The 144,179-nt window shown below is 43.9% G+C and overlaps 2 protein-coding genes across 2 annotated transcripts; both read left to right on the top strand.

Moving 5' to 3' along the window:
* Positions 1-37,663: 37,663 nt before the first annotated feature.
* On the top strand, positions 37,664-115,043 carry SLC25A36 (solute carrier family 25 member 36). The gene is made up of 7 exons (XM_068280736.1): positions 37,664-38,044; positions 82,774-82,938; positions 92,353-92,430; positions 96,479-96,579; positions 107,170-107,236; positions 110,028-110,314; positions 113,718-115,043. The coding sequence occupies exons 1-7, from the start codon at positions 38,004-38,006 to the stop codon at positions 113,909-113,911; spliced, it is 933 nt and encodes a 310-aa protein (XP_068136837.1). The 5' UTR covers positions 37,664-38,003; the 3' UTR covers positions 113,912-115,043.
* LOC137571511 (uncharacterized) lies at positions 54,028-57,051 on the top strand. The gene is made up of 2 exons (XM_068280735.1): positions 54,028-54,308; positions 54,663-57,051. Exons 1-2 carry the CDS (start codon positions 54,044-54,046, stop codon positions 56,711-56,713), a joined length of 2,316 nt encoding a protein of 771 aa, XP_068136836.1. The 5' UTR covers positions 54,028-54,043; the 3' UTR covers positions 56,714-57,051.
* Positions 115,044-144,179: the final 29,136 nt, after the last annotated feature.

Here is a 144,179-nt window from a genome sequence, read left to right as displayed (position 1 = left end):
GGTGCTGTGTTGTTTTTCCTCCATGCATTCATCAGTCCACAGCACCTTATTCCAAAGTAAAGCTGGCTTGTCCAAATGTACTTTAGCATACCTCAAGTGGCTCTGTTTGTGCTGTGGGCAGAGAAAAAGCTTCCTCTGCATCACTCTCACATACAGCATCTCCTTGTGTAGAGTGCGCCAAATGGTTGAACGATGCACAGTGACTCTATCTGCAGCAAGATGATGATGTAGGTCTTTAGTGCTGGTCTGTGGGTTGACTCTGACTGTTCTCACCATTCGTCGCTTCTGTCTATCCGAGATTTTTCTTGGTCTGCCACTTTGAGCATTAACTTGAACTGAGCCTGTGGTCTTCCATTTCCTCAATATGTACCATAACTGTGGAAACAGACAGCTGAAATCTCTGAGACCGCTTTCTGTATCCTTCCCCTAATCCATGATGGTGAACAATCTTTGTCTTCAGGTCATTTGAGAGTGGTTTTGAGACCACCATATTGCTACTCTTCAGAGTAAAGTAAAAGAGGATGGAAACAAGTTACAATTGACCCCCTTAAATACTCTTTCTCATAATTGGATTCACCTGTGTATGTAGGTCAGGGGTCAATGAGCTTACCAAGCCAATTTGAATTCCAATTATTAGTTCTAAAGGTTTGGAATCAATAAAATGACAACAGTGCCCAAATGTATGCACCTGCCTAATTTTATTCAAACAATTATTGCACACTTTCTGTAAATCCAATAAACTTAATTTCACTTCTCAAATATCTGTGTGTGTGTGTGTCTCCTATATGATATATTTAACTGACATCTTTTTATCGTAACAACCAGCGATTTATACAGGAAAATCATGTCAATTAGCAAGGTTGCCCAAACTTTTGCACCCCACTGTATAGTGAGCAGCAAAAGCTAGATAAGGTTTGGCTGTTAGGCCTTTTGTATTGCATTACAATACAGCATGGTGTGAGGAGGAAATAAAGATGATGCTTGGAATACTGGAAGGTGCCTATATTTATCTGTTTGACACTGGAATCTTTGTATTGGAGGCACAGCTATTGCATCTGCCACTCTTCCACTGTCAGTCAGATGTCTTGTGCCAATTTTTATCTTCTTATCCAGCAAACCGTCATATCATTGTCTTGAACAACTTCCAGCAGATGTATGTACAATGATTAACCACTTAAGACCAACTGGACGAACATTCTCAACCAGTTGGGATGCGCGCATTCCCGCATGCGCTCCCGCCGCCGGCCGTTAGCCCAGCGATCAATGAATGGGATCAGAGATCTCATTCATTGATCGTAGCCCCCCCGCAGAAAAACCGATAGCCTCTAATCAGAAGCTGCGGTTTTTCTAAAATAAAAAAATTACAATAAAAAACATAAATAGGTACCTAAGGGTCTGAACTTTTTAAATATGCATGTCAAAGGAATATATTAATATATGTTTTTAAATTATGGGCTTGTAAATAGTGATGGACGCAAATTGAAAAAAATGCACCTTTATTTCCAAATAAAATATCGGCGCCATACAATGTGATAGGGACATAATTTAAATGGTGTAATAAGCGGAACAAATGGGCAAATAAAGTACATGGGTTTTAATTACGGTAGCATGTATTAATTTCAAACTATAATGGCCAAAAACTGAGAAATAATGATTTCTTTCTTAATATTCCTGTTAAAATGGATTTAGAATAAAATAATTCTCAGCAAAATGTATCACCCAAAGAAAGCCTAATTAGTGGCGGAAAAAACAAGATATAGACCAATTCATTGTGGTTAGTAGTAATTAAGTTATTGGCAAATGAATGGGAGGTGAAAGTTGCTCAGATGCAAAAAATAAACAACCCTTGGACACTGAGTCACATTGCAGGGTTTTGGTCCAATTAATAATAATGTATTATAATTATTATCCTTTATTTGTAATTTACCTGCATATTTCAGGACTTCTTATGAGCATCAACTCTCCTTTGGAATGCTCCACCACAGCCAGTGTATAATGCTCTGATCCTGGAAACCTTCAAACGCTCCTGTTCAGACAAGCCAATATTCCACTATATGTAGAATTGGAGGTTTAGGCCTGGTTCACTTTAGAGTTAAAAAACGGTCCGTTCCCAGAACGGAAGGGAACGAATCGGAACGGATCCAATGTTCACCTATAGATCCGTTCACATACGTCTGTTCAAACGGATCCGTTCTGCATGATCTGCTGAACGGACTGCAGGTTTGGTGCAGCACCAATTTTTCCGAACCACTGACCCCAGCAAAACAGACACGGAAGCTGAAGCACTGCATTGGAGGCAATGAGAAAACGGAACGTTTCTTCACACTAGTGAAGAAATTGACCATTCTGCATAGAAAAATACATTTGGGGGTGAGGGTCTAGGGGGTAGTGATGGCCCGAACGGTTCGCCCAACGGGTAGTTCGCACGGATATCAGCTACCCGCATCCGTGGCAGGTAGCGGACACATGGCGCGTTCGATCCACCTCCTATACCTCGTCATTGGACTAAACTTTGACCCTCTACATCACAGTCAGCAGACACATGGCAGCCAATCAGGCTGCACGCCCTCCTGGACTCCCCCCCCCCCCCCTATAAAAACACCACAACGTCAGCCATGTTCTCACTCTGCTGATTTAGCTATAGTTAGAGCAGGGAGAGAGGTTGCTGGAGAGATAGGGAAAGCATTATTTAGGCTTGTTAGCTTGCTCCTCGCTCAGTCTTGTTGCTGAAAGCACCCCACAAAAAGCTCTTTTGAGAGCTAATATTTTTCTGATCTGTTTTTTTTTATGTGTGTGTGACACAGACAGGCATAGTTACAGCCCTGTCTCAGCTGGGCCTTGCTGTACTATGCCAGGCCCAAACACTGTATTACCATTGCATATCTTTTCACTGCATTTGCCATTTGACTTAGATGTCTTTGTGGGTGACACTGCATATACCTAGAGCCCACAGACAGGAAATAAAGATGATGCTTGGAATACTGGCAGGTGCCTATATTTATCTGTTTGACACTGGAATCTTTGTATTGGAGGCACAGCTATTGCATCTGCCACTCTTCCACTGTCAGTCAGACATTGGAAGAATTGGCCACTGTCATGTCTTGTGCCAATTTTTATCTTCTTATCCAGAAAACCGTCATATCATTGTCTTTTTCAGTAGTTTGCCTCCATTTTTGATAACCATAATTGGTCGATCTGTCGTTCGTCTTGAACAACTTCCAGCAGATGAATGTACAATGATTAACCATTTAAGCCCAACTGGACGAACATTCTCGTCCAGTTGGGCTGCGCGCACTCCCGCATGCGCTCCCGCCGCCGGCCGTTAGCCCAGCGATCAATGAATGGGATTATAGATCTCATTCATTGATCGTAGCCCCCCGCAGAAAAACCGATAGCCTCTAATCAGAAGCTGCGGTTTTTCTGAGTTACAAAAAGATCCCCATCTTCATTCTTCTTCCTGGAAGCGTACGATCCCGCTTCCAGGACTTTTTTACTGTGGCCATCTTGTGGCCAAATAGTAAAACTACACACACATCCATTTTTTAATTAAGAAATACATTTTTTTACATTTAAAATTAGCTGTTTACCTCCCACATCAAAAATTACCCACATACAATTTTTAATACAAAAAAATAAAAAAATTACAATTAAAAAATAAAAAAACATAAATAGTTACCTAAAGGTCTGAACTTTTTAAATATGCATGTCAAAGGAATATATTAATATATGTTTTTAAATTATGGGCTTGTAAATAGTGATGGACGCAAATTGAAAAAATGCACCTTTATTTCCAAATAAAATATCGGTGCCATACATTGTGATAGGGACATAATTTAAATGGTGTAATAAGCGGGACAAATGGGCAAATAAAATATATGGGTTTTAATTACGGTAGCATGTATTAATTTCAAACTATAATGGCCAAAAACTGAGAAATAATGATTTTTTTTCCATTTCTTTCTTAATATTTCTGTTAAAATGGATTTAGAATAAAATAATTCTCAGCAAAATGTATCACCTAAAGAAAGCCTAATTAGTGACGGAAAAAACAAGATATAGACCAATTCATTGTGGTTAGTAGTGATTAAGTTATTGGCAAATGAATGGGAGGTGAAAGTTGCTCAGATGCAAAAAATAAACAACCCTTGGACACTGAGTCACATTGCAGGGTTTTGGTCCAATTAAAAATAATGTATTATAATTATTATCCTTTATTTGTAATTTACCTGCATATTTCAGGACTTCTTATGAGCATCAACTCTCCTTTGGAATGCTCCACCACAGCCAGTGTATAATGCTCTGATCCTGGAAACCTTCAAACGCTCCTGTTCAGACAAGCCAATGTTCCACTATATGTAGAATTGGAGGTTTAGGCCTGGTTCACATTAGAGTTAAAAAATGGTCCGTTCCCAGAATGTAAGGGAACGAATCGGAATGGATCCAATGTTCACCTATAGATCCGTTCACATACGTCTGTTCAAACGGATCCGTTCTGCATGATCTGCTGAACGGACTGCAAGTTTGCTGCAGCACCAATTGTTCCGAACCACTGACCTCAGTAAAACAGACACGGAAGCTGAAGCGCTGCATTGGAGGCAATGAGAAAGCGGAACGTTTCTTCACACTAGTGAAGAAACGGACCATTCTGCATAGAAAAATAAATTTGGGGGTGAGGGTCTAGGGGGTAGAGATGGCCCGAACGGTTCGCCCGGCGGGTAGTTCGCACGGATATCAGCTACCCGCATCCGTGGCAGGTAGCGGACACATGGCGCGTTCGATCCACCTCCTATACCTCGTCATTAAACTAAACTTTGACCCTCTACATCACAGTCAGCAGACACATGGCAGCCAATCAGGCTGCACTCCCTCCTGGACTCACCCCCCCCCCCCTTCCCTTTAAAAACGCCACAACGTCAGCCATGTTCTCACTCGCATTATTTAGGCTTGTTAGCTTGCTGCTCGCTCAGTCTTGTTGCTGAAAGCACCCCACAAAAAGCTCTTTTGAGAGCTAATATTTTTCTGATCTGTTTTTTTTTGTGTGTGTGACACAGACAGGCATAGTTACAGCCCTGTCTCAGCTGGGCCTTGCTGTACTATGCCAGGCCCAAACTCTGTATTACCATTGCATATCTTTTCACTGCATTTGTCATTTAACTTAGCTGTCTTTGTGGGTGACACTACATATACCTAGAGCCCACAGACAGTTTCCAGCCAGGCTAGATGGGATTTGTAGTCCCACGCTGTATTACCATACCATATCTTTTCACTGCATTTGTGAATTAACTTACTAAAGCATAGCTGTCTTTGTGGGTGACACTGCATATACATAGAGCCCACAGACAGTTGCCAGCCAGGCTAGCTGGGATTTGTAGTCCCACTCTGTATTACCATTGCATTGCACCAACAGTGTCCAGGATTCCAGGTGGATTCCTGAATTTTTAAGGCCGTTGCTAGCTGCTTTTTCTGGTGCGTGTCAATTCCCCTTCGTGATCATTACCTTGCCGTGGTGAAGGGGCTTGCGTATCACAATGAAGCAATGACCTATATGAGTGTGTTGGGGGGATCACCCAATATAATAAGGTCGTTGCTTCATTGTGGACAGACCAAATTCGATCAGTGTTGTTCTTCCATTGAGCTACCTCAGCCCGACCATATGGCCTGGAAAACCACCATCGTTTGCACTCTTACCAACGTGCACACCAGCATTGCCATCACTACACAAACAGCTGTTTGTGGTGCGTTAAAGGGAAGGTTCAGGGAGGGTGGGTAAAAAATCAAAATCAATTTCCACTTACCTGGGGCTTCCTCCAGCCCGTGGCAGGCAGGAGGTGCCCTCGCCGCCGCTCCGCAGGCTCCCGGTGGTCTCCGGTGGCGCACCCGACCTGGCCAGGCCGGCTGCCAGGTCGGGCTCTTCTGCGCTCCAAGTCCTGGTACTTCTGCGTCCCACGCCGGCGCTCTGACGTCATCGGACGTCCTCCGGGCTCTACTGCGCAGGCGCAGAACTACTGCGCATGCGCAGTACAGCCCGGCGGACTTCCGATGACGTCAGAGCGCCGGCGTGGGACGCAGAAGTACCAGGACTTGTAGCGCAGAAGAGCCCGACCTGGCAGCCGGCCTGGCCAGGTCGGGCGCGCCACCGGAGACCACCGGGAGCCTGCGGAGCGGCGGCGAGGGCACCTCCTGCCTGCCACGGGCTGGAGGAAGCCCCAGGTAAGTGGAAATTGATTTTGATTTTTTACCCACCCTCCCTGAACCTTCCCTTTAAGGTGGCCACTAACGGTACAATTTCTAGCGAAAAATCATTTGAGCGATCAAAAATTCTGATCGGATTGGTTGTAAATAATCTCTGTTGATAGGCACAATGGATTATGAACGATTAGATTTTCGTCGAACCAAAATTCGGATTTTCTTGTTGGTTGTGATAGATAGAAAGCAAAGATTGGTTCGTTGATGGTGTAGTGAACAATTTCACTTCCGATCAGAATTTCTGATCGTTCGAACGATTTTTTGCTAGAAATTGGACGTTAGTGGCCACCTTTACACAGTGAGTTTGGTCTGTCAGTGTGAAGCAGTACACTACTTACACTACCTGATCCATGTATACACACGCAAGATGTTTTACAGCACTTTAGGCCTCCAATTTAGGAATGCAATGTAATTTCTGCCCTTTAGGAATTATAACCCCGCTCTGCGTCAAATCCATAATTTTCCCAGAGACTTTTGGCATGTATCCCACTCCGCCATGCCCCCCTCCAGGTGTCAGACCCCTTGAAACATCTTTTTCATAACTTTTGTGGCCAGAAACATTGTTTGTCGTTTTTAAAGTTCACCGGCCCATTGAAGTCTATTGCGATTCACTGCGTTCACCTGTCCGCGGACTTTTGCGGAAGTTCGCGCCGCGGTCCGCAGACCCAAAATCTGTAGTTCGAGCCATCTCTACTAGGGGGATATGGGGAAACGGAACGGAAGCAGCAAAACGGAAATGGAGTGAAAACGGTTCCGATCAACCGGTGATCAGATCTGTTTTCATGTAACCGTTTGCCATTTCAACGCAAGTGTGATCTAGGCCTTACTGCCTCATACGCTAACCCCTGTATCTCCTTCCCTAATGTCTTCAACTTACTGCCCTCTAGACCAGGGGTCTGCAACCTTTAAGAATGAAAGAGCCACTTGGACCCGTTTCCGAAAAGAGAAAAAAAACTGGGAGCCGCAAAACCATTATAAAACAGATATGTCCCCAATATGCACAAATCGTTAGCAGATATGTCCCCAATATGCACAAATCGTTAGCAGATATGTCCCCAATATGCACAAATCGTTAGCAGATATGACCCCAATATGCACAAATCGTTAGCAGATATGTCCCCAATATGCAGATATAACCCCAATAAGCACAAATCGTTAGCAGATATGACCCCAATATGCACAAATCGTTAGCAGATATGACCCCAATATGCACAAATCGTTAGCAGATATGACCCCAATATGCAGATATGACCCCAATATGCACAAATCGTTAGCAGATATGTCCCCAATATACAGATATAACCCCAATAAGCACAAATCGTTAGCAGATATGACCCCAATATGCACAAATCGTTAGCAGATATGACCCCAATATGCAGATATGACCCCCAATATGCACAAATCGTTAGCAGATATGTCCCCAATATGCAGATATGACCCCAATATGCACAAATCGTTAGCAGATATGTCCCCAATATACAGATATAACTCCAATAAGCACAAATCGTTAGCAGATATGTCCCCAATATGCACAAATCGTTAGCAGATATGACCCCAATATGCAGATATGACCCCCAATATGCACAAATCGTTACCAGATATGTCCCCAATATGCAGAAATGACCCCCAATATGCACAAATCGTTAGCAGATATGTCCCCAATATGCACAAATCGTTAGCAGATATGACCCCAATATGCAGATATGACCCCCAATATGCACAAATCGTTAGCAGATATGACCCCAATATGCACAAATCATTAGCAAATATGACCCCAATATGCACAAATCCTTCAGCAGAAATGACCCCAATATGCACAAATCCTTCAGCAGAAATGACCCCAATATGCACAAATCCTTCAGCAGAAATGACCCCAATATGCACAAATCCTTCAGCAGAAATGACCCCAATATGCACAAATCCTTCAGCAGAAATGACCCCAATATGCACAAATTTTTCAGCAGATCTGAAAAGAAAACCCCATTTACTCACCTAGTAAGAAGACCTCCTGTCACGATCTCCTCCTGTCCCGACCTCCGGTCCCGACCTCCTTGTGGCGCGCAACTCCCTCGGCTCCTCTTCCTTCCCGACGTCATGTCCTGCCTGCACTACACTGCAGGGCTACGGGAAAATGGCCGCCCGAAGCCCTGCACTGGTCCGGCGGCCTCTCTGATAGGCTGCCGGCCAGCGGCAGCACACGTGACGTCACACGCGCAAACGTCACACGCGCGCAGCAACCACTGACACCCACTACCGGTGTAGTGTCAGAATGGGCAGCCCTGCAGCACCGGAGCCGGGACTGAGCCGCGGCAAAGGGGAAAAAGAGCCGCTTGCGGCTCCGGAGCCGCGGGTTGCCGACCCCTGCTCTAGACTATAAGCTCACAAGGGCAGGGTCCTCCTCCTATTGTTTCTTATTCTACTGTCATTTATCATATGAACATGCAGTAGTATTGGGCATGTCTCAAACCCCACATTCACAATGTTTGTATTTGTGTTGCTGGATGTCCTGATTAAACAGAGTATTGAATGTTTTTATATCTATGCTCCCCACTATGTGTTTTTTACTATCCACAGTGCTATGAAAGATGTTGGCGCTATAAAAATAAAAAAATAATAAATAAAACATGCAGACTACAAAAAAGCCTACATAATGAGCACAAACCATGACACAGAAGGAGAAGAGGACCCAGATCACTCAACAGTGTTTTTATTTACTGTCTTTACTTATTTTTCATTTAAAATACTGACTACTAAAAAGCAGATTTAAAAATAAATGTAATCCGATTTTACGACTAACTGTAAAATATTACTTATGAATATTTCCTGCGTACCATGTGTTTCGGAGCTGAAAGCAATCTAAACTGAAAACTCTTTATGGCTTGCTGAGATGAGATTACCCGACAAGGCAGACTAATGGGTCATTTAGCCAAGTAAATGTACATATGTTCATTTATGTCAGTGGTACAGAGATGCCTCCTGGTATTACAGGAAAAAAGAAGTAGAAAATACACTACTTCAAACCGAACAGCATGATTCAACCTTGTATTAAACAGTTATTTGTAAAAAATATATATAGATTATAAACATAATTAAAAAAAAGAAACAGAATAGAAGAACTACCGGTAAGTAAAAATCTGTTTAGCTGTTTCTTTTTTCAATGCCCATTTGTAAAAAGCAAAAGTTTGTAATATGGTTTGTCACGGTGCCTTCTGTGTGTGGGCACTGGGCGCATGCCAGCATTCAGTGGTGAGAAGCCTGCCAAGCTGGTCACACGTCTTTTTTAATTAACCAGTCTACTATGGCCAAATTCAATTAAACGCTGAATAGCTGGGCATTCAAAGAAGCACACGCTGAGGCCTCCTTTTTCCCTTCCTACTACAGAAGACATTTACAAAAATCCAGGAGTCATGTAAGTAGCGGTTTTAAAAAACGTAAAACAACAAAAAATGTAAAATTTTAATACTGTATTATTACAGTATATACATGCACCATAGTATTGCACTAAGGTCCCGTGTCAAATCCCTTTTTCTCCTACTGCTGGTGTTTTAAACTGAATTTTATTGATTAGGTGTAAAAATATCACCTAGGAGAAAACTCAGGGAAAAAAAGGGAATTGAATAAGAGCCAAAGGTCCATATGCAATTTTCAAGTTTTCTCCTTAGTTTTCTCCAAGTTTCTATTTTTACACCTTGTAAATAAGATGCCTTTTAAACCCCATGGCAAGCAAGAAAATATACAAAATCATTTAGATAGTTCTTTTTTCTACTACTTTTGGTACTTTTTTAATTGCAAAATGCTAAACATTTATTTAAAATACAAAATGAAAAATGATCTTCTAGGACAGTGATCTGCAAACTTGGCTCTCCAGCTGTTACCTGTAACTTGATAAACCTCCCCTGGGGGGTACTCACCTCGGGTGGGGGAAGCCTCTGGATCCTATTAAGGCTTCCCCAGTGCTTCTCGGTCCCACGGCAGCGGCGAAAATCCTCCCGGAACGGTGGCGATGTAAATATTTACCTCCCCGGCTCCAGCGCAGGTGCAGTATCGACTCTCTGCACGGAGATAGGCGTAAATAGCCGATCTCCGTCGGGCCGCAATACTGCACAGGCGCAAGTCGCCTGCGCAGTAGTGTGGCCCGACAGAGATCAGCTATTTTCGCCTATCTCCGTGCGGAGAGCCGCAACAGCGCCCCTGCTGGAGCCAGGAAAGGTAAATAAATCAGCGTTTATCAGCGCTTGTCAGGCTTGTCGAGGGAGGATTCTGGGACTCTTCGGGGGAGCCAGCGCTGGACTGCCTGCAGCTACAGGAGTGGGGGAAGCCTCATTGGGACCCTTAGGCGTCCCCCTCCTGAGGTGAGTACCCCCCTGGGGAACTTTTTTTTGTTACAGGTTCTCTTTAAGGAACTACAAGTCCCACAATGCATTTGCCTTCATGAATCATGAAGGCAGCAGTCAAACTCATGCAATGCATTGTGGGACTTGTAGTTCCTTAACAGCTGGAGGTCACGGTCCTAGTAGATAACTCAAGAGAAAAAGTTAATAATTACATATGGGTTTATAATGACAGCACTAATCTATATATATAATAGAGTAAGTGCCTCAACCTTCAAACAAGAAGAAGAAGTAGTGCCCTGCCCCCAGGGCCGGTCCAAGCAAGAAGAAGGGGCTGGTCCAAGCAAGAAGAAGAAGTAGTGTCATATCAAACCAAGGGCGAAGAGGGATAATTTGCATATTCAGTAGCAGTGCATTGTGAGTAACCACAAATGTTCACTTATAGCGGAATTATTGCAGATTTGCTTCTGTTTTAAAAAGAAAATTACACCAAGCTTTGCTTTTTTTAGTAGGAGGGATTTTTGGTCTATTTTATCCCCCTATACATTTTTAGAAGTTTGGGTCACCCTGAGCTGCTTGGTTACTCTGTTGTACTGGTCCAAGCCCTATCTCATACAGCCGTATCAATCTCTGCTATGGCAGTCATTCATGAAAGTGCTGTTGGTATGGAGTATCAGTGTGGGAAAACACTGCTGATGGTGTTTTAGACTTCTGGCTGCTGATTCATAAAAAAGTATCCAGGTGCAGTAGCAGTGTGGAGAGTCCCTGAACTAGGCTGGTGGTAGGCTTGCGGAGATACGAAAGCTGCCGAGTTGATACATTTCTCCGTGTTCCGCTCTACTGCAGCTGCCTGGGAGGTCTCTTTGTCTCCATTCACTTAACATTGTTATTGCCACATCAGAGGGAGCGGTACTTCCCGACCTCACACTGCTTGCGGTGATCTTTATGAATTAACATTTTGCTAAATTTTTTACAACAATCACCGCACAAGGTGGTGATTTATCGCTCTGCTCGGTAATGTCAGCTTTTGATGCGGAAGGAGCCTTTATGAATGCAGATTTTGCTACGTGAAAGTCAGCTGTTTTAAGCATTTCCGCATGCGGAAATGCTTTATGAATGATAGCTTATGTAGTGATGAGAACCAAAGGTCTGAAATAGGCTGTCAGTGTCACATGTGGGGTTTGATATGACTGTGTAAAACGTAAAGCTATAGGCTTGCTTGGCTTACTAAGGGTGAAAAGGAATAATTTGCATATTTAGTAGCGGTGCATTGTGGGTAATCACAAATGATCACTTATAGCTGAGTAATTGCATATTTCTTTCTGTTTTAGGAAGGCAAATTACACCAAGCTTTGCTTTTTTTAGTAGGAGGTCTTTTTGGTCCCTTTTATTCCCTCTATACATTACGAGTGGTTTGGGTCACCCTGAGCTGCTTGGTTACTCTGTTGTACTGGTCCAAGCCCTATCTCACTCAGCTGTATCAATCCCTGCCATGTACTGATGAGGACCAAAAGTCTGAAACAGGCTGTCTACATGTGGATTTGATATGACTGTGTAAAATTTAAAGCTATATGCTTGCTATACACCAGCAGCTCTCAGGAAGTGACGACAGTGGAACGCACGATGGAACACTGAAGAGGTGAGTCATCCCCGCCCGCTGCCTCTTACTAATAGTGGTGGCTGCTACTGTGCTTAAGCAGGAGGGGGAGTGCACATGGGGGACCCGGGTGAGGGGGGGGGGGGTTCCTGCTGAGCTTAAGCTGGAGGTAGAGCACACATGGGGGACCCAGTTGAGGGGGGGGTCCAACCCCCCTCCCCACCGCTGTGCCCAATACCCCCTTCCTGCCCTCTACCCCCTTATGCGGTGTATGCTACGCCGCGGGTCGGCTAGTATAGATAAAAACACCAAGGATTTTGAATGAATTGTCAATGCTTTTCCAGACATCTGGATGTTTATAGGCATTTCCAACTTACTTCAGACCTCCTTTCCTCCTTCGGTTCAGCTTTTCATATACTCACTCTAAAGCAGGGGTGTCAAATTCAAATACAAAGTGGGCTGAAATTGAAATAAGTCACAGCCTCAATGTCTAGTGGCCACCTCTCTCCCTCATAAAGTTCCCTGGTGTCTAATAGCCCCCTCCATCCCCTATACAGTTCCCTGATGTTTAGTGGTCCTCCCTCCCTCGTATATACAGTTCCCTGATGTTTAGTAGTCCTCCCTTCCTCGTATATACAATTCCCTGATGTTTAGTGGTCCTTCCTCCCCTATACAGTTTCCTGGTGTTTAGCGCCCCCCTCCTTCCCCTATACAGTTCCCTGGTGTCTAGTGCCCCCTCCCTCTCCTATACAGTTCCCTGGTATCTAGTGTTGCCCCCCTCCCCATATAGCTTCACTAGTGATCTAGGGCTTACCCTGCAATATAGCTTCTCCGGTGGTCTAGGGTGGGCGAAACATAATGTAAAGTGGGGAAACCACCTGAGAGCTAAATCTGATGGCTCCGAGAGCCAGATTTGGACTACGGGCCAGAGTTTAACATGTATCCTCTAAAGGAACGTTACCTGTGTATAAAGCACATTTACCATCTTTTATCATCACTAAAAAATTGCTCAGAATCAGTGGTAAAATTTTTGCTGCATAAACTCTCTGTTTTCTAAAGGTTCTAAAGCGGAGATTCACTAAACGTGTACTACAGATCAGCCAAATGTGCACAAATGTTCACAAATGTGCATATCCAACAAGCAGTTACTACTAGAGATGGCCTATGAGATGATAATAATGTTTGCATGCATGCAAATTTACAGCAAATTGAATATCCACAGTATCAAATGGGTAAGCACCAACTACTTAAATGCAATGCATGGGTCCTAACCACTTGAGTGCATCCTCTTTGTGTGGCTTTAAGTGCTTTTTTTGAACACTTTGAAATATAATTTTGGATCTTGAATCCCCTTGGTTGGGGGTACTGTTGCCAGAACTTGTTGCTAGAGCTCTAGCTTATATTTGCTGTGGCCGCAGCATATTCATTATGCAGGGAGATGGTGAGGTCCAGGCACTAAGTGCTTTTTAAATGTTATTTGTTTAATGAGTGAGTAAATAAAATTATTATATTTTTACAATATTCCTTGGTGCCCACCCATTTGATATGACTTCTAATGCCCTCAGGTCTAATCTTTAAGTGGTGGCTTATTATAATTTAATTCGCTATCCTGTCTCTCATTTTCTTCTTTTCCTAGCATAGTTATTCTTAGGTTTACATGAGGGTTTAGGTAAAGAGGTTGCAGAATGCTTCTAATGCCGGGAATACACGGGTCCATTCTGGCACTTGATTCTGCGCCCGATCATTTTGCCCGCTGATTCTCTTATCTTCCGCTCGTTTTTCTTATCTTTTTTCAATTCACTTCAATGAGAAATTGATCGGCAGTGTGATTGAACGGTGATCGGAAATGTCAGAAATGATCTCTCGAGCCATCTTATCAGCTCAGAATGGAGCCGTGTGTTCCCAGCATTAATGGTTGAGATAGATTGCTAGCATTATAGTGTTGTGTAGACTGAAAGGCATGGTGCTGCTTGTGTGCTTGCTGCTTGAGTGTTGTGAGCTCTGGACTGTAGTAAAGGTAACCAGGGAGTTATGATCAACGAGATAAAGTGAATGGGAGAAGGTGGAAGCAAATTCATGCCAGGTAGTAATTAAGAGAGAAACTTGCTTATACAAACACCTTCCCTGGTTAATGAGTCTACAAACGCTAAAGTTCTGTACACAAAATGGATTAAACTCACGAAGACCGATAAAGACTGCCTCAAACAAGAATCTACTGTGTGTATAGGTGCCCTCCACGGCTCCAAAATATCCAGCAGGCCAGATCTTTAGCAATGTCCAATGCCCAAGTGACCCCCAAGCGCATTGTTCTCTCATTCACCCAGCCTGCGGGAAGCCGCTTGGTTGTTCACCGTAGGTTGTCCCTCTTCATACATGCATAGTAGCCGGTTGCAAGCACTACAATCTATTCAGAAATGTTTCTGCTGTAATAAACCGTATCTCAGTAAGCCTGGCTCTATTTTTGCCATTGCCAACGAAAAAGAAACTTGTCATCACCCCTCCCACATTCCTGCTCCTCACTGATTGGCTGAGGGCAGTTCAGTGAGCTGCTGAAATCTGATCTATGCTAAGCTCATGTGTTTACAAAGCAAGCAAGTGAAATTTCTAGGAGAAGAAAAAAAAGTAAGGCAGGAAATGACATCAGCAGTGGCTTCAGTCAAAGGGAATCAAGATGGCAAATTCTAGGAAAAGAATTCTCTTTATGTACTATATAAAATTCACTGAAATCAAAATGTGACAGTACAATACATCTGTTATGTAAGTAGAAAAAGTAGTTATCTACTTATGTATATGGGTTTTTTTCCCTGGGATAGTATGGCTGTCCCCGCTGCTTTGAGGATACATGAGACTTTTATTCACATCACATCACTGGTGCTCTTTCTATTTCCTCCCTCTAACCATACTGCATGCTTTTTTTCCTGCAATAAAAAAATGTATTCAAAAATTGCATAAATTTGCTTTATGTGGTTATACCCCTCTTTTGCCAGCAGGTGTCAGTAATGTACCCCCGTACAAGCTAATAAGCTTAACTTCAGAAATATCGCAAGCATTTATTCGAGGTCTTACTTCCACAAGGAGGCAGAGTATGACTCTTAACTGAGTAAATATCCAAAGGGCCATACCAGAGCCGGGACATGGTCCTCCAGCACCCAAGGCTAAGACACCAAAGTGCGCCCCTCCATCCCTGCCACCCCAGCCATCACACACTTATTGCTATTAGACTAAGAGGCGCCACAGGGCCCACAACCTCCCCAACACCTTAATATCTAGTTATCTGGCTTGCAGTCACTGCTATGTATCCCCTTTTCTTATTTCTTTCTGCTTTAAACACAATTAGGAATGACAGCTAAATGAATTCTGTGCCCCCTCCTACACTGCGCCCTGAGGCTGGAGCCTCTCCAGCCTATGCCTCGGCCCGGCCCTGGGCCATACCACGTATTTGATTATCCAACTGGCTAATTCTGCCAATTTGCAGGTGCAGTTTGGCATTTTGAAAGGCGGATCTACGCGTCACATGACTAGCATCCCCTTCCTGAGAGGCTATTTAAACTCAGCACAAATCCACTTTTAAGCCTCAGAAGAAGCTGATTAAGCAAAACGGCCGTCAGGCCGTGCACCCAGTGGCACCCACTGTCATCCCCTATCCAAACAACGCAGCTCACGATAAGTATCAATTTTTATACTGCGTGCTATGCATAAGATGGACTATTTATGCATGCTTTGTGAAGTCAAGTGAATGAAGCAATAAATTGTTAGTAGTGCCAACTGCCAAGCATTTCCATTGTCTTGTTGTTGCCCCACCGATACCTGAGGGGGTTGAAGTAGTCTGTTTTTGTATCTTGTGTAAAATGTGTTTGTAACCTGACACAGAGGCTAGCATACTTTGTTATATTATCATATTAAAATTAATTGTTTAAATGGCGAACTTCAGCCTAAACAAACATACTGTCATTAAGTTACATTAGTTATGGTAATTAAAATAGATAGGTAATATAATCCCTTACCCACCCTGTTTTAAAAGAACAGGCAAATGTTTGTGATTTCATGGGGGCAGCCATCTTTTTCATGGGGGCAGCCATCTTTTTGGTTGAAAGGAGGTGACAGGGAGCATGAGGCACAGTTCCAACTGTCCTGTGTCCTGATCACCCCTCCCAGATGCGCGCACTAAACTTCAAATCTCAAATTCAAAATTACAAAAAAAAAAATTGCGCCAAAACAGCAGAAGGAGAACAACAACATCAGAAATCCCATCACAGCATCAGGGGAAAAATGTCCGGGCAGTTTTCTTCTGTGCAGTTAAAAATGAGGCTTAGGTAAGAAAAACAAAGTTCTCATGCTGTGAAACTGTTAAAGAAACACCAAGCCTTTTCAGTGCTGCTGAGTAGGTTTTTAGTCTAGGGGCTCACTTTAATTGATGACACAAGAGGATATACTGCAAAGTCCCCATTATCCAGCACCAACGGGGATGGGCGCCTGATAAGTGTGCTTTCTGGTTGCTTGAGACTCAATATTGAAAATAGGTCTACCTGATACTATACTATACCCTGCTCTATATGGTGGCCTGTGTCTGCTAGTGGGCTGTGTCCTGCTACGGTCCTGACATGTCCGTCCTGCTGGTGGCCTGTGTCCTTTAGGTGGGCTCTGTCCTATCTGGTGGCCTTTTCAAGGAATCCTGGTGTCTGAGAGCAGTCTGCAGGGCATAGGCAAGATGCCTGTAATACATTTCTGAAATGCGGCCTAACCGCGTGACTGAAGCCGGGACCTTGATTCTTAACTGTAGCCGCTGATAGCAGCGGCCTGGCACGATAGTCCACCGACCAGTGGATTTTTACCCAAAAGTTTCCTCAAGACTTCTGATAGGTGTGCAGAGGTGTAAGAGCCTTGGGGGAGCCCCAGAATCCTGCCTTTTGCTGCATGTTGCCTGCAAATAGGCCTGGAAACTGCTGTGAATGCTGTGGAGTCTCAATCAGCTACAGGTGCCAGTGGCTTGAGTCTTCCCATTAGTTGAATTCCGGATAACGGGGGTCTTGCTGTATCTAAAGCTTCCTTTTCCTGTGTCAAATTCATCTTTTTATTCACCTCTGATGTCTATGGCTTGGTTAACATCAAGCAGATTCGCAAAGAGCCCGTTCGAAGTGGATAGTGCAGTGTTTGCTGTGATGTTGTTTTGTGTCCTGTCGATTTCTGGAGCAGATGTCTATCCACGCATCCACTGTCTGGAATTTCCATGCAGGTTACCTGACTGACAAGTATAAATGGATATAGGATCTGTTTGATCGATTAACAGGCTCTAGAGTTAGGCTATCATACAGCCCAAAACTGTTTTGCTGTGGTGTGACACTCATCAATACAGTTTAGTGTTAGGCGTAAGTAGGAGAGGTTAGAGCAGGTCTGGATTTACCATAAGGCACTGAAGGCTCGTGCCTACAGGCACCTTATGTAGAAGAGGCGGCTACCTTTCCCAAATGTCCCCGTACTTATTGGGTAGGCTACTTAATACTAGGTTGGGGGAACATCTGGCTCCCATCCTATTATTGGGGGGGGAGGGGCACATCTACTACCTAGATCAACGTGGTTACCAAATACTTGGGAAAATCTGGCTCCCTAGTCTCAGTAGAGAAGGGGTGCCTACCTGATATGAAGGTGTGGCCTGAGTTGAGGAGTCGAGTTTAGGGTGCCAGAACACCTGTGCCTACAGGTTCCTGAGCTGTAAATTTGTTTCTGGGTTAGAGTTAGGTGTAGGTAGGTTAGTTTTAAGCATAGTTATGGGGGTAGTGATAGGCATAAGTAGGGTGTTAGTGTAATGCTGGTAACACACAATGCAATCTCCCATCTCATGGACGGGATTCAGGCGATTATTTCTGGCATGTCCGATCTGTTTCAGATGGAGAAAGGGATAGATATTACAAAGTTATTATCAGAAAATCAATCTACTTATCGATCAGGAGCACTACAACTTCCTGTCCGATCACCCATCGATTCGACGGGAAATTGCATTGTGTTCCCAGCATTAGATACCGAGAAGGGGGGGGGTAGTGTGAAGCATACATATTGGAAGCAGATAATAGAATGTTAAATTACCGATACTCAAGCTATTGGCAACAGTTGGTGCACGAAATAACAGGTGCTTTTATTAAATGTATACATTTCTTCCTTACAAGTTTTCAAGCCCCTTATACCGTATATAGAATAAGAACATATGAGTTAAAAGAAATTTGTTGGAATAACTTGGGTGTGGCTTAGAAATTCACCTGGGTAACCTAACAATCAGCCTACTGAATGGAATAGTATTCAGTTACAAGAAACCCAACAAATCAGGGACTGCATGATGGATTGAATAGATTGCAGTGTTCCGTTCTCCGGAGACAATGAAAGTACTTTGAAAAGTTGTATAATGCAAAGTAAAAATGCACGCGCAAACTGATTTGATCAGACTGAATGATGCGAAACACATGCAGCTTGCAGTGTCTCATAATGTTAATGTAATAAGTCTCATTTGTTCTAAGTGATGGGAACGCATTCATTATACTGTAGTATATTTGTTTTAAAAAAGCTTAACAAAGATTTATTTGTATTTACAATTTGTTTTAGATTTATTTTGAAATTGACAAAATCCAGTGATTGTAGGGAAAAAAACATTGATAGACTTACTACTCAACATTAAAGGGAACGTACTGCACCAGGGGCGTAACAACAGGAGAGCAGCTCCTGGGAGCTGCTGGGGGGCTCAGAGATGTAAGGGGGCCCCAACTAATACTTCACTTCCTCTGATAAAGGGGTCCATCCTCCAGATCAGGTGTTTTTGTGCCTACACTTGTTATGGGTGTGAAGAATATGATGTCCACACTTGTTTTATGACCCTTGCAAGATGGGCCGAGCTGGGAGGGTCACCAGGGGAAGGCAAGGGACAGGGTGTGAACATTGGGGGGCCAATCAAAGTTTTCCGGGGGGGGGGGGCATGATTTGTAGTTACTCTCCTGTGCTGTACAATGTTTTTTTGTTTGTTTTTCTTTTTTTCATTTGTGTTTATTAATTGTATTTTTAGTAGAACAAACATTTATTTTATTTTTTTTTAATCAAGAGAATATTTAGTATGAAAAGATGATGCTTGTTTAGATCTTAAGCTGCTGGCTTCCCTGCCAAAACTTTTTGTTGGTGTTAGGCTCGGTTCCCATGGAGCGTATGCAAAACAGCATATTGAGTATATCTGTGTTACGAATGTGGGATCGTCTCCGTGGTCAGCGCACCAGACGTGCGCTGACGCGGCGGATTTCCTCCACAAGCGTATAATTGAGGACACCCAGGCTAGGCGCTATGCACCCGCAGAGGGCAATTCCCACCGGCAGATGGCGCTGTGGAGTGCCGGCGAACACAGCCGCTGCACGGCCACAGATGCCAAATGGGAATTGTACAGATACAGGACAAGGTACAATCAGGCAGGGCTGGATAGCCCACAGGGAACAGAGCAAAGGGACAGAACCAATGTGTGCCCACCAAACTAGTCGCCACCAAGCAACGGCGAACACACAACGGCGGAAACGAAGTAGGAAACGCAATCGCAAGAATGGCGATTGCCAATAGCGACACAAGACTGAGCAGGACAGAGCACCAGGGTAGCAAAGGCACAGCAAATCATACAAAGAGAAAGATAAGGAAAATAACAAACGCTAGCTGAACGCGAACACCGCACTCATTCACAACAGTGCACGCGTTCGTGCGTGGTCTCCGCGTGTTACGCACAACAGAGACAAGCACGCCTAACTAACCAAAGACAGACAAACACGAAACAGAGCGCTTGCTTAACGGTTACCTCACCGAGCCTACAGCAAGCGTTCGTATCAGACAAGACAGACAAACGTGAAACAGGAACTAGGCAGAAAAGATCCACCGCTCTTCCGTCAGAGCAAGTGTGATCCAAGCAGAAACACAGATCAGAAAGATCCACAGCCGCTACCGCCAGTGGTTAGTGCGATCCAGAAAGACAGATCAGAAGGATCCACAGCACCAGCTCCAGAGACTAGTGCGATCCAGGAAGACAGATCAGAAGGATCCACAGCACTAGCTCAAGGGGAGTGCGATCCAGGTAGACAGAACAGAAGGATCCACAGCACTAGCACAAGGCGAGTGCGATCCAGGGAAGACAGATCAGAAGGGGCCACCAGCAACAACCGCTGTTCAGGTTAGCACCCAGACACACAGAACGACTTCCTATCGACCACCGCTGGGACAGGACAGTCGCAACAGACAAACAAACAGATAAGCAATCCTAACGGCAGTAAAGAAACTGCCTAGTGCAGTCCCCAGAATTACTCTAAGATAACTTCAACAAAAAGTAGCATGGCTGACACTCTCTAGGAGTGTTTACTACAAACCCTGAAGGAATGACCAGCAAAGGACTGTGGGTAATCCCAACCTTTATACTGCCAGTCATCACAGGAGGCAGGTAGGGGATTTGCATAACGAATGTATGCAAATTCCTCAGCAGCAAGCTGCAATACTGACAAAAAGTCTCTCTTAAAGAGACCTGCAGAATGCAGACCTGAACAGTGGTCAAAAAGCTGCCTGTCTGCACAGGCAGCTGAGCAGATTCTCACAGTACTCCCCCCCCCCCCCCCCCTTCTAGGGTCGAATTCCAGACAACCCTCAAAACTGATATCTCCAAACAACTCTAACAGAAGACTCATGAAGGTCGGGACAGCCCGACAAGGTCCAATTTCAGAGTCAGTCCACCCGAAACCGACATCATCGGAAACAGAAGCCACCGAAACATGCCCATCAGCACTACAAGTCTTAGCGTAACACCCATCAGGACTGTGGATCCCAGAGAACAAGCCATCGACACCGTCCAGACAATACCCACCACCTTCCAAGGAGCATCCGAAAATACCAAATCTGCCACAAAACCTGTTCGAAGTGTCTCTTTCAAAACAAAAGCCGCTGTTGATCGTATTCAGGGTACCAAGCAAAACTTCTCTCGAAATCTCCCAGAACGCCTTGAAGCTCCACAGAGATTCCAAGAAGCCAGAACGCTCACCAGGCTCTCATGGAGAGCTACCAAGCACCCCCATGGAACCTATGACAGCTCCAGATTCAGAATTAGCAGGACACCCATCAAGATCAGGACTTTCAGGGACCACTTCTGGGCATGCAAGCAGGCAGGCTAAATCAGAACATGTCTCCACCGAGGAAGCATCTGAGTACGCTGGTAACCGAGGCACACTTGGGCTTTCTGGGTCACAGAGCACACTGGGGTACACCAGCACAGGAGAAACCTCAGGACATGTCGGGGAACTGCCAACCTCAGCGTCCGGCACGACCAGACCAAAACCAGGACCGGGCAGAAAATCATCACGAGTAGAGGTCACAGGTACTGGTATTTCAAAAGAAGACTCTGTCTCAGGCTTAGAGATCTCAATGACTGTAATGGTATCTGACAGAAATTCATCATTGACTACCCATGACTGAAGCTCCACCAGAGCTGAAAAGGTAGCCAGCAAGGCAGCAATGCCTACTGAAGTGGGCAACACCTCAGAAGGACTTGGGGGGCAGGAGACATCTCCTACAAGTTCTGCTCCCTTTGGGAGGAACTCGGAGACCTCCAGAACATCAAACAAGACCTCAGGAACATCTTTTTCCAGGTTTGCGATCCAGGGAAGACAGATCAGAAGGGGCCACCAGCAACAACCGCTGTTCCGAGTTAGCACCCAGACACACAGAACGACTTCCTATCCACCACCGCTGGGACAGGACAGTCGCAACAGACAAACAAACAGATAAGCAATCCTAACGGCACTAAAGAAACTGCCTAGTGCAGTCCCCAGAATTACTCTAAGATAACTTCAACAAGAAGTAGCATGGCTGACACTCTCTAGGAGTGTTTACTACAAACCCTGAAGGAATGACCAGCAAAGGACTGTGTGTAATCCCAACCTTTATACTGCCAGTCATTACAGGAGGCAGGTAGGGGATTTGCATAACGAATGTATGCAAATTCCTCAGCAGCAAGCTGCAATACTGACAAAAAGTCTCTCTTAAAGAGACCTGCAGAATGCAGACCTGAACAGTGGTCAAAAAGCTGCCTGTCTGCACAAGCAGCTGAGCAGATTCTCACAATCTGCTCAGCGATCGTTCCATCGCACCTTTGGTTTTACATCCGCTCCAGCTGACTGTCTGCTCAGATTGCCATGTCTGGTCGCCGATACTCATATGTCCTCCAGGTTCACCTCTGCTGACTCCTCCGCTCGGTCCCGAAGCTCACTGGCTGGAGGCCGGCAGGAGCATGGATCACAATAGACCTATTCTCCCTAGCAACAGAGAGAATTTTCATTGGTCCACTATGAACCAATGAGAATCCATCCTGTTGTTGAGGATTCCCATTGGTCTTTTGCAATCCAATGGGGATTCCCATGCTTCTGCCAGAACTGATCTGTTTACCAGCTTCAAGACCAAGCAGAGGATTCAGCAGCAGCAGAGCCCGGGGGAGTAAGTATGGGCAGCTGTTTATTCTCATAGGCTTTAATTGCAACTGTGCGCCCAATGTTTTGCACTCCATTCTGGAAAAATGCAGCAGGACTTGTGCGTTTCATCTGCTGATCCATTTTCTTTTTACACCTGGAAGCAAATCCTATTTTTAACAATAGGATCTGCTTCCTGCATTAAGTGGAGGTGTAGAAAATGTGCCGAACTGGTTCCCTTTTTTTTGCACAAGTGGGAACAAGCCTTATACATTTTTGTAAAAGAAAATTGTAAGCTGCATGGGTTTTAAACACCTTCTCTAGTCAATTGGGAGACTCACCTATCCGAATGAGTCAGAAGATAAACAGAGAAATAAATCTGCATTGGAGCTCCAGTAACAATAGTGCTAAAGCAAACCTGTCTGATGGCTCTGATCCAGTTCTGTATCCTGCCTGAAAAAGAAACTTAAAAGTTTCGAAAACTTGCAAAGAACTCTTGTACAGTTAGTCATTGGTTTCAAAAGTTTTATTGGCAGAACCACAAAAAGAACATGACATGACAGGTTGATCACGATCCCCACGCAGGTGGCAAATTAGATAGTGAAATGTCAAAACATAATAACAATTTTTCAAAAGAAAACAATAGAACAGAACTGCATGGAAGTCCAAATAAGCAAACCAAAGTGGGAAGGACAACAGTATGCAAATCAACAAGATCATACATTAAATACACACTCAGGTACGACCAGTGAACATTAAAAGAATAATAAGTAGCGGAGACCCATGTTATCAGCATAGACCATGTTTTTTTTCAAATTGAAGCATCTTCTCTTCCACGAGGCTATCATGCATTCATGAATCATAACCCTGTGTACCCTAGATATCACATGGCTTACATCCAGAAGGGGATGTCACATCGTTCACGCTACACGCTAAATTTAGATCTATTTCGTCCCGAAATAGATTGATCCCATCGATCGCTCCGTGCGGGAAATTACCGTCGATCGCCCGCGGGTAGGGAGCGCGTCGCTAGTGGCGTTCGAGTGCCCGACGACCGACGCAATACAGCTGCAATACATTACCTGCTTCACCAGCGCGACTCCCCCCGGTCACCGCTGTCTTCTCCGCTCTGGTCTCCGGGTCCGGCATGCTTCACGTCTTCCTGTCCCGGCAGGAAGTTTAAACAGTAGAGGGCACTCTACTGTTTAAACTTCCCCCAGACAGGGGGAAGTGAAGCATGCCGGACCCGGAGACCAGACCAGAGTGGAGAAGACAGCGGAGACCTGGGGAGTCGCGCCGGCGGAGCAGGTAATGTATGCGGGGGGGGGGGGGAGGGAGCGGCGGCAGCAGCACCACCACCACCACCACAGATTGTGAACGGTTTCAGGCTGAAATCGGTTCACAATCTGTTTGCAGTAAAGGCAGCCATTCGATCCCTCTCTGATCAGATTCTATCAGAGAGGGATCTATCTGTTGGTCGAATTTGATGGCAAATCGGCCAGTGTATGGCTACCTTTAGCAGAATTAGATATACAGTATGCTGAACCGCTGAGAAGGGTGCTTCATAAAAACTGCTGGATCTTTAATTAAATTTGTCTGGAGAACATGTAGGTCCCAGACCTGTACCCAGAAGTGGGAGACCACTGGGCATTCACCTCGGGAACCACAGCCCTGATAACACAAATCAGAATATTGAGGATATATGCTCGATACTCGGGTAGGGGTGAGATAAGCTCTATGGAGCAATTTAATGTTGGTCTCAAGGGTAGAATAATATAAACTCCCCTTCATTAAGGTGTCAAAGCAATGTGACCACCTAGCTGGGGAGATAGAGGATCCAAGGTCCCCCTCCCATTTTGCCAGAACAGAGTCCATATGAGCTCGAGGTCAACAGGTCATAAAAATAGGAAATGATACCTCCCTCGAGGGGGCAATCAGTACACCACTGCTCAAAAGTAGGCATCGGATCCGAAAGTAGGGGCCCTAAGGAGTGCCAATAGTGGTAGATTTTCTGTACATGGAAAAATTGGTGCAGCCTACAATGCAAATCTTCAGCCAAAGTTGCAGGAGGAATAGGTTCATCATTTTTGACAAAATTTGCTAATCTGGCATAGCCGAGACTAACCAACAAGGCCGTGAGACCTGGAGGGAAATCAGGAGTATGGAGTAGTCTGGCATTTAGGGAGGGCGAAAGCCTGTAAACCCAATAAACGACTATATTTTTTCCATATATGTAAAGTATGATAAGAGTAGGAAGAGCCAGATGTGGTGGTGGCCAAATTAACGAGAGAGGTACAGGGAGTCATGAAAGGTATCACCTAAACTACTTATTATGTCTTTGGATTCTCTCCATGACCAACACCAGACCACTCACAAGTGGCTATAGTTACCATAGGATCGGTCCACACATCTGTTTGTCCGTTTGAGGTCTGTTTCAGAAAATGCATGCCTACTTCTGGCCTTCTTATACTATACAGTGTCAATGTAAACAGAATCATTGTGTTGTAAGATATCTGTCTTGTATTGCCATGCTAATGCAATTGTTATGTTTAAACCATCACAGACAGGAACCAAACACTTCACATAAGCTCTCAGTCAATGTCAGTGAAGAGTTATTAGGTAGTGATATCTGTTTGGACTTCCTATCAGTAAAGATTGTATCCTTCAATCCAGTTGTCCCATCACTAAAATCACACTTCAACTGAATCAATAAGAGTAATGGCAGAAAGAAGGCAGCCTTGTTTGCCAATTGCATAAGAAGGGTTGCTTCAGAGCTGTCCTTTTATCTACTCGCTAAGCTAGCTATGTACAATAAATATTAGCCGAACATGTAGAACACAATCTGCCTTCGTATATGTTTCTGCCTGAGAGAATGGAGAGGAGCAAGAGGTCACACAATAAAGCGGGCAACAACAGACAGTTTTCAAAAAATTCATTGTTGAACTATTTAAGAGAGCTCCTTTGGAAAACCTCAGAGATGACTGGAGATAACTTTAAATCAGGTCATTAATATTTTCCATTTCTTTTAAAAAGGAGACACATAATTTTCAGTACTAACTATATTAACCTCCTCAGCGGTAACCCCGTGCTGGACACGGGAAAGCCGCCGCGGAGGACTTCTCAGGCCCTGCTGGGCCAATTTGCATAATTTTTTTTTCAAACACGCAGCTAGCACCTTGCCAGCCGCGATACAGGGCCTCCCCCCCCCCCCGCATACCCCTTGCGCAGCCTGGCCAGTCGCCGCCAGGCTGCGCTATGGGGGTGAATCGGGACTCCCTGTGACGTCACGACGTAGATGACGTCACTCCGTTCGTCGCCATTCAGAACAGGATTTCTTTAAGGGCAAGCAGGCTGGCGGCGATCAGACGGTACGGGGGGGGGGGGGGCGCAGCAGGGAGGGAGGAAACTAGGCTAGCTACATGCTAAAAAAAAACAAAATTGGTAAAAAAAACCTCATGCGGCCGCGGGAATCATACCACCAGGATGGTTAAAGAGTAATTGTTAGCTATAAAATGCCCCCCCCCCCCAAAAAAAAACACAATAATAATCGATCCAAGCGCTGTCGTTCCCATCTATTCTCTGCACTACCGCCGGCGGTAGTGCAGAGAGCATAGAAGGATACTTCAGCGCGTGGAACCATTATTCTGTGAGTCTGTGTGTGCTGCATTTATCCTTCCCCATTGATCAGTGCAAGGAAGAGAGAAAATGCGGCGGCGGGCGGCTGAACGCCGGGGGGGGGGGGGGGGGGGGGGCGCGCCGACATGCCACTGGAGTAGGGGGGCAGAGGACAGTTACATGAGATAGCCACTGGCCCCGTCCTGAGGGGTCTAACAGCAGCTGCGACCAGCACAGACAAGGGGAGACCAGGCGGCCAATAGCAGAGCAGAGAGATGAGTGACAGAGGCTTCAGCCAATCAGGCTGATTCAGCATGCCTGTCACTTCTCTTCTGCGGCCATGTGTACCCTATTAGAGCCTGCGGCCATGGGAAGAGAAATCTGCGTGAAAAAATAAAGTAAGAAACTTTTAAATTGCCTGGTAAGCATCCTTTCTACTGCTCTATCAGCCTGCAGTAGAGAACTTATTGTGTATTTTATGCCTAACAGATACTCTTTAAATAAATACATCAAAAATTAAAAGCAATCAATATATATTCCTTTAACCTCCCTGGCGGTAAGCCCGAGCTGAGCTCGGGCTATGCCGCGCAGGAGGATTTCTCAGGCCCTGCTGGGCCGATTTGTCTATTTTTTTTTTTGCAACACGCAGCTAGCACTTTGCTAGCTACGTGTGCACTCCGATCGCCGCCGCTACCCGTCGATTGTCCGCTGATCGCTGCGCCGCGCCGCCCCCCTCCCCCAGACCCCGTGCGCTGCCTGGCCAATCAGTGCCAGGCAGCGCTGAGGGGTACCCCAGGACTCCCAATGACGTCGATGACGTTGATGAAGTCATGCCGCCCGTCGCCATGGCGACGGGGGAAGCCCTCCAGGAAATCCCGTTCTTTGAACAGGATTTCCTGATCGGAGATCGCCGGAGGCGATCGAAGAGGGTGGGGGATGCCACTGCACAGCGGCTATCATGTAGCGAGCCGTGGGCTCGCTACATGATTTAAAAAAAAAAATTTAATAGACCGGCCGGTCAGCTGACACCTGGGAACTGACATCTGCCGCCTGATTGGTTGTGAGGTGTGGGCGGAACAGCGGAGATTATCCCTGCATTTAAGTCCCGGGCTGTCAGTTCTACTTTGTCTGCTGTTGCTGATACTTTGCGGTTAAAGAGAACCCGAGGTGGGTTTGAAGAATATTATCTGCATACAGAGGATGGATCTGCCTATACAGCCCAGCCTCTGTTGCTATCCCAAACCCCCCTAAGGTCCCCCTGCACTCTGCAATCCCTCATAAATCACAGCCACGCTGCTGACAAACAGCTTGTCAGAGCTGGCTGTGTTTATCTCTATAGTGTCAGTCTGCTGCTCTCCCCGCCTCCTGCAGAACTCCAGTCCCCGCCTGCATCCCTTCCCTCCCTGCTGATTGGAGGGAAGGGACGGGGGCAGGGACCGGAGCTATGCAGGAGGCGGGGGAGCAGCTGAGACTGACACTACAGATGTAAACACAGCATCAAAGCATGGCTGTGATTTATGAGAGATTGCAGAGTGCCGGGGGACCTTAGTGGGGTTTGGGATAGCAACAGAGGCTGGGCTGTATAGGCAGATCCAGCCTCTGTATGCAGATAACATTCTTTAAACACACCTCGGGTTCTCTTTAAGCTCTCAGACCTTAGATAGTTCCGGTGTGCTTTGATCCGGGAGGAAACCGGGGATTTCACACAAGATAGGAATTGTTTGATAGCTATAATTATAATTGATATTATTGTCTTTATGTGTATGAACCTTGCCTGAACTCTCGACTATCCTTTGCCTCACGATTCTGTGCTCTGCTTATCTGTCTTGTTGCCGACCCCGGCCCGACCTCGACTCTGCTCTTGCTTTCTGATTGTGTACTTCCGCATATCTGATTGCTGCCGACCTTGGCTATCCTCCGACTACGTTTCTGTTTGCCGATTTTGTACTGCTACCTGACCGATCAGTAACCGACCCTGCCTGTACGACCTTTCCAGCTCTAGTGATAGTCCCAACAGCCAGGGGCTATTACTTGGGAGTGCTCCTGAGATACTGTGCACCCAAACACATGTTATCACCTTTATTAAAGTACTGACATTGCTGTACTCTTACTGTTGCTATTTCTGCATTATTGGTGATTCTGCAGATCACCACATAATCAGATATAGTTTCTGTATTATTGGTGATACTGCAGATCACCAAATAATCAGAACTCTGTCCCCAGCTGACACTAACCGTTACAGTATGTCTCTACCAGCTTTGCAAATCTAGAGACTGAAATCCTTGCCCATTCTTCTTTGCAAAACAGCTCCAGCTCAGTCAGATTAGATGGACAGTGTTTATGAACAGCAGTTTTCAGATCTTGCCACAGATTCTCGATTGGATTTAGATCTGGACTTTGACTGGGCCATTCTAACACATGGATGTGTTTTGTTTTAAACCATTCCATTGTTGCCCTGGCATTATGTTTAGGGTCGTCGTCCTGCTGGAAGGTGAATCTCCTCCCCAATATCAAGTCTTTTGCAGACTCCAAGAGGTTTTCTTCCAAGATTGCCCTGTATTTGGCTCCATCTGTCTTCCCATCAACTCTGACAAGCTTCCCTGTCCCTGCTGAAAAGAAGCACCCACACAGCATGCTGCTGCCACCACCATATTTGACAGTGGGGATAGTGTGTTCAGAGTGATGTGCAGTGTTAGTTTTCCTCCACACAAAGCGTTTTGCATTTTGGTCTCATCTGACCAGAGCACCTTCTTCCACATGTTTGCTGTGTCCCCCACATGGCTTGTGGCAAACTGCAAACGGGACTTCTTATGCTTTTCTATTAACAATGGCTTTCTTCTTGCCACTCTTCCATAAAGGCCAACTTTGTGCAGTGCACGACTAGCAGTTGTCCTATGGACAGATTCCCCCACCTGAGTTGTAGATATCTGCAGCTCGTCCAGAGTCACCATGGCAGGGCCTCTTGACTGCATTTCTGATCAGCGCTCTCCTTGTTCGGCCTGTGAGTTTAGGTGGATGGCCTTGTCTTGGTAGGTTTACAGTTGTGCCTTCCATTTCTGAATGATCGCTTGAACAGTGCTCTGTGGGATGTTCAAGGCTTTGGAAGTCTTTTTGTAGCCTAAGCCTGCTTTAAATTTCTCAATAACTTTATCCCTGACCTGTCTGGTGTGTTCGTTGGACTTCATGGTGTTGTTGCTCCCAATATTCTCTTAGACAACCTCTGAGGCCGTCACAGAGCAGCTGTATTTGTATTGACATTAGATTACACACAGATGCATTCTATTTAGTCATTAGCACTCATCAGGCAATGTCTATGGGAAACTGACTGCACTCAGACCAAAGGGGGCTGAATAATTACGCACACCCCACTTTGCAATTATTTATTTGTAAAAAATGTTTGGAATCATGTATGATTTTCGTTCCACTTCTCCCGTGTACACCATTTTGTATTGGGCTTTCATGTGGAATTCCACTAAAATTGATTCATGTTTGTGGCAGTAATATGACAAAAAGTGGAAAACTTTAAGGGGGGCGAATACTTTTGCAACCCACTGTATATCCTGTTATTGTTATATAGTATTTATTTAGTTACTAACTGTTCCTCGTAGGAGCTCACACTCGAATCCCTACCATAGTAATATGTCCATCGTAGACTAGGGCCATTGTTTTAGGGGGAAGGCCAATTTACTTATCTGTATGTTTTTGGGGTGTGCGAGGAAACCTAAGTGGCCAGAGGAAGCTCACGCAGTCAGACACTTACAAAGGCGTGCCTATAATTAAACCTCTGGGAAATTTGGGTGCAGGTTAAAGCCGAAAAACAGCTTACCCTGCTCCTGCAAAAGTTAATTACTCTTCCCCCTCCAGGCCACCATGGACTCAGGGAGTAAGATGTAATTCAGCTTTTAGATATTGGTAGCTATTTTAACGGTGCCCACATTACGCCACTTTAGCCGTAATTCCTATTTCAGCCTATTTCAGCCTACGGTTGCGCCTAAATCTCATGTGCTGTTTTTCTTCGCTTTGACTGGGAGAATATACAAACTCATTGCAGATAGTGCCCTGGCTGGGATTTGAACCAGAAACCCAGTGCTGCAGAGCGATAGAGTGCTATCTACTATGCCATGGTCTTCCTGCCCATATTCTATGGCCATTATTTGGTTGTGCACACAATTTATGCTCACATCCACTTTTGCCACAACATACTATGTGCACCATACATTAGTATGAATGAGAAACTCTATGATATCCAATTCCACTGAAGAGAAATTCAGATTTTAATCCAAAAAATGATGATTATCAGAAAAAAAGTGTTTCCATTATGGAAGTCTGATGTTTACAACATAGGTCTGTGAAGAATGTGTCATGGGTAGATTTCTGAGAAGCTCCAACCAATGGTTATTGATGCTCACCAGGTTGGAGAAAGTTACAAAACCAGTCCTGTCAGGCAGTCTGTGTACAACTAAATTCAATTCAACTCCATTGTCATCCTTCCCAGGAGTGACTGACCAATAAGGATCACACCAAGCTGTGTAATCTAGTGTGACACACTAGAAGATCTAAAATAACCTCAGGCTAATAGTTCATACACACATGATTATGCATTGATCTTTAGAATGACAGCTCAGGGCACAAGCACTATACAGACATGATTCTCTGCTATTGTTGCAGAGTATGTACTATTCAATGGAGAAGGGAATGTAGTGGGGTGGGAGTACAATGGGGCGATGCAGAAGTGAGCAGCTTCCAGTATACAAGGTAAAAAAAAATACAAAAGGCTCTTCCTCATTTAGAGATCCACAGCGGCAGCAGGTATATCCATCACCCAATCCTTTTTCAATGCAAATGTTAGTGTTCATGGGTGCATCTTTAGAACACTGAATAACAATTGACATGAAAGGGATGCAAGCAGAAAGCCACTAGTATCCAGAAAACAACAACAACAACAACAAATAACATTTGTAAAGCGCTTTTCTCCCGTGGGACTCAAAGCGCATAAGCATGGCTCAGACCATCGTAGTACAGAGGAAGACATTTTATAAATCTGGAAATGCCAGGCTAAACAGGTGGCTTTTCAGTCTGGATTTGAATAGCTCCAGGGATGATGCTGTCTTTACTGGGTGTGGTAGGGAGTTCCAGAGAGTAGGGGCAGCATGGCAGAAGGCTCTATCTCCAGATTTTTTGAGGTGCACTCTGGGAGTGACCAAGTTTACAGAACTTGCTGATCTGAGGTTGTGAGAGGTGTGGTGCAGCTTCAGCAAGTCCTTCATGTATCCAGGGCCTAGACTGTGCAGGGATTTGAATGTCAGCAGTCCAATCTTGAAGAGTATTCTCCATTCTACTGGTAGCCAGTGCAGTGAGCGAAGGATCGGTGTAATGTGACAGTGGCTAGGCTGGTTTGTTAGCAATCCGGCAGCAGAATTCTGCACTAATTGCAGGCGACGCAGGTCCTTTTTGGGGAGGCCAACATAAAGGGCATTGCAGTAGTCCAGACGTGATGTGATGAAGGCGTGGACTAGGGTTGGAAGATCCTCTGGGGGAATCAGATGTTTAATCTTTGCAATGTTCTTCAGATGAAAGAAGGAGGATTTAACTACAGATGAAATTTGGTTTCTGAAACTCAATTCCCCATCGATTAGTACGCCAAGGCTGCGCACAAAGTTGGAGCTGTTTATGTCTGAATTCCCAATCCTGATTGGTGTTGCTTTAGGATAGAGCTGTTTTGATGGCGGGCACTGGCTTTGGACAAAGATGACCTCAGTTTTGTCAGCATTCAGTTTCAACCAGTTATCATTCATCCATGCCTGTAGCTCAGCTAAGCAAGAGTTTATTTTTGGGGTAGGGTCTGTTCCACCAGGTTTGAAGGACAGGTATAGCTGTGTGTCATCGGCGTAGCAGTGGTACGTCAGGCCAATGTCAAACATTACTGTCTGTCTAAACTTTGCTAAAGGCCATGTGGGTAAGGCAGAAAGTTACTTGAATAACGTCTTGTGGACAAATTAGAGACAAATGAAATCTTCTTTTTTTAGTCTAGAATAAAAAAATGTGATGTTCGGTGAAAAGTAAACAATGCAGTTTAGCACAACAACCTCATCTGTGAAACATTGCAGTAGTAGTACATGGATTTTGTCTGCTTTGCTGCCTCTGGACCAGGACAACTTCCCTTCATTGATAGAAACCTGAATTCTGAATCGCACCAGCAACCTTTGCAAGAAAACATTAGCGCATCCATTTGTGTACTGAAGATCAAGAGAAATTGGGGTCATGCACCTAAACAATGACTCTAAACACACATGCTTGTACAACAAACAATGGATAAAGCATAAATAAAAGTTAAAGGCTAACTGCATCTACCATAGAAGTATAGTTAACTATTTGCCCTCCTGCACTCTGAACTGGATCCTACCTAGGTTGTGCGAATACAGAGATATACAGTCAGGTCTATAAATATTGGGACATGGACACAATTCCAACATTTTTGGCTTTATACAAAACCACAATGGATTTGAAATGAAATGAACATAATGTGCTTTAACTGCAGACTGTCAACTTTAATGTGAGGGTATTTACATCCAAATCAGGTGAACGGTGTAGGAATTACAACAGTTTGCATATGTGAATTGAAGGAAATACCCGCTCTACTGTGTTATGTATCATAAAAGACAGTGCTGGATCTAGGCAGATACAAACGAAAGAGAGGATCCGCAACGATGTCTTCATATACGATCTTTATTCAGGACATATCCCAATACAGCTGGAACCTAATAGCTGACATGTTTCGGGCCCATGCCCTCATTGCATATGTGCCCCCCACTTGTTAAGGGATTAAAAGTAATGGGGCACAATAATAATCATAAATAAAACTTTCACTTTTTAATACTTGGTTGCAAATCTTTTTCAGTCAATTACAGCCTGAAGCCTGGAACGCATAGACATCAACAGACGCTGGGTTTCATCCCTGGTGATGCTCTGCCAGGCCTCTACTGCAACTGTCTTCAATTCCTGCTTGTTCTTGGGACTTTTTCCCTTCAGTTTTGTCTTCGGCAAGTGAAATGCATGCTGAATCGGATTCAGGTCAGGTGATTGACTTGGCCATTGCATAACATTCCACTTCTTTCCCTACAAAAACTCTTTGGTTGCTTTTGCAGTATGCTTTGGGTCATTGTCTATCTTTAGGAGACAAATAGATAATTGTACAGGTATATTTTAATGTTACCAAATACCAGATTTAAAGCCCTAACCTTAATCCCACAGAAATTTGGTGGTTGGATCCAAAGCAGGCAAATCATGCAAGGAATTCCACCAACGTCCATGAGTTGACGTTGAGCGATGTTAAATTGGCTGCACACTCTGTGTACCACTAAGGAAAATTTTTATTGCAGACATGCCGGCTTCCATGATTTTGGGATGACAACCATGCTCCAATATGCCATAGCTGAACTGGGCACTTGCACTTGGCTATAAAGTAGCTGAGCCTGGTACTTTGATTTAAGTGCACATTTTGGTTGATGGTGATTTGCTATATAAATAAAAGAGCCCCCTGAAGAAGTCATCCTTTAAGAGCCAGAATTGATCCACCTGCACACAAAAGAAACAGCACTACACAGTGGAAGTACATGGGGGGGAGCAGGGGCCGAAGAGTCCCAGGAGAGCATTGCAGGAAGCCAGGGGAAAAGGAGCGGAAGAAAGGAGAGAGGGTGTTTCAGCTTTCTACAGTCCGGTGCTGACAGTAAAAGTATCAAAGTACACCAAAGTGCCAACATAAATTATCTGATAGACGAAAGTCAGAGCCATACTAACCACATACGTTTGCAAAAGTTGCCCCCCTTGCAGGTCCATAGGACTCCCCTTTCACCTAAAAGAAACAACCCAATCAGTGGTGAGAGCTAGGGGAGCATGGTTGAGCAAGGGGAGTAGGAACAGTAGAGGAGCTGATGCTTTAATAATATAGCCATTCACTGGTGCCCAAAGTCTATAGAGAAACCAAAGTGCTAGCACCGGCTATCCCATATTGGCTATAGCATTGGCCAAGTGCCACTGTCCAACTAAAGACATACTGTGGCATCAAATGTCTTGCCTTTTGTGGCTGCAGGCGCCTTATTGCACACCAGCGCTGCAGAGATGCCACCTCAGCACACCTTTATAGTGTCATGCGGCCCTGTATTGCTGAGGCTGCCCACTATTTACAAGCATAGCATATCCATGGTGTGAACATATTGCCTACAGAGGCACTTTAATATCAGCAGTGCCTTCATAATTATCAGCACATCAGCGTGGGGCACTTTGCCATCACCAGTGCCTGTCCAAATACTGATAGGATATGCTTTCATGAATCCAAATGGACAACATCAGGCAGTATCAAAGACACATAAGCATTCTGACATCATCAGTGCCTGTGGAGGTGTTTGATAAGATTGAATGGGGTGTTTTGAGTATTGTGCACCAAAATGAATAACGTGGAACAAGTATGTTTGCCATTAAATAAAGAATTCAATATTCACTGCAGCAATTGTAGTATGATGCTGAAACAATATTATCGCTGATCCTGAGTACATATGGTTCCAGCATTGGTACATCTGATATCTGATGCCACACAAAGTTGTTGGAAATGTTTAGTGCAACATTCTCTTCATTGTTGCTTCTCTATTTGCTCACCTAACACTACCCAATCCAGCTATTACTATTTCTTACTCCTAATCTTAATCACCCCCTCAATGTAAACCTCTTTCTTACCTGAACCTCCACCTCATATAAACCACTTCCATTCTGACTTCTGGCCAGAAGCTCTACCTAATATAAACCACTTCCTGACACTTAACCGTAACCATCCACCTAACACAAACCTTCCTAAACCCCAAGCCTAGTCTCCAGCGTAAACCACTTCCTGATGCTTATCTGCCCCCCAACCCCATGTCTCTTTCTGATACATAATTCTAGGTACCAGGTAATGGGCAAAGGTACTGTGTGACAGTTTATGCAACCAGAACAACCCTTCCTAAGGGCTCTTTTCCACTAGCAGTCGCTAGCGTTAACGCTGAACGCTAGCGATTGCTGAATCGCAAAAAGCAGGAAACCTCCGGCGATGGCGATCACGATTTTGCTATGCACTGTACTGCATAGCAAAATCGCAGCAAAGATCACTCCTCGGCGCGATCGCGTTCGGCAAAAAAAAACGAATCGCGGTAGTGGAAATTGCCTACCGCGATTCCCATGTTAATGTATAAACCGTAGCGATTAAAAAATCACTAGCGGTTTGTGATTTTGCGATTCAGCATCGCAAACGCCGCTAGTGGAAAAGGGCCCTAAATGCCTAACCCAAACTACCTAAACTGTAGCCCTAAGAAACTTTCCCCTACCAAATCCCGACACTAACCTTACTACATTAAATCCTAACCCCCACTATTACTCCTGATTGATACTCACCTTCCTTGGTCTTCTATTGTCTTTCCACGTTAATACCAGCACCAGGAAAACGTGTCAGGCATAGTAGGCACAGATGCACAAACAATGACCCATAAAATATTTTGCCATGTGGCCTCATTACTTGTAGTTATGTTCCTGGTTTTTAGGTAAAATGTACCAAATGTACCACATCCCTAGTTTTAATGTATTAATCACTGCTGGAACTTTAAGCGACCTTGTGGAACACCTAAACTCACACTAAACTCCAGGACGAGACCACTGGAAATGGCCACATTTCCTCTATCATTTGTACAGTTTTAGGGCTATGCACCAGACAGGAAGGGTTACAGTTAGGCACCAGCTTGGTGGTTAGAGTTACACACCAGTCAGGCTGTTAGATTTTGCAATAGGAAGTTACAAAGAAGGATAAGATCAAAGCTCATATAGGGAGTTAGAATTAAGTCCCAGGAAGGGACTTCACGGTAGGCCCATGTCCCTCAAGTATGTGCGTGTGTCCCGTGCCCATGTGCAATGTTAAAGGCTCACCTCTCTACCGGCGCAACTCCTAGCCTCCTCCAATGTTCCGCAGCATGGCAAGCAGATGTTCCGTTACACTGACACATGTTGTGATGTCACTATATGCGCCGCGTCCCATGTAACAGGTGGTCACGGTGATACCGAGCCCCGGAGGAGGAAGGAGTCACGATGGCGGAGAGGTGAGACTTTAACGCTGAGCATGGGTGGGACACTCATACACTTGGGGGGCGGATTTCATGCTGAAATCACTGTGCAGCATGTGAGCAGGCAATACATCCCTATGTGATCAGATGCAATCAGAAAGGAATGTAACGGTCCATTTGGCCATGTATCGAGTGATGTATGGCCGCCAGACAGACAGATCCCTTTCTGATCAAATCAGATCAGAGAGGCCTTTAATACTGTAACAGATTTTCAATAGATCTGTGCAGCCCCCAGGTCTTCCCCTCTCATCTTCTCTCCATCACCACTCGGGCACCTGTACCCTGTGAGCACATATGTTACATGACCATGAACATGCTGTCGGGTCAAAGGTTACAGGCACTCCAGCATTAATGGAGAAAAGACACTGGACAGAGAAGGAACGTGCCGGTGTACGAGCACCGGCTGATAGGTGAGCGTAAACTATGCATGGCCTAAGGGGAACACATTTTAGATAGTGGGAGACCATCTCCGGTTCACATGGTTCCAAAATCAAACACTGCTACTGACACGCACCCAACCCTTTCTTTCAAGATCTTTCCAGCACTGCAATGCACTATAGATAGGTATGATAAATTGCTCCTGGCAGGGCCGGGCCGAGGCTGGAGCCTCAGGGCGCAGTGTAGGAAGGGGCGCACAATTCATTCAGCTGTCATTCCCAATTGTGTTGGAAGCAGAAAGAAATAAGAAAAGGGGATACATGACAGTGACTGCAAGCCAGATAACTAGAGATTAAGGTGTTGGGGAGGTTGGGGGCCCTGGGGCACCTATTAGTCTAACAGCAATCAGTGTGTGAAGGCTGGGGTGGGAGGGATGGAGGGGCGCACTTTGCTGTCTCAGCCTTGGGTGCTGAAGGACCTTGTCCCGTCTCTGGCTCCTGGTAATCAACCAAAATTACAATTTTTGCTGAATTGATCTCTGACAGATTCGATCATGATTGAATCTGCAAAGAAAATCGAGCAAGTGTATGAACACGCTAAACTTTTGCCAAAAAGGTCAGAGTTTTTGCAATGGTTAGACTTTGATCACACACAAACCAAGGATTTATCATGCAAAGGATTAGGAGAAGGCACTGCTTATGGTTACATTTGACATCAGAGGTAACGGGCACAGGTACTGTGTGACAGTTAACGCACCCAGAACACCCTCAAGCCTCAACCTATCCATCTATTCTATGCGCTCTAGTATCCAGATTACAGAGACCTTGCCAGCACGCGACAGCGACGGTGCGTCACGTGGTGGGAGACAGCTGCAGCTCTCCGTCACGTCCGCTTGAGGGCTGCGAGCCAATGGGCTTTGTGTTGATATCAGGCTGCTGAATATTCATGACCTAGGCGGCAGAGCGGGGAGCAGAGGGGACGGGGATATATCGCTGTTTGGGTGCTGAGGAGGGACACAGGCCTTTCTACAGCCTATGCAGGCGCCATACACCTATATATTGCCTGGCACAGCTTGGTGAGAGCGGCTGGCTGCGGGAGCTCGCTGTCTGGGATTGGGAGCCCCAGCGGGCCTACACACTGACTGCTTGCCTTCTTCTGCACTGCCTGTGTGCCTGGGGGAGACACGCTGCCCGGCTCCCCTGCCCTCCTCTCTCCAGTGTGCAGGGGACAAGAATGAGAGACGATGAGCCAGAGAGACACTTTGGTACATCTGTTTGCTGGAGGGTAGGTACCATCACTGTGCTGCTTCACCTTGCCATGGGGCAGCACCCAGGGCAGTTCACTGTCACCCTGAGCTGCCATTCTCAAGTGTACCTTGCATCAATTTTTTTTCCTATGCATTATGTGTGTTCATTATCACTGCTGATCTGATTTAGCTATGTATTATCACTATTGATCTGATTGAGCTATGTGTATGTGAGAGTGTTGCAGCATGCTGTCACTTTTTTTTTTTAGATAACCTCTACAAAGCTAGAAGTTATTGCATCTAGAATGCTGGCTTCAAGCTGTTTGCATACAGTGGGGTCCTGCTCAAAAATGCAATAAACTTGCATTACTGAATGATAGCCCTGTTTTGAAATACTGGCATGTATGTATTCCCTTGCACACTACATGCGACTCCGATTTGTGATTTTTAAATCAGTACTGCATACTGCATTTTTTTTTTCTGTGTTTTTCATTTTGTTTTGATAGCATCCAGGGAAAATCAGAATCGCAAATCGGATTTGCAATGGGCAGGGGACCTCATATATACTATTCCTCCATTCCTATAGTAAACTAAAGTGTTTGCTGAACCTAATAGTTTGGTAGTACCTGTATCTAGCTTTTCCTTCCCTTTAAATCTTGTTTTGCTACGCTGTTTATAATCCCTGTGAACCTCTAATCACCAATTCTAGCAATTCTTGGCTTGATTTACGAAGGCATCATTAGAGATCTACAAACCTATGTGTTGGGGGTACAGGTATTCAAGCAAAGATTGGATTTTTTTGAAGAATTGTCTGTTGCTGTTGCCGTTTGTCTGTTGCTGTGGTTAAAGAATAACTGAAGCGAGAGGGATATGGAAGCTGCCATATTTAATTCCTTTTTAGCAATACCAGTTGCCTGGTTAGCCTGCTGAACCTATGCGTCTAATACTTTTAGCCTAATGCTGGGCATACACAGAGTTTCTAGTCCTTATCAGTCGAGCTCCCGGGCTGCTGCAGATTTTGGATTGCGGAGGCGTTTCTGCCTCAATGTTAAGTATAGGAAAAACGCAAACCGCTCTGAAAAACGGCAGATCAGAGCGTTTTGCCAGGCGGTTTTGTTACAAAAGCTGTTCAGTAACAGCTTTACTGTAACAATTATATGAAGTGCACTACACTGAAATCCGCAAAACGCTACAGAAAAATAAGAAAAAGCGTTTCAAAATCTGCTAGCATTTTGCGGATCTGCTAGCGGGTTTTGGTGTGCACCGGGCCGTAGAGTTTGCAGCTTTTTCTGTGGCATATTGGAACATGATGAGGTTGCTGAAGGGTTAGTAAATGATCAGTTGTATGATCAAAGTAGCTTACAATAAACCAAGACAAGTCTTGGATTTATTAAAATCAATCAATCAATAAAAAAATGCAGTGGATGCTGCATGTAATTTAAAGGGATACTGTAGGGGGGTGGGGGGAAAATTAGCTGAACTTACCCGGGGCTTCTAATGGTCCCCCGCAGACATCCTGTGCCCGCGCAGCCGCTCACCGATGCTCCGGCCCCGCCTCCAGTTCACTTCTGGAATTTCTGACTTTAAAGTCAGAAAACCACTGCGCCTGCACGCCCGTGTCCTCGCTCCCGCTGATGTCACCAGGAGTGTACTGCGCAGACACAGACCATACTGGGCCTGCGCTGTGCGCCCTTGATGACATCAGCGGGATCGAGGACACGGCAACGCAGGCGCAGTGGTTTTCAGACTTTAAAGCCTGAAATTCCAGAAGTAAACCAGAGGCGGGGCCGGAGCATCGGTGAGTGGGTGCGCCAACACAGGATGTCTGCGGGGGACCGTTAGAAGCCCCGGGTAAGTTCAACTTATTTTCCCCTGACCCCCCTACAGTATCCCTTTAAGGTAATTCACACAACCAATTCACAAACTTCATAAACCCTGTCGCTGATCTGACATGACCCAGATGAGGCAGGCAAATCCTAACCATATAATAGCAGACCGCTTTTAAATAGTACAGTTCAGGTTGGTGGATTATTTGTGATACCCATCTGGACATGATTGGAAACTTCTGAAAATGCCCTAGTAAATCAGGGCCACTGAATGGGACTAGTGCTGAGTATTTTTTTTTTTTTTTTTATTGTAAACAAAGTGAGTCGCATCCAGTATATTAAAACTGCAAGAATATTGTGTTATTGTTCAGAGCCTTATTTTACTACATATAAGCAGGGCTGTGGACTCTGAGTCGAGGCAATTTTGGGCACCCGGAGTCGGCGTCGTTGATTTCATAAACTGAGGAGTCGGATGATTTTTGTACAAAATCCACAGCCCTGTTAAGTATTAGACATTAAATTTCATTTGGATGGTGCTCGTTGCTTGGTAGGTTTTAGACTGAAGCAAGTGTGCAGTTCAGCTGATCATATAAAGGAGACTAGCGTAAAGAACAAATGTTAATTGTTGATGGCTCAAACAGGTAAACGATGCAGGCTTGGTAATTTGCACTATTTTAAGACGCCCCCATCCCCCTCTACTCTCAATCTACAGTAGTTTGTCTATTACCGGTATGTTAAGCCTTTTTATTCTAGAAACTCTGAACACAGTATACTTTTTCCCGGTGATAAGTTCTCTTGCAACATAACCAGGCGTTTTCTTGACGCCCACATACACTTTCATTCCTTTCCTGTGAAGAGAATTTCAGTGACAATTCTTTATGATATTTGCTAGAGGGATACCTTGTAGACATTTGTTGGTGAGTACAGGCCAAACTTGATGTAAAATATGAGTTTTACACCTACATGGTTAGTGAGCATGTTTCTTATTCCATGTGGTACTCCTACCCCAGGGGTGCTTCTGAGGGGCTCAGGAGGATGCATGCCACAGTTAGTTCAGTTTATTGTAACACAATTTGAGTTTTTATACAATGAAGAATCCTTTGTCTGTGCAAAACTGAAGGAGTGTCTTTTATATAAGACATAAGGGATGTTTAGGAAGCATTTTTTTAATCAATTTTGATGTTGTGCAAAATATTTTCTATTTGATTTAGTCCTCATTTATGCAGACACTTTTCAGGTAATTCGGCTTAGTTAGCACAGCACAATGCATCCGCTTAGCCATTGCAATTTTGCAATATGAGTTTCAGAATTTGTAAAGGAATGTGCTTTTTTTTTTTTTTTTTTTTTTTTGCACATTCCTTTTTAAAGGACCACTATCGCGAAAATTGTAAAATTTAAAATACATGTATACACAAGTACATTTCTTCCTGAGTAAAATGAGCCATAAATTGCTTCTCTCCTATGTTGCTGTCACTTACAGTAGGTAGTAAAATTCTCACAGAACCAACAGGTTTTGGATTAGCCCATCTCCTCATGGGGGATTCTCATGGTTTTCTTTATTTTCAAAAGCACTTAGAGAATGGCAGTTGCTCCAACTGTCAAAAAAAAAAAAGTAAAGCGAGCAGGGAAGCTGCCCAGCATCTTTGTATAAGTCCTTTTCAGGGAGTGTCTTTATAAAGAATAAAGGCCATGCTGAGAATCCCCCATGAAGAGCTGAACTAATCCAAAACCTGTCGGTTCTGCCAGACTTCTACTACCTACAGTAAGCGACAGCAACATAGGAGAAAAGTAATTTATGGCTCATTTTACTCTGAAAGAAACGTGTTTCTTATTTGCGTGCATTCACATGTATTTTACAATTTTTGTGATAGTAGTCCTTTTAACTGGTTTGGGACTACCGATAGTTAAAAATACGCTGCACTTTTAGTTGCCTAAGCCTGATGTGGCGTAGTTGTAACGCTGGCGGCTCCTGTGCATGAGGCGCAATAGCGGGTCCTCGTCAGGCATAGATCTCCACTGTCTAAAGACAGCAGAATAGTGCAGTCATTTAAATTAATGTAATGGCTGTAGTATTTAACAGCGTGTACAGGAGTCCTTATTCCCTGATATCCATAGACTAGTTGTTGGGTATTGTACATGATGATTAACCTGGTCGGACTGCTATGGTTTCATTCTTTTATTCTCCAGCTTGCTCCTACTCGTGTGTGTGTGTGTGTGTGTGTGTGTGTGTGTGTGTGTGTGTGTGTGTGTGTGTGTGTGTGTGTGTGTGTGTGTGTGTGTGTGTGTGTGTGTGTGTGTGTGTGTGTGTGTGTGTGTGTGTGTGTGTGTGTGTGTGTGTGTCTTGTGCCCCTACTAGAATCAAACCATAATGCACACTGGTCAGATGCTAGTTGTGGGTTCTTAAAATGTAATTACAGAAACTTAAGAAAGGTAGCAAAACCCACAAATGAGATGCACACATGATCCTGGTGAGATTTCATGTTGGGGCCTGATTTGTTAAAATTCTCCAGAGCTAGAGAACCTAAATTGTCTATCAAATCTAATCTGATTTTATTAAAATTTGTTTGCCAATACTAGGAGATTTATCTAGTGAGTATTCCAGAGCCAGAGGTGTACTATCGCCAGCAGTACTCACAGTGGTGAAGGCCAATATGTAGGCTGTTTGTGGGCACTGCTGTGCTTAAAGCCTGGGTTCCACAGCTCCCCCAAGGTTAATATACTTTCAATTATTGTATTTTATAGGAAAGGTCTAAGTAACAAAAAAAAAATCCACTTACATGGGGCTTCCTCCAGCCCCTGGCAGCTGGCTTGTGCCCTTGCTTCAGCTCCATTGTCTCCTGGTGCAGATGCCGGCCTCTTCCTGCGTTCCACTGTTCGGCTCACTGAGTCGCACTGACACAATCCGGGCTATTCTGCGCAGGGGCAGAACTAATGCGCCTACTCAGTACAGTCCGGATGACGTCAGTGTGACTTTGAGAGCCGCTCACGCCGGCCCAGTCGGCATCTTGCGCCAGAGGGGACCCCGGACCACTAGCGTGGAGCGGAGCTGCGGCTTGAGCACAGGACGGCTGGCAGGGGCTGAAGGAAGCCCCAGGCAAGTGGATTTTTTTTTTTTTTTTTATTCTCCTCCTCGGATGTGTCCTTTTAACATTTTAAATACAGAATTCATGGTATGTATATAGAGTAGAGTGGAGTATAGTACTGTATTAGCTAGGCCTATTTTTAACATTGAGTCTCAAGCAACCAGAAAGCACACTTGTCCAGCATCACCCCATCCCCATCAGTGCCGGATAACCAAGACTCTACTGTACCAGCATAAATCTGCCCCTACAATTGCATAGCAGGGCTAACAGCCTAACCATCTTGTTGCTCCCAAATGTCAGATCCCCATTCCCAGTGTGATGTCTTGGGAAGTGAGGTTTTGTTGAAACTTGCGTAGAACTGTCACACTTGTGAATATACGGCACATTGGCAGACATTCAGCTGCGAAAGGGCAATGCCCTGTCAAGTATTGCAATAGCTGGAAATCAAAGTGTTGCAGATTACAAAATGCTCAGATTGTGCCAGAGGAGTACAGGTTGTGGAATCCAAACATGACTAGGTGCCTAGCTAAATATTTTGGGCGGATTGGAGAGCAGTGATTGTTTGGCTGTGACACAATACCTCTCGGGTTATTACAGCTGTCTGGCCTGTTGGATTCCAAATGTGTCATATATGACTGCTTCCTTCACCTCTTCAGGTGAAGTCATACCTGAGTGCTTCCCTATTTCTGTTATTGGCAGAACAAAAAATGTAACCGGCATTGTCTTTTTAATATTTTTGCTTTTAACAGATTGTAATTTATGATGCTTGGGGTTAGTTCACATGGGCGACAAACGCAGCATTTTTGGCGGGCGACAAAAGCATCATTTGTAATTGATCAACCGTCGTTCCACTCAAATGGAGTAAAATTATTTAAAATAAGCACATGATGTACCTGAAAATGAATATTGCATGCGTACTTTGCCATCAATTCCTCTCAGAAACGCACCATTTTCTTCTTACAGTGATCCCTTCAATTTCTGACGAGATTTTGTCAGAACTGAAATATATCATTTGCTTTCTGTTATAACTGAAAGGACAACTGATAAGCACACTGCCCTTGCTCATGCGAAGCAGGAATACTTTACCAAGCTCATCGGAGCATAAGCTTCCAACCCCCGGCGTCTCTTTGCCACTTTCAACTCCCTGCTTAAACCAACCCCCCCTCACCCTACGTTTCCTCCCTCTCTGCCACAGATTTAGCCACCCACTTCACCAACAAAATTGTCTCTATCCGCCAGGAAATATCCAATCTCAAATCTTCACCTCCCACCCCCTCCCAACCAGCTCCTCCTCCACCCTATCCTCCCCTCACATCCTTCACTCCTACTACCACCGATGAAGTCATCCACCTACTGCAGACTTCCCATACCACTACTCCCCCCCCCCCCCCCCCCCCCCCCTTGACCCCATCCCTTCTGATTTATTCCAGCCTCACTTTACGGAATTGGCCCCAGTCCTCACTACCCTATTCAACCTCTCCCTATCCACAGGCACCTTCCCCTCAGACTTCAAGCAGGCCACTGTACTACCCCTGCTCAAGAAACCCTCCCTCGACCCCTCGCTACCCTCCAACTACCGTCCTATCTCCCTCCTCCCCTTTGCCTCAAAACTCCTTGAGCGTCTGGTTCACAAACGCCTGACCCAGTTCCTCAATGCCAACTCACTGCTAGACCCACTGCAATCTGGATTTCGGCCTGCCCACTCAACCGAAACTGCTCTCACCAAAGTGGTCAATGACCTTGCCTTAGCTAAAGCTGAAGGTAAATACTCCATTCTCCTCCTTCTTGACCTTTCAGCAGCTTTTGACACAGTAGATCATCCCCTACTCCTCCAGTCCCTCCAGTCCATGGGCATTCACGATCTTGCCCTGTCCTGGCTTTCATCCTACCTCTCCAACCGCTCCTTCACGACCGCCTTCAATGAGTCCTCATCCACCCCCAACCACCTCTCGGTGGGAGTCCCACAAGGTTCGGTCCTTGGCTCCAACCTGTTCACCCTATACACATCCTCCATTGGCAAGGTTATCTCCTCTATGAGTTTTAACTATCATCTGTATGCAGATGACACCCAGATCTACCTCCACACCCCTGACATATCCACCACTACCATGGACAAGGTCTCCTCCTGTCTATCAGCCATCTCCTCCTGGATGTCCGCTAGGTTCCTGAAACTAAACCTAGACAAAACGGAATTTATGATCTTCCCACCCCGGACATCCATAAACCTCCCAGATGTGCATGTCACTGTTAACCACACTACCATTCACCCTACCTCTCAAGCCCGCTGTCTGGGTGTCACCATGGACTCCGCACTCTCCTTCACTCCCTACATCCAAAACCTCACAAAGTCCTGCAACTTCCACCTTCGTAACATCTGTAAGATTCGCCCTTTCCTGACCTCTGCCACCAACAAACTCCTCATCCACGCCCTCATAATTTCCCGCCTTGACTACTGCAATGCCCTGCTGTCTGGTCTCCCTATGACCCGAACACCCCCCCTGCAGTCCATTATGAATGCAGCAGCCAGAATTATCCACTGCTCCCATCGCTCTACAATGGCGGATCCCCTCCTTGAATCCTTCCACTGGCTTCCTATCCAGTCCAGAATCAGATTCAAGATACTGTGTCTGACCTACAAATCTGTCCACAAAACCTGTCCAACCTACATTTCCAATCTTACTCAGAGGTACACACCTAGCCGCTCACTCCGCTCTTCCAATGAACTTCGCCTAACCGCCCCCCGCATCACCCAGTCCCATGCACGCCTCCAGGACTTCTCAAGAGCTGCTCCAACACTATGGAACTCCCTACCTCCACCCATTAGGGCAGCCCCCTCCTTCAACATCTTCAAGAAAGCCCTCAAAACTCACCTTTTCACTCTGGCTTACTACCCCTCACAAGTGCTCTAAACCCACAGCTGAACTCTGGTCTCCTACCTCTCGTGTCCCTACCTCTCCCTTTAGATTGTAAGCCTTTGGGCAGGGTCCTCCTCCTTTTGTGTCCAACCTGATCATGCACCTCCATTACTGTGAACCCATGCTAGGCATCTGAGTGAACCTAACTTGCCTAATCTCCATGCTCCATCCAGTGACTGACTAAGCATTACCTTGTACTCATACTGTGCTGCATGATCTGATCTTTCTTGTATTCAGGTATTGTCATTTTGCTGTATGTCACCCCTTAATATTGTATGTATCCCTATTTATTGTCCAGCGCTGCGTAATATGTTGGCGCTTTATAAATACAACAAATAAATAAAAAATAATAATAATAATAATAATAAGCAAGGTAATGTCCATGTTTCCCAAGTGGGTGATATTACAGTTTAACAATGTGCTGACCAGGAAGCTGTTATGGGGTAATGTCCATTTTCAAAATGGAGGACGGAGAATTCCATTGATCACAGTTGCCAAAAAGGATGCAGGAGAGAAGAGAGATATTGAGGAGAAGACTACATGGGGGAGCTCCTGGCCTCAGTAGGCTCCATTTCCTCGTCTTCCTGACTTACTGGAAGTAAAACCTTTTTTTCTTCCTCTTGCTACCACTGACTCATTATTCTAATTAGATAAACAAGCAGCATGCTTTTGAATTTGCTCTGTTTGCAGTTCCTGTACAAAAAGCTAGTGAGTGTGTATGACTAGGTAGTCTATGACGCTGCTTCTTTCTAAGTTCTACTTTTTTACAGCCATTTCAACCCATGCCCTGCACTGATGAAGGCTAACCTAACCGGAAGCGCCTGCAAGTTAGGCTAGGGACCCACTAGGTACTGCAATCTCTAACATTTGTGGTAACTTTTTTTTGTTAGTGATTTCTGTGCTTCAATACTTGGGAGTGCAAATGCTCACAAAATGCTGCATGTACTGTGATTGGCTCTAATCGCGAACACTCTAGTGGATTCACTACCATTCACATTCACTGGCAAAGGGTTTTTGAAATGGCTGGCGATTTTTCGGCTATCCAAAACCACTCTAGTGGGTCCCAGCCCTAAGAATGTTATTGCAGGGTATAATGAATGGGCTGTAGGCACGCTGTATACAAGTGGCTCTAGATGTGTGTTTGACTTTCAGGGACACAAAGGATATGCATAGTCACTCACTGAGCTAAAGTGAGGCTTTATAGGAGTGATTTCTTGCTTGCATGAAGATGGATAATGGAGAATTGCAAATACTTTCTGGTTTTACAAAGCAGGATTGGTAGTGTGTATAGGTGTATAAATTCTATGGAAGCACACCACATTTTGCAACGGCAGTACAGCATTTCTATCAAGGCTATACTATACCTTTGTTTATCCTTGCGTAGAGCATGCTGCATTCAGAAACATTTAGCAGGGCCATGCTCAAAATTGCAGATGTACTACTCACAAAAAGGAATTTTGAGAGAGGTGAAATAGATTAGTATAACTCAATTTATCTTTACAGGAAGAACAAAGGTCAGTCAGATTACCATATAAAAACACAAATCCGATAGTCATAAACCATATCACCACATAAACAATATCATCACATATAAAATAGGACGTGCTACCAGGAGATATAAAACCTCGCCCTGACACCATGTCACGTGCCAACTGATTTGTAACCTGTAGTACAATATTGGAGCATGCTAGTTTCTGACAGTTTAAATTTTGTATTGCGAAAAAGGCAAGCTTTAATTTTCTAATTTACACTAGATTAGAATACAAACAAACTTGAGACTTTTGCAGCGATATGTATTAAAGTGATCTTGAAGGGGAAAAAAGTGCCCTTTAGGGCACAGGTGTCGAACGCCAGGCCTGGAGGGCCAGATCCATGCCAGTGTTTAGGATGGACTGAGAAAGAGAGGAATGTGTTCTACCTGACAAACCACACCTCCTGATTTAGACCTATCAATTCATTTGAACTGTTAAAAATGTGCGAGTACCTCGGCCCTAGAAGGACCTAGAAGCCTTTTGAATCCTAAACAGGCTTCCTACGTCCTCAGCAGAGGTGATCCAGCTCTGCCTCCCCCGGGCAGCAAAATCCACGACTAGGAAAGTCGTGGAATTTTGCCCCGGGATTTGGTTTTGTTTTGTTTGAGTGTTCAGCCATGAGGATACAGTGTTTCAGCTAGGGCATAAATGCTAAAGAGGACTGTAAAGTAAAAACTGTTGTTGTGTGTGGGGTCCAGCGTTTGCTCCCACGACGTTTACGGCAATCCTGGCTCGACCAGCCTGACACGCTAGATTTATTTACCTTCCCTGGCTCCAGCGGGTGGCGCTGTTGCGGCCCTCAGCATGGAACTAGACAGAAATAGCCGATCTCTGTCGGGTCCGCTCTACTACGCAGGCGCAGGAGACTTGCACCTGCTCAGTAGAGCGGCCCGACAGCGATCGGCTATTTCCGCCTATCTCCGAGCGAAGAGCCAATACTGTGCCTGCGCTGGACCTGGGAAAGTAAATATTTAAATCTCCGGTGTTCGGAGGGGCACAGCAAGACCGCCATGGGACACAGGAGGAAGGGGAAGCCTTGATAGGATCCGGAGGCTTCCCCCACCCGAGGTGAGTACCCCCCAGGGGAACTTTTTTTCTTGTGACAGGTTTTCTTTAAATACAGGTTTTTTCCTGCTTAAAAACAGGTTCTGTTTCAGGAGGTTGTTTGACTTACAAACTAATTTAACTTACAATTTGTGTTAGGCTGGGTTTACACTGTACCGGATAAAAAGCTGTTATACCCATCAGGCTCCCATTGGTTTGCAAAACAGCAATTGAAATCCTCCCTAAGCACCAGGGAGGCTGTTCATTGGTCCACTAGTTTGGGAACTCCATCCGTTCTCATGGGCCAGCATGGATTCTGTCACCACCCAATCCGGAAAAGTCGTGCCGGACCAAACTTGTGTTCTGCTTATCCGAACAGACTGGAAGTAAAACATTCCGATTAGCAGAACGAAACGGAAGATCCTTTGCAAAGCAATTGGATCCCTATTGCTTTGCATAGGATCTGTTCTGTTTCTTTCCGCTAAACCGAATGTATTTTTATTTCCATGTGACTGCAGCCTTATACACAATGAAATGTGGATACATTATTTACTTTATACAACTCTGGATTTTAAAGTATAAACCATGTTTTTTTGTTTTTTCAATTTTTTTTTTTTTTTATATGGATTATAACTGTGAATGCAATACTGTAACATGTAATAACATCAGTGGAGTATATTTTGTACATGAAGACAACTTTGTAAGTATGAAACGTTATAACATGAGTTGTTGGGTTATTACGGGACTATCTGTATTAAAGTCTCTATTATCCGGCACCAACAGGAATTGGCTGATGCCGGATAAGTGTAGTTTCTGAGTGCTTGACAGTCCATGTCAAATAGGTCTAGCTAAAAATCAGTACAATATACCTCACACTGTATATTTACCATAAACTCTGTATTAATGTTGAAATAAAGTAATGAAAGGACTCCCGAGGCGAACGCGTATACTATTGTTTTTTTTTAAAGGACTCCTGAAGTGAATGAGTATAATCTATTTTTACTCACCTGGGTCTTCTTGCAGACCCTATCAGCCGTTTCAGCCCCTTGTCGCAGCTTCGGAGGGTATAACGGGGGGTATACTGTATTAGTGAGCGTTAGAAGCGTAAAACGCATGAATGTTTCAGCTGCAGGACTTGTACAGTAATCTCCTTTCCCTTTCTGATTATGAATATGCGAAAGCACTTGTACTTTCTCTTGCTTTTCATGCTTAAAGTATGTGTAAATTTGGGCATGACAGCAGCACATTACTGTTTTAGGAGAGGTGAGCGTGGCTGTTTTCCTTAGCACTGAAATGTATTGGTTTTGTTTGGACATACAGCAGCAGTGTTTGAGGGTAAACTTCCCCGGAGAGCTGCCAGTCATTGTTTGGTCGCTGCTCCGCAGTAGGCCAAAGGTCGAGGTAGTGAGCGGTGTTCGCATATCTGAAGAGTTTTTAGTGCAGGAAGAGGAATTACTTGTAAATGCAGCTTTTCCACGTCACCAAATAGAGTTGTTAAGCATGGACAGACTGTCTACACATGTGACCCTTTCTTCAGTGCAGAGTTCTTCAAGGGCAAACAAAAAGCTGTTCACATTGCTGGCTCTCATCTCCCTGCTTGGAGTGTACAGCTTTAGATACAGTATTTTGCTTTTGGCGGGTTTTGAAAATGTTAACTTTGTTTTAGCCTTCCATAATTTTTATATATACACTCTCCCCCCCCCCCCCCCCCCCCATTTAATTGTAAAACCGCCATAGTCACTGGATCTATGAGGCCTCTTTTTTTTATTATTTGTTTTTACACTATACACTGAAAAATTGATGCATTTTAGCTAAATGCTTTCAGTTAAATGTGTATGATGAGAACTGAGCCCTAGGGAAACATGGGCATTACCTTGCACATCAGTTGTCCGTTCAGTTATAACTGACAGCAACTGACATAGTGTAAAAGGACCTTGGGGTCTTTTTACACTGTATCAGTTACTGTCAGTCGTAACTGAAAGGACAACTGATGTGAAGTCCATTGTCCAGGTTTCCCTATGGCCTCTTACACACGGTTTTTATTTTGTTTTGTTTTTTATTTTTTTTTTCACAATGCAATGCTATTGACACATTAAGTGTAAAATGGCCCTTACCCGACAAGATGTTATATTTCTCTCCCCCACACCTAAAAAAGCAAGAATAGAAGAGACAAAGTGTTAGGGCCCGTTTCCACTAGCGCGAATCCGCATGCAGACAACGCATACAGATTCGCATAGGCAATACAAGTGGATGGGACTGTTTCCACTTGTCAGTTTTCATTTGCGTTTTTCTGTACAGGATTTTTCTGCACGGTAGACCCCGCAGAATTCGCCTGCTTGTGGAATGCAGGCGAATCGCAAGCAATGTATTTAATAGGGAAATCGCTTGCGTTTTCCCCATGCGTTTTTTGCCGTGAATTCGCATAGGTACCAATGTAAATCCACACAGGCAGTGACATGGTTAAATTCGCATATACCCTTACCTATGCAAAATCGCGGGAAAAAACGCATGCGGAATCGCATCCGCATGCGATTTCGTCAGCGGTGGAATCCAGGCGATTCCGCACCGCAATATTGGAAACGAGCCCTTATACAGAAGCATGGCCGTAACCATAGCGCCCATGACACCTGAGACCGGGGGGTTGCTAAGGGGATTAGTCACTCTCCCTTACCTCCCTCCCCTTCTTTATGTAGAGCAGCAGTACAGTGAGCACATGCTTGCACGATTGGGGCTCCTCTCTCCTTTTCAGCCTGCAGCATGCAGTAGTGTTCCTCCGTAAGACATGTCATGTGACATCGAGGCCTTTATGGAGGAGTGCTGATACATGCTGCAGAGCGAAGAGGAGTGAGCAGAGCCACAGCAACGTAAAGTATCTAACACGTGGCACTGCCATTCTCATTAAGGTGGGGGGGGGGGGGGGGGCAGGTGACGCAGGCAGTCCTCACCCAGGAAAGGCAGGATTGAGATTGTGGTCAGATTTATTTTATTTCTCCTTCTGCATCGGACACCACAAAGTTTTTGTGTTAGCATTATTCACAAACAAGATTGTGGTACTTGCATTGGCAAAGCAGAAGACTGCTGAAGTCTTCTATAGGAAATAACGAGTAGTGTTATACTGCATTCTGCTCCACTTTTCTGCAAAGTTCTCTCCTAGGTGATATTTCCCAGAACGTCTCAGGACAGCAACCCTGAGACATGTCTCCCTCCACATTCACTGGACAGGAACTAGATTAAACAATTTGCATAATTAGGTAGGCAGGGCACACACATGTATATATATATCGTTATGTCCTTACCCCCTCAGTTGTTTTCCTGTCCAGCAGGATGCTAGATGTAGGGGGTAAGGCTGGCCACCCATGTGAGTCCACAGGAGCCGCGGCTGGTGTGATCCCCTTTGTCGGCGCTGGCTAGTTGTCTCAGCGCGGGGTCATGCTACACGCACTGGCCTCTCCCCCTGTGCTGTGTTCGGAGGACAAGCGGCGTCTGAATCCGGAAGTTGCCCGCCCCAGGGTCACGTGACAGGCGCCTCACGTGACCGGAAGTCGGAAAGCCGGAAGCAGGAAGTTCCTGACCCGGCGTGCGTTCCAGCGGCCATTGCAGCATGGAAGTCAGCGTCTGCTGACACATCACACTCAGCTGCAGGGGATTGCCTGGAGGAACGCTAAGGGGATTACTACAGCAGGTAGGAATTAACGTTTGCATAATGCAAGAAGGGTTGGGCATTAAGCAATTATTTAAATCAGCTATTAAGCTGATGTCCTAGTCTCACTTTGTGTTTGACTATGGAGGCTGCCGGTGGATCTTCCTCCCAGGGCTCTGTGGAGACAAGTTCCGTACCCTCTCTGGTATGTAACATTGTGGTAATTGTTTACATATCCCTTAGGAGGGTTATTAGGCTTGGCTGAGCTAATGGCTGGTATTTATTTGTTTTATTACAGCCTAAAATGGAAAGATCAGATTCCAAATCTGGGTCAAGACAAAGCTGATAAGCCTGACAAGCCTGATAAACCTGATAAAACTGACAAGACTACACCACATGCTGGTTCTAAAGCAACACATAAATCGGGGAAAAAATGTGCTATATGTGGAAATTATATGTCATCCTCTTCAAAAGTATTATGCCAAGATTGTACTAAAAAGGTGGTTAGAGAAGAAACCCCCACTATGTTAAAGGAGTTAAAAGGATGGATTAGATCTGAAATTTCGTCTGCTGTGCAGACTATCAAGGTTCCAGAGGTTGCAGTAGCTAATGTACAAATGCCTTCAGTGCCTGCAGCAGTCTCTGCAGCCCCGGCAGTATCAGATATCCCAGGTCCTTCAGGTTCAGTTCCTATAGGGGACCCTACTTTAAAAAGGAAAAGGAAAGATGACGATTCTGAAGATTCAGAAATGTCAGAAGGGGAATTGGATATTTCATCTCTGGAAGAGATACCCTCAGAGACTGAAAAATCTGCTGAAAAAACTGTAAAGAATCAGAAATTTGCTTTTTCCACTGACTTTATGAAGGAGTTATTGGCAGCCATGCATGAAGCCATGGGTATTACTATAGAGCAAAAGACTTTATCTCCATTAGATCAGATGTATGAAACATTGTCAGAACCCCAAGTGACTTTCATCCCAGTGCATAGTAGTCTTAAGGGGATTATCAGGAAAGAGTGGGATAATCCAGATAGGAGGGCTTTCTGGCCTAAATCACTAAATAAAAGATATCCTTATAGCCCTGAAGACCAAAGGTTTTGGGGGACTGCACCCAAACTAGACCCATCTCTTTCTAAAGTATCCAGGAGATCAGATCTTCAATTCGAAGATTTTGGTAGTTTAAAAGACCCTATCGATAAGAAAATGGACAATATTTTGCGGAGGGCATGGGAAGCAGCATCTTTAAATTTCAAACCCTCTATTGCATCTACAGCGGTAGCAAGATCTTTAAAAATTTGGTTAGTAGAAGTCCAGTCTCAGATAGCCTCAGGGGTATCTAGGGAGGAACTTTTGAATTTTTTCCCAAAAATTTTACATGCAACAAACTATCTATCAGATGCAGCTGATGATTCAGTCAGACTCACAGCAAGAACCACAGCCCTAGTTAATTCTGCCAGAAGAGGAATCTGGGTGAAAACATGGCAGGGAGATACCTCATCTAAATCAAAATTGTGTAGTATTCCATGTGAAGGGGGCTTGTTATTTGGAACCAAGTTAGAAGAAACACTTGAGAGGTCCGCTGATAAAAAGAAAAATTTCCCATATAAAAGAAAGATTTTCCGCCCTAACCGTTCCTTTCGTGTTTCAGGGAAAAGCGAACAGGAAAACAAGGGGAACCAGAGAAGAAGATGGATTCCCAACAAGTCCCAGCGTTCCAAACCCAGTACTCCATATACCTCTACAGGTCAACCAACAAAACAATGACGCCAGAATTCCAGTGGGGGGCAGACTAGCTCATTTTTTCGAACAGTGGCAGTTAAAGTTCGAAAACAAGTGGTTACTGAACATTATTCTCCAGGGGTACAAGATAGAGTTTATAGCCCCACCACCATCTCAATTCTGGGTGACCCCTTCCCCAAGAGCTCCAGTTCAGGCCCAGGCCCTCCAGTCAGAAGTAAGCTTACTATTGGAAAAAAGGGTTATACGGAGAGTCCCAAAATGTCAAGAAACACTGGGGTTTTACTCCCCAGTCTTTCTAATAAAGAAACCTCAAGGGAGTTACAGGTTCATCTTAAACCTAAAAAGGCTAAACACCGCAGTAAGATACAGAAAGTTTCGGATGGACAACATCCGCTCAGTATTGAACCTACTACAAGACAGCTCCTATCTGACATCATTGGATCTAAAAGATGCGTATTTGCATGTGCCGATTCATCTGGAATCACAACAGTTCCTGAGATTTGCGGTGGTGTTAGAAGGAGAGGTAAGACACTTTCAGTTTGTCGCCCTTCCCTTTGGGTTATCATCGGCTCCATGGCTATTCACAAAAATCATGGCAGAAGTCTTGGCAGGGCTTAGGCTTCAGTCTGTTCAAGTAATATCTTACCTGGATGATTTACTTATCTGGGGACCTTCTGTTGAGTTAGTGGGATCCCAGACTCAGTCCACCATAGACTTCCTTCAGACATTGGGGTGGTTAATTAATTGGGAAAAATCGTCCTTTCAGCCTCTCCAAAAGATGGAATTTTTGGGGTTTGAGATATGTACTACAAATAAGAGACTTTTTCTACCTGACAAAAAATCTTCCTTGTTGTTAAAGTCTGTTTTCTCTTTTCAGAGTCTGAAAACAATATCCTTGAGGAAAGCGATGGCCTTATTGGGCACAATAACCTCATCTTTCCCTGCAATACAGTGGGGTCAACTCCACTCCAGAAGTCTCCAGAGTTGGATTCTATCAAAGTGGGACAAGCATCTCTCCTCCCTGGACAAGAGAGTGATGATTCCTTGGAGTGTCAAGCAGTCACTACTGTGGTGGACGGAGCCACAACATCTGTCAACAGGGAATCTTTGGGAGTTTCCAACCCAGTACATCATAACAACGGATGCGAGCTCTTGGGGATGGGGAGCGCATCTGGACTCTCTGACAGCTCAGGGACAATGGTCAAGCCGGATCAGCAACAGGTCTTCGAACAGCAGAGAGCTGCAAGCAGTCTGGGAAGCCATACTAGCATTCAAGATACAGATATGGAAAACCCACGTGACGATACGTACAGACAACAGTACAGTGGTGGCATACATAAATCACCAGGGAGGCACAAGAAGCAAGTCACTGCAACAGCAGGCATCAAGGATTCTGCATTGGGCAGAGCGCAGTCTCAAGTCTATAAAAGCGGTTCACCTGAAGGGGACACTAAATTGCCTAGCAGATTACCTGAGCAGATGCAGTCTGTCCCAGGACGAATGGAGTCTCAACGACCGGGTGTTTCATCAGTTGACAGAACACTGGATTGTTCCTCAAGTGGACTTATTCGCCAGAAAGAGCAATGCGAAATGCCGGATGTTTTGCTCTCTTTGTCCCCAAGACGAACCATGGGTAGTAGATGCCTTCTCGATCAGCTGGAGCCATCACAGAATGTACATTTTTCCGCCTCTACATTTGATTTCCAGAGTACTGAACAAAATCTATCGAGACCAGGCGGAAGCAATCTTGATTGTCCCGTTTTGGCCAAAAAGACCGTGGTTTGCTCTGCTACAACGATTAGCTACGGATCATCTGATCCTTCCAGATCAAGAGGACCTGTTAACTCAGGGACCAGCGGTGCATCCCAATCTGAGCCTTCTTCATCTTTCAGCATGGAGCCTGAATGGCGAATACTGAAAAGTAAGGGATTTTCTAATAGGTTATCGGAAACACTGTTACAAAGCAGGAAGAAGGTGACGCGCCAAATATACTCTAAAGTCTGGAGGGTATACAACAATTGGTGTGAGGCGAATTCTAGAGATACTGGTCATTCCAATTCAGTTTTAGAATTTCTTCAAGATGGATTCCAGAAAGGTCTAAGTAGTAGTACATTGAAGGTACAAGTTTCAGCATTAACAGTCTTTCTTGACAGAAAATTGGCAGAGGAAGAAGATATCATCAGATTCTTCAAAGCACTCAGGAGGATTCGACCTACAATCCATAGTAGAGTGCCATCTTGGGATCTGAACACTGTGCTACAGGGGCTATGTGAGCCACCCTTTGAACCATTAGTGGATAGTTCTGATAAACTTTTAACTATCAAAACTGCTTTTCTTCTAGCAATAACGTCAGCCAGAAGAGTGGGGGAATTGCAGGCATTGTCAATTCTCGAACCATATTGTGTTATAAGTGACGACAGAATTACACTTCGTCTAGATACCTCCTTCCTACCTAAGGTTGTTTCGAAATTCCACAGATCTCAAGAAATTTTTCTGCCTTCCTTTTGTAATAACCCTTCCAATCAGAAGGAACAGAAGTTACATTGCCTAGATGTTAGAAGATGTGTTCTGGAGTATCTTCAGCGCACTAAGTCCTGGAGGACTTCCAATGCATTATTAGTATTATTTGCCGGAAAGTTCAGGGGTAAACAGGCCTCAAAATCAACCATAGCCAGATGGATCAAGCAGGCTATATCTCTATCTTATGCTCAACAAGGCAAACAGCTGACTTCGGCGGTCAGGGCTCATTCTACCAGAGCAGTATCAACTTCCTGGGCAGAGAGGGCAGGAGCATCAGTTGAGCAAATTTGCAAGGCAGCCACCTGGTCAAGTCAGAACACCTTTGTGAGACATTATAGGCTAGATGTATTGTCTAGTGCCGACTTAACGTTCGGCAGAAAAGTGTTGCAGGCTGTAATCCCTCCCTAAATATTATTTCTTGTTTTTCATCTCAGGGTTGCTGTCCTGAGACGTTCTGGGAAAGCCCAAAATTACTTACGGTAATTTCTTTTCCAGAAGTCGGAAGGACAGCACCCTTACTACCCACCGCTATTCTTATTAAAAGTTATTGGAAGCATCATTATGTGCGGAGTCTTTTTTATTAACTGAGGGGGTAAGGACATAACGATATATATATACATGTGTGTGCCCTGCCTACCTAATTATGCAAATTGTTTAATCTAGTTCCTGTCCAGTGAATGTGGAGGGAGACATGTCTCAGGGTTGCTGTCCTTCCGACTTCTGGAAAAGAAATTACCGTAAGTAATTTTGGGCTTTTCACACCATATCAGTTTTTTTTTTTTTTTTTTTTTTTTTTTTTTTTTTTTTTTTGTGCAAAGTGCTGATAAGATCTTTTAAACAGAAAATGAAAAATTATCTCTTAGGAGAAAATGTGAATTGCACATGTGCTCTAGTGCCATATAGCATTGTAAAGTGACAAGTTACCTTTTAATGCTGAGCTCAGCGGAAGCATGCCAGTCTCCAGCAAATGTACATGGTGAGAAAAAACGAGTTGTGGGATCTGGTTTTTGGTGCTCTAAACTACTCTTCTGTTAGAATCAGTTTTTCTTTATCTTTGGGGTTATGGAGGCCATTTTCTTTTTAATTTGACAGAATTGCTTCTCAGCCAGCGCCAACTGTCTGTCAATGCTTGGCTTGCCAAAATCCTCTGCAGAGTAGTTGCTTTTAGATTTTCCTTCTTAAAATGTAAGTTGGTGGAAACAGCAAGTCATCACAATACACTTAAACATGTGCTTATGATTTGTAGTACATACTTGTGACCTCCCGGGAGCAGAGAAAATTGAGGATGGCAAAGTTCCACTACAGTGTTGGGGCGTTGCTTGGATCCTAATAGATCCGGGGCATTTTTGGGCATTCCAGCCAAAAAATGGGGGTATGACCAAGCATTTGAATGTGGGTGTGGTCATAGGTGAAGCCACATTTACATGAACTTAAAAGCCATCTAAGTAGTCCTACACAGCAAAATGTTGGCTGAAGTTCCCCTCTCCCCTAATACAAAAAAATGCATGTATGGGGCATGCTGTGTGTTGTGGCGACATGCTGAAAGCTGTCAAACCTTCATAAGGAGCATGCATTGTGTGTGTGTGTGTGTGTGTCTCTCCTCACTGTTCCTCCCCCTAACCCCCCTCCTTCCCAGCAGAGTAGTACAACGGGAGGAACTACTTATCTCGTCCATTCACTCTCCAAGTCTGGAGAGATCCTCAGTAGCTGGCAGTTCTCCCCAGCATCAGAGAATCAGACGCTAGGAGCTCTAGCTTATGATTCCTTCTGAGACACTAATGGCTCATACACACGGGGCACAATTGTCTGCTGTTGCCACTAGACAAGAGACCAGGGAGTGACAGCTCCCTGGCAGCGACAGCTATCCACACATTTCGCTGGAAAGGCAGAGACGCGGCAGAAGCTGTCTGTGAAGGGAGCATCCCCCGGCCGGATGCTCCATTCACTTGCATTTGTCTCCTGTCGCTAGTCCACATACACACGCAGTACGCGTGGCGGACTAGCGACAGTTGCAGAGACAGAAGTTGCCTGCGATTTAACTTTTCAATCGCACAGCAATTTTACTATCCGGCGACAGTTTGTGGTGCGCGTCATACACACGGGGCAACTGTCGCTCAGACATGCGCATGCCACGTGTTTGTGGCGACAGTTGTGCCCCGTGTGTATGAGCCTTAAGAGAAGCCAATAGGAGATGTCTGCAGAATCTGGACACCAAACGGGCGGAGAGAGTACTGCTGCCCACTGCCTGGGGGACATCCGGGTCACCCCAGAATAGATCTGGGACACATGCCACTGATCTTTGGATGTACAAAAAATTCGGCTTATATGCGAGTGTATATACGGTAATAAAAATCTGGGTGTGTAGATGTGCATGCTGCTGCAGTTACACAACCAGATCACTAACCATTCTGCTACCCTTCCTGTGGTCTGACATGATGTAGGTGATGGGTGCAAACAATACATTGGTATTATAAACAAGGCTAGGTTTATAGATTCCCATATGATGCTGACTGTTGTACTTCACGAGGCACATTTTTATCTGCTTTTATTTAAACCCAGCTTTGGTGTGCGTTGTATGGACAGTCTTCCTTACACCAGCTGAATGATTAAACAACAGTCTTATTTTTGTTTTGTACTGCTTAGAAATATGTGGGCTTTAAACAGTGATGGTCATGTCTCGGAGAACTCATGGAGAAGCATGTGATTTGTTGAATCAGCTGATAGATGTGCAAAGCTCTGATTTGCTGTGATCACATCCTGCTTTTAGCACATAATCATGACTAGCAGAACAGAGACTTATGCCTGGCATACGCGGCTCGACTGCAGGCTTATCAATCGAGCCACTGATGGCTAGATTGATAATCTCCGACAGGTCCGATGAACTGCCGGATAGATTCCCCGCCGGCGGACAATAGCAGGGAATCGAGCGGCTGATAAGGAGCGCCAGCGGGGACAAGCGAGCACGCGGTGGGAGTCGATCCGGCGGCTAATCAGCGGCGGCGGATCGACCCATGTATGCCCAGCATTAAGGTGGGTACACACATCAGATAAGTCTTTGGAAAATGAAAAATCACAGACCAATTTTACCCCCTACAATGTAGTATGAGAGCCATACGCTACACAGTCTATTCTATGGAGCTGAACTCCCAAACAGACAAACCTCTTTACAAGATGCTGTACACATGCAAAAGATCAGCTCGTGCAAAAAATCCGTTCCAGCAAAATGCATTCATAGTCTATGCTATCTGCAGATCTCATACACACCTTGTTTAACAGACATTCATCTGCAGATCAGACAATCATCTGCAGATCCAAAGATCCATCCTGGTGGATCTGATCTGCAGATGAATGTCCGTTAAACAAGGTGTGTATGAGATCTGCAGATATCATAGACTATGAATGCATTTTGTAGGAATGGATCTTTTGCAGGAACGGATCTTTTGCAGATACTGATCTTTTGCATGTGCACAGCATCTTTGTGTGCAGCATCTTGCAAAGATTTTTATCTGATGGGGAGTTCAGCTCAATAGAATAGACTGTGTAGGTATGGCTCTCATACTACGTGGAAGGGGATAAAATTGGTCTGTGATCTTTCATTTTCCTAATGCTTCATACACACTTGAGATAAAAGTCTTTGGAAAATGAAAGATCACAGACCAATCTTACCACCCTTCATGTAGTATGAGAGCCATACTCTACACAGTCTATTCTATGGAGCTGCACTCCCCATCAGATAAAATCTTTGCAAGATGCTGCACACAAAGATGCCCGTACACACTCAAAAGATCATTATCTGCAAAAGATCTGTTCCTGCAAAATATCCATTCCTGCAAAATGCATTCATAGTCTATGAGATCTGCAGATCATCATACACACTTGGTTTAACAGACTTCATCTGCATATCTGGCAAACATCTGCAGATCTGAAAATCCATCCTGGTGGATCTGATCTGCAGATGATTGTCTGTTAAACCAAGTGTGTATGATGATCTGCAGATCTCATAGACTATGAATGCATTTTGCAGGAATGGATATTTTGCAGGAACAGATCTTTTGCAGATAATGATCTTTTGAGTGTGTACGGGCATCTTTGTGTGCAGCATCCTGCAAATATTTTATCTGATGGGGAGTGCAGCTCCATAGAATAGACTGTGGAGAGTATGGCTCTCATACTACATGAAGGGTGGTAAGATTGATCTGTGATCTTTCATTTTCCAAAGACTATAGTCTGATGTGTGTATGCACCTTTAGACTTTTATCTGATGTGTGTCACCTTTTTAGATTTATCACCTGACCAAACTGATCACATGCTTCTCCATGAGTTCTCCTAGACATGCTTCACAGTCGGCCAACCTGTGTAGTAAAAATCTACCGGTTAGTGAAACACCAGCCAAACTTTTTATTAGGAGTACCTGTGTGTTGTGGTTAAATAAAGAAGTACCGTTTGAAGAGTGCCGGAGTCATGTTCTCTTTTGTTAAAAAAATCTTATTATAGCCAGGTAGTGTAAGAATTTTCCGCTTTTATTGATTTTCACCTTGATGGAACATATAGAAACTTCTCCTCCTGTGATGCAGGAAGCATTCCGAATCATAGTGGAACCTGGGAAGGAACACTTGTCTGTGTTTTTTTTTTTCTGTAATTTTGTTCCTAAGATTTTCCCCTTCCTGTTCAGGTGACTTGACAAAAAGTGAGGGGAAATCTGTCCAGTGGGGCAAAGAGCAGTACAAACCTGAAAGACGTTCTCACCTTAATGCAGACTAACTAAAAGAAAAAACCAGTCTCTCTAAACTTCCAATTTTTAAAGGAATCCTAAACTGAGGGAAGGAACACATTACGGTATTTTTCTTGCATTTGCAGTTTGCCTATATAAATTGCATATGCGTTTTGTATGTGTTTATGCTAATCACTAGGAAGTCAACAGGAAGTGGTAATACATCATCAAACTCGGGTTTTTGGGGTTTTTTTTTTTTGTTTTTTTACACACTAAACCGCAATACCTCTGCGTCACCATTGACATTCATGTGCGTTTTTAGAAGCGTTTTGCAAAAATATGCAACAAGCCCTGCATTTTAAAAAACGCACATTGCAAAACGCAAACATATGCGTTTTTTTCCATGCGGCTCATTGACTTGCATTATCTGCGTTTCTCGCAATGCTAGAGTTTTTGCCTAGTGTGTTGCTACCCTGAGAGGGATATAGAAGCTGACATTTCTTTCCATTTAAACAATGCAATGCCTGGCAGTCCTGCTGATCCTCTGCCTCTAATACTTTTAGCCATAGCCCCTGAACAAGCCTGCAGGTCAGATGTTCTGGGCTGAAGTCTGACTATTTGTGGCTTGTTTGTGTGACTCTACTACTGACACTACTTATGCCTGGAAGATCAGCAGAACAAGCAACTGGTATTGTTTAAAGGGAATAAATATGGCAGTTGCCATATCCGTCCCACTTCAGGTGCCCTTTAACTTCTCAGTTATATTATAAGGCTGTGGGGGCTAGAGATCTGAAAAGGAGGCTTATTTTTGTTATAGATGTTTTGTAAAAGTATTCTATAATCTTGATTTTGTTTGTGTGTGTGTGTGTGTGTGTGTGTGTGTGTGTGTGTGTGTGTGTGTGTGTGTGTGTGTTGTGACAGAGGTAGGGAACGCTGACAGCAGTAATAACCAGAAATTGATGTAGCCCATATTTGGAACCTAATTATGACGGTTTTGTTCTGAGATTCCCTTTCATCAGCATCAGGTGACACAGCAGAGAGTAAAGGAATATCTCTTCAGCTGGGATAAAGACCATAATAAAACTCAGAGGCTTTGTGATACTTCCAATTAAAACACCAAAAAATGTTGGTTGAAGTTGCATCTGGAAATTGAACCCAGGGCAAAGCCCTGTGTAGTGCGTATTCCTGAAAACTGTTGCGGCTACAGATGGTCAGCTGATCTGCTTGTGATATGGGGATGTGGGGGAGTTGAAGGCTTTCCACTGTGAGCAAAAACTAATGCTATGTACACTTGCTAAACGCAGCTGAGATGGATCATAATGACGGCCTCTGCAGATAATCTAGCGTGTGTATAAAGTGGCACCAGACTCCTCCCCCTGCAACTGCAACGCACCAAAACCTGCAGGCTAGTGACACCTCTGTATAGGCTTGGTCCTGCAATGTTGCCCAAGGGATCGAGTCCCAACCCCTGCCAAACCACATGCCTTGTACATGTGGGCGAGGCTTAAGGGTGCTGTACATACATCCGAATTTGATTGATTGACTAATTTTACAACATTTATTAGAGCTTGCCTACACAATTTGTTCATAGTAGTAAATATCTGTTGGCTCTCATACCACATGGAGGTGGTAAAATTGCCCGGATAAAATTGGATGTGTGTACTTACCGTAACCTAAGCAAGTGGATGAAGAATGTCAGGCTGATTGTGTGGAGTGCAGAAGCAAGGAGGTGCCTGTGCAGTGATCAGGGAGTAAGCGAATTAGAAACGGTCTGGCTTTTTGTATCTCCCTCAACTCCACTGCTTTTATTGCTGCCTGATGTTTAAGGTAAAAGAAAACAAAATGAAAATGCTTTCCGAAATTCGTTGATGATTAATTCAAATTGTCTTTCCCCAAATGTAAGCAGCTAGATATTGCGTACTTTGATCTCTCAGTGCCCTAATTGTGCTCGGCTAATTTTTTGAACAGTGCCTGTAAACAGGATCTTTTCTGGTGACTGCATCTTGCGGCTGTGTCAGCATAGAGGTCATGTAAGGACTGTGCTGGGGGGCAGGGCTTCTAATGAGAACCACGTGCTTCTCACTGCTGAATTCTTACATTAGAGATAACTTTGTAGCTGGTCCATGAGATATTTCTGCCTGCTAATTCACGTTTGGGTAGGTTCCATATATGACCATGCCTGTTTGTCAGTGTTTTTATTGGGCCAGGTCTAATCGAGCCATATGAATTGCATGTCTACTTAAGTCAGAAGAAAAGAGATTGTTCTCCTAATGCATCAACTAGCAACAACCATAATAGAGACAGATTAATAGCAGTTTGTACATACATTACTATTGTTTTGTCATCCGTGTATACAATTTAAAAACCAACCCAGTGATGCTTGTTTGTGCGCTTAAGAAGTCCCCGGAGACATGTCTGCCAGTCATGCACAATGCACACACCCCAATTAATGTCAACTATTACACTAAAGATGATGAAATTATTTGAAAGCTCAAAACTTCGCCAATAGCACAGTGTTTTTAAATGTGTTTGGGGATTTTTTTCTCTCTTGTTATCAGACACTTTCACTACACATTGATGCAATATTTGTTTTTGTATGTTTTGGTACACTTAAGATATGTGAATAAATTGGTATTAAAAGGAACCCAAGGTGTGACACTTATGGGAGCTGCCATATTTATTCCCTGTTTTAAAGAGAACACGAGGTGGTTTTTACTAAAGATAATAGGACACAGAGATATGTTCTCTGCACAATGACATGCCTCTTTGTCCTTCTGGTGCACTGCCAGTCCCCCCTGGGCCCTGCTGTCCCTCCTGAAAATAGCGCCAGGCTAGCGACAATCTGCTTGTCGCTAGCCTGCTATTTACCTTGCATTTGTCAATCTGCACCTCCGATTACCACTGCCTCCCCCCCCCTGCGCATTTTCTCCCCGCCTCCTTTGCTTTGCCTCTGTAATCTTCCTCCAATAGGAAGCTAAGCCGCGACCCAGGAAGCACTTGCGGCTTAGCTTCAGATTGGAGGAAGCTTTCAGAGGCAGAGGTGCAGAGATTGACAAACCAGGTAAATAGCAGGCTATCGACAAGCAGATTGTCGCTAGCCTGGCACTATTTTCAGGGGGAGGGGGGGGGGGGAACTGGCAGTGCACCAGAAGGACACAGAGGCATGTCATTGTGCAGAGAACATGCTTCTATGTCCTATTATCTTTAGTAAAAACCACCTCGGGTTCTCTTTAACCCCCCCCTGGCGGTATAAAAAATTCCGCCAGGGGGCTTCCCCCGTCGCCATGGCGACGGGGCGGGATGACATCATTGGGAGTCCCGAACCACCCCTCGGCGCTGCCTGGCACTGATTGGCCAGGCAGCGCATGGGGTCTGGGGGGGGGCGCCGCATCAGATAGCGGCGATCGGGCGGGGGCCGGCGGCGATCAGAGTGCTGGCGCAGCTAGCAAAGTGCTAGCTGCGTCCAGCAAAAAAAAAATTATGAAAATCAGCCCAGCAGGGCCTGAGCGGCACCCTCCGGCGGCTTACCCCATGTCCAGCACGGGGTTACCGCTAAGGAGGTTAACCACTTCCCGACCGCCTAACGCACAGAGGCGGCCGGGAAGTGGACCCCGCAAGGACCGCCGTATAGACAAATGGCGGCGGTCCTTGTAGGGGCATGGGCGGAGCGATCGCGTCATCCGTGACGCGATCCTCCGCCTGGCGCCGCTCACCCGCCGCAACATCCCGCCAGCCATACGGAAGCGCCGGCGGGATGTTAACCCGACAATCGCCGCATACAAAGTGTATAATACACTTTGTAATGTTTACAAAGTGTATTATGCAGGCTGCCTCCTGCCCTGGTGGTCCCAGTGTCTGAGGGACCACCAGGGCAGGCTGCAGCCACCCTAGTCTGCACCAAGCACACTGATTTTCCTGACCCCCTTCCCCAGATCGCCCACAGCACCCATCAGACCCCCCCCCTGCCCACCCCCCAGACCCCTGTTTGCACCCAATCACCCCCCTAATCACCCATCAATCACTCCCTGTCACTATCTGTCAACGCTATTTTTTTTTTATCCCCCCCCCCCTGCCCCCTGCTCCCTCCTGATCACCCCCCACCCCTCAGATTCTCCCCAGACCCCCCCCCCCCATGTACTGTATGCATCTATCCCCCCTGATCACCTGTCAATCACCCCCTGTCACTGCCACCCATCAATCAGCTCCTAACCTGCCCCTTGCGGGCAATCTGATCACCCCCCCACACCAATGATCGCCCGCAGATCCCGACATCAGATCACCTCCCAAATCCATTGTTTACATCTATTCTCTCCTCTAAACACACACTAATTACCCATCAATCACTCATCAATCACCCCCTATCACCACCTGTCACTGTTACCCATCAGATCAGACCCTAATCTGCCCCTTGCGGGCACCCAATCACCCACCTACACGCTCAGATTGCCCTCAGACCCCCCCTTATCAATTCGCCAGTGCAATATTTACATCTGTTCTCCCCTGTAATAACCCACTGATTACCTGTCAATCACCTATCAATCACCCATCAATCACCCCCTGTCACTGCCACCCATCAATCACCCCCTGTCACTGCCACCTATCAATCACCCGCTGTCACTGCCACCCATCAATCAGCCCCTAACCTGCCCCTTGCGGGCAATCTGATCACCCACCCACACCAATAGATCGCCCGCAGATTCGACGTCCGATCACCTCCCAAGTGCAGTGTTTACATCTGTTCTCTACCCTAAACACCCACTAATTACCCATCAATCACCCCCTGTCACTGCTACCTATCAGATTAGACCCCTATCTGCCCCTAGGGCACTCAATCACCCGCCCACGCCCTCAGACCCCAGCCCTGATCACCTCGCCAGTGCATTGCTTGCATCTATTCCCCCCTCTAATCACACCTTGAGACACCCATCAATAACCTCCTGTCACCCCCTAGCACACCTACCCATCAGATCAGGCCCTAATTTGCCCCGTGTGGGCTCCTGATCACTCGGCCAAACCCTCAGATCCCCCTCAGACCCCCTTCCGATCACCTCCCCAGTGCATTGATTGCATCTATTTTCCCCTCTAACCACCCCCTGAGACACCCATCAATCACCTTCTGTCACCCCCCTAGCACTCCTATCCATCAGATCAGGCCCAATACAACCTGTCATCTAAAAGGCCACCCTGCTTATGACCGGTTCCACAAAATTCGCCCCCTCATAGACCACCTGTCATCAAAATTTGCAGATGCTTATACCCCTGAACAGTTATTTTGAGACATTTGGTTTCCAGACTACTCACGGTTTTGGGCCCGTAAAATGCCAGGGCGGTATAGGAACCCCACAAGTGACCCCATTTTAGAAAAAAAGACACCCCAAGGTATTCTGTTAGGTGTATGACGAGTTCATAGAAGATTTTATTTTTTGTCAAAAGTTAGCGGAAATTGATTTTTATTGTTTTTTTTTCACAAAGTGTCATTTTTCACTAACTTGTGACAAAAAATAAAATCTTCTATGAACTCGCCATACACTTAACGGAATACCTTGGGGTGTCCTCTTTCTAAAATGGGGTCACTTGTGGGGTTCCTATACTGCCCTGGCATTTTAGGGGCCCTAAACCGCGAGGAGTAGTCTAGAAAACAAATGCCTCAAAATGACCTGTGAATAGGACGTTGGGCCCCTTAGCGCACCTAGGCTGCAAAAAAGTGTCACACATGTGGTACCGCCGTACTCAGGAAAAGTAGTATAATGTGTTTTGGGGTGTATTTTTACACATACCCATGCTGGGTGGGAGAAATTTCTATGTAAATGGACAATTGTGTGTAAAAAAAATCAAACAATTGTCATTTACAGAGATATTTCTCCCACTTAGCATGGGTATGTGTAAAAATACACCCCAAAACGCATTATACTACTTCTCCTGAGTACGGCGGTACCACATGTGTGGCACTTTTTTATACCCCAAGTACGCTAAGGGGCCCAAAGTCCAATGAGTACCTTGAGAATTTCACAGGTCATTTTGCGACATTTGGTTTCAAGACTACTCCTCACGGTTTAGGGCCCCTAAAATGCCAGGGCAGTATAGGAACCCCACAAATGACCCCATTCTAGAAAGAAGACACCCAAAGGTATTCCGTACGGAGTATGGTGAGTTCATAGAAGATTTTATTTTTTGTCACAAGTTAGCGGAAAATGACACTTTGTGAAAAAAAAAATTAAAATCAATTTCCGCTAACTTGTGACAAAAAAATAAAAACTTCTATGAACTCACCATACTCCTAACGGAATACCTTGGGGTGTCTTCTTTCTAAAATGGGGTCATTAGTGGGGTTCCTATACTGCCCTGGCATTTTAGGGGCCCTAAACCGTGAGGAGTAGTCTTGAAACAAAAATGACCTGTGAAATCCTAAAGGTACTCATTGGACTTTCGGCCCCTTAGTGCAGTTAGGGTGCAAAAAAGTGCCACACATGTGGTATCGCCGTACTCGGGAGAAGTAGTATAATGTGTTTTGGGGTGTATTTTTTTTTTTTTACACACAATTGTCCATTTACAGAGGTATTTCTCCCACTCAGCATGGGTATGTGTAAAAATACACCCCAAAACACATTGTACTACTTCTCCCGAGTACGGCGATACCACGTGTGGCACTTTTTTGCACCCTAACTGCACTAAAGGGCCCAAAGTCCAATGAGTACCTTTAGGATTTCACAGGTCATTTTGAGAAATTTCGTTTCAAGACTACTCCTCACGGTTTAGGGCCCCTAAAATGCCAGGGCAGTATAGGAACCCCACAAATGACCCCATTTTAGAAAGAAGACACCCCAAGGTATTCCGTTAGTAGTATAGCGAGTTCATAGAAGATTTTATTTTTTGTCACAAGTTAGCAGAAATTGATTTTAATTGTGTTTTTTCACAAAGTGTCATTTTCCGCTAACTTGTGACAAAAAATAAAATCTTCTATGAACTCACCATACTCCTAACGGAATACCTTGGGGGGGCCTTCTTTCTAAAATGGGGTCATTTGTGGGGTTCCTATACTGCCCTGGCATTTTAGGGGCCCTAAACCGTGAGGAGTAGTCTTGAAACGAAATTTCTCAAAATGACCTGTGAAATCCTAAAGGTACTCATTGGACTTTGGGCCCTTTAGTGCAGTTAGGGTGCAAAAAAGTGCCACACATGTGGTATCGCCGTACTCAGGAGAAGTAGTATAATGTGTTTTGGGGTGTATTTTTACACATACCCATGCTGAGTAGGAGAAAGATCTCTGTAAATGGACAATTGTGTGTAAAAAAAAAATTAAAAAATTGTCATTTACAGAGATTTCTCCCACCCAGCATGGGTATGTGTAAAAATACACCCCAAAACACATTATACTACTTCTCCTGAGTACGGCAATACCACATGTGTGGCACTTTTTTGCAGCCTAACTGCGCTAAGGGGTCCAAAGTTCAATGAGCACCTTTAGGCTTTACAGGGGTGCTTACAATTTAGCACCCCCCAAAATGTCAGGACAGTAAACACACCCCACAAATGACCCATTTTGGAAAGTAGACCCTTCAAGGTATTCAGAGAGGGGCATGGTGAGTCCGTGGCAGATTTCATTTTTTTTTGTCGCAAGTTAGAAGAAATGGAAACTTTTTTTTTTTTTTTTTTTTTGGTCACAAAGTGTCATTTTCCGCTTACTTGTGACAAAAAATAATATCTTCTATGAACTCATTATGCCTCTCAGTGAATACTTTGGGATGTCTTCTTTCCAAAATGGGGTCATTTGGGGGGTATTTATACTATCCTGGAATTCTAGCCCCTCATGAAACCTGACAGGTGGTCAGAAAAGTCAGAGATGCTTGAAAATGGGAAAATTCACTTTTTGCACCATAGTTTGTAAACGCTATAACTTTTACCCAAACCAATAAATATACACTGAATGGGTTTTTTTTTTATCCAAAACATGTTTGTCCACATTTTTCGCGCTGCATGTATACAGAAATTTTACTTTATTTGAAAAATGTCAGCACAGAAAGTTAAAAAAATCATTTTTTTGCCAAAATTCATGTCTCTTTTGATGAATATATAATTAAAAGTAAAAATCGCAGGAGCAATCAAATAGCACCAAAAGAAAGCTTTATTCGTGACAAGAAAAGGAGCCAAAATTCATTTAGGTGGTAGGTTGTATGAGCGAGCAATAAACCGTGAAAGCTGCAGTGGTCTGAATGGGGAAAAAAGTGGCCGGTCCTTAAGGGGTAGAAAGCCCTAGGTCCTCAAGTGGTTAACCTGCTGAGCGGTCTGGACGAGCTCAGCTCGTCCAACACCGCCAGAGGCTGTCGCTCAGGCCCTGCTGGGCCGATTTCAATGAAATAAAAAGCGGCACTTTGCCAGCCGCGTGTGCTGCCTGATCGCCGCTGCAGCGCGGCGATCCGCCGCGTGCAGCGGCGAAAGAGGGTCCCCCCAGCCGCCCGAGCCCAGCGTAGCCGGAACAAACAGTTCCGGCCAGCGCTAAGGGCTGGATCGGAGGCGGCTGACGTCCATGACGTCACTCCGCTCGTCGCCATGGCGACGAGGTAAGCGAAACACGGAAGGCCGCTTATTGCGGCCTTCTGTGTTACTTCTGGCCGCCGGAGGCGATCGGAAGAACGCCTCCGGAGCGCCCTCTAGTGGGCTTTCATGCAGCCAACTTTCAGTTGGCTGCATGGAATAGCTTTTTTTTTAATTTAAAAAAAACCCTCCCGCAGCCACCCTGGCGATTTTAATCAGAACGCCAGGGTGGTTAAACAATACCAGTTGCCTTGCAGTCCTGCTGACCTTTCTGGTCAATAGGGCAAAGGCAGGACAAGGTCCTCCAGCACCCAAGGCTAAGACACCAAAGTGTGCCCCTCCATCCCTCTAACCCCAGCCGCCACACACTGATTGCTATTAGACTAAGAGGCGCCCCAGGTCCCCTCAACACCTTAATCTTTAGTTATCTGGCTTGCAGTCACTGCCATGTATACCCTTTTTCTTATTTCTCTCGAACATAATAGGGGAATGATAGCTGAGTGAGTTGTGCGACCCTCTCCTACACTGTGCCCTGAGGCTGGAGCCTCTCTCTCCTCGACCCAGCCCGACCCTGCAGTAGGGTCTTAATCGCACACACGAAACAAGCATGCAGCTAATCTTGTTAGATTTCTCATAGACCTCTGATCTGCATGCTTGATCAGGGTCTATGGCTTAAAGTATTAGAAGTAGAGGATCAGCAGGACAGCCAGGCAATGTGCATTATTTAAAATTAAACATGTCAGCTTCCATGTCTCTCTCACCTCAGGATTCCTTTAAGCGAACCCAATTTTTTTTCTTTTCTCAGACTTTAATGCCTTTCAAACCAGTTTTTAAGCCACTAGAGGTCACAAGATTGTGTTTTTACTGCAGTGCAGGAATTCTACTAGCGTAGGATTCACCTTGCATACACCTACTGGATAAATGTGACCCACAATTACGTTTTGAGACCACTTCAGGTTACAGTTTACCCCTTATCAGGTGTACTGCTCAGCTCTCTTCCGAATAGCCTGTTCTGGGGAAGGAAGCAGGGAGAATAACAAGGGAACGTCCTGCAGCTGGAAATACAATAACTGTCTATTGGGGATTTTTCTACTATCATAAAAGATTGGTAATAAACCTAACCAGTGTGTGAAGTTTCAATCTGATCAGATTAATTAAATCAATCTGAAAATTGGATCAATTTAATCTAATCAGATTGGTTAGGAGAACCAGGCTAAACGGAAGAAGACACAAGGCTGAGGGTGTGCTTGCAAGGCATCAGCATGAGGAGAAATATGGAAGTGTTACTATAGATATAAATGTGAGTCTGTTCTAGACACTATGATGTACCAAATGTAAACTTTATATGTTCACAGTGCATTGACTACACATATGCATTGCCATTCAAACTTTATTTTTTTTGAGGTAGGCTTTAATGTTCTTCAAAATAATCTTTGAACCTCCACAGAGGTATGTGCCGGCCATCTGAACCAGGGCTGTGGAGTCAGTCGGAGCAATTTCTGGGTACCTGGAGTCGGTGGTTTCATAAACTGAGGAGTTGGAGGATTTTTGTACCGACTCCACAGCCGTGATCTGAACATACCTCTGTTCTTCTTTTTACATAGTTGCAGTTGGGGTCAGGTATCCTGTAACTTTACTGTCCGGTTGATGGGCAGAAGATTGGATGCACAGACACCTTGGCTGTGTGGCTGTGCTTGCACCAGTGTAGTGTGTGATTACTGTTGTATATTATGCTTTAGTGTTCTGTTTACAATTCTCTCCTCAGATCTGAACTGTTCTTTCAACGGTATGCTTCCCTTTTGGGTAGATTGATATGTGTACTAGTCAGCGTTTATTTTAGCGTGTCAACTATGCAAACAGATGCTTGAGATAGCATCTAGATACTTCAACATTTCACTCTGAATACAAGCTGTCATATCTGAGGGATAATTCTGGAAGGAATTGTTCAGAAATGACACTCAAATTGTTTTTATTTTTGTTTCCATGAGTTTCTAAATTTTATAGCACTTTAGGGATGTTATGTCTTAAGGGCCCGTTTCCACTAGCGAATGGGAGCCAAAGGGATGTGATGCGGCTATGCATCACTTATGGGCAAGAATCTGCAGCATACTGCAAATTCTCGGATTGCTCTGTACCACGTCGTATAACCAGCAATGGAAACTGTTCCATTGCCTTGCATTGGTTTCAATTCAAGTAGCCGCTAGTCTTGGCCTTTAACATGGGTGCCTATGGCAGCACTCAAATATCGGCAGGTAGTAGTGTGGGGGCAGAGGTACTTAGTGTTAAGCATTGCAGTCAAGGGGCCTTAGGGTTGGGCATCAGCAGGGGGCTTTTAAGGTTCGGCAGTGGGGTGTCTAGGATTAGGCTCTGCCAGGGAGTCCTTATGGTTAAGCATCTTTGGTGGGGGGGGGGGGGGGGGAGGGATCAATTAGTTTTAGGCAATTGGAAGGAGGACTTGTGTGAGGGTAAAGGTCGCTTAGGTAATAGTAAAATATTTCTAATCTTTACCAACATTTTACTACAAGAATTAACTAGTGAACATTGATAATTTTACCAAAATTTTACTACAGTAGTGGCTGTCTGTGGTGCCTCTTTCCATACAGTAATTTGCAAAACTATTATGGCCCCCTTTAAGGTTTTTTCACATTTTGTCATATTACTGCCACAAACATGAATCAATTTTATTGGAATTCCACGTGAAAGACCAATACAAAGTGGTGTACACGTGGGAATTGGAATGAAAATCATACATGATACCAAACGTTTTTTACAAATAACTGCAAAATGGGGTGGGGTGTGTGCAATTATCCCGCCCCCTTTGGTCTGAGTGCAGTCAGTTGCCCATAGACATTGTCTGATGAGTGCTAATGACTAGAGTACACTTGTGTCTAATGTCAGTACAAATACAGCTGCTCTGTGACAGCCTCAGAGGTTGTCTAAGAGAATATTGGGAGCAACAACACCATGAAGTCCAAAGAACACACCAGACAGGTCAGTGATAAAGTTGAGAAATGTAATGCAGTCTTAGGCTACAAAAAGATTTCCAAAGCCTTGAACATTCCACTGAGCAATGTTCAAGCGATCATTCAGAAATGGAAGGAGTAAGGCACAACTGTAAACCTACCAAGACAAGGCCATCCACCTAAACTCACAGGCCGAACAAGGAGAGTGCTGATCAGAAATGCAGTCAAGAGGCCCATGGTGACTCTGGACAAGCTGCAGAGGGTCTACAGCTCAGGTGGGGGAATCTGTCCATAGGACAACTATTAGTCGTGCACTGCACAAAGTTGGCCTTTATGGAAGAGTGGCATGAAGAAAGCCATTGTTAACAGAAAAGCATAAGAAGTCTTGTTTGCAGTTTGCTACAAGCCATGTGGGAGACACAGCAAACATGTGGAAGAAGATGCTCTGATCAGATGAGACCAAAATGAAACTTTTTGGCCAAAATGCAGAACGGTATATGTGGCGGAAAACGAACACTGCACATCACTCTGAACACACCATCCCCACTGTCAAATATGGTGGCGGCAGCATCATGCTCTGGGGGTGCTTCTCTTCAGCAGGGACAGGGAAGCTGGTCAGAGTTGATGGGAAGATGGATGGAGCCAAATACAGGGCAATATTGGAAGAAAACCTCTTGGAGTCTGCAAAAGACTTGAGACTGAGGTGGAGGTTCACCTTGTAGCAGTACAATGACCCTAAATATAAAGCCAGGGCAAGAATGGAATGGTTTAAAACCAAACCTATCCATGTGTTTGAATGGCCCAGTCAAAGTCCAGATCTAAATCCAATCGAGAATCTGTGGCAAGATCTGAAAACTGCTGTTCACAAACGCTGTCCATCTAATCTGACTGAGCTGGAGCTGTTTTGCAAAGAAGAATGGGCAAGGATTTCAGTCTCTAGATTTGCAAAGCTGGTAGAGACATACCCTAAAAGACTGGCAGCTGTAATTGCAGCAAAAGGTGGTTCTACAAGGTATTGACTCAGGGGGCTGAATAATTACGCACACCCCACTTTGCAGTTTTTTTGTTTTAAATGTTTGGAATCGTGTATGATTTTCGTTCCACTTCTCAAGTGTACACCACTTTGAAGTTTTCCACATTTTGTCATATTACTGCCACAAACCTGAATCAATTCAACGTGAAAGACCAATACAAAGGGGCTGAATACTTTTGCAAACCACTGTATACACCTTTCACTCGCTTTCCCTTCTCTTTTCTGAACACATTTTCTTGTGTGTGTGTGTGTGTGTGTGTGTGTGTGTGTGTGTGTGTGTGTGTGTGTGTGTGTGTGTGTTTTCTTATGCTGGGTACACACTATATGAGATTTTATGGTCGATTTATCGATTATTTCCAACAAGTTCAATTTGCTTTCTGAACAATTTCCGAGCATTTTCAGATCGGTTTCCTATTAAAGTTAACAGAAATTGATCGGAAAATGCTTGGAAATCGATCGGAAAGCAAATCGAACATGTTGAAAATAATCGATCTGACAGTAAATCGACCATAAAATTTCATAGTGTGTACCCAGCATAAGACACTTAGATGGTGGTTGTATTGTGCTTACTTGTCCTACTTTCAGCAACTGACACAGCTTCCACCTCTGCTGGAAACAGGCTAACAAAATACTTGACTTACTCTTGATCCCGGGTTTAGGTCAATCACTCACTCCCTGGCATCATTCTTTTATTTCTCCTTTTCCCTGGTTTTAGCTGCCAAGAGCTGTAACAAAAGCTTGCTTGTGGCTTAATTAGGACGTGTTGCCTTGTTTACACTTCCATTGTCCATTTCATTTGTAGAAGTGAATATGTTTAGAAGAGTCTGTCTGGACATCATGCCCATTAAAATCCTCCCTGCGTCCACAGATGCCTATTAACAGGCACACGCTGGCGGGTGTACGCCTGTCACTGTTTGGAGTTGCACTGCCAAGTATTTTTTTTTTCCTCCAGGTTTGAAACCAAAGTTTTCCACAGGCCTAATTCAAATGGAAGTGGGTGGCTGCCCTGGTCTGCACTCTCATTGGTAAATTGCTACAGCTCTGCCACATTCCTGCTCCTATTTCCTGCAAATAAATGTAATCATATTCAGCTTGCAAACATTTTATAAACTGTTGAGATATGCAAACAAGAGCCTCATTCAGATCTTCTTTTTTTGCTGTCTTTCTCTTCCCTTTGTCACGAGGCTTGTAGCAATGTCCATTGTGTGATTTCATGTTGCTATGTACACAACAATTTGTAGATGTGGAGTTACACAAGGACTGACATTCTACCTATTAGACCTTCATCTATTGATGGCAACTGACAGACTGAATGACACTGCTGACATCCAACTATATAATTTATCATGTCAAAATTAATTGGAGATCTATAGAAAAGGGGTCATCACAGTGATTGAGTCTGCTGGGAAGACCAAAGCATTTATGAGCACCTTTTTCTACTCTGGGCCGTTTTTTTAGGCATCAGCAAACCAGTCATATACCTGGGTTGGCATCTATAGGAAGGGGCACCACAGAGCTCGTCTTAGTACAATGTACTTTATGGAATTCTTATAGCCGACTGCCAGCTCCATTTAGAAAGATATGGATGCTAATTTTAACATTTAATCGGCACTGCTCTGTCAATTGTTGTAACTCTGATTGGGTTTTCAGGTCAATATTCTAACCAGTAGACCTAGACCCAGGCTGTACATGATCAGTATAATGTTTCTAAAGTGGATAAACATCCCGACTGGACTATTGCAATGCTCTCTACACCAGCCTTCCAAAAAAGGACTTGTACAACCTACAGCTGATAAAGAATACTGCTGCCAGACTGTTAACCAACTAACCCCGTCACTGCCACATATCAGTCCTGCACTCCAAGCACTGGCTACCTATAAAATGGAGGATCCTATTCAAGATGGCTTACTGACATTTAAATCGCTACATAATCTGGGCCCTGGATGCATGAAAGAAATGTTGCAGCTCCGTAGCAATCCCCGCAATCTCAGATCCACAGGTTTTAATAATCTAGTCCTACCCAGAGTCCACCTGAAAATTTTTGGTCCCAGATCCTTCTGTCATGCCGCTCCTACATTATGGAACTCCTTCTCTCAGCAGGACAGCTCCATCTCTGGACGTGTTTAAATCTAGACTGAAAACCCACCTGTTCAGTTTGGCATTTGCACAAATATAATTGTTGTTGTGTGAATACGTCATCCTACTACCAATTACTGAATCTGAGAGAGCCTAAGCGCTTTGAGTCCTATGGGGGAAAAGCACTATAGAAATATTATTGTTATGCTGGGCATACACCGCTCGATTTTGCCGCTCTGTCGTTTCGCCAGTCGATTCATCAGTCAATTCTCTTATCTTCTGCTCATGTTTCTTATCTCTTTCCATTCACTTCAATCCGGAATCGAGCTGCGAAACGATTGGGTGGGAGATCGGACATGTCGGAAATTATCGAGCCATCTTAATGGCTCAAAATCGAGCCGTGTATTCCCAGCATTACACACCCTGTCAAAACCATTATTGGAAGGTATTGTTGTCTGGGTGCAGTGATTTTTGAGTTGGTGGGATGTTTATGGCCTGGTAATATTTTGAGTATCCTTTTACAAACTTAGGAAACAACATAACTTCTAAGTAAAGTATCAATTTCTAAGAAAACCTGAACTGAAAATTAAAAGTCAAATAAGCATACACAAGTCATACTTACCTCCCATGTAGTCTACTCCTCAGTGTCTCTTGTCCTGCGTCCTATTTGTTCACTATGATCAAGGGAATTTTCCGTCCTCCATTTTGAAAATAGCCATTACCCATAACAGCTTTCTGGTCAGCACACAGTTAAACTGTAACATCGCCCACTTGAGCCATAGGGAACCATGGACATTACCTGGTACATCAGTTCTCCTCTCAGCTATAACTGACAGCAACTTATATTTTACTGACAGCAACTGATATATTTCAGATCTGACAAAATATTGTCAGAACTGGAAGGAATTATTGTCAGAAGAAAATGGTGCGCTTCTGAAAGGAACTGATAGCAAGGTAACTATGCAATGTTCATTTGAAGTTACCTTATGTGTTTATTTTAAATATTTTTACTCAGTACAGGTTCTCTTTAAGGAGATTGTGGTAGGGAGACAAAAGGTTCCTTGCCTGGGGTGCCAAATAACCAGAAACAGCCCTGATTCTACAGGACACCTGCACAGATCTAGTGAATTTATGCTTGTACGTTTGCTAGGTGTTGCATCTGATTTTCTGTCCCTTTTCTGCTGAAGCTTTCTACCAGCAGATCCCTGGACTATGTTTTGGAATTTTGTAAGCCAACACAATAGCATTGCTGTTAGTGAGAAGTTTAATAGGAAACACGCAGAAGGTTTTCATTATCCTCCTCCCAATTCACCCAATCGGCTTGAGGAGGAGGATTTTCGGCCAGAAGAATTCCCGTGGGCTTTGGGGTTTACAGAAAGTATTCCTTTTTTTAGGTGTGAAATATGAGTTGGTAAACCGTAATTATTCCATTTTTGTTTTTAAAATCTTTAAATAATTTTCATATGTTGCAGAATGTCAAGTGCTGTCAGGGTGTCTAAACTTAGGAAAAATTAAATTTGTTTTTATCCTCTACTAAACAGATTGCCTGTTTAGCTGTGCATCTGTCTGCTGTCCCTGCTTGCTGTACAGAATAGAACTGCAATCTAACATGGCTTATATCAGGGCTGTCTTTTTACAACAACTACAAGTGTGACATTGCACAGCCGTGAGACACTGTCAGAAGGGTGTAATTGGGTTAACTGCAGTTAGTTGCAGATGACTCAGATGTAGGCGGCATCCTGTGTCACTGCAATGGTCAATCTATATATCATCTTATGTTGCAATATATGGCTTAAGACCGATGCCAAACTAATCTGCATAAATTAATATACAGTGCGTAAAATAAAGTGATGGACAAAATACAAATGAGCTTGGAACTGCTGCACAACTTTCACTACTCCTCTCTGGCCATACCTGATGGGAGGATCTGTCAGGTATGAGCCTGTGACACAGAATACATTTCCCAGAATCCTAGCATTACAGTAGAATTATTATAATATCCGAACATTTGTATAGCGCTTTTCTCCTGTTGGACTCAAAGCACTCAATTAATGTGTCTTTATAACAGTGTGACTTTGTGGTTAACTGGAAGTACAGGACCCTATCTCTCCTAACAGGAAAGAAAAGGCTCTAAAGGCCTTAAAGAGAACCCGAGGCAGATTAAAAAATATATATACATATTTTTCTATCCTTTTTGGATCCTCCAGAGACTTCCCTTGTCCTCCTGAATACCTCTGCCCAGGACCAGAGCACAGCCGTATTGGGCCTGCTTTTGTGTATGGCTTTCTGCACAGGCACTGTATGCCTGCGCCAATACACAGCAGGGAGTGGCCACGAGAACCTATCTGACAAACTCTTGTTGTGTATGTTCTGGGGGTGTGCACAAGAAATCAGTGTGGAGAACTATTTGGGAGAGTCTTTGTATGGCCTTGTTTTCATATAGCACACTTATGGAAACTCGATCGAAGGGACAGCAGACAGTACATAGACTGCACTGTGTACCGTTCTCATTCATGTGCTGCAATTCACTTTTGAATTGCAGCACATGGTTTCTGGGTTGCGCTATGCTGATGCACACGTGGGGAGAGGAGGGTCGTTCCTATATATGTTAGAAATCAATGAGCGAGAGGTGGGAATTTTTACCCCCTCTCATAATGTTAAAAGTACCAATAACTTTTCATTGATAGTGCTTTAACTTTGGTCAGGTTTGATTCTCAAATGTGTTTTTTTTTTGTCTTCTTTGTTCTTAAGCCAATCTGCAAGCATGTTCGCAGCGCTCCTGCCTATGGAGCTGTCGCGAAACAGAGTGAACCTCTGAACTTTTGCTCTGTTCCCATGCACAGAACAAAGTCAAATAAGGTGGCCTGAAGAAGATAGAACTAGAGTTCTCATTCTGCAGATTCCCAAACCTCTTTTGGAGATTCCATTTCAAATGTTATATCTTTACAGGATACCTTTAACATTTATATTACGGTAGTTGCTTGCAGATATTACACTTCAGTGATTCATTTTGGTCTTCCATAGTTTCACCCTAATCCTTTCCCTTCTAGTAAGCTTTCCTGTAGCAACCTTTTATTTCAATATGAAATCTTGCTTCTCCTGTAGGACTTGGTTCTGTAATGTGCAGCTTGTGCTGTTTGCTGGCCCATTAAACTTGTAACCTTAATATTTTTTCTGAAGCTTGATGTCACTTTTACCATTTTTTTAATGAGCTTCTCAGAGGTAGTTACAAATGTGAGTTCTTCTGTTGTCATTAATCACTCAGCCATGCAACACACATACTCTCTCTATTAACCATTTACCGACAACCTATCGTATTAAAACGTCATGCTTACCGCTATTAACGGCAACATGACGTTTTAATACGTCGCGCATTCCCGCCGCTGCTACCGCCGTGTGCGCGCCGCTACCGCCGCCATTACCGTCGGGATCCCGTGCTGGGTGATTGGGGAAGAAGACCGAACGGTCCTCTACCCAATCGCAGTGCCTGGAGTGAATGGACGTGAACGCGAACAGCGGCTACGTCCATTCACATAAACAGGAAATGTAACAGTTTAATAAAGTGTAAAAAAAAAAAAAAAAAAAAAAAAAAAAGTGAACACGTCCTATGAGTGTTCACTAGCGCCATCTTGTGGCCAAAAAGTATATTACACCTACAAAATACATACATTTTCAAGTATATACACATCATTAATAAAATTACACTTCCAACCCTTCCCCCCCCCCCCCCCCCCCCCCAAAAACAAAAAACACTTGTAAAAAAAAAAATCAGCTTAAAAAAAATAAATAAATAGTTGCCTTAGGGACTCAGCTTTTTTTATTCTATATTTTATGGGGGAAAATTAATTTTAATTTATTACATAGGGGCGTGTAATTATGGCCAGAACAAACAGAAAAATAACCACTTATATTTCAAAATAATATACTGTCGCCATACATTGTGGTGGGGGCATAATTTAAACGGTTTAATTATCGGGACCACTGGGCAAATAAAACGTGTTTGTTTTATCCACAGGAGAATGTTTAATTTTAAAACTATAATGGCTGAACACTGAGAAATAATGATTTTTTTTCTGTTTTTCTCATTAAAATGCATTTAGAATAAAAAAATTCTTAGCAAAATGTACTATCCACAGAAAGCCTAATTGGTGGCGAAAAAAACGAGGTATAGATCATTTTCTTGTGATAAGTAGTAATAAAGTTATTAGGGAATAAAAGGGAGGAGCGCTGACAACTGAAAATTGCTCTGGTCCGTTAGGATAAAAACCCTTGGGGGTGAACTGGTTAAAACTAGGGCACATCTGATTGATTTGACAACATTTACCTGTTTTTCCTGTATTTGGATTATTATTTTTTTTTTTCTTCTTCTGACTTCTTATGGTTGAGGTCAGAGCAAAGTAAAATATTTGCCGTGGAGATCAGCTTTATTTTTAGAACACAATTAGGGCTCATTCACATTGCATTCCACTCGCGTTAGCGCTTGCATTGGGGTATTTTTTTTTTATTTTTTTCTGTTCCCGGGGATTGGGTGGGCGTTCCGTTTTTTTGTGAAAAGCGCTTTTCTAAGCTCTTTTCCCGAGCGTTTTTTTTAATACACTCCCTGACATAAGTCAGGAAGTGAACTCTTTGACCCGTAAAATAATAAAAACAATGTGTTTATTCTTTAAAACGCGAGTGCGTTAGCCCCACAAAGAGATTTTGTGAGCGTTTAGCGCTCTTCCTATCAGGGCTGTGGAGTTGGAGTCAAGGATTCGGAGTCGGTGCAATTTTGGGCACCCGGAGTCCGAGTTGGAGTCGTTGATTTCATAAACTGAGGAGTCGGATGATTTTTGTACAAAATCCACAGCCCTGTTAAAGAGACACTGAAGCGAAAAAAAAAATATGATATTATGATTTGTATGTGTAGTACAGCTAAGAAATAAAACATTAAGATCAGATACATCAGTCTAATTGTTTCCAGTACAGGAAGAGTTGAGAAACTCCAGTTGTATCTCTATGCAAACAAGCCATTAAGCTCTCCGACTAAGTTAGTCGTGGAGAGGGCTGTCTTCTGACTTTTATTATCTCAACTGTTCCTGGACTATTTACTTTTTCTCTGCTAGAGGAGAGGTCATTAGTTCACAGACTACTCTGAAAGACTCATTTTGAATGCTGAGGGTTGTGTAATCTGCACATATTATAGAATGATGCAATGTTAGAAAAAACACTATATACCTGAAAATAAAAGTATGAGAATATTTTCTTTTCTGCTAATCTTCTAGTAATTATAGTACACAACCAATTCACTATATCATATATATTTTTTTCGCTTCAGTGTCTCTTTAAGTATTAGACTAAGGAGTCTGAGCCATTTTGGGTACCCGGAGTTGGAGTTGTGGTTTCATAAACTGAGGAGTTGGAGTCGGAAGATTTTTGTACTGACTACAGCCCTGCTTCCTATACCTTCCATTATAACAAAAAATCGCCCCAAAAATGGCCCAGGCACCGATTTACTGAACGCACAGCGCTCAAACCGCGCTGATATGAACCTTTTCATAGATATTCATTGCACAAGATTTTTGGGGACGATTTTAAAAATCGCCGGCGCTTGAAAATGGGCAAAGAACACCTATAGTGTGAACAATCCCTTACTGATTATTGTGCAATAGCCCAGGGTCATTCAGTGATAGTTGCATGGTTAATTTGGTTGAAAAAAAAAACATCCGTCCAAGTTCAACCAGAAAAAATCACCATCATGAACCTGCACATAACCCAGTTGATCCAGGGGAAGAAGAAAAACCTTACAAGGCCTAAGCCAATTAGCCTTAAAAGGGAAAAGTTCCTTTCCAACTCCAGATGGCAGTCAGATCCCTGGATCAACTCTTCCGGGAATTACCTAGTAATTATAGCTGTGGATACTTTTCAATGCAAGGAAAGCATTCAAGCCTTCTTTATGCAGCTCTAGAGTTTGCCATAACTACTTTCTGTGATGACAGCTGAATCATACTGTCAGTGCTAACAAAGCAGCAAAGGAAAGCTTTGTGTAACAAGTATATAAATATTTGCAGGAGACTGAGCTGCATGATCAAAAACTGCTTGCAGCTGCATCTTGGGCTCCAACATACACTTTTTTTCATTGTTTAGTATGATCCTAAAAGTTTGATAATGGTGTTTACTGATGATAGCATGATTAAAGGACAACTATCGCAGAAATGTGCAAAATGGAAATACGTGTTTATTTGTCACAGAATAAAATTCAGTATATATTTTTTTTTCCTATCTTCCTGTCCCTTTTCAGTAGGCAGTTGAAATGTGACAACTGACAGATTTTGGACTAATCCATCTCCTCACGAATGGATTTTCAGAAATTACTTCATTTTCAAAAACGCATATAGCCGTGGCATACTCTTACTTCCAGACTAGTGTGCACGGGAGGACACTGGCTTTCCACTACCAATTGGCCATTCTAGGGAGTGTTTTTGCAAAGTGAAAAAAGTAAATACATAAAATCCCCCCCCCCCCCCCGGACAGATGGACTAGTCAAAAACATGTCAGATTTTTACTAGCTACAGTGACAACTACATAGGGGAGAAAAAAGCATTTTATAGTGCATTTTACTCAGGGCAAATGTACAACTATTACAGATGTATTTTACGTTTTATAAATGTTCATGATAGTTTGTCCATCGGATGATTCAACAGAAAGCAAAAGTTCTTCCTACTCCTCCAGTTAAGATCTGGACTAGAGAACTACTTGATTGAGCAATCTTACCAAATCGATGTAGTGGAAGGGTAAAATGTGTGACTATGTTTTAAACCAATGCATTAGGTAGTCCCATCATATTACATAGAGGTGGTAAGATTGTACAATCAATGGTCACATAGGAAGGAAGGAAGTTCCGCACAAAATCCTATGTGAATTGTAGTCCCAATTTTATTGAAGTATATAAAAGCTGAACAGCCTGGTAGCTATAAATTCAATAAAATTGGGACTACAATTCACATAGGATTTTGTGCGGAACTTCCTTCCTTCTGCTGTCTACTTGGGTAAAGTCGCCTTGTTCCAGCACTATCCTAGTCTCCAGGGTGCAGCGGATTTCACCTACTTGTTTCAATGGTCACATTGTTTTTCCTTCTGATTTTGGTTACAGTGAATGCTCTTATTTATCTTACAGATGTGGAGGCACTGTTGGCGCCATATTGACCTGTCCGTTGGAAGTTGTGAAGACCAGACTCCAGTCCTCCTCTGTGACACTTTACATCTCTGAAGTTCAGCTTAGCACTGTAAATGGAGCCAGCGTCAATAGAGTGGTGTCACCTGGGCCGTTGCATTGTCTCAAGTAAGGCAATACATACCACTTTTTTAGATTTTGGACCAAAAAAAAAAAAAAGATTTCCTATATCATACATCAAACCATTTAATTTTAGAATTAAAGGACAACTGTAACAAGGGGAATGTGGAGCCTGCCATATTTATTTCCTTTTAAACAATACCAGTTGCCTGTCTATCCTGCTGATATTTTTAGCTTTAGACCCTGAACAAGCATGTCATGTTAGTAAGGTGTTTCTGACTGAAGTCCTGACTGGACTAGCTGCATGCTTGTTATAGGTGTGCGACTCAGATATTACAGCAGCCAAAGAGCTCAACAGGTCTGCCAGACAACTGGTACTGTTGAAAAGGAACTCATTATGGCAGCCTCGATATCCCTCTTTGTTCAGGTGTCCTTTAATGGGACTCAGAGATGAGAAAAAAACAAAAATGAATACATACCCGGGGCTTCCTCTGGCTTGATCGCTCCCACGCTGCCGTCCTCAGCCTTCTGTATCTTTGGTAACGGGTCCTGTCATTTCAGCCAGTCGGCACATGCGCAGTGCACTCTGTCTTGTTCTCCGCCTGCGCAACTCTGTATTGCATATCACTTTGAGACACAGACAGAAATGTTCTACTTATGCAGCAAAGAAGGTAACGGTGTGATGTCTCTAGCAATACAGATTCAATTGGTGGGAATCAGGAAGGTGGGCTAACCACGCAACCATTTTGCATCACAAGTAGAGAAAAATAGTGATGATTATGTCTGTGAACTCACAGATAAATTGTATCACTTTGCTCAGGTGATGTATTTGTAAGGCTTCTCATTTGCTGGTCACAATCGGTGTGCTAAAGCAAGACTTGGCCACAGCAAATCAGAGCTTTGCAAATTTGTCAGCTGATCAGTCTATTCGCATGCTTCTCTGAGTCCTCGAAACCTAAACATCCTTACAAAAATGATATTTTTAGTATTGAATACTAAACGCACATTGTAGAGTATATCCTGCCTACCTGATGTCTGTCATGCCACATTAGTCATTGTTTCCCCGATTGTCAATGAAGTCACTGCAGTTAGCAGCTGCAGGGATGCATGCTTATCTTGAATTGTGCACACACCAGTATGTATCCAGCAGGCCCCCCTCTATCTAGTTCTTGGCTGATGCACTAGAGTGCTTCCGGAGTTACCAGTCAACCATTCAAACTGTTCCTCATTTATTATGTGCCCTATATAGTTAAATCACCTGTGAATGTTTTTAGTTTGTTCTCTTTTGCTAAAATGTTTGTCTTTCAGCCCAATTAGAGCTCATTAGCAAATCAGTATGACATGTAAAAAGTAATACAGGATAAATGTCAGGATAAATATTGCGCTGACTAGCATTGTTGCTACAAATTTCTAGTTTGTGTTTATTTTTTTCCTAGGCCTTCATTTCAGTGATACTGTATGAGCACCAGTGGTGGTTCAAATTTAAAGTGACCATTTTATTTATAACAATATGATGAAAACACTCTCTCCTTCCCTCTCCCACCAACTCTGCAGTGTAAATATTTGAGTTAGGGCCCGCTTCCACTACCGTGGCGCGATTTCACCGGGAAAATCCTGAAAACGAATCCGCATGCGGTTTCGTTGGCGTTTCTATGTGGATTTTCACGCGAAATCGCTCGCGGTTTGCGCAACACTATTTTAACAATGGCAATGCCGACATGCATTGACATGGGTTTTTAAGCGGAAACGCTGGAAAAACCGCAAGACAAAAATGCTTGTGGTTTTCCTATTTAGTTACATTACCGACGAATCGCGTGCGGCTTGCAAATTCTGATGGGTCTGTTTTTTCTGCACGACAAACCACACAGAATCCCGCACAAGTAGAGTCAGGCCCATCCACTTCTATTGCTTGTGGGAATCTGCATGCAGATTTGCTGTAGTGAAAACGGGTCCTTTCAAGTGAAAAAATAGAATATAGTGCAAAGGTCCACTTATTTCAGTAATTCAACTTAAAATGTGAAACTAATAAATGAAATAAGAACCCTTTGTAGGTGTGTTGGATTTACTGTGTTTTTTACGCCGTTAAGGTGCACGTTTTCTCCCCAGAAAATGGGGAGAAAAAGTCCCTGTGTCTTACACGGCGAATGCAGGGAATCACCGATTTACAAACTCCACCGATGATACGAAGTGCTGCCGCGTTGGAGATTCCCTGTATTTGTGTGTGCAGTGTTTAAGCTAATCCCCACATGCCTCCACTACCCTCCGCAAGTCCCTACAGCTCCCGTGTAAGTGTATCGTAGCTCAACTAATCCGCAATGCCCTCAAGGATTAAAGACCTCCTTCTCCTTCATGCGGCTAGTTTTAGTGATGGGGCTTGTACTGATGATGCGATCAGTACAATCCCAATCACTAGAGCCAGCCACGCAAAGGAGAAAGAGGTTTGCAGTCCTTGCGGACATTGCAGATTAGGTAAGCTGCCTGATGCACTTACACACGAGCTTGGGGGACACTGAGGAGGTAGTGGAGACGCGGGGAGCAGAGACAAAAGCGGGACACTAATTTTAAGAAAGAATGGGACACAGGAGGGCAAATAAGACACCGGACAAAAGGAGCAGGGAGTTGCCGCTACAGCAACTCTGACTTGGAACGGGGAGTGGAGGGGCTTTACCGCAACTTTTTTTTCTTGACTTTGAACCGAACGGGGAAAGGTGAGGTGGGGGAGAGGAATTGGGGGTTACTACAGTTCTTAGATTACTTTGAATGAGGAGAGGAGAGAAACGGGTGTTACCGCAACTGTTCCATTACTTTGAATGGAGAGAGGAGGGGGAATGGAGCCGGGGTGTTGCTGCAACTTTTTAAGTGGACTTTTTGAACTGAACGAGGAGAAGGGGAGAGAACAGGGGAGGGCACTGCAGCTGCTGTCGGGGAAACAGGTGACCTTAGGGAAAAGTCCTTGGCGTCGTTCTGAATTGTATTCTGACCATCAGACGTGCTGACTTTTCCTCCCCACTTTTTTGTGTCTTGTGGTCCGAAAAATACAGTACAGTATTTTTATTTTTCCCTCTAAACCTAGGTGTCTTATATGGTGGCAAATATGATATGCATACGAAATATAAATGCAGTAGGTTATCAGAGAATACTGGGAGACTATTTGCACTCATCAGTCTGGATGCTGCGCATGGGACACACGTGGATTTATCAGCATAATGATCCCAAACTCTATGCCAAATCAACACATCGTTGGCTGCAGCAGATAAAAGTAAAGTCTCTGGAATGACCATCATACTTTTGGGGGCAAGACAGCCCAAGAATTTACTGGAAAATTAAGCTTAACATGGGATTTCTCAGTCCACTATTTATATCGGGGGTCCCCAACCTATTTTGCCCCCCCCCACCCCTGCTTTTGTACCTGAGGTACTTTAGAGTATTAACCACCCTTAGCTCGTCAGCAATGCAAGAAGCAGAGAAAGAAAAAATGTGCACATTGCAATATTTCTTGTTGAAACAAACGTACCTGCTTGCTGTAATGTTTGCAAAAAAACAGAGTGGGGAGCACTAATGAAAGCAAATGGTGCCCAGATGTTTTATTTCACAAATTGTTCCGAAAACATATTGTCCCAACTCTGGGCATTTTTGCATCTTGGCGGGACTGGAGGCTCTGAAAATGCACTGTCAAGGTAGCGACCGTGTATACCAACGATAATCGGCTGCTCAGGGAGGGGGCGGGCCACAATGGAGGGGCCTAGCCACTCACACGCGAGATTTAGATTTGGAAAGCTCTGCGGCTGATGAAGAGGGCAGGCCGCATCATGGCCATGCACACAGCGATTAGCTGTGGCTCATGGAGGGGGCAGGCCACGCACAGGCAAGAAGAGCCCTGCGGATGATGTAGGGGGCGGGGCTGCTCTTCCGAATAGCCGTGCACAAACTGGATGATGTTTTCAGCTGTGGCTGCACTGCAGTGAGGCAGGGGATCCGCAGACCGGCATAACAAGTCATGCGGACCGGCTGGGGGTTGGAGACTCCTGATTTATATAATCTGAAACTTCCGTAACTTTAATTTACATGTAGGTATTATTTTTAGCTGGTGGTGATAAATACTTGCAATATGTATTGCAAGTGTATGAAACATTAGACTGGGAACTTCTTTATATAGTCCTTGCACAAAAGAGGTAATCCTGTACCTGAACTGTGTAAATATTGGACTTTGTAGGAGTATGCTAACTCTTATGTAAGCTGAATTTTGTACAGTTGTGAAATGGCATACATAGGTGAATGTAAACCACGTGCTGAGGGAATAGCGTGACTGTAAACGCTCACATGCTTCTGTAGAATTAAAGTTTTCTGGCTGTTCTGGAGTGCACAGACATGGACGAAGCATGCAGTCAGTGATACACGAACAGTTCTTTATGTGTTCCAAGTCAGAGACTGAAAGTTTGGCCCCGGGCCTGCTAGAGTTCCAAAACCACTCTCAAACCTAAGCATTTTTGAGAGGAACATTGCTACTAACAGCAGTGATTTCTGTTCTAGCAGGCACCACGATTGTGCTTTTGGGCCCTAGACCTTCTGTCGACCACACACATTTTAGTTGCAGTTATGTCTGATCAGATGCATCATTTTACCCAGTGAGTGAGACACACAATCTTGATTACTTGTTATCTAGTTGGCTTACGTTTATCCTTATTCAATTGTCTTATAATCAATGGCTTAAATCTATACCGGTTTGGCCAGTCAGGTAAAGTCTAGATTTATTTACCTACATTACCAGCCTGAAACATTAGATATTAAGTGAAATATCATCATAAATCCGATAAAACATTGCTCAAATGGAAGCTTAACTAAGAGGGATATGGATGTTTCCTGTTAAACAATACCAGTTGCCTGGCAGTCCAGCTGATCTCTGTGGCTGCAATAGTGGCTGAATCACACCCTGAAACAAGCATGCAGCTAATCCAGTCTGACTTCAGTCAGAGCACCTGATCTGCATGCTTATTCAGGGGCTGTGGCTAAAAGTATTAGAGACACAGGATCAGCAGGAGAGTCAGGCAACTGGTATTATTTTTAAAGGAAAAATCCATATCCTTCTCAGTTTAGGTTCCCTTTAAAGGGAAACTCAAGTCGCCTATAAAGAGTTTCACTTACCTGGGGCTTGTACCAGCCCCCTGCAACTGTCCTGTGCTGTCGCCGGTCTGCATCGATCCTCCATTTCACCCGCCGCCAGTTAGTTTCGTTTTTGCCGACCCTGCATCTGCACAGCCCTGGCAACGCCTATCCTTGCATGCGTTGCCATCAGCAAGAGCGTCCTTCGCAGGCGCAGTGGCCCACCGAGTATGAGACAGCAAAACGAAACTAGCTGGCGGCAAGGATCGTTGAGGAACGGCGAGGGCACAGGACAGCTGCAGGGGGCTGGTGACCTTTTACAAAAAAAAAAAAGTTTCCCTTTAAAGCGTGGCTTCCCCCCCCCCACTACTAGCCATGGTCTCAGTGCTCATAAGTGGCTATTATGCTTGCCTTACAGCAGCAAAGTTCCAAGTCCTGTTCCCACTTAGGACACTTTCTGAATAATGTTTTTATGTTCTGTGTTTTCTGGGGATAAATTATGACAGTTACATTGGATTATGACTATGGCATTGGTATAGTAGTCATTTAGTTTGTGCGCTCCTTTGAGGGACTGTTGGTATAACATGAATTATTCAGTGTAAAGCTGGCAGTGCTGACAAAAAGGAACAACCGAGAGAAAGCACTTCTATTGTTAAAGGGTATAAAGAAACCACAAATGCCAAATATAAAAAGCAGCAGGGAGGAACAGTGTAGATCATGTAATGTGTGTAGCATAAAAGTGCAAGCTATAATAAAGAACAAAATTCAATTTTCTTTAATAGAACATAACAATCACACTCCATTTTGTGAACAACAAAATCGCTAAGACCTTATTCACGCTTTTGAAAGCGCTAGTGTAATAAAACCCAATGGGCCCGTTCTTACTTGGGCGATTTGTGGTAATCGCCGCAAATTGCCCAAAAACACGAAACGCAAACGTGTAGCCTACACCATTTTCAGGCGATTTCCCAGCAATCGCGTTTCAGTGCTATAGAAGCGCAAAACGCGATCACGGAGAAATCGCTGCACTGTCCAGTGATTTTTTTTTTTTTTTTTTAATCCCCCCCCCCCGCGTGAAATCGCGGAACAATTGCTCCTGCAAGAATTAATGGCGTTTTGTGCTTCTATATGTGAATGAGGCCTAAGATTGTGTACACATGATTGGAACCAACTAGGATTAGGAGCGGATTCCTTGGGTGACCGTTTACGGCCAAAGCCGGATTTATCTTTATATTCCACCCCAGGCCAACTTTCTTCTTGTTTCCTATCTGTGTGCAACAGCACCCCTCCTGTTCCATGTGCAGCCCCCTCCTCTGTGTGTAACATCCATGTACAGCAGCCTCTCGATCTTTCATATATAGATCTCTTGGGCAGCAGCACCCAATTTTTAATTTTCCCTCTTCCATATGAAGCAACCCCATTTCTATGTCCAGTAGGGCTAGAGCTAGGTCACACTGGGAGCTTTTCAGCGCTTTGCTGATTGCTGGAGATCAGCAAAGTGCTGCTACTAATGTATGCCTATAGATACATTCACACTGTGGCGTTTGCGATTTCAATCAATCGCAAACTTGCTGCATGCAGCATCTTTGGGGCGATCCCGCTGTGATTCTCATTCTATTGACGTGAATCACAAGTGCAAATCTCGCTGAATCGTGTGATATATCTTTTTTTTTTTTTTTTTTTTTTTTTTTTTTTTTTATTGCCTGCAAGTCGCAATCACGGGCAAGGAGCCGAGTGTGAACTAGCCCTTACATGCAAATTGGATGCAGCTAGAAGCGAGTCCATTCAAATTGATCAGGAGGTGCTTTTAATAGGTCCAGTAGTTGCTGGACCGATCACTGGACAGTGCAGAGATTTCTCCACGATCGCGTTTTGCGCTTCTATAGCACTGAAACGCGATTGGTGCTCTGCCTCTGACACTGGAGACCTGGGTTCGAATCTCTGCTCTGCCTGTTCAGTAAGCCAGCACCTATTGTAGTAGGAAACCTTGAGCAAGTCTCCCTAACACTGCTAGTGCCTATAGAGCGCACCCTAGTGGCTGCTGCTCTGGCTCTTTGAGTCCGGCAGGAGAAAAGCATGATATAAATGTTCTGTGTTTGTTTGCTGTGTTTGAAACAATTTGCATTAAATCTGCCTTTGAGTCAGAATTATTTGCATCTTATTAACCATCTCTTTTCCCCTTGTCACAAGGAATGTAAAAGCCTGTTTTCGTTACTATTGCTCTTATTGGCATTTAGTAACCATTTTGTCTTTATAATTTACCATTGATTACAATAGATCTTAGAATTTAAGTAAATCTTTTGCTCTTGTTACCCAATGTGCACAGTCGCATGTTAAGGTTTACCGATCATTCATCTGTCTATTTGGCTTTGCACAGTGCTGACCTCTGCTCGCACTCTGTGCATGTGATGACCAAATGTACAGTTAACTGATATCTGTAATTTTACAGGAGTTTAAAAGTTTGTGTTGGTATCTGTTACTAGAAGCAGGCTATGGAAGGATTCTAAAGGTAGCCATACATCTGGCGATGATGGGCAAATTCAACCAAGAGTCAAATGTCTTCGTAATCAAATCTGATCAGAGAGAGATCTGTCGGCTGCCCATACCCAGCAGGCTAATTTCATGCTGAAATTGATCAGGAATGGGCCTTGTGACGTTGGACTGCCGCTCCCCCCCCCCCCCCCCCCCCCCCCCCCAATGTCAGATGTGCCCCACATGTGCACTCAAATTTCAACAGCAACTGGTCTGAGTGTATTAACTGATAAAGATGCTAATCCTGCATTCAAAACTTGCAAAACTTTTTCTGCTGTTATGGTTTGGAGTTATCACATACTTTATGAGCACTGGCCCTAGTACCAAACAGTGCCAAAGAGTTGAATGCTGGGAGTTCTTTTTATCTATAATATATTCCTCCTCTTCCATTTATTTCCCTGCCTAGCTTTCTTATCTGAAACACCTCTGCTCACTTGTGTTTACAAGCAAGGCTGAGGTGACTCAGCGATTGGAAGTCAAGACAGTGTAGTTCCTAGTATACACCTCGGTGGGGAGTGTCTGAAGACTCTGGGAGGATGACAGCTAATGAATACACAATGAGCAAGAGAAGGGAGGGGGGAGAAACAAGAGTCAGGGAGGATATGATGTCAGTGTTAGCTTAGCAAGATGGCCACTGCCTAGAATAGGATTTTCTGCCTTTCCTTTATAAATTTCACAGGAATCATTAAGTGGATAGCACAATACATCTGTTATGCAAGTAGAAGTAGTATTTATCTACTTATATATGTATTTTTTATTTCTAGGTTAGCATGGGTGTCTCCATGATTAGTTTTTCCCCCCCTCCCTGGTATAGATAGCCAGATGGTCTCCTGTGATAAGTAGATAGATAAATGTGCCATCAGCCCAAGATTAGGTAGTCTCTTTCCCCCTTCCCTCCATATACAGAGCAGTGAGGAGCGAATAGACAACTCGCCTGTCAGCATCGCCGTTAACATCACCATATCTTCTCCATGTTGCACAGTCACAGCGAGAGGCGCCACTAAAAGGCAGCAGAGAGGAGATGCACACTTAACTGCAAAGCAGAGAAGACTTGCTGCACTTCTGCATATTGCGGATAGGAGATTACCCGGGGAGGCCCTGCCTGTCGCTACTGCCTCATGTCCTCCAACACCTGCACCATGCAAGGCACCAGGCGAACAAATCATATATTTAAATACGAGATGCCTTGCGGGGGGGGGTTCTGGGGACTGGGGGTAATTGCCCCCCTTGCCTTAATAGTAGCGCCGGCCCTGATCACACGTGTGTTGCGATGTGGAATTTTTTTTAAATGTGTAGGAATCGCTGTTGGAAAAAGTACAGCATTATGAACAAATGCACCTCTCCATAGAAGAGCATTACATGCAACATCACACACACTTTTAAACTATTATGGCCCCTGCCACAAGGATTGTAATCTGTCAAATAGACTGGACGTGTTAAATGTCACTGGCAGTTTGCTGTTGTGTCCTCTTGATGTCCAGAGCTTGCTTGTCTCCATCCCCTATGATAAAGCATGTTGAGGGTTGAAAACAAGTTACCACAGACAAACCTGCACCACAGGAAAATGTATTTCCTCATGGATTGTTTGGAATTTGTTTTTATTATCACTGAAGAGGCAGTAGTTCAAAGAACAAACTCCAAACAGTCCATGAGGAAATGGTCAATTTAGCGACTTTGAGTATTTTGTTCTCTCAGATATGTTCTATCTTGCGCAGGGTGGAAGAGAAACGAACATCTGTGGAAACTGTCCATGCACTTAAAATAAAATCCATTAGTAAGGTTTGGTATTCAGGTGTATTTAAGGTCTTTGGCTTTTGTTTTTTTCCTCAGGATGATCTTGCAGAAGGAAGGTCCTCGTTCCCTATTCAGAGGTCTGGGCCCGAACTTAGTGGGTGTGGCACCATCCAGGTATTGACTTGTCATAAGAAACTGTAACACCACTCAGCTGTTCACCAGCACTTAACGCATTGCCCCCAATTCACTAAGCTTTATCAAACACTTTATCAAACGTTTGATAATTTACCTCATAAGTAAAATCTCATTTTGAATTCACGAAGGTGTTATAGATTTATTGAACATTATCAATAAAACATTTGATAAATCCTATAACACCTTAGTGAATTCAAAATTAGATTTTACCCATTAGGTAAATTTATCAAACGTTTGATAAAGTGTTTGATAAAGCTTAGTGAATTGAGGCCATTATGTTTTCCATATTTCTGTAAATGTATTTCTTTATAAAGATCCAATTATTTTGCAATTTATCAAAAAGAAAAGATTTATCATTTCTCGGCATGTTCCTGTGGGCGATTGAGGATGACAGACCTCCTGTAAGTCCTACTGAGCCCCAGTCTGCATGTAGGAAGACTTCAGCAGGCAACCAATTATTACTGTTGATTTCTTAGAAATAAAAGTAGGATATAAAAATAGCAATTTTTCTCTCCAGTTTTTGAGATCTGATAGCTACTTTTAAAATCTCAAATGTGTATATATAGGGATCAGATTTGTTACCTGCCAACTCCTTCTGTGATATGTGTCCTAAATTGCCATTCTGCCCTTGCGCATGGAATTTGTTTGCCTTGTACATATCCCACTGTACTTTGTGATTTTTCATTGTTGAGAAAGTTTTGTATTTTTAGCAGTGTTTACTTTAGCTGTCAAATATACAAGGTCCTTTGCAATGTATGAGGTTTGACTTATGAGAACTTTGCTCTAAATTCTGTTCTCTAATTATAGCATTGGACTTCACACCGCAGCAAATAATACACTTCTTGTGAAGGTGTCCATCCACAGTATAAGGAGGCTGTGATGAAGTAATTAACCCTCTCTCTGTACAGATAGAAAATTGAGGCTACTGTGTATGGAGCCTACAGGGTTAGCAGCAGTAGAAGTAGATGGCACAGTAGTCACTTGAATTTTATGCATGACTTGCCAGGGAGTCGTCAGGGCCGGTTCAAGTAACAATTGGGCCCTAAGGCAAAATTGGCCTGGGGGCCCCCCAACAGGCACCCTGACCAAAAAGCATCATTAGAGGCCCTTTGTTGCAGCCAAATTTCCGTCCTGGGCCCCTGAGCTGGCTGCTGACCCTCCCCCAATCACCTCCCAACTTAACAGACTCTGCAGAGTCCATGGGGAGCAACAGCTAAGATAGGGAGGGCCACCTTGGGGGCCTCTTCAGGCTCTGGGGCCCTGGGGCAATTGCCCATTTTTTCCTATGGTAGCTCCGGCCCTGGGAGTCGTGCCCTTAAAGGACACCTGACCTGTAGCAAATCTACCTTACCTAAACACAGTTATGTACATTCTAGATCTACATACCTCTGTGCGATGTCTTGCTACCCTGTACACATCACTGTGTTCTGATTTGAGACAAGCTTATGCACTTTGGGTCCTTGAAAAATTAGATTTTTAACTTAAAGGGACACTTAAGCCAGGAATAAAAAAAAAAAATCAGTTTTACTTTCCTGGGGCTTCTACCAGCCCCCTCAAACCGTCCCGTGCCCTCGCAATCACTCACGTAGCCTCCGGTCCCCCACCACCAGCTAGTTTCATTTTCGCTGACAGTCCTTGCCACACGTATTTTTCTTCACGATCCCGTCCGCAATAGTGTACTGCGTCTGTGCAGGACCCTATTGAGGATGGGAACATGAAGGATAGGCATGGCCAGGCCTGCGTAGAAAGCCCGCTGACTCTCTGTCAGCGAAAACGAAACTAGCTGGCGGCGGGGTCCGGAGGATCTGTGAGTGACTGCAGGGGGCTGGTAGAAGCCGCAGGCAAGTAAAACCGTTTTTTTTAATTTTTTTTTTTTTTTTTTAATTCCTGGCTTAAGTATCCCTTTAGGCTACTTGCACACCAAGACGTTGCGTTAGGTGCTACGTTAAGGTCGCATAACGTGCACCTAATGCAACGTATGGTGGTGCGGGAGAGGACGGTAGAGTGAGCCGCGTTAGGCGGCTCTATCCGTATAAGGTCTCCCAGAGTGGCGCTGATTGGCCGGCGGGACCACGTGATGCGGAGCGAGACACTCCGCATCACGTGGTCCCGCCGGCCAATCAGCGGCCGCCAGTGCAGTGAATATTAAGTAGCCATGTGCGCGGCTACTGTAGCTGCATCTCCCCGCCTCCTCTCCGCCCCCCACTGAGCATGTGCAAACAGTCTAGCGCGCTATAGCCGCTCTAACGCCGTAACATGCTGCACTTTCGGCAGAACGTGCAGCGTTACATGTAACACAACGTGGGCTGTGTGAACAGCCCACTTGTGTTACATTGCTGTGCGTTGGGGGAGCGTTACAGGCGCCTGTAACGTCCCTGTGTGTAAGCAGCCTAAAGTTACATTTTCAGACAGTAAGAGGCAGGTTTGCAGCTTTGTTCCCTCCTATCACCCTCCAATTCCCTCCTCTTCCCTCCTTTAGAATGAGAATATTTTAATATCTTGTAAAGGACATCATCCATCTATCTATCTATCTATCTATCTATCTATCTATCTATCTATATATATATATATATATATATAATGTATGTGTGTGTGTGTTTGTTGCTCTAATGAAAACAAACACATGCCCTTTATTAAAGTGGTCTAACACCCAGCATTTCAACTTTGCTTTAAAAGATTGCTTACAGCTTATAAACAGCTTATAAACTATTATGCCAGATTTTTTTTTTTAAGCAGAAATTCACTGAATGGATTAAACATGATATTTTAGTGCTGCATTTAGCTAGAAATCCTCCTCTGTGCTTGCTTGTTTAGTTACAAATGTATCTATCTACAATGTAACAAACAAACACCTCTCTGAGAGAACAAAGAGGGCTTCCCCGGCAGGCTTTTCAAAGGTCTATTTGTATTCCAAATAAAGATACATTTGTAACTAAAAGATAAGAACGGATGCGGATTCCTAGTTAAATCCAACACTAAAATGTCATGTTTAACCCATTCAGTGAATTTCTGCTTAAAAAAAAATCTGGCATAATAGTTTGTAAGCTGTAAGCAATCTTTTAAAGCAAAGTTGTAATGCTGGGTGTTAAACCACTTTAAGTTCACTTTTTCTCCTGAGTTTTCCCCTAGGAGATTTTTTTTTCTTCTGTTTAAATTAACTTTTCAGCATTCTGCCATTGAAAAGGTACCAAAAAGTAGGTAAATAAGTAGTGTCAAAATTATTCTGCTTACTTTCTTGCTTGTTGGTAGCTTAAAAGGCATTTTATTGATAAGGGGTGACAATATCAACTGGGAGAAAAGTTGGCAGAAAAATGTTATTGAATAAGGGCTCTATGATTTTGTGAAAAATTGATGCGAAAGTGGACCTGCTGCTCACAGCATGTACTGTAATTTAGATTTTTATTTTTCTTATCCTGCTGGAAAGTATGAGGGGGCGTGTTAAGTGTGGACAACGTTTGCAAGACTATTGGCCAGAGTTGTCTCTATGCCCTTAGTTGTTAGGGTCTCCTTAGCGTGATGACGTAGCCATACTTCATCATCCCGCTTGGGCCGTGTTACACATGCGCAATAGCTCCAAACACCGCTGACAGACAGCTGGTTTTGGAGACATGCGCAGTTGCTCTATAATAGTGCACCGCCTTGCCCGGAAAACACCCTGAAAAGAGCAGTATCATTTTCCGTACTGGGTGCACTATATTTTTCATACAGACTGCACCAATACTTTACCGTTGCAGCAAGCAATAGCAGAGTGACAGGAGGAGGTGAAACATCACTCGCCTTGTCCTCACTGGCGTCCCCTGGGATGATGGATTCTTCCTCGGGTCTGTGTCTCTTCGGGACACCAGTCTGCTCGTACAATTAGTTGGATAGTTGTCCTTTAAATGTCACCTCCAAATTGTACGAATTTTTAAATAAAATTATCTTATCCTTATTCTGAAAGCAAATTTCTGCTGCCTATGGCTATGTAGGGAAATGGCGTGAAGAGCCAACATCTGATAACTGTTTTGTTTGTTTTTTTTATCTGCAGGGCCATCTATTTTGCAGCATATTCTAGCTGCAAGGAGAGACTGAACCATGTGTTTCCAGCAGACTCCACCCAGGTGCACATGGTCTCTGCCGGTGCCGCAGGTAATTTATTAGCAGCAGTAATGGATGTCAGTGGAGGGCAGGCGGGTATAACCATCATTCTGTAAACATTCAGCCTGCTCCACTACGCGTTCTGTAAGGTTACAGGTTTTAAAAGGTAACACTGTGTGTATCCTCTTAAATGCGTGTACACAGAAATGCATTGCAGACACATTTTGAGCCTTATCAACACAGATATCCTGGCAGATGGCAGTGGTGTGCATTCGCCCATAGCAACTGCTGAGTTGACTTTTAATACCAGAGTTCCTTAACTCCATTGCTTTTTGAGTGGTGTTTTGAACCAGCACTGCCATTGCTATTTGCAGACTGGATATTTCATAAAGTACTACGTTGAGAAGTAGCCTTATGTAAATGAAGCCGACACCTTGTCACTTGCTTAGTCTCCTCTCCCTCCCCACTAAGGGCTCTGACTGTGCAGGAGATCACGCTACTGCCTGGCAACTAGACCAGCTTGGCAATGGGGGTAGTAGCAGGCTCTCCATACATGCCTATGAAGTGGCTGCAACAGATGCTACCTGTGACTGTAGCACGGGATATTCCATGCAGTGAGGGTCCTGTGCCTCTGGCTGCAATTACAAAAGGCTTCTCCATTTTTTTTAAAATTGTGTTTATTATTCAGGTTTGCTTTAAAGTAGAACTAAAGTCAGATAAAGGAAACAGCCCTAGCTTACAGCACTGTCCTAGTAATAGCAATGTTTAAAGTGCCTACAGCATGTCCTTCCGGCACCGATGGGGATTGGCTGATGCCAGATAAGTGTGCTTTCTGGCTGCTTGAGACTCAATGTTAAAAATAGGCCCAGCTAATACAGTACTACAGTATAACCCACTCTGTATACATACCATACATACCATGTGTTAAATGTTAAAGTACAGTAATTGAAAGTATATTAGCCTCGGGGATCTGTGGAACTCACCGCAAAGCCTACAAAAAGTCTAAGAAGTTGTCCTTCACCACAGTGAGTGCTGCTGGCGATTTGTGCTGGTTGGTTGAGAGTTCTAGTTGAGTTCTGGGTAACTGGGACTCTACTGTAAAAGGAATTACAAGCATCATTGCTCTAAGCTGGACTGTTTTCCTTGTACAAGTTTGGTTCTCCTTTCAGCAGCCAACCTTTTAATATTCAGTAAAAATGATTGTGTAAAGCGTATTTTAGTATCTGTCTTTTGTGCTGAAACTGCACCACCCCAGAGCCCCATATGTAGGAAACGTTAGAACAGAACAAATTTCCTCTTATAGTTGTAGCGCTATTGGCCAGTCAACTTAAAGGACCACTATAGTGAAATGTATTTGTGCAGATACTTATAAGAAGTATGTTCTGCCAGAATAAAGTGCTGTTCTCTTATGTTGCTGTCCTATACGGTACCAATCCACAATCGTCTCCGCACCAATGGACTTTGCAAGATGTGCTGAAATCGTCTTTGGAGTAACAAGACACTGTTGAATAGATTCTTCAGATTCGCACCATCTAAAATTCTTTATTAAGTAATGCTTATTTAAAAGGTAACATCATAAAACATGTGGGTATCTGTAAGGATGATGACGCACAGGCGTTTCGGGCTGCCTCAGTCCTTTCTCAAATCATGACAGACCCACAATATAAATCAAACCACACAAGCTACTTATAAAGGTCCAAGGAGGACCACATAGAGAACTGATCCTTTGCATGTATGCAAATACATAACATAACATGTTATCAATCACAATACATTTCTTGATCCCAATCTTATATAAGATAACAATCCACTCCTGCAGAAGTGACACTAATCTATAAAAGAGTAAAATATATACGGGCACTCACTCGTAGAGCCATCCCGGTAAAGACCAGGAGAAAGACTCAAAAATCCTGGATCATTGTGTCCAATGGCAATCCAGCCTGCAGCGTCCGCCGCAGGACTGCATACATATTACCCAATCAGGAGGCACACAACCCTTCTCCGCTATTCCCATGGCCAATTGCGTGTGATCTAATGTCAGCTCTGCGGAAACAGCCAATCCCATAATCGCCGACAACGTCCGCATAAAGGCAGGCACGTGACCGGAGCTTTCCGTATCACGTGACCTCATCAACACAGCGTGAACACAGACTCCGCCGTCATACGGAAGTCCTTAAGCTCAAAATCGGCAAACTCCGTAAAGAGGCGGTGGGGCACGTAGCAGGGCTCCTCCCCCACATGTGCCTCCACTCACCAATCAAAGCCTACATCGTCCGCAGAGACTGACGTTGCTAGGAGACCAGTGATGCAGGAACTGCACTGCCCGGAACGTTCCCAGCCATGCAATCCCTCAACCATATTCATAAGTCACACCCCTGTCCTATACGGTAGGCAATAAAAATCTGAAGAGATGGGACTAGTCCACTAGCGACTGGAACATGGGAGAGAAGGAATTAATAGTGCATTTTAATCTAGGAAAAATGTACTTCTAGTACAGATGTATTTTAAAGGTTACAATTTTTCATGATGGTGGTCCTTTAACATGTAATATGATTGTGTCCAGTTAGTACACAGGTGTTTCTCTTCATCCTAATATCTTGGGATAGTGATAATTTTAGGTTTGTGTTCCTCCAGCCTGGCTTCTTGCTAATAACTAATCCACCTGCTTGTGCCATGCAGCTTCCAGCTAGGGTCACTGATGATGTCTTCATGGCTTCAATACTGCCAGACAAAACGAAATGCTGCCTATCCAGACTGATCAAAGCGTGTCTAATTGACTTCCACGCTGAGACAGTGCAGCAATCAGCATCTGAGTGAGGAATTTGCATGAACAGATTTTCAGATTTTAAACACTAACCAGCATGGAGAGTTTTCACATGACCTTGCTTGTTACAGAGTGTCCTGTCCTTAGATATGAATGACAAACCCGTGGAATTGTACAAGCCTCTGTAACTGGCCCCACTCCACATTTATAGTAACCAAAAAAGCAAATGTCAGGCAAAAATCTTGTAACTTCAAAGTTTGCTAGGAATTTCCAGAGTTTGTGGTTCAGTATTTACAATGGTTTTCCAGGATAATGTTAATTCTTGTAAAAGTTTCTCACCTATCTGTATAATACACTATGTATACTTCCTATTGTAGCTTCCAGTATTCAGTAAGTTTAGAAACCTAGGATTTTTTTCTATATTGTTACGGCGTATAGAAAAACTCAGACAAGCATGTGATCAGTTTCATTGGCTGACAAATGTGTAAACACTTGTACACACGTTGGGAAACTGTCACCCGGCTGGGATAGGCATAGCGCATAGCACTCTCACCTTGCAGCGCTGGGTTTACGGTTGGCATCCCAGCCAGGGTAGCCAAGGAGTTTGTATGTTCTCACACCGTGTCTGTGTGGGTTTCCTCTGGGCACTCTGGTTTCCTCCCACATCTCAAAGATAAGTTAAGTGACTTGACCCTACATTGGCCCTAGACTAGGATGGACATATGACTATAGTAGGGACTAGATTGTGGGCTCCTCTGAAGGGGGACCGTTAGTGACACGACGGTATACTCTGAAAAGCACTGCTGAAGATGTCAAGGCTCTATAAATCCTAAATAATAATCCCTTGAGCAAAAGTTTGAGGCCCAGTGCAATACAGCCTCCAGGCTAGCACCACGTCTGTTACTATGGTGGTGAGAGAAGGGACTACAAGAGGCACATAACAGAATGGTTTCCGTTGGATGGGGTGAGTGGGAGAACAATGAAGGTGCTCAGTGCTCCCTATACTGCTGCAGTTCACCTGAAGAAGCAGCTCTAGGTTGTGAAATGCGTTGTCATTTGTGCTTTTACTTGGCTGTGAAGAAACATTTAAAAAAAAATCTATACTTTTCTCTACCTGAAGGTAAGCCAACACTAGCCTTCCTTTTTAAGCATATTTGAATTACTTTTCTCCATTTTGTTGTTTTAATAAATTCAGGGGCCTTTCCAGATCTTTAGGTGATATCAGAAGGTGTTCATACACATTAGTTGCTCTCCTGAGGCGGTCTTAATCTAGAGTGTGTACACAGCTTTTCAGATTTGTGGTTAACTCCTACTTTAGCAGTGGCTGCATTGTGTACTGGTTAAAGGAAACCTAAAGCAAGTTGTGCTGCCCCATGATATACTTACCCGGGGCTTCATTCAGCCCCTTGAAGCTGTCATGTCCCAGCATCTCCGCCCGCAGCCGCCGGCCTGGGGTCCCCGCCGGTGCAGAGGTCATCCTTACTGCGCCTGCGTGAAGCGCCGCTGTCAGTCAAGTCCACGTTGTCCGCAGTGTATTGCGCAGGTGCAGAACTACTGTGCCTGTGCAGTACGCTGCAGACAACGTGGACTTGATTGACAGCTGCGGAGGGGCAGTAGAGGAGGTTGGTATCGTGGGGCAGCACAATTTCCTTTATGCTTTCTTTAAGGGCTCTGCCTCTGACACAGCATATACCAGGGTTTGAATCTCCGCTCTTCCTCTTGATTAAGCCAGTACCTATTCAGTAGGAGACATTGGGCAAGACTCCCTAACACTGCTACTGCCTATAGAGCGTGTCCTAGTGGCTGCAGCCCTAGCACCTTGAGTCCACCAGGAGAAAAGCGCAATATTTTGTCTGTTCATGATGATGTCCAGCAAATCTGAGTCTTGCAAATTTGTCGGCTTATTTAAACTGATCACATGCTTTTGTTTGGAGTTTTTACTTGTCTGTACTACAACTCCAGTGTATATCGTTTAGTTGTTTAGTAATTCCTTGCCTTTAAACCTGTGGGGTGGGTAAGCCACAAACTCTAGTTTAGTTTAAAGCTAGATCTACACGGAGCGATCCGGCGGCTCGATTAGCCGCCGTATTGCCTCTTCCGCATCCCCGCACGTACCCGCCGCGTCCCCGCTCGATTCGATACCCGCTCGTCCCCGCTTATCTTCCGCTCGATTCCCCGCTATTGCCCGCTCGCGGGGAAACGAGCGGCGGCGAGATCGGACCTGTCGGATCTTATCAACCGAGCCGCATCAGCGACTCGATTGATAAGTAACATTGTGCGGTGTAGACTAGGCAAACAGCCTCATCTACACATGTAGATGAGGCGGCGATGTGGCTTATCAATCGAACCGCAGATGCGACTCGATTGATAAGATCCGACAGGTTGGATCTTGCCACCGCCGATTCCCTGCTCGTTCCCCATGAGGGGACAATGGCAAGGAATCGAGCGGAAGATAAGCGGCGGGGACGAGGGCGGATCGAATCCGGCGAGCGGAGACGCGGAAGAGGCGATTCGGGGGCTAATCGAGCCGCCGGGTCGCCTTGTGTAGATGAGGCTTTAAACCCAATCATTTAGCACAGAGTTCCCCAACCCTGTCCTCAAGCCCCACCAACAGTACATGTTTTGCAGAAAACCACACACAATCACAGGTGAGGTAATTAGTGCCTCAGCAGAGCTGATTAACTACCTCTGTGGATTTCCACAAAACATGCACTGTTGGTGAGCCTTGAGGACAGGGTTGGGGAAAACTGATTTAGCAGATCTAATCTGGTGCATAGAAATGTCTGGTGCATAAAGATGTCCAGTCTAGTGAAATCATGGAAGACTTATGGAACTCTCACCCCATCTCAGAGATTCAACCGTATTTAATGCACTAGGGTCAAGGTGATATGACACATAATCTTATTATTACATGCATCCTACATTTAAAAAAAGAAGAAAAAAAGACTCCATTATTTATGAAAATTAAAAAGACAAACCGCCATAAATTCCTTGTTAAGACTGATGCCGTTGGGTGAGGTTCCCAGGGAGGAAACCAGGTGTTTCACATGAATGGAGATATCTGCTAGGAATGGAGGTTAGTACATTAACTTATCCTGGAAAACCTACATGATTTACAACAGACCAATGGATGATTCTTTAGTGGCTAGAATGAACATAACTCTGTATACATTATAGTTAAAATGTACAATATGGTAAGTATTCTTTAAAGTATAGACATATGTTTTTTTTTATTTAAGATGTAACGTTTTTAGCATGTTTTGTCACATGTACAGTAAAGAGAACTAGTCACACTTGAAGGCTATGAGATGATAATGTTACATTTCATAAACGATCTTCCTTATTTTTATTATGGTATTTATGTAACCCCTCTTATTATGAATATACTTTTTTTATAATTTTTTTATTTTTAATATTTAAATCTATTTTTATTATTTTTAGCACTCATCTCTATTTTGTTTTTCACTTGTAAATTATTGGTTTTTATTTTGTGAAATCCTTTCCGTGGGTTTCTTTGGTACGCAATGTTGTGGACCACTGCTTGTTGTTGCGATACAGAAAAGCCTGTGTCTATTTTAGGCGTTTACTGTACATTTCCACTGTGAAAGGCGCGAGATTGTGTCATCTCATGCTCGCCTCCTGCAGGTCTCGTCCTGCTGAAATATGGACTAAGTTATACCTCGTGAGTACTTGACCCGGCTTCTCTCTGCAGCTAAAAGCGTAAGAACCGCACATTGGATTTGTAATTACCTTTTTTTTATGGGGAACAAGCCAGGAGTGTTGTACTGTACTCTGCTGTGTTAGGAAATATAGACTTTTTTTTCTCCCTTGTAAATTCTCTTTAGACATGTGGACTTCGATGTGTGTTGTGCACGTGTAGAGTGCGTGAATGTGTACAAATCTCTCCATCTGCTCATAGCATGTTCTTGTTTGTCTGCATAGACGCACTGTCCCTTCATTTCTTCATGAAAGTGTAATATGTTTGACTGTTATTCTGTAGCACTTACATGAATTAACAGGACTATATTTTAACATCGCTGTTCTCATTTAAAAGCTTTATGGTTTGTGCCCACGTGAAGATGTATAGATTTTTTTTTTATTCTTGCTTCTTAATATATACTGCTTTAAATTGTAAGGTTCTTTTATATAGCATTGTACATCTTCATGAGATACAAATAGAATTTATTTTAGGCCATTGATATGATACAGCAGGTCAGCATCACCTCAAGTTAGGACAGAAGTGAGGTGCTAAAAGGGGTGTAACCAACAGAATGGCAAAGTCAGTTCACACACTTAAAGCGGAACTGAAGATATGCTAAAAAGTGTTTCACTTACCTGGGACTTCACCAGCCCCCTGCAGCCAACCTGTGCCCACAACGTTTCCATTTGATCCTCTGTTCTCCTGCTGTTGCTCACTTTCACTTTATGCAGTCTGTGTCCACTGCACCTGTGCTGCCCTGACCGTGCGCATACTCGTACATACTTCCATCGCCGGGAGAGTGCTGTGCAGACGCGGTAGAGATTTTCTCGTACTGCCCTGCCGCAGGGAGCTCCTGGCCACAGAAACGTGTACGAGGATACACGTAGCCAGGACCGCGCGGGCTCAGTGGACATCGACTTAGAAGTCTGCTTCCACTGCGTGAAGTGAAAGTGAGCCGCATCGGGGTAACGGATGATCGCATGGTAACGGCGTGAGCACAGGGGGCTGGCAGAAGCCCTAGTGAAACTCCATTTTTTTTTTTTTTTTTTTTTTTTTTTTTTTTTAGCATATCTTCAGTTCCACTTTAAATGTCCTAACTTGAGGCAAAGTGCCTGGATATGTTTTTTTTTTTTTCTTCCTTTTGAATGGGACTTCTTTGACCATAGTACTTAGCTTTGTAATCTGATGGGCCAGTCTCAAAATGAGCAATGCACTCCCATTCCCATCCTCTTGAGTCTGCTCTCCTCTGTATAAGATCAGTGGTTTGCAGTAGCGGGGTGAGGTTAGCTACAGGTGTTTCTCTTGTATTCCTGTGAGGTCCCGTTTTCTCCACACCCATGGAATCTCATTCGGGCCGAGTCAGACTGGGTAAAAGATTTTTAATCTGTTTAATGTTGGAGGGTGGATGAGTCGCACAATACGAATTATCAAATTGCTGTGAAAAAGTTTCACATTTTTCAAAATAATTGGTAAATCTTGTTTGAAAAAGTCAATTTGGATTGCTGTCAACTATTTTGATAGTAATTGCTTTGTATGTTGCAAGTTCTTGCATGATTACAGTTCCTTTTAGTACTAATAATGCCAACCAGCAATAACTGGCTGACCGGTTTCCTACAAGTAGGTCAGGCATAGTGGCGTTGTCAGTCAGCCTGCCAGCTTGTAACTTTTATCTAGGTAATATTTGTGTACTCTGGGCACAGGCCACTGAACACTCCGCCAAGTCCACATAGCAAGCATATTATCTCTGTCTCGTGTCACAGAGCAAAGTCATTGTGCAACTTTCAGGCCTTTAATGATCAGAAAATCTAGTTAAACAAATTTTGATGGAAATAAACATAATGTTGAAAACTCATAAAATGTGTTAGTTTGAGGTCCTTAATTCAGCTGTTCTATCAGAATGCTTTCCTCAAAGGTGTCTTCCCCATGTTAAATTAGCATTTTGATCGCCTGAATTTTCCTGCCAGCCTGTTTTACAATATTGGCATGTGCTGCTAAATTAATGTAAAGTGATCTACATCCACTAGATTTTCATTGGCCTGATTGTTTGTGATTGCTCCTAATGAAGATCTAGTGAACATTAAAGATGTTATCGTCAGCCTCCCTTGCAGAGATCCACCATGCTAGTTACAACTTGTCCAATCACGGTTAAGACTACCACTGTATGTTGCACTAGGAAATTTGCTGTTGACAGTCATTCAAGTGAGGAAAGTCACTCGCCCTCACTCTCTCTGCAACTCCCAGATTTGGTACACTTCTGACATCTCATCTGTTACAAACTATTAGATTTAATCTTTCTGTGCCTTGTATACTGCTTTCTGTCCAAAAAAAGGCCAAAGCACACATCCGGATTCACTGATGTACAATACAATCCAGCTTGCAGACAGCTGTTTCAGGCTTGAAGTAAACCCAATGTGGGGGTCATATTTGCTTACCTGAGGCTTCTTCAAGCTCTTTGCAGTCTATAAGGTCCCCTGCTGTTCTTCCAATCCTCTCCAGTGTGCCCCTGTTCTCTGAAAGTTTTCCCTCTCGCTGTGTAGCTCCTCAGTTGTGATTCCGTGAGCGGAAGCATTCTGAACATGCATAATTTAAGTCTTCGTGAACTGCGCATGTGCAGAAAGCTCCCAGCTACAGGAGCATGATCAAGGAAGAGTGGATGGGACTGCTCTTCTATCACGCTCCTGTAGACTGTGCAGTTGCCCTGGCCAGAGTTATGGTTGTGGCTCTCTGAGGAAGCAGCGGCACACTGGATTGGAAGCACAGCAAGGGATCTTATAGAGGGGGGGGGGGGGATGGAAGAAACCTTAGGTAAGTACATCTGATTTATCCCCCCCCCCCCCCCCCCTTGGCTCGGGTATCCTTTAAGTTGGCCTCCATTAGTGCAAGGCATGGAGTGACATGGCCATATTTACTTACATTAGCATCTAACTGGGCAAAATCATCTGGCTTGCTGTACCTTTTCATGTATAGTTTGAATGAGTGTAAGTGTGTGTATGCATGTACATGGGATGAATGAGACGGGTCTACCCAACACATTTCTTGCCATATGATCTTTCTTCCTTTCTTCAAGCACTGCATGCAACAGACCATGTTCTACATAGAGCTGAACATATACACTATAACAACCCATTTCCAGAAGTAACTACATCCAAGTCATCCTCTCTGACATCCCTCTTTTATTTTTAATTTTTTTTATTCATTTGTAGATCTCTGTGCAGAAGAGGGAAAGCATGAGTGATTGTAGCTTGTAGGACTCACGTTTTGGGGGAGTAATTATCTAGTGTTGAAATGTTTCCCCAATTTAGAACCTGTCATTAGACTTTAGTTTTGCTTTTAGCATGTTTCCATTGCTACTCAGTAATTTATCTAAATTAAACGTAATCTTAAATATCTTAGTATCGAAAACTGTATTATATTTCCACTTTTTACTGCCGTATGTAGCATTGGCTTTATGTAATATACACACGTTCAGTAGAGCATTATGTACTGCATGTAATGTATTGCGTTTCGCTCTACTCATTGTACGTAAGACTTTACGCATGTTCTGCTTACTGCAGTTTAGTGCATACACCCCATTAAAACATAAAGAGCGCAAGCAGTATTTTAATGCATAGAGCTGTGTATGAACTAGAACATTAAAGTCCAGCTTCAATTTAGTTACAAATTAATATAAAGGGCAGTAAAAAAATAACATAACCCATTATTTCATTAAAGCCAGTCCTGCACTTTTGAATTGCGTAGGACTTTTTGGTAAATACTGGTAAATTTTGTCATGAAAAACCTAAATACCCCTTATACTTATAATTGTACAGTATTATAAAAATGCATACTGTTCACAAAGTCCATTTATTTTGATGCCCTGCTTCAGAATATCAGCTTAGCCAGAAACCTGCATAAAGGTGGAATTACCTTTTTATGGAGGATATATTCACGGTTTTGTGTAGCACACAGTAGATGTACCCTGGTTTTGCTAGCTGTTGTGGTGTGGCATGCATTATTATAGGGGTGGTTGGGTTGTTCTTGGGCTTAACAGCTTAATATTAGCTCTGTTAGATTCCAGCTAAATTTTAACCATTACATACACCATAGTTTCTCCAACCGTATAATTCTCATGATCCTCATTACATTTTATTTGTTTGCTTTTTCTATGTAATAAGTTTTGGAACTTTCTTAACTTTAGGTTTCACTGCGATAACAGCCACTAATCCCATCTGGCTGATTAAAACTCGACTACAGCTGGATGCCAGGTAAGACTAAATTATTAAAATTCCTCTACATACGCTTTAAATCTGTCCTAAAGTGGAGCATTTCAGTTTGGGTGAAAATCTGTGGTTTTAGGACGTTTGAAAAAATGGAAGAAAAATTTCTAAACACTGAAATATCCACCTGGGGTTGTCCATTATGTTTTGAGCTGGGGTTAGGAAATTCCTGTCTGCCTAGTCTTGGGATGTGTACACATGCACATTACGACAGTCACATGCAGGGATCAGAACTTGATCCCTCTGGTGACAGTTTGAGGACTGATACTGTACAAACATGTCGCTAGCCTATAGGCTAGCGCTGCATTCTGTTTTAGAGGAGGAGAGCGAGTTGGACATGGCATCTGACCCACTACAGAGCGGGAAGGGTAAGAAGAAGAATGGACTTGGCCAAATGATCTGGCAATCTGGATCTCTGAGACCCATCGAACAAACAACCACGTTTTAAGGCGGTATATATACATACATACATACATACATACATACATACATACATACATACATACATACATACATACATTTGTAAAGCGCTTTTCTCCAATAGGACTCAAAGTGCATAGTTGTGCCTCAGATCAATACAGGGTTGCAGGCTGGACTGTGTTACAGAGGAGTTAGGCAGGTGTTCATAAATATATTTAGTATGTTGGTTCTGAGGTAGTTGACCACTGCAGGACCACGCTTAGTATTAAAAAGTCCTGTTTGCCCCTGCTAATGTCACCGCCATGTGCATGCGTGTGTGCTTCCACAGCGCGTATCTTCTGAGACTGACACATTTTTGTGAACGGGAACATGTGTTCCCTGGGCCAAGCAAAGTGCTTTTAAGGGAAAGATCATGGCTTCAACAAGAAACCAATTATCTTTCCTGTAATAACACTTCCTGTGTGCTTTGAAGTCTGTTTAGAGCACACAGAATAGTTTGTGGGGACATCTAGTGTTAAAAATAAATACACTTTTTACACTACATTTCACACTATATAAATTAAACTGTCTTTCCCCTCTCCTGCTCCCATAATTACCAAAATAAAATACTTGTTTAACCACTTTGCAACCCTTGCTACGCTTATCTACTCCCCACAGAACTTCACCTAGAGCTCAGGGGAGTAGATAGGCGTACTTGTGGTCAACAGTGTGCTGTATGCCCAATAAGCTATCTGATTATGTATATAGGGTATCATTTTAACCGTGACAAGTGAGAGAATAGATTTTGTGGTGTTTGACAACTGAGGGCTAAGTCATGTGATTTTTTTTTTTTTTTTTTTTTTTTTTTTTACTGGAAAACTGAATGAAAAGCAATAAAACTGTTATTTTCATATACTCTATACCCCCAAATAAAACAAAAAACAAAAGTGACAGCATTGAGAATACATAAATAGTTACCCTAGGGACTTGGCTTTTAAAATATGTATGCCATGAGAGTGAATTACTGCTAATCATGACGATAAGGGCTTTTAATTACTGATAGAGTACAATGAGAAAATAAAAAACACTTTATTCCCAACGAATATATTATCACCATACATTGTACTAGAAACATTATTTAAATGTTGAGATAACCAGGACAAATTAGCAAATACAATGTGTGGGTTTTACCTACGGTAACATTGTTTATTTGAAAACTATAGTGGATGGAAATGGAAAAATAGTGTATTTTTACTTTTTTTTTTTCTTATTTTTACCTTTAAAATGCACAGATAATAACATCATTACTAAAAGCAAATATCACCCTCACAAAGCATAATTTGTGGCAAAAAAAACAAGATATAGATCATTTACATCTGATGAGTAGCAATAAAGTTATTGGTGAATGAATGGGAGGAGCGCTGAGATGTGAAAATTGCTCTGGTTTTTAAGCAAAAAACCCTGTGGTGCTGAAGTGGTTAAATAAAAAAAAAAAGTGACATTTAAAAAAAAAATATGTAAATGGTTACATTGGGGACTTAAGTTTTTCATTATGTATGTCATGAGGGTATATTACTGTTTTGGCAGATAAGGGCTTGTAATTATTATTCTGGTACAAAAATAACTGGGGCAAATACAATTTTGTGGGTTTTCTTTACAGTAGCATTGTTCAATTTTAAACTACAGGGGATAAAACTGGAGAAATATTGTATTTTTAGTGTTTTTTTTTTCCTTGTTTTCCCTTTTAAAATGAATAGAATGTAAAGTAATTACTGAAAACAAATACCACCCCCAAAAAGTCTAATTAGTGGTGAAAAAAACAAGTTATAGATCATTTTGGTGTGATAAGTAGTTATGAAGTTATTAGTGAATAAAAGGGAGAAGTGCTGACAGATGGAAATCACTCTAGTCCGTAAGGGTAAAAACCACTTAGTGGTAAAGTGGTTAAAGACACAAGTGCAAGCAAGATCTCAAAATCTGTAATGACTACAGAAGGCCATGCCACACAGTTAGTTCATGGTGACCCAGGACCATTAGGGTTTTCCAAAGTACTAAAATGAATCTAAATACCTTGCTTAACAAAAAAAATTATGGCAAATATGAATTTTCTTTCTTAAAACTGATAGCTTATGAAGTTATTTTACATTTTTGTGAGCAAGAATCAACGCCCATGATGCATCACTTCTAAATATGTAAATTGTTCTTTTATGTCCCCGATAGCCAGACACATCCTGGAGTGCCTGTAGTCAATGTATCACTGGTTGGTGCCCACCTAAACAAATTTTACATCATCTTGGGATTTGTTATTGTAGTGCCGTTATTCTATTGCAAGCAGTAGGAAAGTTGCAGTTTCTCAGTAAATCCTACTTCTGTTTTCCAGAAACCGAGGTGAAAGGCGAATGAGCGCTTTTGAATGCGTCAGCAGAGTGTACAGAACTGATGGAGTAAAAGGATTTTACAGGGGCATGTCTGCCTCCTACGCCGGCATCTCTGAAACTGTTATCCACTTTGTTATTTATGAAAGTATTAAACGCAAACTGCTGGAATATAAGACTGCTAAATCCGCCTTGGATGATGAGACAACCAAGGAGGCTTCTGACTTTGTTGGACTCATGTTGGCAGCAGCAACCTCCAAGACATGTGCCACGTCTATAGCATACCCACATGGTAATCTATATGAGTGTGTGCGCTCGCATGTGTGTATTTTCTAGTTTGCCGTTCTGACAGTCCATAGCAGGGATGTACACCTCCAATCATCAAGGGCCAAGGTCCTCACACTTTTTTTTTTTTTTTTTTTTTTTTTTTTTTTTTTTTTACACAGCTCAAATGAATAGATGGGTCTAAATCAGGAAAGTAAAACACATTTCCCCATTTCTCTGTCTATCCTAAACACTGGCATGGATATGGCTCTGAAGGACTGGAGTTGGATATCCCTGGTCTACAGAGTGGGTGGGTTTGGTCATGGCTATATATGCTAAAATGAGTACAGCTTAAAGGGAACCTTAACTGAACGGGAGGTAAAGAGTTTCACTTACCTGGGGCTATTACCAGCCCCCTGCAGCAGTCCTGTGCCCTCAGAGACACTCTGGAATTCTCCGGTCCCCTGCTGTCACTTAGCAGTCCTGTGCCCTCGGAGCCACTCTGGAATTCTCGCTGTTGCGGACCGCAACACGTACAAAAATACGCGTTGCCGCATTCCGCACGCGTAGGTATGCGGCAACGCGTATTTTTGTACGCGTTGCAGTAGGGAATGCGTCCAATAATACGCATGGCGGCCGGCCGACTGGTGAGTCGTCAAAAACGAAACTAAGTGACAGCGGGGGACCGGAGAATTCCAGAGTGGCTCCGAGGGCACAGGAGTGCTGCAGGGGGCTGGTAATAGCCCCAGGTAAGTGAAACTCTTTACCCCCCGTTCAGTTAAGGTTCCCTTTAATGATCACTAGCCGCTGTGGCAGTAGATGAAGGTTGAACTTCATTCCTGAGTTAGCAGAAGGCTTGTTATTGGTCAGAGCAGTCACCAGAAAATGAAATGCACTTCCTCCACTTCTCCTCTTACTACTACTCCTCTAATGCTAGCAAGATTAATGCTTATATTAAGAGCCCTAGATGCAAAGCAAATAGATTTATATAAGTATTGGTAAAAACCAGGGCTGTGGAGTCGGTCCAAAAATCCACCGACTCCGACTCCTCAGTTTAGGATTCCTCCGACTCCACGACTCCGACTCCTCTAATTTGCATATTACAATTTTGTTGATTAAAAGTATGTAACATGAAATTCGTCTCTTAACTGCCAACGCTTAGGAATTTTACAAGACAACTGAAGTGAGAAGGATATGTAGACTACTATATTTATTCCCTTTAGACTAAAACTAGTCCTTGGTAAGAGTACTTGTAAAAGGTACAGGCCAGAACAAAGAACATCTATCAGGCCTTAGGCAATGTAAGTGTGGGTACATGTAAGAATGATGTGCAGGTACTCTGCAGGGGAATGAGGAGATTGTAAACAGACAACACCTCTGTGTTCAATGTGCACAGCATTCTCAGTGGATTCCCTGCAGCTCTGTGGGGAGTGCATATGTAGAGTATAGTACTACTGTGTAACAAAGTAAACCTGAGACAGATGAAATTAAAGTTTTATACATACCTGGGGCTTCCTCCAGCCGCCTTCAGGATAATCAGTCCCTCGTTGTCCTCCTCCACCACCTGGATCTTCTGCTATGAGTCCAGGTACTTGAGCCAGTCAGGCGTAGTGCGCATGCACACACTCCGCCGCCAGGAGCATACTACACCTGTGCAGCAGTATTGCGCAGGTGCAGAATGTTCCTGGCCGTGGGAGCGGCATGCGGCCGGACAGCGCTGACTGGCTGAATTACCAGGACTCATAGCAGAAGATCCGGGTGGTGGAGGACAGTGAGCGACTGATTAGCCTGAAGGGGGCTGGAGGAAGCCCCAGGTATGTATAAAACTTTACTTTTCATCCGTCTCAGTTACCCTTTAATTTGTAGTCACCAAACCAAAATTTTAATAACATATCAAATTATTTGATTTCATCAGCAAAGGGAGTGCGTACATTTGCATAAATCAGCATCAATGCAGAATTATTTCCATCTCGTTGACCATCTCTATTAGTGACACAGCTACACATCAGGCTTTATTCTTACAGCATAGATGTTATTTAGTATATATAAGAGGTTCCTGTGTACACATCATATATACAGTCACAATCAGATATGTATATCTGTCCTTAAAAATACAGGGACTGCTTTTTTTGAAGCAGCACAAGTAACTAATTTTGATTGGTTTATTTCATTTTTGTGGACTAAGCACAGCTATTACTGTATATATACTGTGTATATATACATTATTTTTCATGACTATTATCTGAGAAATAAAACATTTTATCATATTTTCTATTTTAATTACAGTTACAAATTCATTAGGAGTCGGAGTCGGTGCATTTTTTCCCGACTCCGACTCCAGGCACCCAAAATTCCCCGACTCCACGACTCTGACTCCACAGCCCTGGTAAAAACGCTCATTGGGTCCTGTTTTTGGCACCTATTCATAAGGACATCCTGGATTTGGAGTGAGTGCAGAGGACTGGGTCAATAAGGGACATGGAAGTCCTCTGTCAAGTTCACACAGCAGCTGAAATAAACTTACCCTTATTATAAATTTTACCCTTGGTAAAGGGAAATTAAGAGGGCATATGATCACCATGTAAAGAAATTTATAAATGTCCCTTACAGATAATTAAGTTGTACACACAATGTCAATGCACGACATAAGGACACACTTCTCTGTTGGAGGAAAAAGGGGTTTACTTACAAAAAAGAAACAAACCCTGGTACTGTCCTGCGTGTCAATATTTTGTTGCCATTCAAGAGTAGCCATAATGTGCAAAGGATGCATGGGGCACTGTACGGATCATACTTTTGAACAGCAATAAAATATTGACAAGCTGGGTTTTCTTCTGTTTTCATCACAGAGCACACAATAGTAAGAGTTAATTGACCAGGGACACATTATTAGTGTAGCTGCCAACATTATATACTATAATGCTACTAATTCCTTTGGCCACTAGGGTTTGCTGATGGGTAATAAAAAAATGCCTTTTCAGAACAGAATGCGTCTCCTAGCAGTGACCTCTAGTGGCTGGAGCAAGCAGGAACTGACATGCACCATGACATCTATGGGCCTCTCACGATTAAACTTCATTATTTCTCATTGTACTCAGTTGTATAGTGTTGTGGACTAGTGTACACTAGTTTTTGCCATCAGTCTCCATGCAGTACAAATGTACCAGAAAAACTATAGAATGACAAACCGATGTTAGGCACCAGCGTACCCTAGTACCGTCTTCAGCTATGTTTATTTTGAAAAGGATGTTTCTATGGTATGTTTAGGCTGCATTATAACAGTGAATGAAACTGTAAACTTGTTTTGATGGTAGAATCAAAAAATGTTAGCAGAATTATTCTCAAACTAACTTTTATTGGCCTGTATCATTGTTAAGTGATTTTATTTACCTTAAGTGTTCACTTATTTTTCCACTCTCTTGTTTTTGCAGAGGTTGTGCGGACAAGGCTACGTGAAGAAGGCACAAAATACAGGTCTTTCTTCCAGACCCTGTCTACACTGGTGAGAGAAGAAGGCTATGCTTCCTTGTACCGTGGCCTGACAACGCACTTGGTTAGACAGATCCCAAACACAGCGATAATGATGTCAACCTATGAAGTGGTTGTCTATTTGTTAAATGGATAGCAGTCCAGTGTATTTTTTTTTTCTTTTTGTGAAGAAGATGGGTGACCAAAGAATAGAAAGTGGACCAGGGAGCACTGAAACAAAACAACAAAGTCAACAGAGTGGTGATGTCCGGCTGAAGAGTACTTCATCTCCTTCATGGAGAGTAGGGACCACCGCTGCTGAATGTGCTCCAGCTGCCTTCATTGTGTGTGTGGTCTTTGGCCACTCATGAGATAGAATTGAGAGGTATCAGTATGGGGAACATTTATTCATTTCAAAATTACCATTATCCTCTTAAATGGTTTGGTCTATTAGGCTGCTAAAAGCTTGCACTGGAGGGAAAATGCAAACTTGAGCTATTATGTTTTACAGTATGCAGAAGAATTCCACCTCCTCAATGTACTCTGCATACTGTAAAACCTGCGGTGTACCCAGCTACCTAGCACATCATGTTCCCTACATATCCCTATCTGCTTTTTTTTTTTTTTTTCTCTGGCTGAACTTGAAATGTATGTAGACAGATCTCATCTTTGATGTGTGTTATGTCAACAGGCACTTGGACAAAATACTTTTTGGGTTTTTGTTTTTTAAAGAAAAAAGAAATCTGCTCCGTCTGTGCTTCTCCTCTCCCATGACCAAAGTGAGGCCATCTTGATTCTTCAAGTTGTGTAATTGATCGAATTATCTTTGGCACCAAATACTTTTTAAACCTAGAATTTCACCTATACCACCATAAGCACTTATGGTCACGTTCTGCTTTCCATTTCTTGACTAGCATATACTGTGAAATTTTACTAATGGAGGTGGGCGTGACTCTGCATAGCCTTTTCTTAGCATTCTGGTATAGGTTTGCACCTTCGGTTACATTCAAACGCACAAGTGACAGAGTTGGAACTTCTATGGGCAGGTGAGCATTTGGTGCTCTAGATAATAACCCCTCATGTAATTTGCAGGGGTTTAAGATAGTTGGTTTTCAATGTGGTAGAATCCTCTTTAATCAAAGTATCCTACATAGCCACTCCATTAAAGTACTTTAAAATACACTTTGCCCATGCATTCAAGAGCCTCTGTTTTGTAGTGAAGTATAAATATGTATGAGTCAAATGTGCTTTCCTATAAAAAAGAAAATCTTATTAAATATTTAATGTAGTGTGTTTGTTTTTGTCTTGGTTTTCTCCTCTGTTAGTGGGTCCTGGTTTTCCATTGCACATCTCTCTTCAAAACTACATCTGTCTATGGGATCCATTGTGAGCTTTCGCCACATTAAAGGACTATAAAAAAAAAAAAATTGTTGAACTTAAAATGCATACATGTAAGATGTAAAATGTGTTATAACTTTTTTTTTTTTTTTCCTATGTCGCTGTCACTTAAAGTAGGTAGCAAACATTTGACAAATCAAACAGATTTGAATTAGTCCATCTCCTCGTGGAGGTTTCTCAGTGGTTTTGTTTTATTTTTAAACGCACTTACTGAATGACAGTTGCCCAATCCAACTTTCAGAACAGTGTATGGACAAGGGGGCCTGCCGGTATCTTTACAAAAGCACTTCCTGGAAAGGATCTATATAAAGTATAAATGAAATGCTGGGAATCCCCCATGAGGAGATGGACTAGTCCAAAACCAGTCAGAGTTTTACTAACTACTGTAAGTGACAACCACATAGAAACAAAGCAATTTATTGTGCTTTTTTCACTGGTAGATATGTATGTCTTATGTGTTTACATTTTAATTTTTAAAACATTTTTATAGTGCTTCTTTAAAGTGTATCTGAGATGAATCAAAAGACAGCATTTATACTTACCTGGGGATTTCTCCAGCCCCGTTCGAGCCTTCACCATCTCCCCGGGCTGCTCAGATCCACCGCTAGCCTTCCCGGTATCTTTGTTCATTCACACTGTCACACATACCCGGCCACACGAGCAACTGAACAAAGACACCAGGACGGCCAGTGGTGGATCGGAGTGGCCCGAGGAGGCTGCAAGGGAACCCACAGGCTGGAGGAAGCCCCAGGTAAGTATAAATGCTTTCATTTGATTCATTTCAGGTGTCCTTTAAGGAAAATGATATGTGCAATTTGTAAACACTGAGTGGTATTGCAGCATCTGTGGTACAGGTTAGTAGCTTGCATAACCTCCTGACCCTCTGAGGAGAAATTGTCAACACTTGACCAAATTCTACCATCAGCCACTTCCCCCTTGAAGGGGTTGCTGAAAAGTTAGTGACTTAAGGCCCCATTCACACATAGAAACGCAAAACGCCAGAGATTTTTTTCAGGCGTTTTGCAGGAGTGATTTTTCCACAATTTCATGTGGAAAATCACTAAACGCTGCGGCGATTTTGCCGTGATCGCGTTTAGCGCTTTTATAGCACTGAAACGCAATAGCAGGGAAATCACTAAAATGGTTCAGGTGACGCGTTTGCGGCGATTAGCGCAAATCGCCCAAGTAAGAACAGGCCTGTAGGGTTTCATTATGATTTTGCCGAAATAGCTGCAAAATGCTCTAGTGTGAATGGGGCCTAACTGTTGTGGATTTGCTGATTTATGCATGCACCTACCATGAAAACAATAGTAAATCAACCTAGTCTATTTGAAAAATATAGCCAGTGGATGTGTGCATGTGATGGCAATTCCACAACCATTATTTCACTAACCATCCATCAAACCTTGTTGGTGTACTAGTAACTTGGTAAATCTAATATAAAACCAACCAGTTGACTTGTGCTTTTTCAGTACATTACAATGTAAAAGGCTCATTTTTACATCTGTCCTGAAAATTCCAAATCTGTGCCTAGCTAATGGTGCAGGTGTTCGAATTCAGAATAGGCAATTTTGGCTCACCCTATAATTCCATCTGTTTTTATTCAGCACCAAACAAGCATTCAAGAGTCAGGGGGAGTTCACTGGCTTGTGAGTCAAGATTGCGCATCACGTGTCTCTGATAATTCCTCCTCCTGGTTTGGAGTGATGAAGCATTGAAGTCACATGAAGCGCAACATGACTCCGCAAGCTGGTGAACTCCTCCTGGCCCTGTCTATTTGTTTAGTGCTGAACAGCGGCAGGCGATATTTGAGTGTTTTGAACTGGCGATATCGAATTCGAACACCAAACGCTACTAGCTAATCATTTTCTGATTCCTCTAAGCCAACTACTCGGAAGTACAGCTCCAGCCTGTGTCTTTGATGTGATAAAGGGAATGGAGCCATTTCAGAAGCCTTTAAAGTACCCCTTAACCCAACGTCAAACCTGTGAAATAAAAACATATTTTCCATATACTTTACCATCTGCAGAGTCAGCTTGGCATCCCATCTTGTCTGCAAGGTCTCTTTCGGCTTCAGTGCACGGATGAAAAACTGGTCCTCCCTCTTTAAAATGCCGCTGACCCCAGAACTGCCTCCAGGGTCAGCATTTCACATACAGCAGCATTCACTCGTATCAGCTCTGTGAAAGCAGGGTTGAGACTGGGTGTTAAGGAGGCGGGACAGGGCGCAGACTAGCAAGGAAAATGGCCTGTTTCTCTTGTACAGTAGTCGACGTTCTTTCTTCTGGCAAAGAACGTTGACTACTGTTCAAGAGAAAGAGGTCATTTTTCTTGCTATTCTGCGCCCTGTCCCGCCCCCTTAACACCCAGTCTCCACTCTGCTTTCACAGAGCTGCGACGAGTGGATGCTGCTGTTTGTGAAACGCTGACCCCGAAAGTAGTTCTGGGGTATGCTGCATTTTAAAGAGGGAGGACCAAGTGGGTGCTGAAACGTATGGAGGGTTCTGTGACTTGTCACAGCACCATGTAAATGGATATTTGTTCAGTTTTATTGTTCAGGTCAGGTGTACTTTATAGACACAGTGGGAAAAGACTGTGCCAAGACTAGTGATCACATGAGTGCTTTTCTCATTTGCTGAAATACTATCAGGATTGAGCATCACAATTCAGCAGAGCTGGACTTGAAGTAAAATTGGTGCTTTTGGAGAGCTTTCACCACAGAGGAGTTTGTTGGCTTCTTTTGAGCTTTCTAGGCTAAAAGTCTTGTTACTATATTAGCCATTCATGAAGCATCTTAATAAGTCCCAACACAACCCTTAATCAGAATTATTGTGTTTTGTTTTCAACTAATTTTTGTAGGAGGGACATGGGACACATTGAATCAGTAAACAAATTCCCTCTCCCTGCAGTCACAGCTGTCCCATTTTTAAATGTCAGTCTGCTCCTGAGGGACATTGTTGGCATTGAATTATATTGCACTACAATAACTGCTAAAATGCCTTACTGCAAACCCATAATCCGTACCTGAAATCCAATTTTGAAAAAACAAGATTTGCAATAACTGTTACCTTGTGATGGCATTCAAGGATGTTATCCATTTTAAGTAAAGCAGTGCATGGGGAAGGTTTGGTGTTTGAACTACAACTTGTGTAGTAATTTCTCATGCAGCATCAGCATGCCACAGTCCAATGCTTCTGACTGGGACACCCAGGTACCGGAAGGAAATACTGATCAGCACAGTTGTTTACAAGTGAAAAATATTTCTGGTAAACAGGAGAAACCTTTGCCATGTAGTGATAGATAACATGCCAGATGATAATGTGCATAAAGGACTGTTCATGTATACACAGAAATAACAGATCCAAGCCTCATCACCTGTGTTCCCTGGAGTAGATCTGTAATCTGCACAGATAACCCCTGGCAATTTCTGTGTGTTTACATATGGATTTCTGGGGTGCTTTTTTATGTTTTTTGTTTTGTTTGTTTTTTAAACTTCCTTGACATGAGTAGCTACAGAATTTTTCTTTTGCTTTATGAGTTGCTTCGTCCCTGAATCTGGTACTCCTTCGCCAGATATTTCTTTAAGCAGTCTTCTACAGAGTATCATGATAGTAAGCCAAACCGCAGCGCCCACAGTGCCTGACATGGACTCTTTCAGCTGGACTACTCTAAGTCATGTGATCAGCCCTTTAAATGAAACAAGAGGTGAAAATAAACTGATGAGATTAACAATTGTATCTATCTTCCTAAAAATTACTTTTATTCTTTTTAGATATCTAACCGTTTTATTTCTTTTCTGCTCTTAGCCACTTTCTACCAGGAAAGTGTTTTATGGTTGTAATACCGTTATCAGTGAGGGTTATGCTATAGTCTGACTAAAGAGAAACTGTCACTTGCATACCTGATGTTTAACTCTTTCAGGCAGAGAAAGAAAAAAAAAAAGGGATCACAGCCTACATCACCTTGTGTATTTTTTTAAATCCGGATCTTTAGCTGCAGCCGTGGATTTCACAACCTCTGACATGCTGTATACTATGCAATAAGATGCCATGTTTGCAACTGTGTCTGGGCTTTGGGCTTTCTGGCACTAAAGTTGCAGCATGTAATGAAATGCATTGCTGGAAAGTTTGCTTTTTCTTGTGTCCAAACTGTGCAGCCAAACATTGGTAAAACTGTAAATGATTGCTTTTTGCATTAAATGGTCAAACCATGCTGAGGAAAGACAGATGATGAAGGATGTGTCAGCTTTACAAGTGTGAAGGTTATACAGAAATAATTTAGACTTGCCTGAATTAGGTGACTGTTAGGCCTCTTGCACACGGCAAGCAATTCAGATTCAGATTCCGCTTTTTAATCTGTTTTTACTTCGATTCAGATTTGCAGTGTGCAAGGAGCAAACTCCAAATCTGAATCTGAATCGGAGGTAAAAATTGATTAAAAAGCGGAATCTGAATCTGATTTGCTTGCAGTGTGCAAGAGGCCTTAAAGCTCCGGGCACCATTTACATTTCAGCCTGCTCTACTCATTGTCCCTGGACACCAGATACATGTGATGAGGCGGGAACACAACATTGAGATCTTTCCATGCAGCAATAATTGCATTTGATTGGTCTATCTCGAGTGCCAACTGTCTTCTTCTACATGTGATGAAGCAACTCATAGCTACTAAATGCCCATGAATATTTGCAACATTATCACGCTCTTCACAATAGGAGTGCCTAATCACATAATAAACTCCTCTGAGCCAGCTGTTCAAGGCCTGATTCCGCATGTGTACAGGTGACCCCCAAGAACCAGACAGCTGAATCTTTACACGTTCTCTTCCTTACCCTTCCTGTCAGAAGATGTTCCATAGTGCACTGCACATCATCAATTCCCTCCCCCAGCAACCGTCGCCCTGATCCAGTATAGCAGTTCTGGGCATCTATATAGTGCTCAGCTTCTGAACAGGCCCGAGTCTCTGCCGTTCTCCTTTGTCTTCGATAATCGCCTTCCAGATTTTGTTAATGGTGGAGAATAGTGTTGTTACACTTTGGCAATGCGTGGTTTGGCAGCTGAGCACTCACATTCGGTACCATTTCAGCACAGAACAGAAGGATGTGTGTGTTTTTTCATTGGAACTCCTATATGCTCTCCTTCCAGCTTGGAAGGTGGACGTATGAAATGCACCTCATCCTGATGTTCCTTACTGAAATGGTGCTGAATGTGTGTTTGGATTCAAGACCACACATTGGCCTCAATTCACTAAGCTTTATTGAACGATTGATAATTTACCTTATGAGTAAAATCGAATTTTTAATTCACTAAGGGGTTATAGATTTATCAAATATTTTATCGCTAAAACATTAAATAAATCTATAACACCTTAGTGAATTCAAAATTAGATTTTACTCTTGAGGTAAATTTATCAAACATTCGATAAAGTGTTTGATAAAGCTTAGTGAATTGAGGCCATTGCCAGAGTTGAATAACAATACTAGAGAATGTTGTATTCAGCACAGTGTACTCTGCCATGCCACTGCTCCATGAGTAAACAACATTCAATATCCTATCTTACATTGATGCTGAATTTCATACCCCTGCTGCTTACAGGGTCAGAACACCAAGTCCAGTCTAAACAATTTCTGTATGACCCTCTCTGATGATGAAAACAACTTTTGCATAACTGTAGTTGTTAATATTTCTTTGCAGAAAACTTTAGTTTTATTGATTATTGTTCTTTCTCTTAAGAGTTATAAGAAGAACGCAGAGCCCTGTTACAGCAAAAATCCTTGTCTGGGCCTCAACCCCTTTCAAGGCCAGTTATTTGGGTATGCAGGTTTCTGTCAAAATTTGGAGCTTTCATAACACCCAATGGTGCCAGGTGCTTGGTATGGGCACTGATGCTCTACTGTCCTATAGCTGAGCACAACTATAGAAAAGCCAGATGCAGGCACCTCTATTCAATCACCTGAGCACCTGCCCCCAAGCCAAGTATAAACTAGGGGGCAAAGGCTGGGCTTAAAGGAGTCATCAGGCAATCCTAACGAAAATAAGTGGTACTTACCGGGGGCTTCCTCCAGCCCCAAGCTCCCAGCACGTCCCTCGCCGCAGCTCTCCCTTCAGCCGTTCGCCGCAGCTCCGTCCCAGTCCCTGACGATGACGTCAGGGTGACCTCCAGGTCAGCCTGTACTGCGCCTGCGTGAGCGGCGCTGTCAATCACTGCGTAGTTCTGCCCCTGCGCAGTCCGCTCCGGCCCACTTGGCAGTGATTGCCAGCGCCGATCGTGCAGGCGCAGTACAGGTCGCCCTGACATCGCCGGGGACCGGGCCGGAGCTGCAGCGAACGGCTGAAGGGAGAGCTGCGGTGAGGGACGTCCTGGGAGCTTGGGGCTGGAGGAAGCCCCCGTTAAGTAGCACTTATTTTCGTTAGGATTGCCTGATGACTCCTTTAAGAATTATTTTAGGTGGGTTAGTGTTATGAGGAGGTTAGATTTAACGTAGGGGGTTGGGGTGAAATGCACTGTATGCTAGGGAAGGAGGTTAGGCATCATTACAGTTTTACGCAATAGAAAGGAATTGATGCTAGGGGAGGAGTTCACATTGGGAAGATAAAAGGGCATTATTTAGAGATAAGTAAACTACGGGATAGCACCAAAAACACTGACAAAGGTATAGCTGATAATAAAATATCAGTAATGATGACACTGATCACACAGCATGCTTGGCATCTTCTGTGTACACCAGCACTATAGTATAACCTACTGGGGCATACATTTGTTATCGGTGCAGGGTGAACCTAATGATGGCTCACCCTGCTGCCGCACAAATTTGGGGTGGCCCTAAATACTATTCCCCCTCCGAGTCAGAGCAACTTGAAGGTAGAAGTAATTTGGGGTACAGCAGTTGCCGGATCCCTGAATTACACGTGTGCGGGATGCAGATTATAGCATTACTGCTATAGCTGCACCAAGCTTCGGTGCTATGCAGTGCATGGCAGGTGCCAAAAAGCCCTGCCTCTCCTACTGGGCACCAGCAAGAGTCTCAAAAGTGATCCAAAAGCAATAAGAGTGGTCTGAGACTGGGTGAGTGATCTAGATTGCCAAAACGAGACTGGGTACTTCTGGGGTAAAAGCAAGGCTTTGTGCTTAATCTGTTTACTGTTTAAACTGCAATTCTCTGCTTTCTTTTTATACAAACCAAATTGGTTTTGCAGTATGTTTGTAATTTTCATTGGGGGGCTACTAAAGTTATAAAATATGATGTCCTTTCTCTGAATGGGGGGGGGGGGGGGGGTTAGGATGTTGACAAGCATTGGGCTGCCTCTTGGAGTTGAAGTACATCATTTGGAGGAACAGGGGTTCTTGATACTCATCTGACCAGAGCTGATCAGTTTCCATTCATCACAGTGGATGAATAAAGTTGGCTTGTCATTCAGATGCATCAGAGGAGACTGTCGGGATAGAAAGCGATAAATTCTTTGGCACTTCCTGACTACTTATGTCCGACTTATGCAACTGACTGCTTTATTCTTCATACAGTCGGTATCACAGCTGGTACTGCTTCTGAATAGAGATGATTGATGAGATGATAGGTTCCTGGGTTATTGCAAATCACATATGGCTTGCAATCAGAACAAAACAAATCTGCAGCTACTGCAATTTGATTGGCCCAATTCCAGATACAAATACAGGAAGAGAGAAGGAGTGCAAGTCGGCACTGCTGGCAACCTTACTTACATTGCAGACATCATTGTGGCATATCAGACATCATACTTAGGATATGTGCCCCACATTTTTTGAAACGGGCAGAGTACCGATGGGTGGCTGGTGCAGGGAGCTGAAGGCCTGACTACTGTTTCATGCTACACGCTTCTACTAAGGCTTAGCGTGAAACGGTCGTCAGGCTTTCCAGCTCCCTGCACCCACCAGCAGTCGTTGCCACTTGTTATGGTATGTGCCACACATTTTCAATGTATGATGTCGGATATGCCTCAGTGATGTTTGCACAATAAATAAGGTTGCCAGCAGTGTCGGCTTGCGCTCCTCTCCTCCTGTATACAGATTATCTTTTAAAGTCAGAGCATGCCGGCAAATACCAATAACAGGCAGATCCACAGCTACAGCCCTAGAATGTTGACCCTAGCCACAGTGCCAATGCTCTGTTACTCTCCTTTCCATACCAATTCCAGACTGCATGTTGGGTGCAACACGATTTTGAGTTGGAAAATTGTCATCTTATTGTTCAGCGCTGATGGTAAAGAAGGGTAGAGGTGCAAGCTGTATACATTCGCAAGTAGTAGCTCACTGTTTGCAGCAATTGGCATAATAGTACAGTGATCCCCAAATGACTGAGATGCATGCTGATCTGTCCATAATACGCCACAAATACTTTGATGTAAATGACCCTTGGCTATATGTCCATAGGTCATTACTCAATGGTTTATGTCTATAACATATTGGTTATACGCACCTGCTGAATAAACATTTCTTCCATTTCCATAGCTTTTATGCTGGCTGGTTACAAACTGCTTGTATCTTTTCATACTGTAACAGTTTAAATATCAATAAAGAAACATTGTGTTGTATAAGTGTTCCAAAGCTCTTATGTTTGGTGTCCAAAACCACAGTAAATCATGTCATGGTATGAAATGCTATGAATGTTGGGTAAACTGAAGTAAAGGCAATGCCATCAAAACATTTGACTGTCAGTACTGCATTTTAAAAGCAGAGTTACAGTCAGAATAAGTCTAAGAAGAAAAAAAAATATTAAAAAGTACATGCAATGGTTAACATCTCTACTTTAATACTCCCTGGAGCCCCATCACGTTTTCTTGGGGGCCCGATCACATGATTAGTCTATCAGAAGTAACCTTTTATTCACACATGCCATCTACTCCTTTTTTCTCACTGCCATCTACTCCTTTTTTCACTGGAAAGAGGACAGACTCTTCTTATTGTGACAGCTGCAGTAGAATCTATTCCCAGCTTCCTCTGAACTTCAAGTTATCACCAGAAGCTGACACAACACCCCAAATAGATGCCATCACTGACTGTTCTGGCTTGGGTAAGTTATGTTAACACAGATGATGTTAGGTTGCGCCAAGAACAGCTGTAATGATTACATGGGCAGACATGGGAGAATTGTTTTTACTGTATGTTATGCCAAATTGATGGCGGATAGGAGGGGTTGTGGGGGTAAATTTTAGGTGAGCAATCACCTGCCTGGAGGGTGACATCAGGACAGGTGAATCCTGACATCTTCTCTATAGGCAGTTGATCGCTCCACCCCCTGGCAATTTGTTTTCAAATTTGTCACCAAGGCCCTGGCCACACCCATCTGTGTGGCCACGACCCGCCCCCAGATTAACTGCCACAGTCAGATTGGTTGCTATCTAGCTGGGGTTGGGCCGCAGCCGCACAGGTGGGGAGGGTTCTAAATACCTTCTGCAGTGTTCAAAAACATGGCCGCCACCGCACTGCCCAGGAGGGGGGTTGAACGTCCCCTGTGCCCCGAAGACGACACAAGCACGTGGTTGACCTTGTAATCCCTCATCCGTCTTCTGTCATTTTTAACTTTAAGTACTACCTGTAATCAGGGCCGGGTCTAGACTTTTTGCTGCGGGTCATTTTCCCCCGATTTGGAAAGATGCACAGCACCCGACAATTTACTCTTCTTTATTTAATGTTTTCACATGACATCCTGCATCTCAACACAAAAGCACACTGGCTGGCTGCGAGTCTGTGACAAACTGCTTTCTCTCAGCCACTCCATTCCTCCTCAGGAGGGTACACACAGTACAAAAATGCTGCCCCTGAAATCTCTGCGCCTGATGCAAATGTTTCGCCTTGCTTCATGAGAGAACCATCCCTGCCTGTAATGGGAAAAAATGCTCCATTTAGATATTTACCTCAGTAAAGGAAAGCCTCTGAATAATCCCTCGTCGTCCTCGCTTCCACCGATCCAGCACTGGGACCCCCCAAACTTCTTGTCGAAGAGGTGCTCACAGCAACAATGCGCAGGCAGAGGAGGCCTCGAGTGTATCCGCCTTGCACCTGCTAAGCCCTAGTGGCTCTGTGGTACTGCACAGGTGTGAAGTGTCCTTGCAATGCAGCCGGCACTAGTTCATCGACTGGAGCACAGTTGAGAGCTTCCAGGGGTTCTGGTGCTGGATTGCTCGTCTCGAGGACGACGTATGAAGCCTCTGGATTTGCCTAAGGGTAGGAACACACTAGGCAGAATAGCATATGCGTTTTCCATAGCACATAGTGGCAGACGCATATGTGATTCTGCCTCGTATATTCCTACCCTAATCCTGTAGGGAACTCATAACAATTTGCATCTCATTGACCATTTATAATCTACCAATCATTTTCAGCAATAAACTATCTAAACTAGGTACACACATCAGATAAAAGTCTTTGGAAAATGAAATGTAATATGAGAGCAAACCTACAGTCTATTCTATTAAAGTAAATGGGAACCAGTCCTTAAAAAAATAAGCCAAATACTTACCTAAGGAGAGGGAAGGCTCTGGGTCCTAATGAGCCTTTCCTCTCTTGGTGACATAGCTGAGGGCCCCAGTGCAAGTTTTACATTGGGGCCCCCCAAGCACTCTATACATAACTGATAAGGTGCACTAAAACCAACCAAGGACTACCACAGTGTCAGAGGTGCAAGAAGGGGATGGAGAACAGTGTGTTAATGATCACTACTATTCAAAACATCAATAGAAGTAAATATTATCAGCACAGGAGGAATAAAGAGCTAATACTGTGGTAGAGGGTGGGCCCCTCTGGCCCAAGGGCCCCAATGCAGTCGCAACCTCTGCAACCCCTATTGCTACGCCACTGGGGAGAAAGGTGCTATACAAATGTTAACATTAATAATTTTTTACATTAGCGAGATGGCCAGCTCCATGACTACCTCAACATTACTGACACTTGTTAGCGTGGTAGCACAACACCGCTTTATTGTTAGTGACTGGGTGCTGGTTAATGGAAGTACAGTCTGTCTGTCAGGCTATTGATGATCCGATGAACTGATGCAGAAAAACTGACAGTGGATCCAGCCTTCTGCATTTATTTATTTTTGCAATACAGCAATGTTAAAATTTTTACTGCTTTTTTGATTGGTTGGTTGGTTGGTTGGTTTGTTTCCTTCCATGTAAATTGCATTTGTTCTGTTAATCCTGTCTGTGCAGAAATACACATAGAAAAATATGGCACATGTAACTTTTGTGTCATTCCTTTTAAGACCACTAGATGGAAGTCATGGCTCGGTTTTCTAGAATGTTATTCTTCACGCAGCTTCTCATAGCAGGCGCTGTTTTATCCCGCACATCTATAGTGAATATACCAAACTAACTATAAAAGCACTATTGTTTAAGCTGCTTATTTTTAAGTGAGTCATTCTCATCATAATGTAAAGAGCATAAAAGTTGGTGTGCTGAGTGAGAAAGATCAACAGCAGCTAAAACACCAGGCTACAGATAAATGAATGTGAATCTGGGGTTTATTCATATGAGAGGATAAATGCTGCTGAGGATAAGTCCAATATCATTCATCAAGAATTTGTAGGATAAAATACTTTATACACGTGATGAAGACGGTAAAATCTGGGACACGTGTTGTGGACTTCTAAAGTCTGGATCTGCACAATATTGTTCTTCTATAACAATAACATTTCTATAGCGCCTTTCTCCCATAGGACTCAAAGCTTTTAGGTCCAGTTCACATTAGCATTTGCCAATGGAACTGGCCGTATGGTTCCGTGGTCCAGTCCACTGAAAGGACAAAAAAATGCAGCAGGACCCAATTTTAGAGACCGTTTCGCTCAGTGGAACAGAAACGGAAGGTTTTGCAGCACAATAGGATCCTATGGAAAACGGACGTTTTACAGCACACTGGCTGTAAAAACTGACTGTTTCCCGAATCCAGATAGCCGGATCCGTACGGCCGGCTCTGCAAAAAAACGCAGATGTGAACCAGGCCTAAGAGAATGAAAGCAAAAATACATATATATGATAGAAGTCCTTTAATGGCTTATTAGATGAAATATACAGTAATACTGCTATTTTTCAAGATGATAGAAAGTTATAGACTTGTCCGCATTTCACAGAACATACTATGAAAAGAATCTTGATATTATCTCTAAATTCCCTCTGTCATTTACCTGCCTATATAAAGTCTAAGGGTAAAGCCATGCTTCTTGGATGTGCCAATGCGATAGAACCAATCAACTAAATAGGATACAGCTAGTGAAGTTCTCCATTTTAATATTGTCTAATCATTTTGTCTTCATTGGGCACTTCTTACAACCATTTGGAAAGCAGAGGGATATCTAGGGAAAATAGTGCCTATGGCAAACACTGAAATCCGCCCGTGGGGAAGCTGGTGCACCTTCAAATACTTCATCTTGGTTTAATTGACTGTGTCTACGTTGAGGTGAAGCATGGCCTATAAGAATGGTGTGTCAAAATGGGTTAGCCTATACGTATCCCCCAAATAAGTTAGGCAGCTTGTACCCCCAAAAGATGTAATCAGGCAGCAGAATGCCCCCCCAGATAAAAACTAGAATCTGTATGGAGAACACCAGGGATGCTATGGAGCAGTGCCCCAGTAAGTGGCGCCACTAGCACATGCCATACTTGCACCCCTGTAGATACACCTCTTTTAGAAAGGGATGCATTGATATCCAACATGGTTGGAATAAATCAATCAAGATCAATCACCAATAATGACCATTGCAAGGGGTTGGTCCAAATCTGCGAATCACATTTCCTAAGGCTTTTTTGGCAGTTGTCTAGACTGGAAGCAACCTGAGCCACCTAAGAAGCTGTTAAATTCTTGACTTTTTCTAAAGGCTTCTCTGTAAATTGTATGTTTTTTGAGAGGAAACCCATGCAAACCCGGGGAGAACATAGAAACTCTATGCAGATAGTGTCCCAGTGTAGAGATGAACTAGAGAGTGCTATCTTCTATGCCACTATGTCATGTAGTGGATAGCACTATCACAGATGAGGCTTGATGAACAACATTTTACACTACATGATTCTAGTTGTAGAAAAACATTGTTTCTCTATAATCAAAATACACTGCTCAAAAAAAATAAGACATCCTAGATCTGAATGAATGAAATATTCTTTTTAAATACTTGGTTCTTTTCATACTTGAATGTGCTACTGAAAGCGCTCAAAAATTATCAATGGAAATCAAATTTATCAACCCATGGAGGTCTGGATTTGGCGCCACACTCAAAATTAAAGTGGAAAACACTCAAACTTAAAGGGGAAAAGACACTACCTGCTGATGCAACTTTGGGCTGGTGCACACCAAGAGCGGTTCAGATAGTTTTTTTTTTTTAAACACTTGGGGGGGGGTCGCTTGGCTAATGAAAGTGAATGCACACCAGAGCGGCTCGTTATTTTCCCAAATGCAAACTCGGGTCCTGCAGCATTTTTGCTAATTTTTGAAGTGATTTTGCCTCAAAGTTAAGTATAGTAAAGTGGAAAACCGCTCTAAAAAACGCTAGATCAGAGCGGTTTTCCAAGTGGTTTTTGTTACAGCTCTACTGTACCAAAATATAAAAAACGCTACACAAAAATGCTTCAAAATACTAGGCATGTTTATAAAATCTCTCTAAGCATCTCTCTAAATATGCCTAGAATCTCTCTGAAAAACCTCATCAAAAACTGCTAGAGTTTGCGGATCGGCTAGAGGTTTTTGGTTGTAGGGAGCATATGATGTCTCCCATGATGCATCACTGCTGAATATGCATATTATCCTTTATTGTCCCTGTAAGCTAGCCACACCTCCAGAACCACTGGAATGCGATGATGTTTCAGCTTGGCACTGGCCTTATTCCCAGGTTCCGTACCTGAGGTGTTAACTCTGTGGAAATCCATTTAGACATTACAGCAAATCTTCTTGCCACAGCTCGCACTGATGTGCCATCCTGGATGAGCTGCACTACCTGAACCACTTGTGTGGGCTGTAGATAGTCATGGGCTCACGAGTGGCTAAGCACTCGAATACGTGATTTAAATGAGGCTTAATTGCCTCAGCTGTGCGGCGGGGAAACAAGGGGTTGCTCACCCATAAGCCGTCCTATATCGTGCGCTCAAAATAGCTTGCACGCGTTGTGCACTTTCTCCTTTAAGCCAATAGGACGCGTGCAAGCTATTTGGAGCGCACGATATACGAAGGACTTATGGGTAAATAACCCCTTGTGTCCCCGAAGCACAGCTGAGGCAGTTAACTACTTCCCGACCGCCGTATAGACAAATGGCGGCCGGGAAGCAGACGCCGCAAGGACCGCCGTATTGACAAAATGCGGCGGTCCTTGTTTGGGCATGGGCGGAGCGATCGCGTCATCCGTGACGCGATCCTCCGCCTGTCGCCGCTCACTCGCCGCAACATCCCGCCGGCCATACGGAAGCGCCGGCGGGATGTTAACCCGACGATCGCCGCATACAAAGTGTATAATACACTTTGTAATGTTTACAAAGTGTATTATACAGGCTGCCTCCTGCCCTGGTGGTCCCAGTGTCCGAGGGACCACCAGGGCAGGCTGCAGCCACCCTAGTCTGCACCAAGCACACTGATTTTCTCCCCCCCCCCGCCCCAGATCGCCCACAGCACCCATCAGACCCCCCCCTGCCCACCCCCCAGACCCCTGTTTGCACCCAATCACCCCCCTAATCACCCATCAATCACTCCCTGTCACTATCTGTCAATGCTATTTTTTTTTAATACCCCCCCCCTGCCCCCTGCTCCCTCCTGATCACCCCCCAACCCCCCAGATTCTCCCCAGACCCCCCCCAGACCACCACCCCAATGTACTGTATGCATCTATCCCCCCTGATCACCTGTCAATCACCTGTCAATCACCCGTCAATCACCCATCAATCACCCCCTGTCACTGCCACCCATCAATCAGCCCCTAACCTGCCCCTTGCGGGCAATCTGATCACCCCCCCACACCAATAGATCGCCCGCAGATCCGACATCAGATCACCTCCCAAATCCATTGTTTACATCTATTCTCTCCTCTAAACACCCACTAATTACCCATCAATCACCCATCAATCACCCCCTATCACCACCTGTCACTTTTACCTATCAGATCAGACCCTAATCTGCCCCTTGCGGGCACCCAATCACCCGCCCACACGCTCAGATTGCCCTCAGACCCCCCCTTATCAATTCACCAGTGCATTCATTACATCTGTTCTTCCCTGTAATAACCCACTGATCACCTGTCAATCACCTGCCAATCACCTATCACCCATCAATCACCCCCTGTCACCCCCTGTCACTGCCACCCATCAATCAGCCCCTAACCTGCCCCTTGCGGGCAATCTGATCACCCACCCACACCATTAGATCGCCCGCAAACCCGCCGTCAGATTACCTTCCAAATGTATTGTTTACATCTGTTATCTTCTCTAAACACCCACTAATTACCCATCAATCACCCCCTATCACTGTTACCTATCAGATCAGACCCTAATCTGCCCCTTGCGGGCACCCAATCACCCGCCTACACGCTCAGATTACCCTCAGACCCCCCCTTATCAATTCGCCAGGGCATTATTTACATCTATCCTTCCCTGTAATAACCCACTGATCACCTGTCAATCACCTGCCAATCACCTATCACCCATCAATCACCCCCTGTCACCCCCTGTCACTGCCACCCAACAATCAGCCCCTAACCTGCCCCTTGCGGGCAATCTGATTACCCACCCACACCCATAGATCGCCCGCAGATGCGACATCAGATCACCACCCAAGCGCAGCGTTTACTCTCCTCTAAACACCCACTAATTACCCATCAATCACCCATAAATCACCCCCTATCACCACCTGTCACTGTTACCCATCAGATCAGACCCTAATCTGCCCCTTGCGGGCACCCAATCACCCGCCTACTCGCTCAGATTACCCTCAGACCCCCCCTTATCAATTCGCCAGTGCAATATTTACATCTGTTCTCCCCTGTAATAACCCACTGATTACCTGTCAATCACCTATCAATCACCCATCAATCACCCCCTGTCACTGCCACCCATCAATCACCCCCTGTCACTGCCACCCATCAATCACCCGCTGTCACTGCCACCCATCAATCAGCCCCTAACCTGCCCCTTGCGGGCAATCTGATCACCCACCCACACCAATAGATCGCTTGCAGATCCGACGTCCGATCACCTCCCAAGTGCAGTGTTTACATCTGTTCTCTACCCTAAACACCCACTAATTACCCATCAATCACCCCCTGTCACTGCTACCTATCAGATTAGACCCCTATCTGCCCCTAGGGCACTCAATCACCCGCCCACACCCTCAGAATGCCCTCAGACCCCAGCCCTGATCACCTCGCCAGTGCATTGCTTGCATCTATTCCCCCCTCTAATCACACCTTGAGACACCCATCAATCACCTCCTGTCACCCCCTAGCACACCTACCCATCAGATCAGGCCCTAATTTGCCCCGTGTGGGCTCCTGATCACTCGGCCAAACCCTCAGATCCCCCTCAGACCCCCTTCCGATCACCTCCCCAGTGCATTGATTGCATCTATTTTCCCCTCTAACCACCCCCTGAGACACCCATCAATCACCTCCTGTCACCCCCCTAGCACTCCTATCCATCAGATCAGGCCCAATACAACCTGTCATCTAAAAGGCCACCCTGCTTATGACCGGTTCCACAAAATTCGCCCCCTCATAGACCACCTGTCATCAAAATTTGCAGATGCTTATACCCCTGAACAGTCATTTTGAGACATTTGGTTTCCAGACTACTCACGGTTTTGGGCCCGTAAAATGCCAGGGCGGTATAGGAACCCCACAAGTGACCCCATTTTAGAAAAAAAGACACCCCAAGGTATTCTGTTAGGTGTATGACGAGTTCATAGAAGATTTTATTTTTTGTCAAAAGTTAGCGGAAATTGATTTTTATTGGTTTTTTTCCACAAAGTGTCACTTTCCGCTAACTTTTGACAAAAAATAAAATCTTCTATGAACTCACCATACTCCTAACAGAATACCTTGGGGTGTCTTCTTTCTAAAATGGGGTCACTTGTGGGGTTCCTATACTGCCCTGGCATTTTAGGGGCCCTAAACCGCGAGGAGTAGTCTAGAAAACAAATGCCTCAAAATGACCTGTGAATAGGACGTTGGGCCCCTTAGCGCACCTAGGCTGCAAAAAAGTGTCACACATGTGGTACCGCCGTACTCAGGAAAAGTAGTATAATGTGTTTTGGGGTGTATTTTTACACATACCCATGCTGGGTGGGAGAAATTTCTATGTAAATGGACAATTGTGTGTAAAAAAATCAAACAATTGTCATTTACAGAGATATTTCTCCCACTTAGCATGGGTATGTGTAAAAATACACCCCAAAACGCATTATACTACTTCTCCTGAGTACGGCGGTACCACATGTGTGGCACTTTTTTACACCCTAAGTACGCTAAGGGGCCCAAAGTCCAATGAGTACCTTTAGGATTTCACAGGTCATTTTGCGACATTTGGTTTCAAGACTACTCCTCACGGTTTAGGGCCCCTAAAATGCCAGGGCAGTATAGGAACCCCACAAATGACCCCATTCTAGAAAGAAGACACCCCAAGGTATTCCGTACGGAGTATGGTGAGTTCATAGAAGATTTTATTTTTTGTCACAAGTTAGCGGAAAAAGACACTTTGTGAAAAAAAACTATTAAAATCAATTTCCGCTAACTTGTGACAAAAAAATAAAAACTTCTATGAACTCACCATACTCCTAACGGAATACCTTGGGGTGTCTTCTTTCTAAAATGGGGTCATTAGTGGGGTTCCTATACTGCCCTGGCATTTTAGGGGCCCTAAACCGCGAGGAGTAGTCTTGAAACAAAAATGACCTGTGAAATCCTAAAGGTACTCATTGGACTTTGGGCCCCTTAGTGCAGTTAGGGTGCAAAAAAGTGCCACACATGTGGTATCGCCGTACTCAGGAGAAGTAGTATAATGTGTTTTGTGGTGTATTTTTACACATACCCATGCTGAGTGGGAGAAAGATCTCTGTAAATGGACAATTGTGTGTAAAAAAAATTAACAAATTGTCATTTACAGAGATATTTCTCCCACCCAGCATGGGTATGTGTAAAAATACACCCCAAAACACATTCTACTACTTCTCCTGAGTACGGCAATACCACATGTGTGGCACTTTTTTGCAGCCTAACTGCGCTAAGGGGTCCAAAGTCCAATGAGCACCTTTAGGCTTTACAGGGGTGCTTACAATTTAGCACCCCCCAAAATGTCAGGACAGTAAACACACCCCACAAATGACCCCATTTTGGAAAGTAGACCCTTCAAGGTATTCAGAGAGGGGCATGGTGAGTCCGTGGCAGATTTCATTTTTTTTTTGTCGCAAGTTAGAAGAAATGGAAACTTTTTTTTTTTTTTTTTTTTCTCACAAAGTGTCATTTTCCGCTTACTTGTGACAAAAAATAATATCTTCTATGAACTCACTATGCCTCTCAGTGAATACTTTGGGATGTCTCCTTTCCAAAATGGGGTCATTTGGGGGGTATTTATACTATCCTGGAATTCTAGCCCCTCATGAAACATGACAGGGGGTCAGAAAAGTCAGAGATGCTTGAAAATGGGAAAATTCACTTTTTGCACCATAGTTTGTAAACGCTATAACTTTTACCCAAACCAATAAATATACACTGAATGGGTTTTTTTTAATCAAAAACATGTTTGTCCACATTTTTCGCGCTGCATGTATACAGAAATTTTACTTTATTTGAAAAATGTCAGCACAGAAAGTTAAAAAAATCATTTTTTTGCCAAAATTCATGTCTTTTTTGATGAATATAATAAAAAGTAAAAATCGCAGGAGCAATCAAATAGCATCAAAAGAAAGCTTTATTAGTGACAAGAAAAGGAGCCAAAATTCATTTAGGTGGTAGGTTGTATGAGCGAGCAATAAACCGTGAAAGCTGCAGTGGTCTGAATGGAAAAAAAGTGGCCGGTCCTTAAGGGGTAGAAAGCCCTAGGTCCTCAAGTGGTTAAGCCTCATTTAAATCACGTATTGGAGTGCTTAGCCACTCGTGAGTACTCATGATCCCATGCCTGGTTGTAGACTCCGTTTCATGCTACCACTAGAGTGAAAGCACCACCAGCATTCAAAAATGACCAAAACATCAGCCAGAAAGCACAGGAACTGAAAAGTGATCTGTGGTCACCACCTGCAGAACCACTCCTCTATTGGGGATGTCTTGCTAATTCACAAACAATTGAACACCCAAGTTCTCAAAATGCATAACAATTTATTTCTTTGTATCAAAACACACATAGTATCCACAAAACCCACCCACTCCCCCCTTAAAAAAAAGCCTGTCTAGATCGTGGAGGGCTCCCAGCTTTCACACGCCACTCACACTTGAAGCACAGTCTCTGGCTCTGGCTTGCTCTTACTGATCAGTGAGCATGATAGGTGGACCTCCTTATATTGTGCAATGATAGTCAGATACTTCAGCTATTATCCAGCAATCTCCCCTTGCGCTGTTGAGATTAGTAACTGCTGCAATCATTGTATAGTATACATTTCTCGGTTACTTCATTCAATCAATGGTTGGGCCATAGTCACTTCGTTCAGTGTAATATCACCCATATCAGCTTAAGCATGCTGGAATTGCTCTCCGTCTTGTACTTATCAGACGACATGTATTTGAGAGTGTCTCTTAGTTTTCTTTTCACGCTGCACAGCAGCACTCACCACTTCTTCTATCCCCTTGCAGTATCGTCACGTTCTGGGACTTGTGGCTGTGGCGTCCCGCAGCTCACACTGCCCTCGCTCCATGACTCCCGGGGTTCTCTTGGGGTGCTGACAAGGTACTTTATCCTTATCTGGCCGGCCAGACTCTGCGTTCCACTGGTGCGGCGAGCAACGCCAGGCTACACGCTCGCGCTCTGTCGGCTTGGTGACCACGCCTGCATACGCGTTATGCCCACTTAGTCACGTGGGCTTCGTCAGTGCAAAGTGCTGTTAGTCTCATTGAGGGGGCGTTCTGCCAGTCCTTTTATCCTCGTCACAGTTACTCCCTTTTGCAATGGGGCGGCTCCTATTGGGTCTATGTCATCACATTACATTACTGACATCCATTTTCATTTTTGAGAAATTCATTGACTAATGAGTTCTTTCTATGATTCTAACAGCACAATTTCCAAGAAAGATTTCGCATGTATGGCCACAACTATTCTGTTCTCACGTCCCTTTTACTCCAATGTCCCATTGTCGATATTTTTTTACTCTCTCATCTATAATACATCGACTCATCATGCCTTATCTGTTTAAACACACATACAGTCCACCCATCCCTGATCTTACGATAACTTCTGTGCGATTGTCAGTTTTCCTTTATCTATTTTGTATATATATGTACTCATACTATAACCACCAAAACTGCCGGCATCAATACACTTGAACACAGATTTCAATCTGGCGGTTTTTCTGCCAGATTGAACAAATGATTGTATAATCATTTGTTCAATCTGGCAGAAAAACCGCCAGATTGAAATCTGTGTTCAAGCCTCCCGGGTATAGTGTCCCCAGAGTATAAATCCACCGACTCTCTACCTGATATAGTATTTTTTCATAATCTCCTCCTCTCAGACTTTGCCTAGGCTTAATGATGCCCTTAAACCTTAATAGGTTGGGGTTACTATTGTGAAAAATAGCAAAATGGATGCCTAATGGGCTATCTTCGTTGACATCCTTAATATTAGCCACATGTTCGCCTACTCGGTTTTTTAGCATCCTACTAGTCATGCCAACATACTTTAAGCCACATGGGCACATGATCATATATATTATTCCCACCGTATTGCAATTTATGAATGTTCTTATATCATAGCATCTATCTCCTTTGGCATTCTGAAAGGTTTTTGATTTGTCCACCAGTTTACAATATGTACACCCCCCACATGGGTACATTCCTGCTGGAATTGGGCCCATAAATCCTCTACCTTCATTCCCCGTTTTTTTGGGTCTAGAATACACTTCAGTTTTTACCAATGTGTCCTTTAAATTTGGGGCCCTTCTGGCTCTCATTGCCGGATATGACCCCACTATTTTGGCAAGAATGGGATCCCTTTCCAGCACATGCCAGTGCTTGTTGAGTATCCCTCTAAGTTGTGACCAATGGGATCCATATCTGGTTATTAAACGTACTTTATCATCTTTCTTTTGTTTTCTCCTCTTTTTCAAAGAGGTCTCACGATCTAACGTCAGGGCTCTATATTTTGCCTCTTCTAAGACTTGATCTGGATACCCCCGCTTTTGGAACCTACTACACATTTTCTCGACTTCTCCTCTAAAATTCTCTTCATCTGAGCAGTTACGTCTCACTCTGACCATCTGTCCATATGGGATCCCCCATTTTTGGGCTGTAGGATGAAAACTATCTCCATGTAGGTAAGTATTCCCAGCTGTCTCTTTCCTGTACAAACTTGTCTCTATCTTTTTCCCTTTTTTCCTAATCTGTAGGTCTACCTTGTCAGCACCCCAAGAGAACCCCGGGAGTCATGGTGCGAGGGCAGTGTGAGCTGCGGGACGCCGCAGCCACAAGTCCCAGAACGTGACGATACTGCAAGGGGATAGAAGAAGTGGTGAGTGCTGCTGTGCAGCGTGAAAAGAAAACTAAGAGACACTCTCAAATACATGTCGTCTGAAAAGTACAAGACGGAGAGCAATTCCAGCATGCTTAAAGGGACTCCGAGCTCGACCAAAAAAAGAAAGTTGTACTCACCAGGGGCTTTCTCCAGCCCAGTGCTGGTCGGGAGGTCCCACGCAGGCGTCCTGGCTCCTCTCCTTCTCCCCGCTCCGGAATGGCTGACAGGCCGCAGCCCGGGCGACACTCGGTAGAGTGTCGTGCTGCAGCTTCCGCGTATGACGCGGCTGACGTCACACGCCGGCCGCCTCGCATCATCACGGCGGCCGGCGTGAAAATACTGCGCATACGCGATTAAAGCGCGCATGCGCTGTACTTTCACGCCGGCCGCCGTGATGACGCGAGGCGGCCGGCGTGTGACGTAATCCACGTCATACGCGGAAGGAGCAGCCCGACACTCGGGCGAGTGTTGCCCGGGCTGCGGCCTGTCAGCCATTCCGGAGCGGGGAGAAGGAGAAGAGCCAGGACGCCGTCGTGGGACCTCCTGACCAGCACTGGGCTGGAGAAAGCCCCAGGTGAGTACAACTTTCATTTTTTTTTTTGAGCTCGGAGTCACTTTAAGCTGATATGGGTGATATTACATTGAACGAAGTGACTATGGCCCAGCCATTGATTGAATGAAGTAACCGAGAAATGTATACTATACAATGATTGCAGCAGTTACTAATCTCAACAGCGCAAGGGGAGATTGCTGGATAATAGCTGAAGTATCTGACTATCATTGCACAATATAGGGAGGTCCACCTATCATGCTCACTGATCAGTAAGAGCAAGCCAGAGCCAGAGACTGTGCTTCAAGTGTGAGTGGCGTGTGAAAGCTGGGAGCCCTCCACGATCTAGACAGGCTTTTTTTAAGGGGGGAGTGAGTGGGGTTTGTGGATACTATGTGTGTTTTGATACGAAGAAATAAATTGTTATGCATTTTGAGAACTTGGGTGTTCAATTGTTTGTGAAATAGTTTCCAGCCAATGTTCTCCTCCCGATGGGAGTTTTTGCCATAAATTCATAAAACTAGTGCACCAGGAGTATTATGTTGTCCGATGTCTTGCTAATTGCCTATAATTTCCATCTGTCTATTCCATTTGCACAACAGCATGTGAAACTGATTGCTAATCAGTTATCAGTGTTGCTACCTAAGACAGAAATGTGATTGACTTGGAGTTACATTGTGTTGTTTGTGTTCCCTTTATTTATTTATTTTTTTGAGCAGTGTATATCAACCATATATAATCATAGGACTAAAATCCAGATTGGACAGTTCTGGATACCAGTTCAGGTACAACAAAAAGGGACCAGTCAGACCTTGTTTCAGTACATATTTTACACATCTCTAGACTTCTGGTAACAGCCGCACTGATTTCATGCAGAATAACACCTAACCCTTTTTTGTTGTACCTTTTTTAAATGATACTCTAAAGAGAACAACCAGATTGTTAATATTTCACTGTAAAAACCTTGTTTCACCTTTAAATTCTAAAGCAGAGCATAAAATGTTTTGAAGACCTGGTTCTCTTTGAAATTAGCCACTCTACTTGCAGATGAAATGTATTTATTGTATTTATTTATGTATGACTGGTACTCAGAAATAATGCATCAGGCAATCGGGGTTGCCGTTTAGTGTATCGCAGCTCCATCCTGGTAATTGTGTGTTGGGAATAATCACTCACAACAAAGTGGCGGGGTGAAATGTATTTTCAGCAGGGAGACCATTGACATTGCTGAGTCACATATCGCTGTTTCCTTCTAAACCTTGTATTTTATTATTATTGCCATTATACATTTCTGTCTGTGCACATAAATAAACTCCTAGGAGGAATTTGTCTGAAATAATGTGCATAGAATACGGTGTATAATAGCAAATAATGTGTCAAGAAAGAATAGAAAGGCTTTCCTTTATTTTGCCATAATTTAAAAGCATTACAACCTGCGGGAAACTGTTATTTTTAAAATTGGAGTACAATAGTGTATTATCCTATTCATGGAATTTCAATGGGCACCAGGACTCTATCAGTGGTGCTCAGCAGAGCTCGAATATTCGAGTAGCTCGAATATTCGAGCTCTTTTTTAGCTATTCGAGCTCGGTATTCGAGCTCCGAATAGCTGCGGCTATTCGAATGGGCTATTCGAGTAAACGCGAATAGCCCATTCACTATTCGAGCTATTCGAGCAAACGGCGCTATTCGAGCTCGAATACCGAGCTCGAATAGCGTCATAGCCTAGATTGATGTCCTTAGAGCCAATCAGAGGGCTCCCAGGCCCTCTGACGGCAGCCAATCACAGAGGGGGACCCTGGCCAGCCCCTACCCTATAAATAGCGGCCGCCATGTTCCGTTTCTCCGTCCTTGCCTGAGACTTGCATAGAGAGAGAGTTGCTCCTTTGTGCTTTGGCTTAGCAAGAGCTTTATTGTGGTCATTTACCTAGCGTTTTTGCTCACATACACCTCCTATACACACCTATATTGTTGTTCCTTTCATGGAGTGGACACCGCTACATCCCACCAAAATCCACGACAGTGCACGACCTGGTCAGCAAGTCCAAAAGTCACAAGAAGGAGAAATGGTCCGCACTTGTCAGTGAAGATTTCCTTTATTAATGGACATATCCAAAAACATCCAGGGCAAACATCACATAGCTGGCATGTTTCTGACTAACCGTCCTTAATCGTAGCTAACAAACAAATGACCATCTAGACATATATGTAGGAGTATGTGTGTAGGATGCCCGCCCATGATCCCGCCCTGCCGGGGAGGGGTCAGTTTGGGCTTGAATGCAAAATTAAAACACATATACAAATATACAAGAATAAAAATGCATAAAATGCAGAATAAAAACAATGAACGGCGTTCTCACATGCTGACCTATAAGGACTCATTCTACAAAGTCAAAGACAATTTCTCATAAGAATAGAGATAAGAATTAAGTAATAGTGGCAAGGTCCCATCTGGCATTTAAACCATGTGGAGTTCTAGTATTTAATTCGAAAATCCACATGGCTTCCCTTCGCAGTAATCTTTTATGTAGGTCTCCACCTCTGTAAGATGGAGTGACTCTCTCGATACCACAAAAAGAAAAGCTAGTCATATCTCCCCCATGGACCTCTCGGAAATGTTTCACCACGTTGCTGATTTTTGAGGTATGCCAGCCCGCACCCAGATAGTGTTCCGCTATCCTCTCTCTCAAGGGCCGGATAGTGCACCCCACATACTGCAGGGAACATATCCCGCAAGTAATGAGGTACACAACATGTTTAGTGCCGCAATTAATAAATTGTTTAATGTTAAAGCTGCGGCCCATTGAGAGAGAGACAGCAACCTTGGTTTTGCTGTGTACTCGGCAATACTTGCAGGTCGAGATGCCACACTTGTGAGAACCAACAGTCGACAACCAATTCTTAGCAACTGGCCTGGAATTGAATAAACTAGGGGACAAAACCTGTCCCAAAGTTGGGGCTCTTCTGCTTGAGAACCTAACACCATCTTTCAATACTGGCATGAGACCGCCATCCGCCTGCAGGACTGGAAGATACCTGGTGATAATATCAATAACTTTCTTATATTCGGATGAGTACATGGTCACAAAGGTTGGTCTAGGGGGTTCCTGTTGGCGGGGTTCTGGCGGATTTACGAGGTCCATTCTGGACCTTCTAGTTACCCTGGTTCTACCCCGCTTGATACACCAACCTGGATACCCCCTCGCCGTAAGGCGAGCCTCTACCATATCCAGTTCTTGCCTTAATTCGCATGGGTCAGAGCAATTTCGCTTAGCCCTTACGAACTCGCCCACAGGTATGCCGCGTATGGTATGACCGGGATGGCAACTATCTGCCCTCAAAAGAGTATTGCCACTACATGGTTTCCTATAGGTGGAGGTTACAATAATGCCCCGACTGGGATCGCCCCTCAGAGTGAGATCTAGATAACTAATGGACTCTTTACTGGCAGAATGGGTGAACTGGAGGTTCTGGTTGTTACTATCAAAGTAATCAACCAGAGATCTTACCCCCGAAGTGTCACCACTCCAAATGAGTAACAGGTCGTCAATGTACCTCCCGTACCACACAACGTCATCCAGCAGACGGCAGGTTCCTCCAAAGACATAGCGCTCCTCCCACCACCCCATGTAGAGATTGGCAAGGGATGGTGAGAATTTAGCGCCCATGGAGGCACCGCGCCTCTGGAGGAAGAACCCGCTGTCAAACATGAAATAGTTGTGGGCCAGGAGGTACTCGACGGCCATCAAGATGAACATACAGAGGTCAGCTGAATAGTCTGAGTAGCGGGTGAGGTGAAAATCCAATGCTTGTAACGCCAAGTTATGGGGAATGCAGGAATACAAAGATTTAACATCTATGGTAATCCATGAGTGTTTTTCTTGCCACTGGAATGCTTCCAAACTAGCTAACAAGTGTTTGGTGTCCTTTACATAACCCGGTAACCGTTTGACTAGGGGCTGTAACAAGGAATCCACCCAACTACCCAGGCGTTCCCCTAGTGAACCGATGCCTGCCACAATGGGCCTCCCCTTGGGAGGGGAGCCCGACTTATGAATTTTAGGCAAGTGGTGAAAGATGGGCACAACAGGGGATTTTACCCCCAAATAGTCCACCATCTTGTGATCTAAAATGCCCATGCTTTCACCACAAGACAGAAGGCTCAATAATTTCTGCTGGAAATCCATAGTGGGATCGGTCCTCAGGACCATGTAAGTATCACTATCCCCCAGCTGTCTAAGAGCCTCATTTCTGTACATATCACTGTCGAGAACGACCACCGATCCCCCCTTGTCTGCGTTTCTGATGACAATTTTGTCATTATTCCGCAAACTCCTCAGGGCTAGTCGCTCAGCAGCAGTGATATTAGATGGACAGGCACCGTCCAAACTGCCGGCCAACTTGAGAAGATCTTTCTCTACTAGTTCCTGAAAGTTTTCAACATGTAATGTCCTCTCCATGATTAGATAAAAATCCGGATTTTTTGTGCAGAACAATTTGGCATCATTCAGGGTTACTATACCCATGCTATCAGACGACAAAGCGTCCAATGTCCACCTAGCACGGGTATCACTGAAGTCCCCAATATTGGGTATGTCAAAAGTCTGCAAAGGAGATCTGACCTGTGGGGTGTTAACTCCTTGGTCAAAATGTTTCTTTAATAAGAGTGACCTAACAAATTTATTTACATCCAGGAGAGTCTCAAAAACGTTTAAATGACAAGTAGGTGCAAATGACAAGCCTTTGGAAAGGATTTTTATTTCTGCATCACTTAAAACATATTTGGACAAATTGACAACATTGTTCAATAATTCACCATTATGAGAGGGTACAGTGTGCCTATTGTGATTTCTTACACCTGCCCTCCGCGTTTTCCTCCTCGGCCGCCCCCCCTCTTCCTGTGGTATCTGTGTCTCCTGTAATAGGATGGCTGACCTAGCAAGTTTTTTGACTCAGCTTGCTGCTCCAAATGGTTACCCCCAGTTTGTGGTTGAACCCCTGTCTGGGAATTATCCACAGCAGTCACAGATGTTTCTTGAACATCTGTAACCTCTGGGGAACTGAAACTGACCCTGCGCCTATTGCGTCTATCGCGGGACCGTGACCTTGGGCGGTGCAACCCGGGCGACTTGGGTGCACCCTCCCAACGTCCCCACTCATAAACAACCTTTTTGGCATAATCATCAGTATCTCTGATATATTTAGTGCGTTTCATATCCGTAATCATGATTTCCAATTTCATAATGTTGTCTAGCATTTGCTTGTTTAGTGTGTCATACATTTCTATATTATGCGTTTTACAAATAGTACCCTTAATATCATCTACTTTCAATTTTAGTTCAATGAGTTTACTTTCCTCATAGGATATAATAAGACGCATCAATTTTAAAGAACAATCAGTCAATATTTCGTTCCATTCGGTGACAAATTGGTCAGAATACACTGTGGTTGGGACTTTTTTAATGCGGAGTCCCCGAGGAATTATCCCTTCCGCCACATACTGTTTTAGGCTGGACAAGTCCCACCACACTTTGGTTTCTTTTGCCAAAATATCCTCCAATCGCAGAAAGGCAGTCCTCATATTTAAATCAGGGTCTAAAGCTGATACATTCAAGTTCCTAGAGAAAACTGTAGCAAATTTGTGGCAACGGTCCTGATCATATGCAAGGCTCCCCAAGGGGATAATGTGTTTCTCCCTGGTACCAATATCTGTGTTTGTGCTGCTAGTGCACGAGGTAGCAGCACAATCTGGGCCAGAGAGAAGTCCCACAGCATGTGGGCCATTGTCCTTAACAAGAGATAGTTCCAAATTCTCCTGAGTCGAGGACCCATCCCCCATAGATACACCAGTTTCAGGGGGTGCATGGGAGGGAGGCGCACATGCTGCGCTGGCAGAGTTCGAAATGACTGCGTGGAGAGTGGCAGGGGCAATGTCTGAGTGATTTAGAAGATCTCTTACCATCTCCCTGTAATGCGGTCTAGGTTGTCCTGAAATCTCTCCAGACGCTGTCGACATGCCGCCAGCCGGATAGGAGCGGTCCTGTGCGCATGTCCCGAAGTTAGACGTCACTTCCCCCCATGCTGAGCGGCCGGACCAGGAACCAATGGAATGTCGGCGGTTCCCTTCCGCTCCGGCACCGCTGCACCGCAATCCACTCTCCTCCAGTAGCCGGGGCCAAGCTCTCATGACGACAGACGATCCGCTCTGCGTCTCCATGGACCCGCTCGTAGCAGCGCCCCCACTACGATCCTCTACCAGGTAATGCAGTTGGACAGGCTGGATGACAGGCTGGGTGGCAACAGGGATGGTTGTTGGTAGATCGTTACCTTTCACATCTTTGTGTGCCATAGTGTCCTTGATGACATCAATATGCTGTAGGACTGGTTCCTTGTTGACTTTGGAAAGTCCTTTGTCAGTGACATTAGTCAAGGCAGATGCAGGAGTGTTACTCCTAAGAGAACGCTGCTCCTTAGTGGCCATAGATAGACCGGATGTAAGGCCCCAATAAGATGTAGGAAGTCCTTCAGGAAGGTGGGAGAGCAGGTGCAAAGCTTTATACAGGACACTTGTATGGAGTGGACACCGCTACATCCCACCAAAATCCACGACAGTGCACGACCTGGTCAGCAAGTCCAAAAGTCACAAGGAGAAATGGTCCGCACTTGTCAGTGAAGATTTCCTTTATTAATGGACATATCCAAAAACATCCAGGGCAAACATCACATAGCTGACATGTTTCGGACTAACCGTCCTTAATCATAGCTAACAAACAAATGACCAAACATAAATTGTCTTTGACTTTGTAGAATGAGTCCTTATAGGTCAGCAT

Source organism: Hyperolius riggenbachi, chromosome 4, assembly GCF_040937935.1.
Source record: "Hyperolius riggenbachi isolate aHypRig1 chromosome 4, aHypRig1.pri, whole genome shotgun sequence".
In the NCBI taxonomy this organism is placed as follows: domain Eukaryota; kingdom Metazoa; phylum Chordata; class Amphibia; order Anura; family Hyperoliidae; genus Hyperolius; species Hyperolius riggenbachi.
This window is presented reverse-complemented; position numbering and strand designations above follow the sequence as displayed.

What these genes read in the sequence shown, in the direction of transcription:
- SLC25A36 (XM_068280736.1), top strand. Translation starts at nt 38,004, where the DNA reads ATGAGCCAGAGAGACACTTTGGTACATCTGTTTGCTGGAGG. An exon ending in GTACATCTGTTTGCTGGAGG is followed by an intron (nt 38,045 to 82,773) that starts GTAGGTACCATC and finishes TTTATCTTACAG; the next exon opens with ATGTGGAGGCACTGTTGGCG. An exon ending in GTGGGTGTGGCACCATCCAG is followed by an intron (nt 92,431 to 96,478) that starts GTATTGACTTGT and finishes TTTTATCTGCAG; the next exon opens with GGCCATCTATTTTGCAGCAT.
- LOC137571511 (XM_068280735.1), top strand. Translation starts at nt 54,044, where the DNA reads ATGTCAAGAAACACTGGGGTTTTACTCCCCAGTCTTTCTAATAAAGAA. An exon ending in CGGTGGTGTTAGAAGGAGAG is followed by an intron (nt 54,309 to 54,662) that starts GTAAGACACTTT and finishes TTCTCTTTTCAG; the next exon opens with AGTCTGAAAACAATATCCTT.